The following is a 144179-nucleotide window of genomic DNA, read 5'->3' on the forward strand; positions in this document are numbered from 1 at the left end:
CCTTACCTCTAGCGCCACCTCACTAGCCCCGCTTAAAATATTTTTTTTAACAAAACAGATATACATGAGAACCTTTGAAAGTACACATAGGTGGCAGTACTTAGTATGCACAGAGATAAGATGGGAAAGCTGTTCATTTAGAAATTGAGTGTAAAATGTGATGAACTCAGACATGGTAAGTTGGTGGACTAGGTTTAAGTCAAAGGAAAGGATGTGGGAAGTCTATACTCAAGGACGTTGTTCCAATGTCAAGAGCATATCTCGAAGCAGATTACCTGAATCCTTTGGTCCCAGGAAATTCATTAGTAAGATATACAAAACATTAAGCATCTGGTTGACCATGGCTTGAGTTTTTATTGCGTGATTTTCTGTCACTCCATTTCAGATAAGCAGTGTCTTCATTTCTCCATTTGTAAAATGAGTAATGCCGCACACACTAAGATGATATGTGCAGATATTAAAATAAAACACTGATTAAAAATTGAAAATAGGGCCAGGGTGATAGCACAGTGATAGAGAATTTGCCTTGCAGGCTGCCAATCTGGGACAGATCCGGTTGGATCCGGGTTCGATTCCTGGTACTTTAAGCCTGCCAGGAGTGATTTTTTTTTCTTACTTGTTTGTTTGTTTTTGTGGTAGATCACACCTGGTGGCATCAAAGGTTACTCCTGGCTCTGTGATCAGAAAGAGCTCCTGGCAGGCTCAGGGGACCATATGGGAATTGAATCCGAGTCCATCCTGGGTAGGTCGTGTGCAAGACAAATGCACTACCGCTCCTTTCCCAGGTGCAATTTCTGATTGCAGAGCCAGAAGAACCCCTGAGCGCCACCAGGTATGGACTGAAAGCCAAAAGCTAAAATAAATAATAAATAAATAAATAAATAAATAAATAAATAAATAAATAATGGGGGCCGGAGTGATAACACAGTGGTAGGGCATTTGCCTTGCACAAGGCAGACCCAGGGAGGACCCGGGTTCAATCCTCACCATCCCATATGCTCCCTGAGCCTGCCAGGATCGATTTCTGAATGTAGAGCCATGAGTAACTCCCGAGCACCGCTGAATGTGGCCCAAAAAACAAAACAACAAAACAACAAAACAAACAAACAACCCCCCAAAACAATAAAGCTTTCTGAAAGACTTAAGTTTAAACTTGTCACAAAGATGTTATGTTTCCTTATGCATGACCTTTTACAGGGCTTGCATTTACATATATTACTATATTACTTTATATTTTCTTGACTACAAAACAATTAATTTTGGTCAAAACATGAGAAAAGTGATCAAATGAGCATGAGAGATAACTTCAACTCACTGCTGAGGTCTCAGCAAAAGGAGGAGGGTGGGGAAATGCTCCTGTACTTTCTGTGTTTTCAGTTTTTACCTTAATGAGACTTCAAGTGTAGAATTGAGGAAGTTACCCAAGTCATCGGCTCAGTACATTTGTTTGTAAAGAGAGCGTTGTGGCATATACAACGAGGAAGAGAAACAATCCTACCCCAATTCAAGGTCACTGTTGATATGTGAAATATCACTGTTTTGGCTGTTCAGTCATTTTATAACCTCAAAGCTAGGAGGAAGGTTCTGGAATTCCATTTCTAGACAAGTAATATAAGTACTGCTGTTTGACTTTTTTTTCTTTTGTAGTTTCTCCAAATGTGGTTTGGTGATTTGTTAATAAAATGTAATTCCTAGCCAAAGAGAGTGTGAACTCGGTTAGGAAAGCTAAGCTGGGATTTCACTGTTTTCCTCATTAAAACATCTTGTAAAGGTTCTCTTTTTTTTTTTTTTCCCCCGAAAGGAAGGGTATGGGAGCATAACAAATCATCATCATCCTACTTAGCTTTCTGGCTGAAAGGCATTTTCATTGGAACAGAAACAGACCAACCTGAACTACCGTCCTGTGGTCCTGTGCAGCAGTTATATTTTAATCAGACAGCTTCAGCCTCCACTAGAGAAGTTGTGGTTTCACCCCGAGATAGGGCAGATTATGCTGGTGCTATGGTAACCCATTGCAGCACTTGGGAGCTCTGTGTGCTTAACCACACAAGCTGCACCTCTTCCTTTCCTATAAAGACGCAGAAGACGAAAAACAGAAGTATGCCAGAGAGGAGAAACCACAAGCGCTGTCCCCAGGGCTCTGGGCTCTTAGCTGTGCAAACAGCAGTCTGGTGAGATCAGCCCACTGAAACTCTCTTCTCTTTGAAAGTCTAGCTTTCCCCACTCTGCCCAGCTCACATTAATGGATGCTCAAAGCCAATCAAGTGCTTCTGTTGAGAGTTTTCATTGGGGGGTAGAGGGGGATGTGAAGTGAGTCTTCTGTGTGTCAGCAATGACTTTTATTATTACCCTTGGCTTTGAGAGAGGAGCAGATTTGGGGACCAGCTCTTCCCATCTGAGAAACAAGACACTATTTTGTTCCGCAGACCCCCTTTGACCTTATTTCTAATGAGCTCCCGTTTAAATTTGCAAACACTCACACGTGCACAAAGTATAATTTCTATTTGACTCATTTTAAAATGTCTGGCTAGTGCCCCAAGGAACTGGCAACAGAACTAGCACCTCCATCCTCCGGGAACCCCCACTCGTTCTTTCATTCCTTCCTCACACTTTAGAAGACAAAGTAGATGTATTTGTGTAGTTTTCTTGTGTTTTAAAGCATGCATGGATTCCGAAAAAACCATTTCAAATACATTTTCTTGTTCCTTCCTGAAGTATTGGGGTAAAAATACAGAAGCCCCATGTGGTTTTTGTTTGTACCCTGCCTATTCTTATGTCAGCTCCCCTTTCTCTAAACAATAAAAATCTTCCTCTTGTACCTCATGATTATCACAAATTATTTGTCATAAGCAGTAAATAATGATAACAACAGTGATTATACATATTAATAATCTGCCTCTCTTACAGCCATTGTTTTCTTAAAACATCTTTTAAACTACATGTTACTGCGACTGGAGCAATAGCATGGCTAGTAGGGAGTTTGCCTTGCACGTGGCCAACCTGGGTTGAATCCCTAGAATCCCATTTGGTCCCCTGAGCGTACCAGAGTGATTACTGAGTGCAGAGCCAGGAATAACCCCTCAACACCAATGTGTATGTACACCAAACAACCCCCCAAAAAAAACTTAGAAAACTACATGTTCCTGTGTGTCTTACTTTAAACCCCATTTTTACTTTTTTCTTCTTATTTTTATACCTAGTAACAATATATTTTTTAATATATTTTTATTTAAGTAACATGATCATAGTTGGGTTACAGTCATAAACAGAACACCCCCTCTTCACCAGTGTAACATCCCCTTCTCCCCCTTCCCATTCCCTGCCTGTATTCGAGACAGGCATTCTACTACAGTTATTTGTTTTTAAGTTCAGAAATTTTGTTTTGTTTTGTTTTGTTTTGATTTCTTAAAGGATAAGTGTAAAAAAAATATAGTAAAGGTGTGATAGTGGCAATCGCCGTTGTTTGCATAGGTCCAGAAAAATATGGGGAAAACAAAAATAATCCTTAGCCTAATTATAAGAAGGCCTCACCCCAGAAGTTTATTGGCGTAAGAATGACTCTGGGCTCCAGGCATACCAGTCTATCCAACCCGAATCATTCTCCATGGTCCTGGTGAAACTTTTTCACACTTTAGCTATTGTTGGTATCAGGCTCTTATATTTAAAGATTCTGGATTCTATGCATTTCTTTCATCGATGTCAGGCTGATGTGGAGCATCCTCTAGTTTCAGCATACCATTAAATGTGGAGCGATCTGCCCTGCAAGCAGGCTGTTACTGAGTCGTCTGGGTATTGAGAGCACTCTTTGGAGTAAGTCAATGCCAGAGCAGTGGTAGGTCTTCCTGGTAGAGGCTTGGATCCTGGATTTTTACTTTTTTTTTTTCAATGGGCCAATGACAGTTCTCTAGCTTCATAATTTAGTATTTAAATTTAGTATTTACTGCTAAATTTATTTAGTATTTAAATTTATTAGCATTAAATTTAGGATTTAGTATTAAATATCTCATTTTAACAAAGTATAGTTATCATGTTTGCAACTCAGGTATGCAATTATAATCATTGCATTATATGCATTATAATCATTGGTAGGGGACTATAACTTCTGCAACCTTGCATACATTTGTTTGTTTTTGAACACTCAAAGGCCAAAAAGAAAATAACCTAGCTACTTTGTAGGGTTTTAGTAAATGTGTAAAGCTAGCATGGAGACAACCATGTAGTAGTTGATTGCTAATTACTAATGTTATTCATTGTACAAAAGACACTAAGAAAACAACTTTACTTGTTGTACCTTCTTTGATAATTTCTTTGTATTTGTTGACTATTGCTAATATGGGGGAAGCAAAAAAAGCACAAAAACATACTTCTTAAGGTCTAACCCCAATATAAGAGCTTTTGCTATTTGAATTTTATTTTAGAAACTAGGTATTTACCTATGGAATTAAATAAATAAAAGCTGACATTTTCACAAAATATGGGGAGAAACTTATTTTGGAAGTGCTGTAAGAGAATCTATGCATTCAGTAGAATCTTTGCCATTTAATTTCAACCCTGTCTCTTAAAACTGAGAGAATACAGTGCACAGAGCATTCCACATCTCCATTCTACTGTATAAGGATTACCAGTAGCTGTGTAAAGCAATTTAAATATAACTTAAATATAATTAATATAATATTTTTAATCTGATTAACACATTAACACAAACCTAGTTTTATTTCATGAACATTTTAGTGTTTTTAGTACTCTTCATATGTATCTGGAAGCAGTTTTTTTCTGGCACCTGGGGCTTTCATAATGTTTATACTCAAGAGAATATTTCTCAGGATATACATAGAAAATTCTGTCTTAGGGAAAACCAGGAAAGTCTGGGGTTAAAAATCTGTATATAGGGGCCGGAGAGATAGCATGGAGGTAAGGCGTTTGCCTTGCATGCAGGAGGACAGTAGTTCGAATCCCGGCATCCCATATGGTCCCCCAAGCCTGCCAGGAGCAATTTCTGAGCATAAAGCTAGGAGGAACCACTGAGCTCTGCTGGGTGTGATCCCCCCAAAAAAGCTGTATATATTTCTCTTTACTTTTATAATGTTAACAACTGAATAAAACTTTTCAAGAAACATGTAGCTTGAAACACTTCTCAAAGAAATATGGCTGTAATACATCTTAAAATGTCTGAGGACATGCAACTTGAAAACCTAAGGTTGGACATACAGGAAGTTATAATCTAGTTTCTTTTTCCTCACAATTTACACAGAAACATTGTAAGAGAGAAAATATGGCAAAGTGTGTAAAAAAAAACAACTTGTATAGATGGTGATTTTGCAATTACTGGTGTTCTTTCTGTTGTTTGTTAATCAGCATGACTGAAACTAAAAATCCAGCTCAGCATGACTGAAACTAAAAATCCAGCTCGAAAAGACAAAAAAAAAAAGTCATGACTTCTTTAGAAGAAGATGTGTTTGTATAATTAGGTATTCACATGTAAACAAGAAATTCTATCAGAGTTGCATTTAACTTCACTTTGGAAAACAGAGAAAAGTTCTAGATTTAAAAATAGTTAATTCAGGGGTCAGAGAGATAGCATGGAGGTAGGGCATTTGCCTTGCTTGCAGAAGGATAGTGGTTTGAATCCTGGCATCCCATATAGTACCCGGAGCCTGCCAGGAGCACTTTCTGAGCTTAGAGTCAGGAGTAACCCCTGAGAGCTGTCGTGTGTGGACCCCTCCCACAAAAAAGAAAGTTAATTCCTCAATTCCTTTCTACCTCAAGGCTTTGTATATCACCTTATTTATCATCAACTTAGTTTTACATGTTGATACTCTTCTTTCTTGTATATATATATATATTGGTTTTTCGGGCCACACCCATTTGACGCTCAGGGGTTACTCCTGACTAAGCGCTCAGAAATTGCCCCTGGTTTGGGGGAACCATATGGGACGCTGGGGGATCTAACCGCGGTCCTTCCTTGGCTAGTGCTTGCAAGGCAGACACCTTACCTCCAGCGCCACCTCACCGGCTCTTCTTTCTTGAACTTTTAAAACATTTATTCGTATAAATGTAGACTTGTACCACACTATTTGTCTCTAGTAAAGTAGGTATTTGTCTCTGTCCTTCTTCCTGTTGCCAATTGTTGCTCTTTAAAAGCAAACATCAATCCTTAAGATTTTGTTATTTTTTAATAAATTGTCTGTTATTTCCACTCCTTATTTTTCAAATATTTTAAAGTTATATCTTAAATTTGTTACTTAATTTTAAAATGTTGCTTGATATCAACTCTGTTTGTTCTTCCTGGATGACCTGATATATTCTTTATAAGCAACTAAATTACATTTGATTTGGGGTTATTTTCTACTCCATACGTTGTCTCTGTTTCTTCTAAACTTCACTTTTATCTTGGTCTCTTTATGTATTTCTGATTATAAATTTTGATCTAGTACTCTGTTTTAGAGTGAGACTCTAAAAGGAATGTTGAAATTTTCTGACAATTCTGGGTCTTATCAATAATTGGACTTGCTATACTGCATAACATTAAAAATATAGCCAAAGCTTATCTTCCATAGTCTCTTCCTCTATCAAAAACACTGCATGTTAGATATTAACATACTGTGTTTATACATCTATAGACATCTTCAAAATTACTTTTTATTTGTAAGCAGGATTTTTTTATTCATTAGATTCCAGGAACAGTAATAATAATAATAATGATATGTTTAGATATTAAGTCAATAAAAATAAATAAGGATATTATTTTTATTAGGGCAAACTCTACTTCCCACCTATTACTTCCTAGGTATCTTGTAAATAATTTACTAAAATATTCCAAGTCTCAGCTTTATTCATTATAAAAGAGGAAAAAAGTTTTTAATTCATTGATTTTGGGAAATGATTAAGTACAAAAATATATGCAAAGAGATTTTCATAGTTTCTGAAACAATAACATTTCAGTAAATTATTGCTATTATTATCACATTTACTGATAAGCTAATGGGAAGATAATTATTCCCTAAGATTCTCTGAAATCTAGATAACATCTTTTTACTTGCACAGAAAAACTATTCTATGAAAACTCATTAATTAAATATAAGCTTATCTGTGGACCATTTAGAACATGTATGTAGTAAAGAAAACTGGAACTCTTATTTTTACTTTGGAGCTTTATAATTATCATATGTCCATGTGTTTTATTTGTCCCTCTTTAGCTTGATTTTCCCCTATTTTTGTCTGATCTTTATGTTTATAAAGACCAGGTATCACTCTCAATCTTCAAAACTTGCCACCACCACTTATTTAGAGCAGATTTATACACAACTATTTATTTTATTTCTATTTTACCCTCTGTCTTTAAATTTTTATAGAGATTTGCTGAACTAGATAGGTTTAAATTCCTTTGGAATGACATCCCCCCCCTTTTTTGGTAGGCTAAGATAACTGAATGGGTAATATTTAAAATTCAAAAAAATTTTTATGTCTTTCGAGTTGTCATTATTATGCAGTAGATTCCCAACTTTGCTAAGGCTTCCGAGTGGGCCTCAGTTGTGACTTCAAGGTAACTTTGATTTGCTATCAACTCATCATTTTGAGTTGTAAGGAAACATATTGGGAAAAGTAAAGTCAGTAGTTATACATGTGTTCCAATAGTACATCTTTGAAGATCAAGTGTTCTGTTATCTACATTTTCATCTGTTTAACGTACCAAGTCAATTCCATTGGTGATTCCACAATATGTATCATAAGTGCTGGTTTAAATCATTTACAGATTTTTAGTACTATGGTGCCACCTACTGGAATGTTGTAAATTTTTTTTTGTTTAAAATGAAACTTTTTTTTTAATAATAAAAAAAAAAACTAGAAAATGTCTACAGCTGATAAAGTTAAAAGATAACCTATAAGGTTGGGTGGAAGAGAAATTTAGGACATTGGTGGCAGGAAATTGCAACATGATTAGAGAGGACAAATTATTGCATACTTTTGGTAGGATAGGCATTTTAAATATTTAAGTAGCTTCACTATTCCATATTTTATATTTAAACAGTTTTTAACTATATTTAAACTATACTATATAGTTTTTAAGAATAATTTTACATTTGCCTAAAAGCCATTATAAGTTTTTTTTTTTTTTTTTTTTTTTTTTTTTTTTTTTTTTTTTTTGGTTTTTGGTTTTTGGGTCACACCCGGCAGCCTTCAGAGGTTACTCCTGGCTCTGTTCTCTCCTGGTAGGCACGGGGTACTATATAGGATGCTGGGATTTGAACCACCTTCTGTCCTGTCGTCTGCTTGCAAGGCAAACGCCCTACTACTGTGCTATCTCTCCAGCCCCCATTATAAGATTTTGAATACATCTTTTGCAAGTTAAATTTGGTGGTGGTGGGGGGGTCACACCCGGCAGCGCTCAGGGGGTTACTCTTGGCTCTATGCTCAGAAATCACTCCTGGCAGGCTTGGGGGACCATATGGGATGCCGGGATTGGAAACGACCTTCTGCATGAAAGGCAAACGCCTTACCTCCATTGCTATCTCTCCGGCTCCACAAATTAAGTTTTTTAATGAAGCTATATCCTATTGATTGTCTTTAAATATGTTCCTGATTTGGTATTTATCGTTACAACTTTAATATTTTTAAAAGTTAATAAAATATTTTAAAGGTGTATGCTTTGTTAAAATTAAATTGATTTAATTTGATGACATTTAAATTTGATAAAAAATTAAAATTTTACAATTTATTTATTTATTTGTTGGTTTTTAGGACATTGGTGCTCAGAGATCACACCTGGCTCTGGGCTCAAAAATCACTCCTGGGAGGCTCAGGGGATCATAAGGGAATATCAGGGAACAAACCCTGGTTGGCCACATGCAAAGCAAATGCTTTACCCATTGTTTTATCACTTTGGTCAAAAGATAAATTGATTTTAAATTGGATTTGCTGCAACACTGAAGTATTTGCTTTAAGGAAAATATTTTTCTCTAAGGAATTACATTTTATGGTTGCTTAAAATTTTAAAATATTCTTCTAAAACAAGGATATTGTTTTGTTTGGGGCCACATCCAGTGGTACTCAGATCTAATTTCTGGCTTGGTGCTCAGGGACCATTCCTGGCAGGGTTGGGAAAACCAATTGTGATTCAAAGTACCAAATGTGGGTCAGTCATATGTCAGGCATGTCTCTGGTTCTAAAATTTTATAATTAACCTTACAAACAATTTTCATGCCTAGAGAAACTTCATGTGGCTTACAACATTCATTAAAAGTGTTACAGATAGAATATTCACAGATAATGTTTTGGTCATGATAACAAATAATTTTGGCCTTGTACTAAGTCTAAATTGTGATGAGTAAATTTTTACAAAGTATATTAAAAAAGATAAAAGACTATGTGTGTGATTGAATAATATCTATAGAGTTGAGAGATAGTACAGGAGGTAAAATGATTGTCTTACATAAATGCAATACTAATTTGATCCCCTTTATCAAATATGGTATCCAAGCACAGCCAAGGGTCACACTACAAATTATCAACATAATAATTATTGACTTTCATAATTATATGAATTCTTTATTATTATACTAATATTTTATTATTTCTATATAAAGCAATACAATTTTAAGAACTTAATTTAGAGACAAACAAAAATAAACTCAAGGAAGAGAAAGCAATTAACGGAAAACAAGGGGCCAGGAAGGTGGTGCTAGAGGTAAGGCGTCTGCCTTGCAAGTGCTAGCGTAGGACAGACCGCGGTTCGATCCCCTGGCATCCCATATGGTCCCCCAAAGCCAGAGGCAATTTCTGAGCGCATAGCCAGGAGTAACCCCTGAGCGTCAAATGGGTGTGACCCAAAAACCAAAAAAAAAAAAAAAAAAAAAAAGAGAGAGAGAAAACAAAGTTTTCAAAGTTAAATATTTGGTATGGTTGAAAAGATAAAACCTAACTCAACAAGGGGGACAAAAAGTAAATTAAAGGAACATTTATGTATGTATTATTAAGAAAAATATATAACTAAGGCCAGAGCAATATTACAGCCAGTAGGGTGTTTGCCTTGAGTGTGTAGATCCCAATTCAATCCCATCATCCCTATGGTCCCCAGAAAACTACCAAGAGAAATTTCTGAGTACAGAGTCAGGAGTGACCTCTGAGCATCACCAGATGTGACTCCAAAATAACTAAGACATATATAAATATATAAAAACTACATATATAAATGTAGTATATGTAAATGTATTTAAAACAGTTTTGATTTTAGCAACTATGAAATAAATGTATACAGTAGATAGTATAAAAATAAAGTCTAGGGGTGGGAGAGGTAGCATGGAGGTAGGGCCTTTCATGCAGAAGGACGGTGGTTCGAATCCCAGCATCCCATATGGTCCTTTGAGCCTGCCAGGAGCGATTTCTGAGCATAGATCCAGGAGTAATTCCTGAGCACTGCTGGGTGTGACTCAAAAAACAAACAAACAAAAAAAATAAATAAATAAAGTCTAATTCAAGGAATAAAATCTTGAATGATACTTTATCATCTGTGAAAGGAGAATACTTTTTTCATGATGTTCAGAAGATAAAACCCCTTAGTAGGCAATTCCCTTCCATACCAGATATTTCATTCATTCTTCTGGCTGATGTTGTTTTCTTTTCAGTGTACTTTGGGAATAAATTCTGTGAACCTCACTAAGGTTACCTTACTGCAACCTTACTGCAGACTAAGATGATCAACCCAGTTGACCCCCATTCTATCTGGCCTTCTTAGAATACCCTCTAATCTTCATAACTCTTGTTAACTTTTGGTTGCTTGCCGAGAATATTAGGTAGCTTCAGCTAGTAGCTCTCTCCTTAAAAATTCATTTAACTTCATGATTTTTCTCCCGAATGTTCATTTTCTTTAAATGCAACTTGGGGAACTCTAAAAATCCATGTAGGATAGATGATCAAGAGCAATAGCCTTAACCTACAACATCTAGACCCAAATGTTGCCACTCAACATTTGGCATGTTTTCTACACGGAAATCTCAAGCATATCAAATTTGCCCTTTTAACTTGCTTTTATATCTTTAGTTCAAGGAAAGTATTCAAAGTCTACCTCCTGCAACTCATCAGAATGCTAAACTATTGACTGAATATTTTCCTCATTGTTAATTCTCTGCCTTCTTTACTTCTGAAAGCTAGAAAGGTCTTTACCACTACTTCTTAATTCTTTTAAGAACTATTTATTAATTTGTTTTATGTGTCTTTTTGACCACACCTGGCAGTGCTCAGGGCTTACTCCTGACTGCATTCAAAAGCCACTCCTGGCAGGCTCTTGATACCATATGGGTATCAGTTATCAAACCCAGGTCAGCAGTATGCATGTTAAGTACCCTACCCAACTATCTCTCCAGCCCAATGACCCCTTTTCTTAACCTCACTTTTAAAAATACTATTTAGATGCTGTAGAGCATTTCCCCAGGTTTTTCTTTTAGTCTCCTGATTTTCCTGTCTTCAATTATGCCTTCTGATCATCATTTTCTGTTTACAATGGGGTTGTCTAAAATTGAAATACCGTATTTATTCGAGTATAACGCACACAATTTTCTACAAGAAAGAAAGAAAGAAAGAAAGAAAGACAGAAAGAAAGACAGAAAGAAAGAAAGAAAGAAAGAAAGAAAGAAAGAAAGAAAGAAAGAAAGAAAGAAAGAAAGAAAGAAAGAAAGAAAGAAAGAAAGAAAGAAAGAAAGAAAGAAAGAAAGAAAGAAAGAAAGAAAGAAAGAAAGAAATCGAAGTTTGGGTGCACTTTCTAAACGAGGGCTGGGGTGGGGTGGCAGTGGCGGCCAGTCCAATGGGGGCGCAGGCCAATTGTGAGTTCGCACTGTGCCTTTTCTGGGCTGCAGCCGTGCACTAGACACGAGGGCGAAGAAAAAAATACTTCAAGAAACCTGGCCTATCTCTCGTGACATCCTGGTTTGGTTAAAACATCATGGGAGACAGACCAAAAGAAATGATCATCAAGAGTTTTTGAAGAGAGGCATCAGCAATCAAATGGATGGCACAGAAGACGACCTGCTGTGGAATTCAGACTCAGAAGAAAGCGAAGAAGCTGGAGAAACAGATGTTCCTGCCAACTGGGACACTGATGAAAAACTAACTCGAGAAGAATGGGAACAACTCTTTGGTGTATCTGATGATGAATCTGACTTGGAAGCATTTTAAATAAATATTGTTACCGGTCATTTTATTTCGGTATTGTGTTTATACCAGTTTACGTTGTCAATAGATGATTTTTATCATGGCTGCACGTGTTCAACAACGTTGTTTTGTCATTTACAATGCTTGGTGTGAAACAAAATTTTATACCGATTTTTAATCGAAAATTAGGGGTGCAGGGGTCGGGAAGGTGGCGCTAGCTAGAGGTAAGGTGTCTGCCTTGCAAGCGCTAGCGTAGGACTGACCGTGGTTCAATCCCCCGGCATCCCATATAGTCCCCCCAAGCCAGGAGCGATTTCTGAGCTCATAGCCAGGAATAACCCCTGAACGTCAAACGGGTATGGCCCAAAAACAAAACAAAAAAAGAAAAGAAAAGAAAAGAAAAAAAAAAAAAAAAAAGACTGGGGCCGGGCGGTGGCGCTAAAGGTAAGGTGCCTGCTTTGCCTGCGCTAGCGTTGGATGGACCGCGGTTTGATCCCCCGGTGTCCCATATGGTCCCCCAAGCCAGGAGCAACTTCTGAGCGCATAGCCAGGAGTAACCCCTGAGCGTTACCGGGTGTGGCCCAAAAACCAAAAAAAAAAAAAAAAAAAAAAACAGAAAAATTAGGGGAGTAGGTTATACACGGATGCGCAATTTACTCTGATAAATATGGTAGTTCTTTATCAGGCATCTCTTTAAACACTTTCTAACAGATGTATACAGCCTATAGGACAATTCCTGACTTCTTGTTCCTCTATACTGAACAATCTGTCTAGAATCCTTTAGAAAATAGCTTCAGTGTCTTCAAAACTTTTAATTTATGTTACTAGCCCTGGGGTCTCTCACATAGGTGGTCACCAAGTGCTTCTCTCTGCTTCCATAGCATATGGTGTCATTTGGCATTTTTTTGTCCAACTTTTCTGTTTCCTCCTTTATTTTCACAGTGAGTTGAAATCATTAAAAGAGGAAATTTTTACATGTTTCTCACATTATAGCTTACAAACTGGTATAGCTCTGTATTGTCTGTCAGTAGTCATAGAGCAGAAGATATTAGCACCTGGTAGTTATACTTAGTTTATAATCATTATCTAAATAAATGCACTTGAGAAACACCTTTCAAATATCTTCTTAAGAGTAATTTTCAGAATTTGATAGTTGACACATACTTTATTTTGAATTTTACATGGGAGTTCAGGAAATCAGCAGTTTTAACTCCTATACACCTTGCAAACAGTATTAAGAATAGGGAATGAGGAGCTGGAGAGATAGCACAGTGGTAGGGCATTTGCCTTACATGCAGTCAACCCAGGATCCAGGGTGTGTGGTGGTTCTAATCCTAGCATCCCACATGGTTCCCTTAGCCTGACAATGGCGATTTCTGAGCACAGAGCCAGTAGTAACCCATGAGCAATGCTGGGTGTATCTAAAAACCAAAATAAATAAATAAATAAATAAATAAATAAATACATGTGGAAAGGAGGGAATTTCAGGGTATTGGTGGTTGCAAGGTTGCACTGGTAAAGGGGGATATACTTTTTATGACTGAAATCCAACTATAAACATGTTTGTAATCATTGTGCTTAAATAAAGATAATATTATGGAAAAAAAAAAGAAAAAAAGACAATAGCTTCATGTGGAGGAGGGTGAAAAGTACCGAAAGTTGTAATGCAGATTCATATATATGATAGATAAAATTTGATGCTTTCTAAGAAATTTTTATATCTTTTCTTTATAGGGCAAGCTATTCCGTCACCTACTGGTAAGAGTTAATATTTACATTCTACTAAACATACTCTTTTTAAAAATGTATGTATTTAATATTGATTGGATTATCTACTCTCTAGAAAAAAATTTTAATGATAACTTTATAATCATGAATAGGTCCAAGTCTCTTGTTACTAGTAGTCTAGATTATAATAAACTAGTAAAAGCTATCAAATATATAATACTTTTTTATGTACATGATTGTATGTAAATTAAATCTTTTCTTGATACGACATTAGAGGGAGAGTTTATTCTCCTAACACTTTATTTTTTAAAGTTTTTGTTTTGGGCCCACACCCAGAGTTGCTCAGGAGCTACTCCCACTTTCGTGTTCAGATGTTGTTCATGATGGTGTTGGAGGAGTCAAGGGGTACTGGGTAGCAATCCCTGGCCTCCTTCATACAAAGTATGCAGTCATCTCATTTAGTTATCTCTCTAACCCATTCAGAAAACTTTATTCAAAGTATTGTGGAATCAAATCTGGGTTGTGCAATTAAAATATTTTTAATTAAAATTATAATTTAGATAACATTGTAATATATGCTATTAATATACAAGATTACTGCAACCCACTAGCACCAAAAATGAATCAAGAAATTATCTGATAAATTAGAAAATTACAAACATAAATAAAATAAATGTTTTTAATTCATGAGAGAAAAGGTTTGAAACCTTTAAGATATTTCATAATTACAAATCCCACATTTCCAACTAAACAATCTTAATAAGTTCCCTATCTGAGAAGAACTAACTTGACATAATGAAGGTGTTGAAAATAATTTACATTTTACTAGTAAAATAAGAAATAAAATTAGATTGAATCATGTTAAAATAAATTGCATCATTTAAGTGTTACTGTTATTTAAATGTATTCTTTATTTCCTAATAAATCATCATATGGTTGACAGTTTGCCTTAAGAAGGTAAGTAAAATAATTAAGGAATCTTGTTTTTTGTATTATAATGCATAATTCTAATAAGGCACATTCAATTTTCTGAGAATTGGATTATTAAAGGAGTTGACCTTCTCTTTTAATAAAAATTTATTATAAGCTATAGAAACAAAGAAGTATGCAAGTAGTGATATAATGATCCTAAATCGGCATAAGTAGGATATCCTCTTAAGATTTTCAAAGATCTAATGTTAGAATTTTATCATTTTATGGAGTGGAAAGAAACTTTATAAAAATATGAAGATCTTATATACACTGTAGTTTGTGAATAGTTTTTGCTACCAATTTGCACGTACTTTAACATTTCTGTATTGTTCAGAGGATAAGTCCAGTTCATCCAAATTAATTGGTTGTTTAATTGGAAGGAAATATGTTCGAATGGGAAGTTAATGTTAAAAATGATAGACATCACTATTATCTCTGCTCAGGCTATATACCTGTAATACATTTTCAAATGATGAAACTACCTAGGTTGAATTCTGATTCTAATTCAAATGAGAATAGCCTCTCCCAAGCTTTGCTGAGATAGAATTCATTTGGTGGAAACCAGTCTATACACCTTTTGTATATATTTAGCCTGAATATACTTGATTGGAAGTAATCTTCAGAAATGCCTGATTTTCTAATAGAACAGAACTGATATGCATTTAAAATTACTTTTCTGGGGCCTAGCGATAGCACAGCAGTAGGGCGTTTGCCTTGCAAGCAGCAGATCCAGGACAGATGGTGGTTGGATCCCCGGCGTCCCATATGGTCCCCCTAGTCAGGAGTGACTTCTGAATGCATGGCCAGTAGTAACCCCTGAGCGTCACCGGGTGTGGCCCCCACCCCCCACCCCCCAAAAAAAAGACTTTCTTCTTTGTTTTTAATGTACTTTAAATGTGGTAAAAAAAAAAACAAACAAAAAAAAAAACAACAACTGGAAAACTGGAGAGCATTAAAGGCCGGGGGTAGGGGGATTTTTAACGTTTCTCCCAAAGCACAATTCTTTGGAATCTGTGAAATAACAAGCTAATGACTGATCATGCTTAGAATGATGACAATGAGTTAGTTTTAGTAGATACCATTTGCCATTAAAAAGTCCTTCTTCCCTCTCATTTTTTCCCTCTCTCCTCATTGCTGTCTTTTCCCCTGACACCCAATACTCTTCCTTTCTTTTCATTCAATAGACACAATGTGAGAAAATACTGAAATTTGACTGTTTTTACACTATAGACAAGAAGTAATTAGCAACTAGTTGACAACTTGCCTACTACTTTGAAATGTTTTTTCATGGGTAAAAGTTTTTTTTAATAAATATATGTATCTGTGACATCAGTTTATGAAGTTCTAAAGATCTGATTATTCCTTTCTGTGAAGAATGATACATAAGAAGATTGTCTTATCACTTGGATTTCTGTAAACACAGAATATTTCTGTAATATTTTATGTGCTCAAACTCATACTTAGCACATAGTTTACAGATTCTGAGTATTTCTTATAAAGTCATGGCAGATCTTCAGCAACTATAATGTCTTAAGGACTTTTGTAAGATCTTTTGAGATGTTCGAATGCCTGAGCTTCCTTCTCCTATGAGCCTTCATTTCTTTTGTATTAAATTATGCCCAAGTGAGAGGATGCACTGTCATTAGTAAATGCCCCAAAGTAGGCCTGTCCCTCATCCCTTTTGTATTTTTCTGTATTTTTATAGAAGATGCGCTTTGTTCTGATTTAGTAAACAAAAGTCACTCTCAGCATTTAGAGAACAGAACAAGGACTTCATGTTACCTCAGTTTCAGTTTTTCTAATAGTTTATTAAACAATCTCTTCATTTTAGTTTTTATCCCCTCTATCATTTCTATTTCTTTTGTAACTTCTCTATTCTTTCCCTCTTCCTACATTTGTACCAGTCAGTCTTTCTTACCTAGTATTATTAAACTAAATTAAGTTGAATTCTGATATGATGCAATCAAACATTTTATTCAATATCTAAAAACACAATGTTTTACTACTAAGTAAATCTATGTCAAGTATAAACTATTGGGGGAATGGGAGACTCTCATTTTTATAATCCTAACAAAATCCAGAGAGCATAATGAAAATTCAATTTTATTGTTTCTCATTTTCAATGAAAACAATACTCTTCGTGATCATAAATCCAAGAGATCACTATTTGATTGCTTTGGAACCACATTCAGCAGTGCTTAGTGATCACTCCTGGTGGGCTGATATATAAGATGAAAGAGATATATCCCTAGTTGGAGACAGGCATAGCAAGTGTCCTATCTACCAAACTATCCCTCAGCCCCCAAAAGAACTTTGTTTTTGTTGTTGTTGTTGTTGTTTTTGTTTATGTTGGACCACACCAAGCAGTATTCTAGACTTCCTCCTGACTCTGAGAGTTAAGCCACACATGGTAGTGTTCACAGTTACTCCTGGCTCAGTGCTCAGGGATTACTGGCAGATTTGGAGGGCCATATGTATTACTGGCAATCAAACTTTATCAACTACATGCAAAAGAGTCATCCTTGCTGGTGAACAATCTTTGTGTCTTCTAAGAACCATTTTTAATTGCCTTACATGTAGCTGACCCTTCTTTCAATTCTCAGCACCACATGTGGTGGTCCTCTCAATATCAATAACTCCTGAGCATAGAGCCAGGAATAGCTCCTGAACACTACCACATGCTCTCTAACTTTCCCACCCAGAACACCTAAAGACCTTTAACACATAGTGCTAACTCGTTTTGTAAGACGAACCCCTCACCCCCCCCACTCTTATCAGCTGTGCATGCACTTATTTCACTACCATCCTTCTTGTTATTTTTTACTTTCTGAAATCATTTAAAACTATATAAAATTTTATTTTATTAAATTAAGTTGTGTTCTCTGATATCATAAAATTAAAGGCATCTTTAGTTTTAGATTTAAGTTATTTATACTTTTATGTGTGAATTATTTCCTAGTCTTTTAAATAATCTGTGCATTGTTTTAATCTGAAGTATAGAAAAGTGTACTAGAAATTTTGTCTTTTTTTGATTTTTTTTTCTGGAAACTTAGTCCTAATAATTCCCTTCCAATTTTAATTTTCCCATTCTTTCTTCTGTGATAACTTTCTTTTTTTCTAGATAACCTTTATTCATTTATTTTAATCAACTATGTATATTTATTTTATCCTTCTGAACCTAGTGGCTTCTTAAAGCTGAAAATCCATCAACTCATTGGAAGAAGTTAAGAAAGAGAATGGTTTTCAATGTTATTCCCCACTTTTATTTTGCTGTAGGTTTTTTTTTGTATCTAAGTCCATAAATGTTGCCAATATTTGCACACATACACATGGATATTATCATATGTCTTTTCATATATAGTCATGTGCCACATACACCTATAGAATATCTACGGTGTTATGCAGATGCATGTTTATATTTATTTGTGTGCATATTTATGGACACTATAGTGAACTAGAGAATAAGTAAACTAGGTTGAGCTCTAGTTTCAGGATATGATTCACATGTTTCTTTTCTTCCTTCATATCCTACGGATACTACAGGACCGAACACAACTGAAAAGTTCATGACTCTGACTACAAGTGACCCCTTACCTGCTTCCACCCCTGCACTCTCACCAGCAAGCATCTCTGAAAGAGAAAACTCCTCAGAGCCTGGGTTTCCCTCAAGTCTGGGCTATGCTTCAGCGGAAGTAACTTGGGATAATGCTAGCTCTCTTCACCTCACAGGTTGGCCTGGAGAGCTCTTCTGAAATGGGATTGGGAAAACTCATCAATTTTATTGTTTTGAATTCTAAATTTTCCAAACACTTTTCTCTTTTTGTATGAAACATGCATCTTCCATGGACATAATTTTATTAAAATGTAAAAGGTGCAAGGCATCTACATTTTGTAAAGTACTGATTCATAGCAGAAATATATGCTTGTTGTTAGGGAGTAGAAGAGAGTGGAGGGTTGAGGGAGCCTTTCTGAGTAATATAAGATTAAACTTCCCAGTAGCCCCAGCAGGTCAAGACTCCCACTTCAGGGCCTTATCCCTTCTGTTCTCTCTGACTTGTTACCCCTAATTAGAACCTCTGTTCAAGTCCAGATGCTTAGTTAGGAAGCTGTTGGATATAAATTATTGTTTCAACTCTTCATTGAGGATGAATAAACCAGCTTGCTATTTATATTTCTTTAAGAGATATTTGCATTACTTAAAAAAACTAAGTAAGGTCATGAGTCCTAATGGTGGAATTGAAGAAAATGGGGTCATGTTCATAGAAAATGTAGGTGATGTGAAGGTATTTTCACCAAAAATACCGCTAATACTCTTGGGATTTCTTAAACATCATCAAATTGCTCATCCATTATTTGTCTTGCATTTAATAAGCAAGTACTATATATGTACCAATTGTTATAAAAATGTTAGTGTTTTGTATAAAATAATGAATGTTATCCCATTACTGAAACAAGCAGATTTATAGATAAGACTAGTAAGAAGATATGCTATTTGAAAAAGTCATTATTTTAATTTGGGTAATAAGGATATATGACAGCATCACAAAAAAATTGGGTTAGGATCTAATGTTCTGAATACCATAGTGATGAAGTTTACTGTCTGATTAAATAGATAACTATATGTCCAACGTTTTATAAAATAACAATATTTTATATTGACTTTATTTTCCTTAATACTATCGCAAATAAGTTCTTGAATCTATCTATCCAAGGTACTTGAATTCTTTGTCCGAAGTTTTGACTAAATAACTGTGGGGATTAGAAGATTCTGATGGTTATGTAGAACATTAAATGTTAAACTTGATTTTATTTTTTTGGTGTTTGGGCCACACCCAATGGTTATTCCTGGCTCTGTGCTCAGAAATCAATTCTGGCAGGCTCAGGAGACCGTATGGGATGCCCGGAATTGAACCCAGGTTCATTCCAGGTTGAATTTGTGTGAGGCAAACACTGCTATCGCTCCTGCCCCTAAACTTGATTATTAATGGAGTAATGTTACCTAGAGTTTTACAGTTCAAATTACCTGTAAGCATAAAATAAAATAAAATGTAATTATATTCAATTCTCTTAAATTGATAGTGTATGCATTTTAAACATTATTATAAAATTGTAACTATGCATAGAATTAAATGCAATTATATACAAACACAAAGACAATATTACCTATTATATATCTGTGAACTCACCTGTCCACTTTCTTTCTTTTCTTTTTTATAGAATTATAGACTTGTATAAAATTAAGTACAGTTTATACACAAATACCTATAATGACAATATTCTCTAGTAGATGTCTGTTAAATCGCATACTCAATATTTTTCCAGATTTTTTCTATGTGCTTTGTAAAGCTCATTTGTGAGGCAGTTTTTTCTTAATTTGAATAGAGAATTAGCCTATATTTTCCATTTGTAGAGTTATGGAGAGTTCAGAAGTCTTGAGGGAACATGGAAATAAATATAGCCCCCTAAAAACAGTAGTGAATTTTTATTTTTTTGGTTTTTATTTTATTTTATTGTTTTGGTTTGGGTTCTACAACTGGAGGTGCTCAGGGCTTACTCTTGGCTCTGCACTTAGAGGTGATCATTTCTGGTGGTACTGGGGGAGGAGGAACAATACGTGGTACCTGGTATCAAACACAGATCCACTGTACTATGGCTACAGCCAGAAATAGAACTAGGATAGCATGAGCTTAATCTCAAACAAGGGGAAACATGTAAATAGACTGGGTTTCCCCTCATTTGCTCTATTTACAATTTGGTCTATAGACTCTCCTAGTAGTTCAATTTATCTTCAGTAGCAGAGAATATTGATGCAGTGATTTTACTTTTGTACCTCAGGTGTTACAACAGCACAGTGGTCCACCTTCTCGCACGCATACTCTTCCAAACCTGACACGCAGATACTCAACAGCTCAGCTGTGCTCACTACACCCACGTCTGCTCCCAGCAGAAATGACAAAGCAGGTTTGTGGCTCCTTAGACTTTTGTGACTGAGAAGCTTGCTAGTAACAGGTTGTGTGTCTGGGAAGGGTGTGTGGAAACCTACCCCCTTCCTTGTTCAACATGGAATACTTGCTAGTTGATGAACTTGGAATTCTGTGATTTTTCTAGCCAATGTCCTACTTTCCTCATTACTTGTAGTCTAGGAGGTCATAGGACAGTGGGCATCATGAGAGGGATAAAATCATAAAGAATGAGAATTATGAGGACTCAGAAATTCCTTGTCAGGAGAAAATAGTCATTCAGGTTTCTGTATATTTTGGTAAGTATCACTGTCCAGAGACAACTTCATTTCACTGAGATTGAAGGTCATATATACTTCTTTTTTAATACTCATACTAATAAAACCATGAAGAATGGAAAAGACACATTACTCATGGACACCAAGAAACTGTATCTACTATTAAACGGCTTTTACAGAATAAGGACAGAAGAACTAACAGTTACATGTCCAATTCTAACATCAAAGTCCTTTCAGCAACTTCTGTGGCCTGAAAAACAAGTATGTTTCCCAGATTACAAAGCCATGTAGCTCCATGCATCGCTTCAGTGGCCCAAGGGTCTGGACATTAAAGGAATGAATGGGGAATCCATAAGACTGGCACTAAAGTGACCTTGTTTTAAGAGTGATTAAGGATGGAAGTTCAAACATATCAGATAAAAGGATTATTAAGCTTACAATTTTAAAAGTTTTGAGTGTTTTTTTTTTGTTTGTTTGTTTTGTTTGGGGGAGGCACACCCTGCAGAGCTCAGGGTTTACTCCTGGTTCTCTGTCTTCAGGGATTACTCCTGGTTGGCTTTGTGGACATATCAAATGATGGGAACCAAATTTGGGTCAGCTATAAGGCAAGCACCTTACGTGTTATTCCATTTATTTTGTCCTCAGAGTATTCTGAGAGCCTAAAAATCAGAACACAAAATCAACAAACTTGAAATAACTGAGATTGGGGTTGAAGTGATAGTACAGTAGATCGGGCATTTGCCTTGCACATGCTCAGCCTGAGTTTAATCTTTTCATCATATGATACTCCAGCATTGCCAGGAGGAATTCCTGAGTGCAGAGTAAGGAATAAATTATGAGCACTGCTGCACTGCTGGGTATTTCACAAAAACAAGTAAAAAATAAGAAAGAAAAAAAAAAGAAGAAAAGGAAAAAGGAAAAGAAAAGAAACCCAAAGAAATTAAACAAGTGTGTGTGTGTGTGTGTGTGTGTGTGTGCGTGTGTGTGTGTGTGTGTGTGTGTGTGTGTGTAAGCTGGTCTTCCTCCCTGATGCATCATCCACTCTAGATGTGGTAGGAGCCTCCCTGGAAAGATCTGGAGCTTTTAGCATATCTAAGAACTCTAAAGCTGTGGATGGGAAGGAACTGTAAGGTAGCTAAGAAAGACTAGTCCCTGAGGACAGATTGTCATCCAGACTGCTTCAGTTGGCTTTGATCTGATCTAATAAATCTCCCAGTGGCTAATTCAACTCATTAGAAACCTATTAAGGCCAATTAACTTAGTTAAAATGGAGAATGTTGGTCTGAAACTATGCTTGGAGTTAATCACACAACAAAAGGGAAGTAGTATACTTATAAAAGATGAAGGTCAAGAATTTGAGGAGGAAAGAGAAATCTCAGCCAACACTGCAAAAGAATAAAGGATTCTTGAGAGGGTAAAGGATTATAGGGGGAAAAAACAACAAAAAAGGAATGTGGGAGGTGAAAGACAAATTTGGATGATTTTAAGAGCTACTCTTGTATCAATTTAAGTAAAATAAAATCAATCCTTTGGCCTTTTGCCATCTGCCTGGGAGGATCCAGAATGACTGAAGCAGGATTGAAGAACTGGGTTTCTGTTAATTATGCCATTTGATGATTTAAAATCAGAAGTTTGGTTGTTTTTAAAATCTGATTTGAGAACTCAAACTCGAATTTGGGGAAGATTTATTTTCAATTCTAGTGTAGCGTGAGTGTGTGTGTGTGTGTGTGTGTGTGTGTGTATGTGTTTGAGTGTGTGTAGTTATGAATTGCATTGTGTGCTAAGATAAAAGCATTTTCAGAAAGTGCCTGTGTGCATTACTGTTGAAACAGGGAATCTGTCTGCCAATAAAAGACTAATCTGTCATTGAATTGATGGCCCTGGAGACTTGGGCAAGAAAACAGCCAACCCATTTCAAAAGAAACTAGCTCCTGTTTCCTCTGCTTTTGCAGAATAAGAAGCAGAATGCTTGACATCTGATAAATACCCAATAACATCAACAACAACAACAACAACAACAAAAAAAAAACATTCATTTTCTGGGCTGTGATTCTGGATAGGAAGTCTGGGGAAAGTACAACAGGCATTGAAGTATGAAAAGGCAAAACTATAATCCAAGACAATCAATGAGCTCTTTGACTACAGGACTTGGTTCTATACCTATTAACTCACATGTAATTGGAAAAAAAAGTAATCACATTAGCATAATGTGGTAGTTCTTTGATTCCCAGCTTATTCTATTTTCTCTGGCAAGAGAAGCCTATGCAATTTAAAGTGGAATAGAATCTTCATTTGGAAAGAAGACCTAAGCTCACCAGCTTCCCATTCAGCTCTATTTTAGAAAAATGGGAAGTAGCATCTGCACCCAGTGAGGTCTCCCCACAGGGCTGCACCCCTTAGAGGCCCTCACCTCATGAAGCAATATCACATGTATTTCCTGATCACAGCTCCACATCCACTCACCCAGGGGTCTTAGCAGCATCTGTGAACTTGCAAGCTACTCCATCCTTCTGGAACATTTTTAGTCTTGCTTATAGTTCTCAGGGTTGAAATTTGGCCTCCCTGAGCTGCCTAAGCTCTCCCCTGAGATACAACTTTGTCAATTCTGTACTCAGATTAGAGAGTTGCACAGGTTTTAAGTTTCTGGCTCTTCTGCTCTTAAAATTCACCCTGCCTGAAATTGTGTATAACTTAGATAATGATGTAGAAGATTCTGTTTCTTGTTGGTTGACCAATACTCTACTAACCCTGCTCACATGTCCACTCTTGCATGGCAGGAATAAGCAACTGTGCTAATGGACTTGTAAGAATTTCAGGAGAGCATGGAATGCAAACCTTCCCTGAAGATCTTTCCAACTTTAAATTGAAAAATCCCAAACAGCAAATGAAAACACCTATAACCAAGTTTCATTAAACAAATATTTTTGCTAAAGCGTTTCCCTTATTCTCCAGAATGATCACCTCATTAACCTTCATTCTGTTCATTTCCTTGCAGATAACTTCTCCACATCACCCACTTCAAGCCCTGCAGCAAGCACTGTCACTCCAACAATTGCTTCCACAACAATAGGTGACAACCTTACCCTCAGTCATGCAATCATACCACCACTTCTGCCTGTGCTGCTTTCACAGATAGGTTCTCCTGGACCCAATTCTTTGAGAAATCCTGCTGAGTGTTAGAATCTGGAGGGTCACTGGTTGGGAGCCTGTCCAAAATACTTACTTGTATTAGCAGTAGGACAGTTACAAAGGTTCAACCCTGATCTGGCTGGCATGAGTAACCAATCAGATTGTTGTAGTGGCACCCCACAAAAGTGTTGATGAACTCCCAATGAGAAATGATTTAATATACTAGGACCTCTCCAAGAGTGGGTTTAGTTAGATATGAGTATAAAAGGGAAGTGTTTTGCTTTGGACTCTCCATTTATGTATGAGCAGAAGATTGAGATAACAGAAACTTGGCAAGCACCCTGGGCTTTGGGAGCAAAGAAGAAATGTCCCTGGAAATTTATAGCATTTGTTAGTGCATCAAGTCCTTCACCCTCAACTTCTTCCGAATCAAAGCAAGATTAGTAGACATCTCTTAGAAAGTTCATTTCCACCCAGTTCTCTACTTCTTCTCTGTTCAATATCTGGATTTATGGAGACCTGGCTGGAGTTCTAAGATCCAACCAAAACTGTTACAAGAGCTTCTGAAAGTTAAACAAGAGAGTAAAGTAGCCTATTTTTGAACCTTTTAAGAGAAAAGAATAAGCTGAATTCTCTAGGGATTACAATGATCTGAATTGTTTTGAAATGAATCATGAGATGCAGACAATTCGGTATGTTTTGGCTGTGCGAAGTCGGCTGTATAGAAATGCCATAGTCAGATATGGGCCAGACAGCCATCATGTGTATTGGGTGAATTCATAAATGTGTTTGATTGCATACATTTTGAAGTTTTAAGAACAAAATATTACACTATAAACTGGATTAGCTGCTATATTCAGCTTGAAAACATTTTAGTTTACAAAGTTGAAACATTGTGAATCATATTTTTCCAAAAATTACAATAACAAAGATATTTTAAAATGGATTTGAATACCTTTTTTTTTTTTTTTTTTTTTTTTGTAGCCTCTTCTGAACCACCTACAACTACTCCAAAGCCACTCTGTTCTGGTAAGTTTGTTTACTCAGATACCAGTGTCTGTGACTTTAAAACCATGTTTCCCTCATTTCAAGCTTCCAGGACTCAATAGCACACTAACATCACTGACTAATTTCCCACCAATGAGTAGTTCAGACTCTTTAAAAGTCAGTGTCCTCCAGGGATCAAAATGTATTCAGCACAAAATCTAAATCCTAAGATGAACAAGGAACATTTCAGTATCTTTATCACTAAAGAGTTTATCCACTGGCCTTTAGCTCAAATATCTGTAAACTGGAATGATTTTATTTTGTTGTTCCAGAAAGAAAAGTGAGGGATAAAAGTAATGACAGATAAACAATGTGGATAAGATCATCAAGACTCATCAAGAAGAAAATCCTCTCCATTTCTGTTCTTTATTTTATGGGAATTTTATGATAGTCTACAAATTTTAGTAGCATTTGTTCTAAAAGCTTCAATATTACCATTTAAATTTTAATGGGTATTTTAGTATGCCTATGCCATTGTTTGGATAGTATGATCATTTTGATAATATTTTTACAATTCTTTAATTTTCCATTAAGTTTTAAGAAAAAATATTATACTAGAAACTGGATTAGCTGCTATATCCAGCTGGGAAGATAATTCAGTTTATGAGTTTAAACATTGTGAATCACAATTTCTAATTGTGAAGGGAATTTCTTATTTCTAATAATTTTCCATTTCCTCAGAGAAATGCAGTGATATTTTATATCTTAAACTTTTTGATCTGCTGCTTTGCTTTATTGCTTCTAAATTTTTTAGTAGAGTCTTTAGATCCCTCCATATATATAAACACACACATATATATATGATCATGTCTTCTGCATAATTGAGATTCTTTTTCCAATTTTGATTGCACTGATTTATTTTTTCATTTTGTGTGATCAGGACTAACATAGCAATATTGAATAATAGAGAAAGTGAACATACCCTATACTTGATCTCTAGGGAAGGTTGGCAGTTTTCTTTGTTTTGTTTTATTTTGTTTTTCTATTGATATTAGCAATAAATTTGTTTTACAGTCTTTACTATCTTTAGGTTTGTTCCTTTTATGCTTTAAATGGATGTTAAATATTTTCAAAATCTCTCTGCATTAATTTATATAATATAATTATTTTATTTTCTTCCTTTAGTTGATATAGTGTGCTACATTCATTTATTTGTGCATATTGAATTTTGTTTGTTTGTTTGTTTGTTTTGGTTTTTGAGTCACACCCGGTTATGCTCCGGGGTTATTCATGGCTATGTGCTCAGAAATCACTCCTGGCTTGGGGGACTATATGTGACGCCAGGGATCAAACTGTGGTCCGTTCTAGGTTAGCTCATGCAAGGCAAACACTCTACCTCTTGTGCCACCACCGGCCACAACATATTGAACTGTTATCATACTACTAGAACAAAGTTTATTTGATCATGGTTTATGATATTTTAGATATATTGTTGAATTTATTTTCTAGGAATTTTTATTTTGGAATCTTTGTATAGAATGTTTATCAGGTTTATCAACTTATAATTCTCTCTTTTAGTAATATCTTGGTCTGCTTTTAGCATTAGGTAATATTGGCTTCATAAAGGGAATTCTGCTTCTTCAATATTTTGGAACTGCTTGAGAAGTAGACGTAATGAATCTTATTTGAAGGTTTGGAAGAGCTAACTAGCTCTACTTGGCTCTTTGGGGACCATATATTTTTAGTATTTAATTTTTTCCTTATAATTGATATTTGCTTCTTCCTGATTCAGTTTCAGGAAGTTATCTGATTCTAAAACATCATTCATTTTCTAGATCTTCCAGAATCATGTCATAAAGTTGTACACAGTTACCTCTTAATATCTTTTGTGGTTCTGAGTCTGGTTTAATTTTTTTATCTCTGATCTGATTTATTAGAATTTTCTTTCTTTTTATTTAATTTTATTTAATTTATTTAATTTTAATTTTATTTGATTAATTTATTATTTTTATTTATTTCTTTTTATTACTCATGAGTCTAGCAAAGAATTTGATTATCTTTTGTTCTTTAAGAAAACTGGGTCCCTGTTTTGTTTATCCTTTGTACTTTTCCTTTGCTCTTATATATTAATGTCTTTGAACATTAATTCTGACAATATTGAATCCTTATCGATTACCTTTAGTCAATTTATGGTGATATTCAAATAGATCATTGTGTCACTTACATTAATGTTTGTTAAGAAGATAAGCATAGATCCAATCATCATCTGACATTTCATTTGCAACTTGGCACACATGTATTCCTTGAGCCCTCCTGCACATGATGAATGTATGCACATGGTGCCTGCATCTCCCTCTTGAGATGTGGACTTTTCTACTAAAGATTGCACAGTCTTTTAAATGTGATACAGAGAATCACTTTTCCTATAAATCCCCCACCCAAAAAACATACTTAACTTAGTCCTATGCTAAGTTCCTCCTCAAATGGGGCATTCCTTCTCCTTTCTCCTCTATATTCCAATAAGCTTTTCTACTTCTAAAAAAATAAAATAAAATGAATTTGCAAACTATAGTTATTGATATGGCAATGGCTTAAAAGAAAATAAGAATGAATAGTAGCATGTTACTGTTCATTCTCTTTTTCATGCCTTTGCGAATGCTGTTTTAGAGATATGATTTTTCAAGTTCTATAGTCACATGTTTTTATTTAATATAGTTTATTCTGAAACAAATTTTAAAATATAATTGTGTTTTTTTTCAGATGATGAATATAAAAGTATCACTGTGAAATACTCATATAGGAGTGAAAACCATATTTTTACTGCCCAACTACAGTTTCCTGATACATTGAATCATAAAAACCTAACTTGTGAACCAAATCCTTGTGAAAACTATATGATCTCAAACCTAACAGAATGTAAAAATTACATCATTAATATAACAAATGAACGTTGTTATTATAACTTGACATTAGATGTACCACCAGGTAAATGTTCATTTATTTCTATTTATAAAAAATGGCAGATTTTTATATGCAGTATTACAGGAGTTGGTACAATGAATAAACAGTATTGAAGGAAGAAGTGAGCAACAAGATTGGGTGATCTTTTGCTCTCCTAATTAAAAAAAATTACCTACTCATATAAACTTTGTTCTATCCCATACCCTCTCCCTTCACATCTTCAACTGACTAGTTCATGCAGATACAGTTTATGCCACAAAGTGATTTTCTCATAAGCTTTCTTTTATCCTCCTCTCTGAAATTCATGTCTTTAAGTAGATGTGATGCTTTGATGGGGATATGAAGAACTTTATGCTTGTAGAAAGAATATTAATGCTTTCATTCAAAATAAGAGTATCATAGCTATGCTAAGGGGACCTAAATGCTTAGGTCATCTTAGCTCCTGCAGGAAAATGAAAATAAGGGAGGGAGGAGGGTGAGAGAAGGAAGGAAAAGGAGTGGGAAAGAAGGAAGGAAAGAAGGAAAGAAAGAGAAAAGGAAGGAGGAAGGGAGGGAGGGATAGAAAGAAGGAAGGGAGGAAGGAAAAAAGGAGTGGAATGAGGGAGAAAAGGAAGGGAAGGAAAGGAGGAAAAAGGGAAGGAAAGGACGAGAAGGAAGGGAAGGAAAAAAGGAAAGAAGAAAGAAAGAAAGAAAGAATGAAAGAAAGAAAGAAAGAAAGAAGAAAGAAAGAAAGAAAGAAAGAAAGAAAGAAAGAAAGAAAGAAAGAAAGAAAAAGAAGAAAGAAAGAAAGAAAGAAAGAAAAAGAAAGAAAGAAAGAAAGAAAGAAAGAAAGAAAGAAGAAAGAAAGAAAGAAAGAAGAAAGAAGAAAGAAAGAAAGAACAAGAAAGAAAAAGAAAGAAAGAGAAAGAAAGAAAGAAAGAAAGGAAAGAAAGAAAGAAAAAAGAAAGAAGAAAGAAGAAAGAAAGAACAAGAAAGAAAGAAAGAAGAAAGAAAGAAAGAAAGAAAGAAGAAAGGAAGAAAGAAAGAAGGAAGGAAGGAAGAAGGAAGGAAGGAAGGAAGGAAGGAAGGAAGGAAGGAAGGAAGGAAGGAAGGAAGGAAGGAAGGAAGGAAGGAAGAAAACTAGCCCACTTCATAGAAACATAATTTAGTAGTGTTTTAAAGGCGGTATTCAGGGTTTGTGAATCTCTTGAATTAAAAAGTTCAAGAACAATGATTAATTTACAAATATTTAAACAGTTTAATGTTTAGTAATAATTAAATGCCATTTAGCTTTCACTTTCTAGAAATTTACTGATCAATATGCCAAGCAAAAGCAGAAAAATAAGAACTGAATAAATAATTCCAGAAGTGTTGGCCCTTTATTATGTGAAAAAGTGGTTAATAAAAAGTAAGAGACTAAATAAAAATTAAGGAAATAAATAGGAAAACAAAATGGATTATTTTAAAATTGCAAATATTACAATGTTTATCTGCATTTTTTTGGTGTTTTAATTTTTGAGATTTTCTTTCATAAATACTTAATTATGTAGACTTTTATTTTTCAAAAATAGCATGCTAAGCTACCTAAATGTGTGATGTTAAAAATGAAGGAAATCATCTAGAAACATAAACCACTAAATTATTAGACTATTGTTTAAGGTAATCTGGACTTTTAATGTGAACTTAATGCAGTATAAGCCAGTATCAATTTATAATTAAGAAATAAATTTAGTATAATGATGCGATGCAAAGGTACTTAATTTAAAATGATTTAAAATGCAATGGTAATGATTATAGCAGAACATGTAATGCATATAAAATATTTAAATTTATTTATTTATTTTCTTGGTAGCTCCTGAAAAGTTTCATTTGACTAACTGTACAACGGATGAAAAAGCCAGTACTACTATTTGTTTACTTTTAGAACATGATCATTTTACTTGTGATGAAAATAAATTGTTACACAAATTTCGATGTGGTAAGACGATAGCATTTATTAGAGAACTTTGTTTTAAAAATTTATTCTAGATATCTCTTGTTCGTCTCTTCCTTATTTTTCTATTCCCCCACTTCTTCATTTTTCTTTCCTTCTTTCTTTTTCCTTGCTGCCCCTTTTAGCTGCATGGTATTTAGTCAAGAAATTGTATGTTTTTACTCATATATATATACATATATATCACATATATATTTACTTTATTTTAATGTCATGGTTTAAAAAGTTGTTCATAATAGAGTTATTTCAGGCATTCAATGCCCCAACACCAATCCCACCACCAGTATAACTTCCTCCACCTTTATCCCCAGTTTCCTCCCCATCAAGCTTACTTCTTTAGCAGGCACAAAGCAATTTATATATCTACATCTATATCTACATCTACATCTATATCTATATCTATATCTATATACCTATATCTATCTATCTATCTATCTATCTATCTATCTATCTATCTATCTATCTATCTATCTATAAAATGTGTGTTTGTGTTTTGGTTTTTCGGGCCACACCCGTTTGATGCTCAGGGGTTACTCCTGGCTAAGAGCTCAGAAATTGCCCCTGGCTTGGGGGGACCATATGGGACGCCGGGGGGGGGGGTGCAGGGGAATCGAACCTTGGTCGCAATCTTACTTGCAAGGCAGACACCTTACCTCTAGTGCCACCTCACCAGCCCCTTATTTATATTTCCTGTTACAACTAAATGATTAATGGAATAACTGAAAAATACTTCAGTAAAGGAAGATTTGTGAAAATTGTTATGTCTCACAATGGGACCACTAAATAATTATCTGAGGTTATTAAATCATTATTGTTAGCTAGATTTGTTTTTACTTGAGCCTTCTGTGTTTTTGTTTTTGTTTTTTGAGCTTAGTTGGTTTCTATGCTACTTTCCTATCGAACCTGGTGTGCTCCTACTGGGATGTCAGTATTGAAGAATTTGCAGGGGTTTTGAGTTAGCTCACTCGAGAAACTCCAGGATCTCTAGAGCTGAGTCAATGAATCTGTATGACTGTGGAGGCTCTGGGGTATGTGAAAGGAGGAGGATAACTGCCACTTCAAGAAGACCAAAGCCTTTTTAATCCCAACACTTTTGTACCTGGAATTTTCATTTATTTGAGATTTCTACAAGGATGAGCCATGAAGCAGTGAAGTTGGGCTGTTGGCGTGGCATTGAGGAGTGTGGATGTGGCTGCTGTAGCTTCCACTTAGCCTGTCCTACTCCCCAGTTCACCAAAAAAGTTTATCTAAAAGACCAGAGCACTCATGAGTTTTAGCAGCTTGGTTTGCATCTCTTCCAAGATTAGCCATGAAGCTATAAAGCTGAGTCATTGTTTACATGAACAATGTAATGTGGGATGTGGCTCTCATAATAATTGTTTTTAAATCATTCAAATAGTAAGACAGATGAATAATTCCCCTAAAAATCTTCAGAAATAGTAGAAATCAATTGATACCTAAGAAATTTCTTGCTAACCATTAAAATCACAGAATTACTGAAGATTGTAAAGCTATTATAAAAAATACATGATACCCCTAGTTATAATAAAAGGAAAAGCAAGCATAACATCATGTGATTCGAGTTAATTTTTTGCCCTTCCATCAACAAAATTCATAAACAGCTCTAGAAAAATAGTGTAGGTATTTTGCTTGCTTGTGGACAACCCCAGTTAAATCCATGCACTACATGGTCACCTGCAGTAACACCTGAGAACACAACTGTGAGTAGTCTCTAAGCACAGTTGGGGTAGCCCCAAATTTCCAATTAAATAAATAAAACCATAAATTATTTAAAAGAACATTTAGATTAAAGAAAAGTGGAAAAAAATTTTTGGGGGGGGCACCAAATGGAAATATCATACCCAGCAGTTCTTAGGACTTACTTCTGACTCCCTGCCTAGAGAACACTCCCAATGATGCTCGGGAACAATATGGGGTATTAGGGTTGAACTCAGGTCAGCCAATTATGTGCAAGATAAGAATTTTATCTGCTGTACTCACTCTTTGGCCAGTAAAAGTATGTTTGGTTTGGTTTGGGGGCCACAATACTCCTAGCTTTACACCCAGGGATAACTCCTAACAGGTCAGGGCACCCATTTGTGTCCCTGGAATCAAACATTAGGTCAGTCCCAAGCAAGGCAAGTGCTCAACCTATTTTTCTAACGTACAGGCCCAGGAAAAGAATTTGAAGTATTTTTAGAAATGCAAATTTGGGATCATTTGTGGGGGATGAGGATAATGGTGGTAACACAATGTTTAATGATTTTTCTAAATATTGTTTTTAAATTTTAATTACATAAATTGAATTTTCTGCCCTAACAGAAGGTAATTCTTTAGACTATATTTGTCAAGGCAGATAGACATACAACCACACACTTGCACATAGGATGGAGTAAGAGCTCATCATATATGTCAGTAATCAGTATGTTATGAGGCAGATGTTTGGCTGTGATGCAAGCAGTAAGTTGAAACTGTCAGATTCAACAAAACAATGACAAAAATCAGTAACACCTGTTAAGCAGAGGTTAACTCAGGTACAATTTCAGTTTTTGAAAAGAGAACAATAAACTCATGACTCATTCAACTGTACTTGAGACACTCTCAATTTCAGTTGTATGTCTTAATATTTTCTGTAAAGTTTAGTGCTAAAATAATTTATCACTATAATATTTTCATAATCCTTTATTACTTTTATGGTTTCATAGATTCTCAATTAAATAGCTACTTAGTAGAGATATGAAATAAAAGATATTTGAGCATTATATATGGTACTCATATGTTCATGTGAAATACTTGTTTTCCTTAGATAACTCTTCAAAACCTCTACAAGAGTTAAAAGAGAATATGACTGAATTCACTGTTGATCCAAACACAAACTATACTTGTAGTTCAGAAATACACTATAATAACCGCAAATTTGCCACAAAAACTTTAAATGTTAAAACAGATGTTGGAGGTGAGTATCTTTAATTTTATATTACAAATTCTGCTTTTGTATTTTTATGATTCTTAAAAATTATAGAAATATATGTTATAGATTTGGAGTAAAAATTTTATAAAATGATTTCTGTTTTTTTTTTACTGTAGAATTTCAAAATAAATAACAGAATATCCAAATCTCTAACAAGTTTACTTTTATGCAAATGCTTGACTTTGCTGAGATATTGGTGGGGAAGCTTGTATCTCACTGTCTTCTCAGTCCCTCTTGCCTTTATGCTTGCACAGATTCCCTTGGTACACCCGCATTTTCTGCCCCTCCTTACATCCTGTCTGTATAGAAAGTGAAAAATTACTATTAAAATACAGTAAGAACAGGGGCCGGAGAGATAGCACAGCGGCGTTTGCTTTGCAAGCAGCCAATCCAGGACCTAAAGGTGGTTGGTTCGAATCCTGGCGTTCCATATGGTACCCCGTGCATGCCAGGAGCTATTTCTGAGCAGTTAGCCAGGAGTAACCCCTGAGCACTGCCGGGTGTGGTCCAAAAAAAAAAAAACAACAACAAACAACAAAATATATATACAGTAAGAACACCAATTCCCCTATCCAACATAGCATTTTTTTGTGTTTGTTTTTTGGGTCACACCTGGCAGTGCTCAGGGGCTACTCCTGGCTCTAGGCTCAGAAATCGCCCCTGGCAGGCTCAGGGAACCATATGGGATGCCAGGATTTGAACCACCGTTCTTCTCCATGCAAGACAAAAGCCCTACAACTATGCTATCTCTCTGGCCCAAAATAGCATTCTTAATCCACTGAAAGTTATTGCCATCGAAATAAAAAATAAATCATAGTAACTGCTCAATACAATTGATTTTTGTAAGTTTTGAAATAAAAATTATGTGAATTTAATTTTACTCATTTACTTCAAATTTATTTTGATACTCAAGATTTGATCATATTCATATATAAATCCCTTGAATTTCTAACATTTTATCAACAATTAAATAAGTAGAAAATACATCATGCCAGAGAGATGTACAGTGGGTAGAACACTTGCCTTATACACATGGCCAGTCCATATTGGATCACCAGCACAATATGTTTTCCCCGAAATCCACCAGAAGTGCTTCCAGTACAGAGTAATTTCTGAGAAATGCTGGGTGTGGCTAACCCCACAAAACAGTAGAAAGTATACAGTAAATCTTTGCATTTATGAGAAAATTGCTCACAATAAACTATGTGCAACAATATGAATCAATTTACTGTGTTGAGTGCAATATTCTTGACATTACTATTGTTTATTTCCTTTTATGTGAAATACATGAAAAGACAATATTGAATCAACAGTAACATAAGAGAGTATTTGGGGTTGGGCAAGTTAATTTTACAGTAGCATAGAATTTTATTGGGGAAGATAGAAATGTTCTGTATCTTATTTGTTATAGTCATATAGATTTGTCATGGATTTGTTAATCTCATCAATTATACTTCCAATTGATGTGTTTTGATGTAAGGCATATTTATAAATATTGTCTGATGACTAGTTTCTTAAAGCAATTACAAGTGCCAGCCCAAATAATGACTGTGAGTTTGATTAAGTCTCATTAAAGTAGATTTTCAGCCTAGGTAATCCTAAAATAAATCTCAAAATAGATGGACAATAATATATTTGAGGGAAATCAGAGATTTATAGGTATCTTCAAGTCAGTAAAATTCTGAGATTTAATATAGCACTCAAATAAATTTACTCTGCCATATGGCCTTTAGAGACCATTTAATAAGAACGAATAGCTTTGCTTATTTTTTCACACTGGGAGGCACTCAGGGGCTACTCCTGGATCTGCGCTCAGAAATTGCTTCTGGCAGGGAGGGTCCTGGTATTGCTCCTGGGATACCGGGAACTGAACTCCAGTCCATCCTGGGCCGAATGTGTGCAAGGCAAATGCCCTATCACGGTTCGATCGCTGGGTCCCAGATAGCTTTATTTTAATTTTCTAATTAATAGCAACCAAAGGGGCTGGAGAGATAGCACAGTCGTAGGGCATTTATTTGCCTTGCACGCAGCTGACCTGGGACGGACCTGGGTTCTAGACGCTAATATTAATTAAAAGAATCCTGGTCTGGGGCTGAAGTGATAGCACAGTAATTTGCCTTGAATTCTGCCCACCGGGAACAGATAGACCCCAGTATCCCATATGGTCCTCAGAGCCTGACAGGAGTGATTTTTAAGTACAGATGCCAGGAATAACCCCTGAGTGTGAGACCCCCCCAAACTAAACAAAACAGCAGCCAAAATATGACCACTAGAAATGTAAGTTTATAATGTAAAGATTTTTTCTGTATACTTATTTTTGTTTTGTAATACTATTTTTTCAACAGCTCCAGAAATCCCTCCGAATCTTACTTGTATTAGCAGCAACTTGAGTGCAACAAGTAATGTGATTCAGTGGACAATCCCGAAAAGTCCTCATGGTTTTGTAATTTCTATAAATCCTACAGGTAATTTTCATAAAACTTAATACTGTTTAAGTAAAGATAAATCAAGAGTTGGAAAATACAAGGAATGTTGATTTGATTTGGTATCTCACTAAGGTTTCTACGTAGAGACTGTTAGAAATTCCGTTTTGATTTTACAAAAAAAAAAAACTACTTAAAATAAATATCTTTCAAATATTATGTGGGTTGCAGTTATGTTGGTTTGTACCTAAGCATATAAACAAACCTTTTCCTAAGTTTGCTTCAGTTCGTTGAACACAAAGTATTAGGTGAATAAAAAGAAATGTGATTCAATTAAGGTGCTTGCCTTGCAGGCTTCCAAGCCCTGTTACATTCTCTGGCACCTCATATATTTTCCAAGCACCGCTGGAGTGATCTGTGATACAGACCTAGGAATAAATCTTGAGTACTGCGGGTGTGGTCCAGCTCCCCTCTACCCCTTAAAATATTGCTACAAAAGAAAACGTACGGTAGTTCACAATTTGTGCTATGACACTGTCCAAATATGTGTCCTTCATATGAGGGACCATTTAAGAAATCAAAGTTCTTCTGGACATTTAAAGTATATAAAATACTTCTGGAAAAAACAGATATCAATGGACTTTTCCTGCATAGCTGCAATACCAATGTTTCACCCATAATTTAAGGAAACCTTGGGTGAACATTTTATAGCAATGCAAGTTTATAGGGACGATGGATGATGAAGGAGATAACCAAAGGGTATTGGCTGCAAGAAACCAGGTTAATTCCAAGCATCATACAGTCCCCCAGGAATTTCTGAAAGGGATCCCTACCAGATAAGCCTCCCAAACTGAACCTTAATTTTACAATAAAATAAGGCATAAATTCATCTCTGTTGGTGCAAGAAACCAAGATACAAATTTCACAGTCTAGGAGCTGGACTGTACAGAAGGTAGGACTTTTGCCTTGCAAGTATTCTGACCCAGTTTGATCCCTGGTATCCTATATAGTCTCCTGTACCCTGCCAGGAGTGATTCCTGAGCTCAGAGTCAAGAGTAACCTCTAAACACTACCGGGTGTGGCCAAATAACAAAAACAAACTTCACAGTCTTCGAAAAAAAATTAAGTCAATAAATTTTGCTAGCTTTAATTTTTGCTGATTGTGTGAAAAATAATTAAACTACAAAAGCAAAATTAAATGTACATGTGGTTTTTAAATTACTATAAGATAAATCAATTGAAATACAAAATAAATAAATGCCAGAAATTTGATATTATGGAAATTTCAAATATTAAATCTATTAGAAAGAAAAATACAAGAACTGCAGGAAGTGTAAACCTCAAGACAATTAGGACTGCATTACAAGCCACCTGTTCTAAACTCCTGTTGCTGTTTTTTTTGTATTTCTATTATTTGTATTTGTATTTCATTGCTTTTTTTTTATTTTCTCATTAGATATTCCTCTCACTAACCCTTGTATTTCTCATTTTCTAGACTCTACTACTGAGTATTTGGATAGTAGAATACATGGTAGAAATTTATGGAGCCCTTTTTATTCTGCTTTGCATTCTAATCAACTATTAAAAGTGCAATTTTCACAGTCTAAAATAAAGGATTGAAATAATTCAATTATTAATTGTCTTACAAGTTTTGTTTTTATTTTCCTTATTTTTTTAAATCTGGCATGGTTAGTACCATGTAAAATTCAACTAGCCTTGCTCAGAATGGATGAGGAAAAGGAGTTTAAGTTCCAGTTGAAATCTTAGGTTGCTTGTTTCCTTTGCTCCCAAACCTTTGATTAGTAATATCAAGTCTTTACCCTGGACCAAGCACTAACTGCTTGATCCTGTGTCCTTATTGGTGGCAGGAAAAGTGCACTTTTTTTTAGTGACATCTTTTATTTCCTTGTTTACTTCAAAATTGTCTTTAAATTGTCTTTTCTAAGCATATAGAATCAAAGCCTAGAAACAGACTTCATCTGTGTCCACAGAAACAAAACACCACAAAGTATGTTCTAGTAGAACTTCTTTGAAAACAATTACAAAGAATTGAAATCATAAAATAAAGTTGTTATCTTAAGAAGTTCTAGAAAAATATATTTTATATATAAATACAAGTTAAATATTTCCCCTCTAGCAGTTGTTCTGACTAAAACTAAATTATAACAATATTTTGGGGGCCACACCCAGATTACTCCTGGCTAGGCCCTCAGAAATCACTCCTGGCTTGGGGCACCATATGTAATGCTGGGGGATTGAACCGCAGTTCGTCCTAGGCTAGCGTGGGCAAGGCAGATGCCTTACCACTTGCACCACCGCTCTGACGATCAAGTATAAACAATTTTGTAACCAGAGTGCTTAAAATTTTAAAATTTTAAAAATGGATAATCATTAATACAATTATAAAACATGTTGTCTTCAAACAATAAAAATTAATTTTTTAATTACAAAACCCACATGGGAACTGGAGAACTGGAGAATATAAAGGTAAAGGTATTTGCTTTGGATGTAGTAGACTCAACTTCAACCCAGTAACACATATGTTCCTCTGAGTGACACCTGTAAACTCTAAGCTCACAAATGTGGTTACAAACCATCTCCTTAAATAAATATTTCTAATGGCTTGAGCATTATGGAATATCTCCAAAATTTAAAAAGAAGAGAGCATATAATTTCATCTAATTCAGAAAATTAATTGGGCATAGCATTAAAACAACTCTTTCAATGACTCTTATTGTTTCAAATAAACTCGAGTAAAAATCTACAGAAATAAAGACTGATTAATTGCAGTACATATTAATTTTTAATCAAATATAAATTTTGTTTTGTGATTTTGTAATTCATCTTCAGAATTTCAGTATTTTGAACAAGCAATCCTTATCATTCTGAGACAAGTAAGAGGAGAAAACTAATTGGCATTTATTTTGTCTTTTCCTATGCATTGGATATTTTTCTATTTTAAGTTTTTCTTTAAAGAACTTGAAGATTTTCCTAAAGATTTTAATAATAATTATGAGAAGAGAGCTGCATAATTTTTTTAATTCATAGGTACAATGGAGGATGATAAAAATTAAGATAAAGTTCAATCTAGTAGCTTAAACTATACACTTCTTTGCTGCTTTGTGGTTCATGTTTTATCAGAAAACCACCTTGGAAGACTATGGCATTGCATAATATCATACCAATGCTAGCTGACAATGATTGCTCTGCAGTCATGCAGATGAGAGCCCCATACTTTGCTGCATTTAAATAACTATGGTTCAAAAGCTTTTTAATCCAATGGGCATCCTTCAAAATCTCATGGTTGTTGGAACACATTTTTTGTAATATTCTCTTAGGGATAAGAAAGCTTAGCATGGGGATGAAATTTAGTGTACATATTTGCCTTGTAGATATGAGGTTCTGGTTTCAACTCCAGCATATGAGGGAGAGAGTATAAATAAAATATATCTGTTTTGTTGGGAGAGGTATTGCAACATTTTCTGAAGATTAACAGATTTTTAATATTTAGCATAATTTGTAAATGGTACATTAAAATAGTCCAAATTAGAAAGTTGCTTATGGATTTCCTGAAGTATCTTTTTTTTTGCCCTAAAGAAAAGCATTCTTCAAGTAATAAATCAACCAACTCCTTAATTTATCCTACATAGCCTATATTTCAGATCTATAGTCGTGAGCAAAAGTGCTCAAATGTACAGAGGAGGCAGAGATGGCCAAAGTATTCTGGCTTTTCAACCAAAGCTTACAACTCATAGTCATTTAATTACATACTTCAAATCACCTTTGTAAGCCCTGAAAGCTTTGCTCCAATCAGTTATTTGAAGAATGAAAAGTAGAAAATTAAACTCAAAATTTGAGTTTTGTCCAACAGGCTAAGATAAAAACTTTCTACATTTACATCCCCAAAATAAATTTTGATGCATACAGGGTTTGAAATTGTATACGCAAAAATACAGGAACATCCCATGATCAGCTTAATTTTTAACGTAGCATTTGACACTTGAATTGAGGCTGAGTAAGATGTTGGACTTGTTTTAGGAGACATGAGTAAGCCAGGAGTAAGAGACTACTCTTGCATACTCTGGAGCATACACCTTTCTGTCTCTTAGAGAGAATTCTTCCCAGGGCTAGGACAGAAATGAGTTGGCAGGTTTAGATCACTCCAGTTTGGGGATTTATAATAAGTTCCTAACCAAAAGAGAATAGGCAGTGTGTCTCACTTAGGATTTAGTACCTAACATAAAATACAGATGCTGCTATAATTTCTGCTTGAAGGAGAATTAACTTAGACAATCATTAAGCAGGTGTTTAATGCCTGTGTCTATTGTTACTGTCCAAAGGCAATGTGTCCAAAGGCACATTAAGCAGGACCAGAGAAGTCAAGGTCTCCCAGTGAGACTGAGTATTATCATTTATCTGTTGTCTTTTCTCTCCAGCATCACTTCAGTCTCACTGTCAATGAACAGGTCACATGCCACTGCCAGGTTGTTTTCCCTGGCCTTGCTACCATGAATTATTATAGACTAAATGGTCTAGTCAAATAGTCACTGGGATAAAATATGTTCTGTATCTAAAGTTTATGAGTTAATATTCAGTATGTAAGGTTAAGTATCAGAAAAAAAAGCCTGGAAAAATCATCCTTTTGCAGTATTAAACATTGAAAATAGCCATGATGGACTTTGTTTTCTAGGAAATCAGGTCCTGTCTTCCCAAATATGCCTGAACTTATGAAGTATTTTACATTCTAAGTTAACTATAGTAAATATAATGTAAATATCTTTGAATATTTGAGTTATTATTATTAATATAAGATATATTAATAATAATAAGAGGTATTATTGATTGTCTACTCCACTCAGGGTGGACTTGGAGAGATTTCTTATAAAGACCAAATTAAATATGTGCTAGTTCTAACTTTCAATCTCTTAATCAGTTGTATCTTATTTGTTTGTTTATCTATCTATCTTTGTTTAAGCATCAAAACCTGGCTACAATAAGACGACTAATACAAGTTACAAGCTGAATAATCTGAAACCTTATACACAATATTCTGTCTCAGTATTTGCCTACAATGTCGGAAGAGTGCAACGCAATGGAACTGCTAGCATGTGCTATTTTCAAACAAATGCCTCAAGTAAGTAATGATCCAGATGCTTCAGAGATGACTAGGGATTAAGGACCATTAATTATTCCCTAACTATGCTTCTTCTCCCTTAGATGTATGTCACATTATAGAGGGATTATTATGTATCTATCAACTTCATTCAGCATAATGTTTTACAGCTCCTATTATATAGCTCCAAATATTATGATTTCATCTTTTCTCATGCCAAGGAATATTACATAGTGTGCAAAATACCACTGTTTCTTTAGCCAGTTATTTATTCTTGGTCACTTGTGTAGATTTTATATTTTGGTTATTATGAATAGGGCTGCAATAGCAAAGAAGCACAAATCTCTCTTTTTTTTCAATATTAGGCACCATGGTTTAAAAAGTGTTACTGACATTCCAGCACCACATCATCATCCTATTGCTTTTCTTTCTTCCCTCCCACCATGGTCAGCTTCCTACTGCCGATCAGTTCTCAGTTTCAGTATTCTTTGGGCTTTTGTTATTCCCCTTCTATGCTTCTTTATGTCTGTACACATGAGAGAGCTCAAACTGTATCTACCCCTGTCCTTCTGCTTACTTCACTAAGCCTGATGCTCTCAAGATATCTGAGTAGAAGTTTATGGTCTTGGGCCTGGAAGTGGAGTTGATGAGTCAAATGGAAGCATCACAAAGCAGGTTTCAAGAAAGATCATTGAACATTGGCAGGTCTAAATGCTTAAAGTACACTAAATTGAAAATTCTAAGTCCAATCTTTCTTAATTTATTTTTATAGAGCCAGAAAGAGTAAAAAAATTAAGAGTTGATTTGATCCCAGATAATAATATGGAGGTGCGTTGTGAACATCCTGATAAACTTAATGGCCCTGAAGGAGAATACCTATTGGTTGTCAAAGAAGGAGGAGAACAAGTGAAAATTGAGTCAGAGAAAAAATGCCAGTTCTCAGTAAAAAACCTTCGGTATTCTACAAGTTATAGTTTTGAGGTAAGAAAATAATTTCTATTATTATTAGAAAGTATTTAATACTTGAATAATGCTAGTAAATAAATAAAATTACAAAGTCTAATAGAATAATACTTTAAAATCTAATTTAACACTAAACTTTTCACCATTCTTACTAGAGATCGACTTCTAGCAAATAGTTTATTGGAATAGTTTGGATTTTCAATTTGATTTACTTACAAGTAATTTATTGCTCCTGGGTCCACACAGTGTTTATAAGTAATAGAGTCTAGCACATATTTTGGGGAGGTGGAGGCTCCAAAATGTTGGTCAAAAAGTCTGAGGGCACCATCATTATTTCTAATGCACGAGCTCTAATCACTGTACTTGGCTATTCACCTTGGCTTTTTATCTTTGGCAGTCTGACCTTCAAATGGCATTTTTTTACAAGCATATTGAGTTAGAAAATAACAAAAATAAATATTTGGGAATAGGAGTATACATAGAGAATTTTACTCAGGATGACTATTGATTTTCTTCTGCGTTTATACTTTGAAAGTGGGGAAAGTCTCTAGACTATTCTCTTTGATTATAGAAACCCTCAGTTTAGCCCATCTTCTGTGATTTCTTTCATTAATTATGCATGGATTTTATTCAGTTTTAATTCTTCATACTCTCATATGATTATTTTTTAATAATTTCTTGACTTAAGATCCGTGGTTACAGAAATGTCAAGGTTGGGTTTCTGTCTCTGAGACAGACATTCTGATTCTGATTCTCTCACTATCATTGTCAACTACCATGGTCGTTGACAGTGTAGTTAGGGCTCTAATTGCACTCAATGCTCTTTGTTTTATACTTCATATCAAGGTCTGGTCCTCCTGGCCCTCATCTCTATTGTCTCTGGATATTATTATCATATTATCTTTTATTTTTTTATATCCCACATTCTCATCATGATTATTACCTCCTCTACCATATGGTAGTTTCTTTTTTTAAGAGGGAAAACCTGTATTCCTGGCTCTATGCTTAGGGATTGTTCCTGGCAGTGTTCAGAGGATCTTAGTCATAACAGTCTTTGACTTGCATTAGCTGCCTACAAGGTAAATACCTTACCCTGTGTACTACTTCTCTGGCTCCTAAGATTTCTTTCTATTGTTATTACTATTAAATATTTTCCTGACAATGATAAAATAGGTTTATAATTTCAATTTGAAAAGCTAACCAGTATAATGAAAATAGTTTGAGTAATAGTTTGAGTAACTTGTGTTATACAAATTGTGTTATATTTTCATATACAAATTTGTATTTAAAATATTTTTCTTTTATTATTAAAATCTAGGTCTCTTATAACAATACAGTATTTGTTGGACCTGCCGAGATTAAAACTGCAAGAACAAATTGTAAGTCTAGGATATTTATTGTCTTAGATTAAAGTATACATTAACTTTTTATATCTTTGCTTTGTGAATTAAAGAAAGTATTTTGAAGTATTTTGTGCCATGCTGCTGACAGGTGATTCCTGATGCTATTATTGCCTATTTATTTTTTATGTCTTCCATACAAACACATAAGCAACATCACTAATGCTTTTCTCCTCAAAGTCATTCCAGGAAGAAAATATGGAAATTATTATTCTCCAAATGCATTAGTAATTCTCAAGTGCAGTACTAATTGTTTCTGCTCAAGTTTATAAAATTTAGAGTTCTAAATATTAAAGTCTGAATAAACTCAGGCAGATAGCTATGATTTTATTTCCAAATATATTCTTTTTTAAAATCCCTTATAATAATGGCACCTTCATTGATTCTATTTCTGGGTATCTAAAGTATTTAGAATTGAGTGTCTACTCCTCAGGATCAAAGACTCAGTTGGATATCTGACTCTCACACTTGATTAGGCAAGATCTGATACCCATAACAGAGACATGCCCAGAACAACATCCACGGCATTTCACCAAGGATATCTTAGGAGAAGTGCACACAGGTACTCTAGATGCAGCTGGAGATAGAGAGAATGAGACACAATGTTAGGTGTGGGAGCTATCCTGACTTTAAAGAACAGAAAGGAGACAGGATTTCCCATAACAGTTCCAGGGCTATAGATCCAGTCCATGCCAAGAGAAATGTATCCTGAGTTCTACTCTCAAGAATGCTAAAGCTAAGCTACCAAAAATATTTAGCACATTCATAACCTTAAAAAGCGGTCAGCTATCATTTTTTTTTCTTAACAGAATCACCTGACCATTTTTCCTCTTTCCTTGAGAGAGGAGGAAAACATGTGGACTAAGATACAAGATCTATCTCTATACTTGTTTGTTTTATTAGGAGTAAGTTTGTTAGGTCAAATCTGAAGCTAACATTGCAAGAGAACCTTACTAAGGTGATGTAAACTAGACTGTTTGCACACAGGCACTTGTTATAATGCCCTGCTGGTTCTCACTTGTTGGAATACCATTTTGCTCTTAATAATTAATACAAAAATTATAATCTACTACTAAGTTACTACTTAGTCACTGCTAGTATAGATACGAAGTCGCGACTACTAATTTAACATTGTAGTGAAAATTATTTAAGATAGGACAAAGTATACTTTGCTTACTTTTTGAAATCTGTGGCAATAATCAATTCTCTAAAAACATTAAATATAATTCATTCATACATTTCCATTCTTATATATTTGCACATATATATTGAACAAACTGCCTTTTTTGTATATGCTGATAGTCTTGTTCGTACTATAATAGATATAGAATAGGCAGACAATATGTGTACATATATTAGGTATATTCTAACTAGATATTACTATCCTATCTAGATATATATGGATGCATACATTACATAGAATCACATTAATCTTGAAAATAACAACTTTATGCCTATCTGTAACTTTATATATTTATATTTTTATCCATTTTGATTTTAGATATTTTGTTATGAAACAGTGTACCTAGTAGTCGTTAGCTTGATTGACTCAAGAAAGAATGGACATATGGTCAAGAAGACTATGACTAGTCAGAAAATTGGCCCATGACTTTCTTAATACCTTATTATAATTCATAAATCTAAAAGAAATGCACAATCCTTTTATTTGTTTACTTAGCTCTCTAGTGATTATCTCTAAAAATAAAAATGTCTGCCCTATTTTTAGTTGCATGCTCAGACACTGTTGCATGTAGGACTCATAGGACTTGTCCAGTAAGTATGCATGAAGATGTTATTAATTAACTAGAAAATACTATCATAGATAAATAGCAGGTCCCCTTCTTACAATTATGTTCACCATGTTTGTCTCCAGGAAACCCAATTTTCTCATGCATATCCCTGCTTCAAATATATTAGTTGTGGCCTATCTTAGAAGCATTACATTTCTTCATCTAAATTAAACTACAGTTTCTCCTTCATAATCCTTCTGGATTTATGAGCCAGAACAAAGATGATAATCATAGTTAGCACTTATGTATGAGTCTTCAACTCTTTATTGTCCTTCTCTCCCTACATGCACATGCAACATAAATGTCATGATTATTCACTGTGGTCACTTTTGCAAGTTGTTTTGAATCCCTTGATCACACCAACCTGTCAATGACACTGACCCAACAGCTTTTATCTCTCATGCTTCATCATTTTCCTCTCTGCTAAATTGGTCTCATCAATATACATTTATTAAAAACAATTAACAGCTGCCTCCACAATATTACTTTTGTTTTTTACTCCATTTCTTCTTCCACTGCCACCCCATTTCTTTATAGCATACCTCTGAAGAGTAAAGCTTCTTAAAAAGTACATATTTTGGCTGTCTGTTTGTCTTTAATTTTCTCTTGAGATTAACTACTACTTTAAAATTGCTTTAATCCCATTCAAGATACTCCTGAGCGCCAAACAAAATCCTACCCAATGATTCTCAGCAGCATATCTCTTTGTTTATTATCTTCTCCTTAAAATTTTTACTTTCAATTTGGTCTTTTCCTTCTTTACACATGAATATCCTTTGTTCTTCCATCTTTCATTGTAAGATGTGGACTCCCTCTTGGGGCTCCCGTCCTTTCTAATTTTGATCTTCTGAAGAATGATTCAGTATTACAGTCTTAAAAGTGAGTTCTTTTTTGAAGACTCTCAAATTGATATCAAGCCACAGACACTTTATTAAAAGACTTCATAGTATAAGAGTTTCAGATTTGCGTGTCCATCTTTCTCCTTCAAATCTCCACTTGCATATCTAGTGTTTCAACTCTCCAATAGAGTGATTCTTCCCCTAACTTCATTCAAAATCATCTGAATTTCCAGTAGTTGCAGTAGCTCTGCAGAACTGTATTTCTTACTTAAAAGCTGCCAAACAAGTCTAAAAAAAGAAAAAAAAAAGAAAAAAAAGTTATATTTGCCTAAATCATGACATTGGCATTATCCACAATCATCAAAAAAAAAAAAATACACAGTTTGAAAAAAAAAAATACCACAGTATGCCTAAATCAGAAGACATCACTCCTCAAGATTCTGATAGTGACATTTTTTTCTTAAACTAAAACCCCAATGTATCCTTGAAATTACTTTTTTTATGGGGGGGCACACCTGTTGACGCTCAGGGGTTACTCCTGGCTATGCGCATAGAAATTGCTCCTGGTTTGGGGGACCATATGGATCGCTGGGGGATAGAACCATGGTCCATCCTAGGCTAGCCCTTATAAGGCAGACACCTTGCCTCTAGTGCCACCATGCCGGCCCCCTTTGAATTATTTGTCACTGAAAATCTGATAGTGGCTCTCACCTTGAGCCTGTATTTTCTCAGGAGGTATATCTCAGGGCTTTCAACTATCTCTCCATTTTTTCCTCATCCCAGCTTTCTTATCATCAGGGAAAACAATTTACATCTTCTCTGTCTTCAGAATTGGGGTTAACTCTACCTATCCCTTGAACTGCACCCAGAGTTCTATGCTTGGCTAGCTTCCGTATCTTCTCGCAAACAGAGAAGTAAAACAGTTACCTGTTTTACGATTTGCCTTTTTCTTTCTTTCTTTCTTTCTTTCTTTCTTTCTTTCTTTCTTTCTTTCTTTCTTTCTTTCTTTCTTTCTTTCTTTCTTTCTTTCTTTCTTTCTTTCTTTCTTTCTTTCTCTTTCTTTCTTTCTTTCTCTTTCTTTCTTTCTTCTTTCTTTTCTTTCTTTCTTTCTTCTATCTTTCTTTCTTCCTTTTTTTCTCTCTCTTCTTTCTTTCTTTTTCTTTCTTTATTATCTTTCTTTCTTTCTTACTCTTTCTCCTTTCTTTTTCTTTCTTTCTTTCTTTCTCTTTCTTTCTTTCTTTCTTCTTTCTTTCTTTCTTTCTTCTTTCTTTCTTCGTTAATTTTCTTTCTTTCTTTCTTTCTTTCTTTCTTTCTTTCTTTCTTTCTTTCTTTCTTTCTTTCTTTTCTTTCTCTTTCTTTCTTTCTTTCTTTCTTTTTTTTTTTTTGGTTTTTGGACCACACCCGTTTGACGCTCAGGGGTTACTCCTGGCTATGTGCTCAGAAATCGCCCCTGGCTTAGGGGGACCATATGGGACGCCGGGGTATCGAACCGCGGTCCGTTCCTTGGTAGCGCTTACAAGGCAGACACCTTATCTCTAGCGCCACCTTCCCGGCCCCTATTTCTTTCTTTCTTTTCTTTCCTTTTTATATTGACCAAAGTGGATTACAAATCTTTCACAGTAATATTTTAGGTACATATCGACATTGAATCAGGGGCATTCCCACCAACAATGTTGTCCTCCCTCCACCCCTGTACCCAGTATGCACCCCATATCCCCCTTCTTTGCCCCCCAGACTGCTAGTATAAGTAGTTCCCTCTGTGTCTAGCATGTTGTAGAAGGGATATCGATTCTGTTGTCATTGGCTATGGATTTGGTGTTAAAGTCTGATCATTTTTTATATCTACTTAATGTTCATACGACTGTTTAGTCTTGGTACCCTCCATTATTTCCCCCTCAATTTGTGAGGCAGAACAAGATGGTTCAAGTTATGTGGTTCTGTTTGAAGGAAAGAAAAAATAAAATGGGTCAAAAATTAAACAAGCAAAAAATGGGAAGAGTCCTTGTAGAGGCTATAAATATCAACTTAAGAGAAGGGAAAAAGGAAGAAAAACATAACAACAATACAAAAAGAATAATCAAACATAAAAATTCAAAAGGCACCACAACAATAAAGACAACTATACCATCACCATGGTCCTGAAATGAAAACAAAACAAGCACAAAAAACCCCCAAACAACAACAATAACAAAACCAAAAAAAATTGTGCTTCTCTCTCTCTCTCTCTCTCTCTCTCTCTCTCTCTCTCTCTCTCTCTCTCTCTCTCTCTCTCTCTCTCTCTTTGATTAAGCTTACTGCTAATTGTGTCTTTCCTCTCTAGAAGTAAGTTTAATGAGGACAGGGAACTTTGTATTGCTCACCAAAATACCTAATCAGAATCTGTGCAATACTTAGCACAGTACCTGATGCCTACTATGACTCAAAAAACAAAAGTGTGTGTGTGTGTGTGTGTGTGTAAATGGGTAATTTGTACACTGCCACTAGCACTATCTTGAGTTTATTGTGACCATCTGATTAACCTTATTTTAGAAAGTAGTGAACTGAAATCTTAATCACAAAAAGAATTCAGTTCTGGACAGGTTCCAATAAGGATGTGGTAGAGCTCGAGTGGAGGGCCTTAAGCAATATTTTGCTGTTCTTTGTATAGAAAATGTATCAGGGCAAGAGAAAATTTTAACACACACCTTTTGTTCTCAGCATTTCCCCAAAAAAAGACACATGTCATGGTAGATTTTAGTAAAACTGACACCAGGGAAGTTTTATCCTAACTATAGAGTGAAATAATTTTTGCTCTTTAATTAATTAATTGATTTTATATATCAATATACAGGAAAAATAGTTTATCTCTGTGGAGCTTTCTGGTCCTCTTCGAAAGTTAGAGGACCAACTTCTGCCTTCGGCTTGTGGTGATAAATTTCTGCTTATGAGTTTTACTCTGAAAATTATGATTTTGCTTATCTGGTTCCTTCAAGAAAAAAAAAGAATTAGATGCTCATAAATAGATCAAAAGAATAGTGCCTTATAAAATGGAATGATTTGATAAAAGAGAGGAGTTCTTCTATAATCTAATCTAAGTGCTTTCTTGAAGAATAAAATATTTTTTTAATTTAGAATAATATATTTACAGATTTAGAAATTCATTGTATTTTTTCTCATCTAAAATATTCTTAAAACTTTAGAATAATTAAATTTATTAAATATAAGTAATTTAAAATGATTGTTCTTTAAGATTATTAAACATCTGTCATAACAATATTTGTTCTCTTTCATTTTTAGACAATTCTAAAGCACTGATTACATTCCTGGTATTTCTGATTGTTGTAACATCAATAGCCCTCCTTATTGTCCTCTATAAAATCTATGATCTAAAGAAGAAAAGGTCCAGGTAATAATTAAGCTTTAGGTTAAATAATATAATAGTAAAATTAAAAATGATGCAAATATCCAGAAATGAAAGATCTGTAAAGTAAAAGATGTAAATTCAAATAAGACAGAATAAAACCCAGGTCATTCATGAGCTTCTGATCAAAGGCCTTCAGCATGGTCTCTTTGGTCTGTTAATGTAGTTTATTGGGCTATATTAAATATTAATATTCATTGTTATTTTTTCATGGGTTACCTTTAATAATATCAAAGGATAGACTGTTTCTTTTTTTCTCTAATTATAAAGGTAAGTGAGGGGAAGAAAAAATGTAATTTTTAACTAGGGAAGAACACATAAATTTTTCAGTAGGAACAATTTTGTTTTCTAAAAAAATAACAGACTTGAGATAATTAAACCCTTAATCTTTTATTCTTTATCCTTTATCAACAATTCTTTGATTGTTTTCTTTATTTTTTTAACTTTTCTTCTCCCATCTCTTTCCTTCTTTTCTCCTTTCTTTATTCTTTCCTAATCTCTCCATCCTATCCTGTTCTCCTTTCTTTTTCTTTCCACATTTTCTCCATGCTCTTCTTCCTTTAATACAGTCATTATATATAAATTGTATTCCAGTTAAATCCTCTCTTTAAAATTTGCAAACTTTCTTGTTTTCACAGTGATTTAGATGAAACATTTGTTCTTGTTGAAAGGGGTAAGTATGCATATTTACATTTGATTCAATCCACTAAATTTATATTCAAAATTTAAAAATTTATGCAAAATTCCTCTATTAACAAATGCAATTTTAATATCATGCTTTGTTCACTTATTCAGTCAGAAAGCTACTATGAGTTTTCCAGTTATGCCATATAGTATAAAAATTAAAAAGTAATAATCCCAAAGGCTCTGTTCATTAGACTTTAGAAGCTAATGAAGGAAGATGAAAATATTAACAAATATTACTATGATTGGATAATTGCCTTTTTAATTATACATGAATAGGTATATATATATATAAATAGAAAATTACAGAGGATCTTCCAAGATTGTGGATGAATAATAGGCAGCAATGAAGGAGTAATTGCAGAAAAGGTAGATGGAAAGTTTCAGAGATGAAGAGTCAGTAAGAATGCTCATATCCCTCCATGAAGAAGATACTGGTTTGTTTATTTTGATATGACCAAAAATAGACATGTGACTTAGAAGAGTAAAACAAATGTCCCCACAAAACTTTTACATTAGTTTATTATATTTTTTTAAATGTGAACTTTGAACCAATAGGAAAAGATGCAGTTCAAGAATTATATGTGCATTTATAATAAAGAAAATGATTTGTTGAAATAATTAAGGCAGAAAACATTTCAGAACTGTTTGTTCTAAATTGTCCTGTTGGGATGCCCTATAACAGAGCAGACACCATGCCTGTGAGCAAACTCTTGTTTGTTGGTTCGTTGGAACTTCTCTTTCAGCTTCTCTTTGCAGAATCTAACAATATCAAATATATAATAAATCCATGATGTTTTTTATTTGTTAGGTAACTCTTCTCACTAGGCTAAAATACAGATTAATTAATACATTTATCTTTTCTTTTCTCTGCTTTATCCCCAGTTTCTAGAAGAGTATATAGATTTCAATAAGAGCAGTAAAACACAAAACAAATGCCATATAGTGGCCTATGGTTGTTTTATATTGAATGAAAAAAAAAAGGGCAGAAGAGAAAAATGCAGAGTAGTTAAGATGAATAAATGAACATTACAGAAACATTTTATCTCACAATTGATGCCCATTGCCCCTTTGTATGTATTCAATCTTACCCAAGCTCTTTAGAGTCCCAAAGATAGATGAGTTCAGAATATGTGAATACCAGGAACCACTAACCACTCAGAAAACAATTGTCCCTGACCAGCCTGCTTATTATGATTGGGAAGACATTTACCATAGGGAATAAGATAAATGTGTAATATTCATGAAAGTTTTTTTCATTTAATTATTAGGCTATTTACACAAAATAGGGAAAACTTACCTGAATACTGACAGAATTACTATCAATTATAGAGAGAATGATTGAAGAAAAACAGTTTAAGTTATTTTTGTCTTTCTTTTCTTATTTTTATGAAAATATTGTTTATTAGGATCTATATACAATGATAATTCTTTATGGTGAATGTATATTTATGCTCTTTGGAAATATATAAGCATAGAGCAGGTATAATGTGTTAAATGTTTTGGAGGTATAATAAATATATTTTGTTCGTATTCTGGTTGAACAGATTAAAATTATTATTGTGAATCATGGGTTTAAGAGCATTAACCATAGTCACAAAAATGTTTAGTGTCTCACAATAAACTAAAATTGTAATAAATTTTAAATGGAAAATGACAATATATATTCATAAGAATGCCATTTGCCATAAATGTCTGTGTCAAAGCAATTTGAATGCCCTTGCCAGATGATGCTTGTTCTGGGAAATATTTCTCAGGATAGAAATGAGAAGGATATCACAGGTAGTGAGAACAAGTTGTACTGATTTATGGGAACATGACATTGTGTAATAAACCTGATAATATTCATGCATAGGGTGTGAAGCAGAAAAGTGGTAAGTAGAGTGGTTTAAGTAGACTAGGTGAGATGATATAAGGCTACCATGGTACCTTTAGATTTTTGTGTGTGTGCATTTTTTTCTTTTGTTTTGTTTTGGCCACACTCGGTGACGCTCAGGGGTTCCCCCTGGTTATGCGTTCAGAAATGGTTCCTGGCTTGGGGGAACCATATGGGACGCCAGGGGAAAGAACCGCGGTCTGTCCTAGGCTAGTGCGGGCAACGCAAACACCTTACCACTCGCACCACCACTCTGGCCCCAGTACCCTAAGTTGTATTTAATATTTTTCTTTTTGGATCATGAAGTATCAAATGTTGACTTTGGGGGAGAGTTGGGCCACACCCTGTGGTACTAAGGGGTTATTCCTGTCTCTGTGCTCATAAATTACTTCTGGCAGGATTGGGTAACCATATGGGATCTCGGGAATTGATTTGAGTCTGCCATGTGCAAGTCAAACTCCCTACCCCCTCTGCTATTGTTCCAGCCCAAACTGTTGACATTTTAAAGGAAAAAATGAATTATGATATTTGTATTTCAGGTGAATTTAGAACTGCTCAAAAAATCAATATAGATATAGATGGGTCAGTGAGAGTTATGAAAATGAATGACATGGATAAAAAGGAATGCCTGAAATTAAACAGTGGCAGAATGTATGGGAATTTCCATAACCCATTGAATATAGGGCAGGAAGGAGCAATTCTGGTGATAAACAAGAACAACAGTAATAATGATATAATATATAATAATTATATGCAACAATATAATATATGATATATAATATAATACATAATGTATTGCATATAATAGCAACTAAATAGTAAACTTATAATAAATAATTTTGATGTTTCACACTTTATTTGCTATGCAAATGTTGATCTCATTTGCTGATAATAAATGACTTTCACTTCAAACATCTTCACTTACCTATAACTAGGAGAGGATTCTGAACAACTCAGAGATTGCTATTAATCCCAGAAAAGGGCTGATGCACAGGATTTCAAAATCTTCATAAACATTTACCTATAGGTGAATATGCATATATGAATGAGGTTATCTAAGTGCATTGCATGTCAAAAAGAAGCCAATTGTTGACCCAACATGCTAATTTAATTAACTATGTATGAACATTTGATAAATACACATAAATCTAATACCAAATCTCTGATGTTTAAAGATGATGAAAAACAACTGATGATTGTGGAGCCAATTCATTCAGATGTCTTGTTGGAAACGTACAAGAGGAAGATTGCAGATGAAGGAAGACTTTTCCTGGCTGAATTTCAGGTGTTGTCTCTTCTTGCTGTCTGATAAGAATTTTACTCAGTTTTATGATGATTTTATTTTTTTTTTTGGAGGAGAAGGGGCTCACAAAGGACAAAGGAGCTCAGAAATTACTCAGATAATACTCCTGGCAATGCATTCAGGAATTACTTCTGGTGCTCGGGGGACCATATGGGATGCTAGGGATCAAACCAGGGCCAGATACTTGCAAGATTGGCACTTTCTCCATTGTACTATCTCTCAAACCCCATATAATTTCATTTTACATTTATCATATGGCGATCAGAGAGATAGTATAAAGGACAGGGTGCTTTCCTTGCATGTGGCAGAATTACATTTGATCCTCAGCATCCTGTATGATTCCCCAAAGTCAGCCAAGAATACTCCTTGAAAGTCAAGCCTGGAGTAAATCTTGAGCACCAATTGGATGGTTCAAAAATAAAAAAATAAATAATTTTATAACATGAGCTTATAATCTCTCCCATCTAATACTATAACATAGAGCCAAAGTAAGCATTTGTATACTTAAAAGACTCATTGTCATGAGCTAGCAAATATTTATTTTGTTTTTGTTTTTGTTTTTTGGGACACACATGGCAGCACTCAGGGGTTACTTCTGGCTCTATACTCAGAAATTGCTCTTGGCAGGCTCAGGGGACCATATGGGATACTGGGATTTGAACCACCGACCTTTTGCATGCAGGGTGAATGACTTATCTCCATGCTATCTCTCTGCCCCCCTTTTTTGCTAGCAAATATTTTAAAATAATATTTAAATATATGATTACCATTTAGGAAGCTGTGCCACAAGATATTTTGGGCTGATCTTGTACTTTTCCCAGAGGCAATTATCAAAGTATGATCAAGTATTATTCAAGACAATGAAGTCTAAAGTGAGAAAGAAATTCATTTCAACTGTCATGAAATTTACTGTCAAAGTAATCCATCCATCATTTTTGAAAATAAAACTATTTTTCATAATTTCTAAGTTTGTTAATTTTAGATGCTATATGAAACATATTAATTGATTCAAAGGAAATATATCGCAAGATGTCGTTTTTAACTAAAATGTTAAGTAGTTAGTAAGAAATTGTCTTGATTCTGCTCATGACCCAAAACATTATTCTTTTTTAGAGCATCCCACGGGTGTTCAGCAAGTCTCCAAGCAAGGATGCTCGAAAGCCCTTTAACCAGAATAAAAACCGTTATGTTGATATCCTTCCATGTAAGTTCTCACTTTCAAAGATTGCATTTTTGTGTTTTTAAGCTACTTAATTCTTCATTATTTACTTACTTATGCTTCTTGTCTTGGAACAGATGATTATAACCGGGTTGAACTCTCTGATATTAATGGAGATGCAGGGTCAACCTATATAAATGCCAGCTATATTGATGTGAGTAAAAGTGCATATATACCAGATTATTGTATGGCTTTATCATTTTTTCATGGATTGTTTTAATTGTTCTTGTATTCCTTTTTTTTTGGGGGGGGGGTCATACCGTACAGTGCTCAGGGGTTATTCCTGGCTCTGTGCTCAGAAAGTACTCTTGGAAGGGTAAGTGGACCATATGGAATGCTAGGATTAAACCTAGATTCATGTGCAAGGCAAATCCCCTACACACCGTGCTTTCCCTCCTGTTCCTTCAGTTCTTCCTTTACTGTTGCAAAACTTAGGAACTTTTTAAAAGAATAATTGGAAGTAATCCGATAATGCTGTTGTTCAAACAATCAAATCACTAATATCTGTATGAATATGTGTTGCATTTACTGATTTCTACTTTTATAAGATATAATGCAAAATGTTTCTTTACAAACAGAATGAAACGAAAAATTAACATTTTCTGATGCCTCTTATGTGATGTTATCTATGATTGTGTTTCTCACAAGAGCATTATACCTATTATATTCACTGTAGAGGGATGAGCAGGGAGATTCTGACTAATTAATTCCCTTGGTCTTGTTCAACTAATAGTAAAGTTCTGAGTAAGGATTCAAATCCAGACCTGTCTTATTACACAGTGTTGAGCTTCAGTTAATAACATAACACTTCAGTAGGGGAGTGATCACTATTGACACAGATCATCTGAATGTTAAAATCATCCTAAAGCAAATATTCTGACCTGGTTAATTCACTCTGAATATGTAAAGACTTCACTGATTAGTAAATGTTGAATGATGATTTACAGAAATTAAAATATGTTAAGTATAAAAATAGAGAAGGGACAAAGAGATAGTATAGCAGGTGAGGTACTTGCCTTACATTCAGCCCACTTGGGATCAATCCCAGTATTCCCTCTAGAAGTGATTTGTAAGTATAGAACAAAGAGGCCAGGAGTAAGGGCTGAGCTTTACTAGGTGTAAGCCAAAAAATCAACAGAGTATAGAGAAACTGAATAATATACTCTTTCCTAACCAAAATATTAAATTTCTCAAAATTTTTGAAAGACTACCCCTCTATTGTTCTTACATTTGCTCTTAGAGTCTTTATATAAAACCAGTAAAGCAACATTTGCTATCACCCTTTGATCTAAAGTGATTGACTTGGTCATCTGCCTGGGGAAATTTTATGGTGTGCTTCCTTTAGCTAAGACACCTCTTGGGTGATTATAGTGAACCACTCTGAAGAGCAAGAGTTGGCAAATATTTTCCTAAGAGTCCAGATGACAAATATTTTATTTATATGTTTAGTAACACTTTGGATAACTTCATTGTTATTTCTTTAAAGCTCTTGTGTTAATTTTTTAGAAGTTCCTGTGTTAAAGCACATTAAATGCAGTTTATAACTTTACAAATAGTGGTTTATTTTTTAAATGATACCTTTATTTAAGCACTATGATTGTAGTTGTACACCCCCTACCTATATTCAAGACAGGCATTCTACTTAATGAATAATAATCACTAATTATTTTACAATGGGTCTTAGTATACCTATCAGGTATATTTCTAAGCATTTTTATATTTGGGAGTATGCATTTGTAATATTAAAAGATACACATATTTAATTTTAACAATGTAATGCATTTCCTATTTTCAAAAGAATTTTTCTAGTGGACTTGTTCCAATTTAGCATTCTACTAGCAATGCAGAGTGTTCTTTTTTCTCCAATACAGATATGACAAAAGAGTAGCAATAAAAAAAAATGTCAATACTTGAGAACGTTTCATCATGTTTCCCTGAACATTGACTTATAAGATACTTACACATTTTTTTTTCATTAAGGAAAACATCTGTTTTGAGCCATACAATTACAAACTTTTAATGGAGAAATAGAGATATTCAAATTATAATGATAGATCTATTAATTTACACAGACTGTTAGTTTCTAAGGTGGACATAATAAAATACCACAAACCAATAATTCTAAAACCACAGAAATATTTTATTTCTCAGTTCTCAGAATGACATGTTCAACCAGCTAGATCTTAGCAGGGCCAGGCTTCCTGTGAAGGCTTTTGGGAGGCCCCTCCCATTACACACACACACACACACACACACACACACACACACACACACACACACACATACACACACACAGTGCGCCCTTCCCTGTCCCTAAACCCTTAAGGCACCTGCCCAACCTTGGTTTGTACCTTTGTTTTCTATAGTTTGTGCCCCACCATCACACTGTCCTCTTTCCTATAGTATGCCTCTGTGTCTCTGTGTTCCTTTTTTTCTGAAAAGATATGGACCTTTGATTTTAGGGCCTATCTTCACTTGATATGAATTCATGCCAACAAATTATAGCACAAAAATAGCACAAAGATACTATTTTCATCTAAGCTCGCATTCTCAAATTCCTAGTGGTCATGATAATCTACTATATGTGATTTATGTAAAATAGCAAAATAATTTAGAAATATGATTTACTTGGATTATTATGAACCATATATACTCCATATCTGTATTTTAATTATACACAAAATTTCTTTGAGAAAGATCTAATGAGTTTCCAGAGAAAAATTCCTAACACTATTGATAAATGATAACCATAATAATAATTTTTGGTTTTGTATTTGTTTTACTGGCCATACTAGCAGTATTCAGGTATTACTCCTGGCTCTGTGCTCAAGTATCACTTCTTAGAGTGCTCAGTGGATGATTGAATCCAAATTTAGATGAACTTAAAACCAAGTCAGTCATATGCATGGCAAGCATCCTGCCAGCTATATATCTCTGCAAATAAATTACAATTATCATACATTTTATATTTATATTTTATAGTTATTGTTTTAAGTGATTTAAATATATTATTTTGAGTTTTGTTGAGGGATGTGTTATGGTTTGGCCATGCCATTTAGTGTTTGGTATTACTACTGGCTTTGCACTCAGGAATCAGTCTGGCAGAGCTTGGGGTATGATATGGGATGCTGAGAATTAAACCTAGGTCAGAAGTGTGCAAAGCAATTAGCCTACCAGCTGTATTATCCAGCTTCCTTAAATACTTTAATTTAATTAATTTTAATATCTCAATGAGTTATTAACAGTTTGTAAGTAGAAAATGACAGAGTTTTGTTTGTTGTTTTCTGGAGCACTTTTATCTCTAGAGTTGACACTAACTTATGTAACATAAGTCTCCTCCTATCAACATTTTTGTAACTTGATATGTTCTTGATTAATACTGTGCCTGGAAATTCTATAATAAATGACAAATGTCTTCCGATATGTACCATTATGCATCTTTCTTTCCTAATTCCTTTTCATATGCTTTTTTAAATGGCTTAGTTGAAATGTCAGGCATGAGAAATCATAGTTGAAAAATAGTAATGCATACCTTGTCCTAATTTTGACCTTTATTTTAACTGATTCTGCAGATGACTTTTGTAGATTCACAGTTAATATTGATCAAGTTCACTTGATTTTAATATATATTATTTTCTAAATAATATTTTTTCTTCAAAATAAAGTAAATGAGGAAAAATATTTTCCTTTTAATTTTTTTAATTTAAAGCATTGTGTTTTACAAAGTTGACCATAGTTACATTTTAGACCTAACATATTTCAGCACCAATACCACCATTAATCCTCCAACAATGTTCCCAGAGTCCATCCTATGCCACCATCCCCTAACCCAGCTGCCCGTCATAACCAAAACCCTTGATGTGGAAATTTGAGATTCATAATTTCATTGTTGTTGACTCTGTGACTTGAATATTTACCGTATTTGCCGGCATATAAGACGACCCTTCAACCAATGAAAAACTTCCTAAAAGTCGGGAGTCATATTATATGCTGGTATACGGCATGCTGAAACTTGTTCCAGCTTCAGGGACGAGTGATCCGCACCCCTCTTACTTTTAAGAAGTAACTTACTTTTAAGACTTTTAGGAAGTTTTTCATGGGTTGAAGGGTCGTCTTATACGCCGGCAAATACGGTATAGAATTTTAAAGCATCTATAGAGGTCCTGGAAAACATATAACCTATATTTCTATTCAAATGCACATAGTAATTATAACCAAAACGTACATCTAGATTTATCCCACAGAGTTGAGAGTCTTAGCTAATATGTTTTGTCAGTTTAGTACTTGACAAGGTTTAGCCTCTCAGGAAGTCTCTGTGATAAGTCAGGAATTTTGGGGGCCCATGAATTAAATTTAGTCTAATAGCAAAGATTTTCTTTCTCTCAAGATAGTTTACTTGGGCAAATTAAAAGTATGTGAGGTAGTATTGGAAGAATAAGTACAGTATCTTTTTTTATTCTTTTTCTTTTTTTTTTAGTACAATATCTTATCAGTCTTTGTACTTTTATTTAATTTTAGTTTTTGCCATTGTATCAGGAGTGTAGAAAGCAAACACTGAAAGCACAGAAATGGTGTATTTCTTAACTAAAAATAGAAAAAAAAAGTGTGGAGGAATAGAGGGAGAAAGGGAACTTCTCATATGAGCAGTGATAGCCCTGGGACTGGTGACATGGCTTAGTGGTAAAGTACATGTCTTGTATGTATTCAATCCCCAGACTGTTGAAAGAAGTAGTCTTAATTTAAGTTAAGCAGAAGAAGTCATCTCAGAAAAATTCATTGAAAGAAATTGAGTAAAAAAAGAAACTCTCAAAGAAAAGAAATGACAGGAATTTTAAGGGCTGGCATTGATGATTGCCTGACTTACTCTTGTAAATAGTTGCTCCACTTCAGATGAGAAAGAATTTTGAATTTTTATTAAAAATATTTTGGGTTGGGGCTGGAGCAGTGGTGTGAAATGGTAAGGTGCCTGCCTTGCTGGCATTAGCCTAGGACAGACCATGGTTCCATCCCCCGGCATCCCATTTGGTCCCCTAAGCCAGGAGCAATTTCTGAATGCATAGCCAAGAGTAACCCCTGAACATCAGTGGGTGTGGCCAAAAACCCAAAATATAAATAAATAAATAAATAAATAAATAAAATATTTTGTGCATTATTTGCAAATACATGCTTGTCAGAATTTATTGCCTGCTCATAATTTATTAAAATGTTCCTTATCATTTGAAAACACTCATGAAAATCTACAATAGAGAACTGGGGTAGGGGCAGGGGTAAAAAAGGCATGCATCTGACTCTAGTTTGATTTCCTAACACTCAATTTGGTTCCCTGGGTACTGCCACAAACACTGATCACAGAGCCAAGGGTAACCCCTCAGCTCCACCAGAGTGACCTAAAAAGAGAGAGAGAGAGAGAGAGAGAGAGAGAGAGAGAGAGAGAGAGAGAGAAAGAGAGAGAGAGAGAGAATGAAATAGAGGACCTAAAGTGAATTCCTCTGACTTACAATGTCATTTGTATGTACATTAATGATTTGAGTATCTAACAAATATTTCTGCATGTGTTTTGAATAGGGTTTCAAGGAACCAAGAAAGTACATTGCTGCACAAGGTAACTTAATTTTCTTTCCAAAAGATTGTTCTATGCTACTTCAAGAAAGTATTTTTTAACAGCTTGTATTTCTTTACTTTCTAGGTCCCAGGGATGAAACTGTTGATGATTTTTGGAGGATGATCTGGGAACAGAAAGCTACAATTATTGTCATGGTCACTAGATGTGAAGAAGGAAACAGGGTAAGCACTCATGGGGTAAAGACAGAGGAGTGTAGGCCTGGAGAAGAAAAAGAGGTTTGAGTTGTATTTGGAAAAGTCACATAGAGGTGCTTGATAATTAAACAGGTAAATATCCATTTTAATCCCGGTTCCTTTTTTTTTTTTTTTTACAAACTTTTACACATCGAAAATGAAAATGTTTACATATATAAATAAATATATTTATAAAACAAATGTTTTTATTTAATTGCTGACATTTAATGAGTCTCATTTTTTGAGTCTCATTTTATTTTCATCGAGTCTCATTTTATTTTCATGGATATATTTTTAAGTACTGACTTCACAAGTAATTATGAATTTATCAAACAAATCGATCTTAGATAGACAGGCTGCATCTGTGGGGTGTGACTTCAAGAAGCTTGAAAGTCCCCCCACACCCCCAAAGGAACTCATCCCATGCAAACATATCACTTCTGCTGACTACTGAGCACAACCTCTCTTAATGTGTGTGAAGCCCAGCACCACCACACCTCTACTAAATAGCTCTAAGGAAATCCTTCAGTTAACCTTCATAAGGAAATGCATCTCAGCCTATGACGAGTTGGTTCTTAGAGGAAGATAGAGAAATGTTTTAGAATCAGATGAATAGAAATTTATGCTTTGGTTTTTCTTTTGTTTACTTTTGTTTGGGGACCACACCCCAGATTATAAAGGCTTGTTCCTGGCTCTATGCTCAGAAAACATTCTTTTTGTTTGTTTGTTTGTTTTTGGGCCACACCCGGCGGTGCTCAGGGGTTACTCCTGGCTATCTGCTCAGAAATAGCTCCTGGCAGGCACGGGGGACCATATGGGACACCGGGATTGGAACCAACCACCTTTGTTCCTGGATCGACTGCTTGCAAGGCAAATGCCACTGTGCTATCTCTCCGGGCCCCCCCAGAAAACATTCTTGATAAGGCTTACAGGACTATATGGGGTTCTGGGATGTGAATCTGGGTTGGTTGCATGCAAGTCATATACTGACTGTACTAGCTCTGGTCACCAGTGTTTATTTTTTTTTTAAACTTTATTTATTTATTGATTGACTGGTTGTTGTTTTTTTTTTTTTTTGGACCACACCCAGAAGCACTCAGGGGTCACTCCTGGCTCTGCACTCAGAAATCACTTCTACCCGGCTGGGGGACCATATGGGATGCCAGGAATCAACCCGGGTCCCTCCCAGGTCAGCCACATGCAAGGAAAAGGCCCTACTTCTGTACTATTGCTCCAGCCCCTGGTGTTTATTTTTTAAGGAAATATTTGATAAAAATTTTTTATTTGATGGGGCTGGCAAGGTGGCGCTAGAGGTAAGGTGTGTGCCTTGCAAGCACTAGCCAAGGAAGGACCACGGTTCGATCCCCCAGCGTCCCATATGATCCCCCCATGCCATGGGCAATTTCTGAACACTTAGCCAGGAGTAATCCCTGAGCATCAAATGGGTGTGGCCCAAAAAACCAAAAAAAATTATTTTTTATTTGAGTAAAATCTAAAATCTTGCATGATTTTTTTTTTAAAATATACAGAATAAGTGTGCAGAATACTGGCCATCTATGGAAGAGGAAACCCGGACTTTTGGAGATATCATCGTCAAGATCCATGAGCACAAACGATGCCCAGATTATATCATTCAGAAATTGAACATTACAAATGTAAGTTTCTTTCATTATATATTTTTTATTTTCAGACTTAAAAATAGTTATGGAATAGTAAGTATGAGGAACTAATATTAAAAGTAAGACTATATTACTTATAATCTAAAGAAGAAAAATTGGATGTGAACAATATTATAAGCCAAGGTAAGTTATTATATCACTAGTGAAAATAATTTTAGTAGACAAGCAACATAAAAGTATTTATAGTGTTCTGACCCTTAAAGTATAACTAAATAAACTTATTAAATGTGTGCAGAACCCCTACGATCATACAAAGAATGTGCAAGCATACAGAGGACCCTAGTTCTGAGCATGTTGTGATGCCCAGAAACTTCTGGGCATAGTTTTGATGGCCAAGGGCCCTTCAATATATAAAAGTTCTTTGGCCCTTTACATTGAAATGCTGACCCTGGTGGCCAAGAATATTAGAAGGGAAGTCAGATGCCTTGAGATTTATTTGAAAGATTCAAAGGGAAAGTATCTTCAATACTATTTAAGCTATTGAAAAATATTTAAAAGAGTGCCCATCCTCTATGGATATATTACCACCTTACCATTATATTGTCAATATGCACAAATGACATAGTGACAATGAAAAGAAGTATAAAGCTCTAAAGATATTAGAGAGATAAAAATTTAGTTCAGCAAAGAAGAATATATATGGAAGACTTTACACAGAGTTTTATGCAAATAGTATGTTCAGAACAGGCAAGTTTATAGAAACAGAAAGTTGAGATGTTCAGGACTCAGTAGAGTAAAGTGGTACTAGGGTTGACTGCTGACCCACATGAGTTTTTTAAAGGACTTATTGGAAATGCCCTTTAATTAGATGATAATGATGATGATGATGATTTTATTACTTACTGAATACAAGAAAATAATTTTACCATTAAATGGGCAAAATGAGGTTTGTAAAATAAATGAAGCAGTTTAAAAATAAAGAAATCTATTGGTAGATAAGGTTATAATTGTCTTTTAATTTTATTTATTGGAATATTTTTAATCTAAAGTTTATTTTTATTTACATGTTCCAGATATATATGTTTCCTTCAAGGAAAAAAATAATACAAGGATGATAGTGCACAATTTTTCCTGAGTCATCTGAGGATCTAAAAATAATGCTGAGTCTTTGGATCCTAAGTAGTTATGTAAAATAAGTTCACCGGTGGTTCTTTTTTTTTTTTTTTTTTTTTTTGGTTTTTGGGCCACACCCGGTGGTGCTCAGGGGTTAGTCCTGGCTGACTGCTCAGAAATAGCTCCTGGCAGGCACGGGGGGGACCATATGGGACACCAGGATTCGAACCAACCACCTTAGGTCCTGGATCAGCTGCTTGCAAGGCAAACGCTGCTGTGCTATCTCTCCGGGCCCACACCGGTGGTTCTTAACAAAATATGTGATGGACCAACTAGGATCTCATTTCAGAGATAAGGGGATCTATAGTTGTCACTTCAAATCTGGTCACATTGACCCATCTGACATTTCTAATAAACATAGTTACTTATCAGAAAATTACAACCAACAAAGTTTTACTTCTCTTCTGTTATCTAAATTTAGGTGATTTACCTTTAAACAGGGCAAAGAATAGTGAATTATGCATCATCTGGTAGTTACCTTCAAATTACAACAAAATGAGCTATAATCAAACATGGAATTTTCTGAGTTCTCTCTTGAGAGTTAGAATTGAGATTTCTCCTGTGTGAGGACCTTAGAAGTATTGTGTCAGTCAAATAAGTCAGAATTTCTTCCCATCACAAATAATTCTGTTTGCTCTGATGTCATGGAACATCTCAAAAATGCTGCGAAAATGTCGACTTCTCATCTGACCTCCATCCACCACTTCTGTTTGTGTGATTGCTCGTTTGCTTTCAGTTTTGCAGCATGAAAATTTATATTACATCTTCCATAGGCTTATCTTGCTTAAATCACAATATATGCTTGTGCACTGGTTAATGTATATCAACCCAGCATAACATCTTCATTTCTCAATGCTAATTGGAAAGGGAAAATGTCATTGTGGATGAGACAACTTGGAGGATTTTTTGGTACTGGAATTCTCTTTCATTACTTATGTTAAGTACTTTGCTTTGAAAAAAAAATAAGTCAAATTAAATATGATCACTTGTCTAGAAAAAAGAAAAAACAAATGGAAGAGAGGTAACACACATTCAGTTCACCAGCTGGCCAGACCACGGAGTGCCGGATGATCCTCATCTGCTCCTTAAACTGCGCAGGCGAGTCAATGCTTTCAGCAACTTCTTCAGTGGCCCCATTGTGGTGCATTGCAGGTGAGTGATTTCCAATAGTAAGCACTTGATTCGTTCATACCCTTGATTCTTGAGCTGTAGGAGAAGCTCTCTTCTGGAGGTCGTTATTTGGAGAAGCAAACTGAGGAGAAGATATTGTGTGTGTGTGTGTGTGTGTGTGTGTGTGTGTGTGTGTGTGTGTGTGTGTGTGTGTGTGTTTCCCCTTCTTCCTTTTAGCCTGCTTTTAAATTCATCCCCATACCACTCATGCCTTCTATCATTTCATTTGTTTCTTTAGTGCTGGTGTTGGACGCACAGGGACCTACATTGGAATCGATGCCATGCTAGAAGGACTAGAGGCAGAGAACAAAGTGGATGTTTATGGCTATGTGGTCAAACTAAGGCGGCAGAGATGTCTCATGGTTCAAGTCGAGGTATTTCCAAATGTGTAGGCAGACTGCAGTCCGAAAAGATTTTCTTGTGATGGAATAGTGCTTTTTAAAAGAAATTCAAATTCTTGGATACTCCAGTCAATGCACAAAAATTAATTTTCTTTGAATTTTCTGAAAATCAAATCATGTGAAGATCAGTTGGCACTTTAGATATTTCCACATACTGGCTATCAGAGATGTGAAAATCAAAATGACAATGAGATATCACCTCAAACCAGAGAGTGGTCTATTTCCAAAACCACAAGATCAGTAATACTTGTAGGATACAGTGATAAAGAAATTCTCACTTATTACTGGTGAGTGGTTCTTAGTTAAACCTCCAGCATAAATGGTTTGAAAATTACTCAATAAGTTAAGAATAGATTCCATATGACCCTGTGAACTTCATTGCTGGACTTCAAAAAAAAAACACAAAATATTAAACTCAGAAGACATATACACACTTGATCATGAAAGCAATATATAGAAATACAGTACTTGGAGTCAAACCAATTGCCCGACAACAGATGAGTGAATCAAGAAATTATATATATATATATATATATATATATATACTAATTTCATGTGGTATATATATCATATGGAATTTTAACCAACATGAGAATAGATAAAATTTTGAATTTTACCACAACTTAAATGGAATTGGAAGAAGAAATGATGCTAAGTGAAGTGATTTCAAAAAAAGATATATAAAAATCTTAGTGTTTACTTTTTTGGATCAGTATGGAATTGAACAAACAAAATGTGGTCATGTATTTTCTTTCTACAATGGATTCTGTTTAAAAGAAATAATATAGGTCTGTATATGTGTCTGTGCAACTATATCCTAAGATGACAAAAAGTAAATAATTTACCAAATAAAACCAACAGAATAATATAAATATAATTTTTAAGAAAACACAAAATGCACAAGTTACTTTTTTAATTTTTTAGGCCACACCCAGTAGTTCTCAGGGGTTACTTCTGCTTTGTGCTCAGAAATCACTTCTGGTAAGGTTGTGGGACCATATAGGATGCTGGGGATTAAACCTGGGTTGGCTGCATGCAAGGCAAATGTCCTACCTGCTGTGCTATAGCACCAATCCCAAAATGGACAATGTTCGTAAATACTTAGGTATAGTGTCAATGTGTACAAACAAACTGTTATACTAAATAAAGGCATAACCTTCTGTGGAAAATAAATGAGTGTAAAATGATATAAACAAACTTACAAGACCAAAATGATAGAGATATTTTATCTTTATTAGAAATATGAAATTTATTAGAAGCAGTAGCAATCAAATACAGTAACAAATGTAGGAGTTCTTAAATCTGGGTATTGCATTTTAAAAATATAACATTTGAAAAGTCCTAGAAAACTTTTTAGAATTGTGTTATTTGAAATATGATCTTGCATTTTTATTTCAGAGATTGTATGGCATATATTCTAGTTTAATACAGTGGTTCTCAACCTTTATCTGATATTGGTCCCTTTTGATCTTTTTTCTATCATGTAAACTCCTTGTTCTCCAATTTGCTTCCTATTTTCATGCCAGAAGCCCCATTTATGTGGTACTAATTTGTGGTCTCATTTGAATAGCCTAGGGTCCCCAGGAGTACATCTGATTCCCAATTGAGACATTCTGTTTTAATATATTAAAACATATATATTTAACTTACTGATAAAAGGTTGTTGAAAGTAGTAGATCTACATTTTTAAATTTTTAGTAATAAGAAGCTACATGATACATAGTAGATGCCTAGATTACATAGTTTGTCCTTTTTTGTCTCTTCTAGCAAGATAGATAGACTGAGATGGAATTTGCTCATATTCCAGAGGACTGAGACAGCCAACTTTATATAGATAGTTTTGTTTTCCACATATTATTCCCAATCTAAGCAAATTAAAAAAATATGCCATTAGTTAAATATTTCATACTTATACATTATTTATTAAATATACTTAACTTGTATTTTTCCTTAACCGTATAGGCACAGTACATCTTGATCCATCAGGCATTGGTGGAATACAATCAGTTTGGGGAAACAGAAGTGAATTTGTCTGAATTGCATCCATATCTACATAACATGAAGAAAAGAGACCCTCCCAGTGAGCCATCTCCTCTGGAGGCTGAATTTCAGGTAATAGTATTGATAACAAATAATAATTCATGAGAACTTGAACTGAGCTCTGAGTTTTTTAGAGGGGTTTGGGGCCACACCCGGTGACTTTCAGGGGTTACTCCTGGCTATGCACTCTGAAATTGTTCCTGGCTTGGGGGACCATATGGGACGCTGGGGAATCAAACTGAGTTCTGTCCTGGGCGAGCCGTGTGCAAGGCAAATGCCCTACCACTACGCTATTGCTCCGGGCCCTGATTTTTTTTTTTTTTTTAATGAACCATGGCATCGTTCACTGTGGCCAATGAAGCACAGATCAACCAACACTTATGTAGAAAACTTGTTAAATCCAGAGATCTGGTCTTACACCCAACAGTTTCAATCAGGCCTCATTAAGCTGATATAAAATAAAGTGTCAAATCATAGTATAGAGTCACAAAATTGGCTTGCCGAAGGCGATGTAACATCTCACCTTTAAAAACTGCACCTGGTTTTGGTTTGTAAAGGAAATAATTAGAGGAGTTTATGACTATTTAGGAAGTTAACTGGCTAGATAGGGTCTACAGAAATGAAAGGATATATACACATGTCTTAACACATTTAATATGCAATTACTCTGAAAGTTAACCTAAGATATAGTACACTATGATTTTCAGAGAGCTGACGCAGCTATCTTAAAATTACTCAGTTGTCAAAAACAAAAAGCCAGCAACAAGTTTCTGCAACTTATACTTAGGATTTCTGATTTACTAAGCCATTTTTGCAAACATTCTGGTCTATTCAAAGAGTTTCACATAGCTACGAATGTGTTTTTAATCAAATAGGGAATTTTAATGTTTGGATCAAAGTGGAACTGGCCTGAGGGATAATGTTGGAACATTAAACGTAACCAAGTAGCTCAATCTACCAGACTGTATGGAAGACGTCAACCAGGGTGGATGATGCAGCAGGATCCAGAGTTGTCTTAAACTTAAGAGTTAATCTTTGTTTTTTTTTTTATTGTTTTTAGCTGATATTTGAATCAAATACACTATACTAATCCTACTATACCCTAGGTAAACACTCACTACATTTAACCATTGATATGTATAAACACTAAAACAAAGCTTCAAATCTTAGACTCAAGAAGTAGGATTGAGTTTCTACATTGTGCCTAATATATCTACAAGAGTAATAAGAGGTGTAGATTAGTTGGCCTATTTTGTGATAATTTGTGATGTTCGTCCCAAATTCCTTTGTTTTTTTTCCTAAAGAAAATATGATGCATAATTAGTTGAACCTAGGAAAACAAGAGTAGAGCAAAGAACTTAGCTTCAGGAAAGAAAGAGGTAGGAAACAGTTAAAAATAAAAATACATCTTTAGTAGGTAAAGCTGGTAGAATTATTATAAATTATTACCTGGATGATTTAAAATAGATGGTGGTGAATTTAAAGAGAGTTCAGTCAGTTTTCTTTGTTTTCTCCAGCAAGACTGATCATCTCAGAGATAGAGGCTTTGTATACAGATATCTGGGTTACACCCATCTGGAATTTGTCACAGTTCTATTTGTATGTTAGGAAGCAATGATTTGAAGATATTTTCAAATGGGCAGTAAAAATTAATTGAAATCACAGGAAGACATGATTCACACAGAGAAAGTAGAAAGAACAAAAGTTTGGTATATGGGTAGAATTGTAGATTATTAGACATTAAATTGTAGATTATTGGACATTAAAATTATAAAAAATGTCTGAGAAGAATAGAAGTAGGTATTTTTAAAAAAAACTTTTTACTGAGGCCATTGTGAAATATAAGTCTTTCACAGTTGTATTTCAGGCATATAGTGACAGTGAATCAGGGCCATTCCCACCATTAGTGTTGACCTCCCACCACTATAATTTCTAGCATACCTCCACTCCTAGCTCCCTGGATTACCAGTGTAGCAGGTTCATTTTGTGTTTAGCTTGTTATAGTTTGGGTCTCTTGACTCTACTATTGTTGACTTTGAAATTTAGATATGACCATCCCCTTTTTAACGCAATGCTCCTGAGATCACTTGGTCCCTTTTTTTTTAATTTTTCTTTTTTCAATTTGTAGAAGGATATAGAAATAAGTAGATGGACAAAATAATTCAAGTTCTAAGGTTCTATGAAAAAAGGCACTAAACCTTATTTAGAAGGTATAAAAAAGGGGGGGCAGGTGTGGCAAGATTTTTTTTTTTACATAGACACAGTAAACGCTTGGAAATTACAACAAACAAAGTTTTAATGTTTGGGGTAGGAGGTGCCTCTGCATTATAAAAATTCTGGGTTGTTATTCCTATTTGGTAAGAACTTCTTTCCATACATAAGATTTACCATTTTAGTGTGCCTATGCTAAAGGGAACAACACAGTATTATATTACTGGTGCATTTGGGATGGAAAATAACAAGCTATAAGTCTCTATGCCATGATTTTGGCCTGAGCTCATATCCCAAGGAAGACTTTTCTACTAGAATTTCCTACTAAGCAGATAAAAAAAAATAAGGAATGGGAGAGGTACCTCTACATATGGAGATAAACACTAAGAGTTATAAGTATTTAAAAATACATCTACAGAAACACACAAAGAATAATATATAGATATCCCCTTTAAGTCTTTTGAGATAGTCTGAGGGTGTATAAAATCCAGGGCACATATTAATCCCGCTCTGTGATCTTGTGAAGACTGAGAAATGATTTGAAGCAGTCAGGGATCAGTTAGTGCCCTCAGGCTGGGGACCCCTGGAGCCAAACCCGTAGCAAGTAACAGTCCATAGTGAGGATATAAAGCAGGGGTGGCGAACACACAGCTCTCGGCCAAAATGAATGCGGTTTTTGCCTCTTATTATTATTTTGTATACTGTGGCTCTTTGTCAAGTTTGGATTTTGTTCTGCTGCTTCCTTCTGAGGAGGGACCTCTGAGGAGAGATCTCCGAGCACGTAGTCCCACCCCCAGGAGCGTCCTCCTCCCGTCTCCCATCCCTCAGAAACAACTGCACTGGCCAGAGCGGGGGTCATATGTTGGGTCACATCTTGCGGTGAGTTCTTAGTGTGTAGGACGCAGCATACCTTCACCAGCACTGCAAGATTTTGACCCTCACTCAAAATGGCAAAATGCAATATGTGCTTAATATATTATTGTTAAAATTAGATGCTTTTGTGTGAGTGTTTGTTTTGGCAGGTCACTGTGTGGTGTGGCTCTCTGTCTCTTACAGTTTAAAATTTTGGCTCTTTGTGTCGAACTTGTTCACCACCCCTGATATAAAGACTGGATTGTATTTGAGGATGCTGGTATCATTAGCAATGAAACACCTAGGGCAGTTGTGGGCAACCTTTTTTTTTTTCAAATGAGCCAAATCTTGCCAAACCCATGATTGAAATTTATTTTGAGAGCCACATTTTTTTAAAATTTTTATTGTTACCAAAGTGCATTACAAATCTTTCACTGCATCATTTATGGTACATAGTGACAATGAATGAGGGCATTCCCACCACCAGTGCTGTCCTCCCTTCGCCCCTGTTCCCAGTATGCTCCCCTATCTCCCTCCTCTACCCCCAGTATGCTAGTGCAACTGGTTTCCACTTTACAGCTTGTTGTAGATTGAGCACCCATTCCACTGTCATTGGAGATAAAAAGGATAAGAAAAAGGGGAGAAAAAAATTTGGTGACAACTACCAAAAAAAGAAAGAAGAGAGAAAAAAAAAAAGAAAGGAAAATGGAAGAAAATGGACCTGGCAAATAAACATAAAAATAAATCTCTAAATAATAACAAGTGTGAAAAAGAAAGAGAAAAAATGGAAGAAAAAAGAGAAGGAAAATAAAGTCAAAAACTAACAAATCAAAACAAAACAAGAAAAAGTATGGGTGCTGGAGTGGTAGGGTTTGGCGTTCCCCCCACTTTTTTTTTTTTTTTTGCATAGGCACAGTAAGCATTGGGGAAGAAAGGGAATTCCTGTGGCCTAAGAGATTCAGGGTTTCTCCATCCTTGAAGCATACCATCATGGGATCAATCCCTGGCTCCATATATACTCATTATCCCATCCCAAAGGCTTTTTTGTGATGCCACGAAAGTTTCCTCTTGGTTGTATGTGAGAAAATCAAGCCACTGTAGCTAGCGATCTTGGTATTTGCGCAGGTTATAGATCAGGGTCTAGGATAGAGTCTCTAGGTTCTAGAGGTTCCTATCCATCTTGTTGTGTTCAGTCTTCTGTAACACTTGCTCCCTATTTTCCTTCAGTCCCTAAGCCGAAGCCTAAGATATTATGGATCCAAAAGTTCTGCTCAGTCTCTGTTGTCCAAGTTGGACCTCTGCAGTAAGACATCTTGTTGTTGTTGTTGTTGTTGTTTCTTATGTGTCCTGGACTACAGCCTAGAGTAGGGTTTTCCTTATTAGTCCCAGGGTAGGCTCTGTTCAGTCACAGTTGTCAAAGTCAGTTTTCTGTTGTTGGTGCTCTTATTTTTCACAGTTCAAAGGATGATAGCTCTTCTGATTTCCATTTAGTATTAGGTGATGTGATAGGACAGCCTGGTCTTAGGTCAAGTTTTCCTTTCCTCATTGTCATATCAAAACTGGCACAAGTTGGTGCCAGAGTAGTGTTATAAATCTCCCAATGGAGCTTAGTTCCTGGTGGTGTTGCCCGGAGCTGTATCATTTCTACCTCGGGGATTGGGGTTTCGGACTGGACTAACATTGCCCAATCTCCTGGGGACTGGTTGTATCCACATGACACATGTTCAGGATGGGAGGCACCCTTCTGCTATAAAAAGTGAGTTCTTATCCCTAGAAGATAAGATCTTGTTTCTGTGTCTATGGCTTCCCCCTTTTTTACTGTACCCATACAAAAACGTATGGTGTGATACTGTGTTGTTGGTGCTATTCTGGGTAAGGATGACAGGCTGCACACACAGTCTCTGTCATCTGGTTTTGTTCTGAGCTTTTATCCCAGTCAAGGCTTTTTGTACCAAGCAGCACCAAAAATAGTAAGGATAGAGAAAAAATGTATATATTAAAATAAAACAAATAAATAAAACTGAGTTAAAAAGAAAAGGTATTTGAATACATCAGGTGGTGGAGGAGGCTACTTGTATATTTATGAATACACATCTTAAGATGTATTGTTATACAGGTATTGAGCTTCAATAGGCAATATAAGATGCCCAATTAAGTCTTTTGATATATTCTTGTGGGGAGTAAAAGCCAACGTACTTTTTGATTCACAGGCCTTGGAATTGAGTTTGAGAGATGCTTTGCTGCATTACGAGACCATATAGTGTCTTTGAGCTGGGAGTTTTGCTGAGGCTGATTCCTGTATCATGAAACAGTCCACGATTTGGTGGGGGTGAGAGGGGCCATCAAGCATGAGTCAGCAGGCGTGATGGCTGTAGTTCTTTGCTGATGCATGAGAACGTGGACCCAGAGGGTGTCTTTCACTGAGAAGCTGGAAGGTGGGCCTGTTGGGGCAGGAGGTCAATCTTGGTGCCTACCAAGTTAGGAACTGAGGGTAAAGAGGGTTAAGTTAGTGGAAGATAACGGATCAGGATTGAAAAATGAGGGGATAGAGGAGACACAGGGGTATGGGAGAGGCAATACATGACAGGGGCTATATACAATACATATATACGAATTGTTTGTGATTATGGCTTAGTGTCAGTACAGAAAGTCACGTCTATAAAGACTGACTTTAAAGATCTGTTTGAGTGTTATCATCCAAATCTTTGGTATTCCGTTTCCTTTCCTAGGAACCATCTAGAATGAAGAACATTTTTAGATAATGCTTAAAAAGTATATTAGTCTCGCGGGCGCAAATGGTTATAAAAATGACTATTAGTAAGAAAAGACACCACTGCAGGGGTCCAGTATGAATACGGGAGGAGTTTCCTCCTCCCCCCATCCCCCTCCCCCCAGAGCCCAGTTGCCAAACCTGGCCCTGAAGATCAGTTTGGCATGGGGGGATCTCGGTCTCCTGGACTAGGTGGTCAGCCCAGGAGGCCATTGGCCAGCTGTCTGCCCAGATTCCCAGCCATACCCGTAGGAGAGGAGCAGGAATCCTGGCATGTGGGATTGTCTGAGTCCAGCTGCAGCCTCCCTCTCCAGTATGAAAAAGCATGGGGGAGGAGTTTGCCTCCTCCCCATCCCCCCAGAGCTCAGATGCCAGATTTGGCCTTAAAAGCCAGCTTGGCGTGGGAGAGAGCCACATTTTTAAAACCGAAAATACATAGGGTGGTACACTGTTTTTAGTTTCAATAAGTTTTTATTGAGAATATTCTGCATGCAAGTATCCACATAGGTTGGGAGGATACAAATAAAGCAACTAATAAAACAAAAACTTTAGAAGGATATTATTTATCGATAACGTTAAATTCTGTTAAATTTGCCTTACAATGTAGAGAAAATTACATCTTGACAATGACTGACAAAGTCACAAACACTAATGTGAACATTGGCCTTGGTTCTTATCAGAGCTGTGTGAAGCCGGCAGCTGGGCTGCACACAGGGGGCGCACTAAACAGAGGCTAGGAGCAGAGTCCTGACCCCTGGAGCAGCTGCCCGGCACACAGAAGAGCCGCATTAAAAAGTGTAAAGAGCAAATTTGTGAAGCGTTCCATATTTTAAAAAAAAAAAGTGTAAAGAGCCACATGTGGCTCGCGAGCCATGGCTTGCCGACCACTGACCTAGGGAATGTGGGTGCACTTGGAGGCTGAGTTTTGTGTTTGCAACAGAAACAAACAGGCCCCAAGTATAAAAACACCCTTTCTTCATGTTTTAAGGAGATACTGTGAGAGGGAAAGATGCCTAGGAATAGCAACTATTTCAATAAGCACGTCAAATCTTCTATTCCTGCTGCATCTGGAGAATTGATCATTTAAAATTTATTTGTTATTTTTTAACTTGAATAATGATCAATAGCTGTATAGTGACAGTAGTTTTATCTTATAAGGATGAACAACATTATTTGTCTAATACCTCTTCAGTCAGCAGCATTTGCTGTATGTAGCACAGAAGCTTATTTTCGGTTTAAACTTATCAGAGCAAAGTATTGCATAAAATTTTAGGGGTAAAATAAGATCGTGATATCTATGAAAAAATACATGAATTGGGGGCCAGAGAGATAGCATGGAAGTAGGGTGTTTGCCTTCCATACAGAAGAATGGTGGTTCGAATCCTGGCATCCCATATCGTCCCCGGAGCCTGCCAGGAGCAATTTCTGAGCGTAGAACCAGGAGTAACCCCTGAGCGTTGCCGGGCGTGACACCCCTCCAAAAAAAAAAAACCAAAAACCAAAAAACAACAACAAAAACATGAATTGCTTACAACTTGATAAGATACTTTTGTTTATGGATCATCTTATGTCACAATAAAAAATAGCCAAAAATTATTTTATGAATAGGGTTTTCTATTATGTTTTTTCCCCTCAGAGACTTCCCTCATATAGGAACTGGAGGACACAGAACATTGGGAATCAAGAAGAAAACAAAAGTAAAAACAGGAATTCTTATACCATTCCATGTACGTCATTTATTTTATTTTATTTTACATATTAAATAAGCTGTCTTTACGAGCACACAAACTATCTGTAAACTTAATTTCAACATTTGGTTGACTATGAAGAACAGTTTTATCTATTTGAATTTTATTATAGCTAATAATTTTAATCCCAGTGTTCATAATAGACTTTGGAATTTAAACAAAATTCAGTATTTTCTTTCTACTGATTATTTCAGGAATATGAAGAAATATGAAGCTTTGAAACAAGGGTAGAAAAATTACTCTTTTTTTTAACAATTCAGTTTATTTACTCATTATTTTATTTTATTTATTTATAGCAGGAATATTGCCAAGTAGCAAAAATCATATCATTTGTTCTCTTTCTGTTATTATAAAACAAATCAAACAAATCAAAATATGCTCAGTTGTAAGACTTGAATTCTCTTACTTAGGAATATTTATAGGTCGGCAGTGTACTTTGATATTCTATCATGTTATAAAATATGTATGGAGAAAAATAAAATCTAAGGTAATAAACTAGACAGTAATACAACTGGTTTGATCTAGTTAATTTCTGAAAAAGTATATGAATAAAGATCAACATAGGGAATAGATAATTATGTAGCTGATCATTATGTTATAATAAACTGAAGAAGTTGAGATATTCTGAAAATTTATGAATTAGATAATTCATTGACTAAATATTAACCTAAACGTGTTAGATTAATTTAGCATTAATTTTATAAAAATTTATATTTTTAATTGAGCAATATGTTAATTTAAACTTATATATGACTTTTAACCTTTACCATATATACTTGAGTATAAGCTGGCCCCCTTAATCTTACCCCCAAAACTGAGGAAACTTAGTGACTCGAGTATAAGTCAAGGTAGAAAATGCAGCAGACACTGGTAAATTTCAAAAATAAAAATATATACCCAAAACAATTACAATAATTGAGGAATCAGTAGGTTCAATATTTTTCAATATTTATTACTGAAGAATAACTGTAAACTAGCAATAATAATTTTAAAACTTTAAATAAAGTGCAGAAAACAATAGCTTAACAGATAATTAAGCTAAATTACAAAGGTTAAAATCCTTTAAAATAGGGATTCCTCCTCCTCATCTTCTGTATGTCCAAACAGAGCTTCAGTTGTATCTGATGTGTGGGTATCAGTATAGACATTGTCATCATCACTGTGTTCACAGATATCATCATCACTGCTGTCGTTCTCCTTTAAAGTGCAGAATATTGTGGGTTAAATAGATCAGTGGCATACCGTTCAGTTCAGCCGCCTACCTCTTCAGCTCAGCTGCGACTTGATTCAGTTCGCACAACGAATCAAATAACATGCATGACTCAAGTATAAGCTGATTTCACAGTTTTTGGCACAAGTTTCATGCTGGAAAAACTCAGCTTACACTCACATATATAGGTATATGTTTATCAGAGTAATTATATTCCATGACAGTCTAAAAAGAACAAGAATCTGATAATAATATGGATTGTTATTGTGTACATTTATTGTACATTATGGCCCAAGTTTTTTCTTATAACCCTTTTGGGCCTTCTTTGTCATAGATTTTTTTAAAACAATTTTACTATTTAATTTTAATGAAATTTCACATAGATTCATATTGCACATATAAATGTAAATAATATAATCAATCATTTCTAAATTATTTCTAAATTTCTATGTGATACCCAAGCAGAGCTTTTATTTATTCATTTACTTATTTTATTTGCTTTTTATCAGCATCTTTCTTGCTTTGCTTTTCTCCTTTTTTTTTTTTTTTTCAGCCCCTTTGGAAAATGCCTGGCAGTGCTCAGAGACTACTTGAAACTCAGTAATCAGGGGTTACTTCCTGGTATGCTCAGGAGATCATGTGGTATCAGGATTTAAACGTAGGCTTTATGCATGTAAACCATGCCTTCTAGCCTTTGAGTTATCTTCCCAAGCCTAAAGTTTTATTTCTTAAAGAAAGAAATATATTTTAGGGTACGATATCAACAGTGTCAACTTGGCAGATAAGTCAAATCTGTCTTATATACTAAATTTTGCTTGCATATCCCAGTTACATAAAAAATAAAATCACTGTAATTTATTTTAAAGATGATTTTAACAGAGTGCCACTTAAGCATGAACTGGAACTGAGCAAAGAGAGTGAAAATGATTCAGATGAATCTTCTGATGATGAAAGTGACTCTGAGGAAGCCAGCAAGTACATTAATGCATCTTTTATAATGGTAGGTGTTTAAGTACCCAAAGTATAAGGTCTAATTTTAACATATGTAATTTCCTTCATGTGAAGAAAAATAAGTATCAGTTCCAGAAGATCTCAAAATCATAATTCTGTTCAATTTTGCTACTGTTTTTATCTAATAGCCCTGGGCATTGGCAGTTTCTCCTAAAGACGAGTAGGTTATTAATTGTCTCTAATTCTATGTATGGTGCTACTATGATGAAAATTAATGGACAAGCCTTATAATTATTCTAAATTATATTCTCTATTCATTACTGTGTCCAACTGCATGTATTTTGGAGTATGATATCAACAGTGTCAACTTACTGGCTGATAATATATAAAATCTGTATCAGATATTCTAAATGCATGCATATTTCAGCAAAATAAATAATTATATTTCAAACTAGATTTCGAAAGAGCAAGAGAAGTTATTATGACTATTTATTGATCTGAGAAAAGAATGAGACCTTACTTATAGTTATATATTGAGCAACACAAGTTTCAAATTCAAATGATGTATTTGACTTGTATAAATATTTAAAAATATTAAAATTAGCCAATACCATGATTATAAACTGACTATAAGTACATTGATATGTAAAATCATAAAATTTGAGCAAATATATAAATCAAGGTGTTTTTTGGATGAGATTATAGTTTTGCAAAGTTAATCTATGGTTTTACATCTGGTAAATATTCTTATTAAATATTTTACATGTGGATATAAACTATAAATTATTTTTAGCTATGAATTTAAATATTTTGTGTAAAAACTCTTATTTCGAAGTAAATGTATCTCCAAATATTTAATAATCCAGTCCTCAGTTATTTATATTAACAAAGTCTCAATTTTTTTTAAAGAGTTACTGGAAGCCAGAAATGATGATTGCTACTCAGGGACCTCTAAAAGACACCATTGGTGACTTTTGGGAGATGATATTCCAAAGAAAGGTCAAAGTTATTGCTATGCTGACAGAACTGAAGAATGGAGACCAGGTTTGTATTTTTCTCCTCGTGTTTATTTTATTAATGAATTTTGATTGATATTATTGTTAACAATAGTTTCATGCATACAACCTTCTAATACCACACTCAACTCCAGAGTGCCTGCTTCCATCCACCAATGTCCTAAAGAATCTTCCTATCCACTTCCCACTCCTTCCCCAAGGAATATTAATTATTTCATAGTCTAGACACTTATTCACTTAATGTAGTATCATTTGTTTAATTTTTGCTTTATGTTTGCATGACCAGTGACACTGAGACATTGAAGAAGATTTCTCGATTCAGTTACATTAAAGGGTGTTTTTATGTTTTTCTCAATATAATCAATATTTTAATGTTTAATATTGAGTGAAGTATTTAATAAATTTTGAGTTAATTTTTATGTATGGTGTGAGGTAAGGGCTTGAGTTCATTTTTCACACCATACATAAAAATCAACCAATTTTGCTATCATTTGTTAAAGAAATTGTCCACTATTATCCACTAGTTCCACTTCACCATCAGCCTTTTTTTTTTTTACTGAAGATTAACTAATTATAATATATTTGAGGTTGTTTCTGGCTCCTCAATTTTATTCCATTAGTCTGAGAGGTTTTCTTTTTCAGTGCCACACTGTAATGATTACTATAACTTGATATAGTATTAGTTAAATTTGGAGAAACTTTTAAAAATCTTCAGAACCAGGAACAGATGTGAATTAAAGGCTGAGCACATAGTTAAAGCTCCAGCACTGCATGAGCCCCAAAATATCAGTGGCTTGAGCACCAAACAGTCCCACATGGTTGGCACAGTATTACTAATTAACAGTAGAACTGAGGATTCTAAATACTATTGTAAACCTCTCAAAAAAATCAAGTTTTTCTATCTTCTAATTCTCTATAATTGAATTACTTGTTTGATCACTATATCCAATACTTTTTCATCTCCTATAATATAGTTCTATTTGTTCAAAATTACTACAACAAATCCAAGTATTGCTCTTGTATTTCTGGTTTTGACACTGTCCCATGCTTGTCCCTCTTCATTTCTGCCCACTTTTTACAGATAACCTGATATATAATTATCCCTACATCCTTGCTAAAAATAAAAAATATTTTCTCCTTTTTTTAAGAAGAAAATTAGGATCGTATTTAAGACTTGGAATCAAGCACTCAGTAATTAAAACTCAGACATATGAATAAAAACCTAATGTATATTTTATTATAATATTTTATGTTTTCCAAGTTTCCCACTTTGGACAAGAAAGTTTACTGTCTAACCCATATGTCATACCATTTGCTTTTTAACCAATAAGCCTTAATTTACTTTCCTTGATTTGAATGAATGCTCTAACCCCATTTTGTTCATATCATTTTAATAAAACAAAACTAAATATTTCATTCTTTGCATTTATGTCATATTTGTTGCATGGAAATTCTATAGATGGAGGTAAGCATTAGAACTAATTTGACCTGCTTGATGTCTGTGATATACATTTGGCCTTTTATTTTTTTGGAGAGATCCAACCGCGGTCCATCCTAGGTTAGCATATGCAAGGCAAACACCTTACCACTTGTGCCACTGCTTCGGCCCCATATTTGGCCTTTTCTTATCTTGAGGTGTGAAAATTTCCCCGGCAGCTGATCTTACTTTATGCACAATCTGATTAATGTTAAATCTTGAACTATCATGGGCATACCTTCTCTCTTTCTTTTTTCTATTTCTTACCCTAATGAACAGAATGATGGCTTTATTTTGATATGTTGTTGATGATAATGTTGTTATATTAAGAACTATATGTTGTAATTCCAACATGGCAGTTATGAAAATTATGGAAAGCAGAACTAGATCAGAAGTGTTGACAGGAATGTCTATTGTTCTCTATCATTATGGAATAGTAGTTGATGTCAAACTACTAGAGAAAGGAAATGCTGTGTGATTCACCTACTCTAGAATCACCATTTACATTTAACTTAAAATTGCTCTAAGATAGAGCTACTCTATCTTAGATACAAAGACCAAGCTCCAAAGATGCAATCTCTTTTCCTCAAATACCACTTATGGTACAATGAACCGAGGTAATTAACAGGTGTCAACTCAAGCACTGTGCAGAAGTTTCTTATACATATAAAAATGTCTCTCTTCTATAGGAATACTGTGCTCAGTACTGGGAAGAAGGAAAACAAAAATATGGAGATATAGAAATTAATATAAAAGACACAAGCAAATATTCAACATATATCATCCGTACATTTGAACTGACACATTCTAAGGTATAGAAACTATTTTTTTATGTATAAATCTTTGACAATTTTTTCTGATTTTAAACTCCCAAATATCATTTACTCTGAATGCAAAGTAACTTTTTACATAGTGTTTTCAAATGAAAATATTTTGGGTTAAGTGAAAGTAATTGTAGACAAAATGTTACTAGAAAATTGTAATCTGGACTGAGCCTCCCTGAGCTAATGAATACATTCTTCACTCATGGTTTTAGAGGAAAGATTGCCGGACTGTCTACCAGTACCAGTATAATAACTGGAGTGTAGAAGAACTTCCTAAAGAACCCAAAGAATTAATATCTATGATTCAGAATATCAAGGAGAAACTTCCCAAGAAGAATTCCACTGAAGGGATGAAGAGTCATAAAAATGTGCCTCTCCTTATTCATTGCAGGTAGGTAGGACATAATGTGTTATACCTTTCAAACACAAAAATTTAGGTCTTGGTGAAATTTATAGGTTCTGTTTATCATAGTATATAAAATTCATAATCTTATGTATTTTATGTAAACATTTTGTGATGTCACTCTCAGTTATGTACTCATAATATTATTCTCACAAAATAGAAACGGTAATACTATTACATAATAATTTTAGTTTTTAAATTTTTAATATTTGCTGTATGTCCTTCTTGACTCCACAGCACCTAACTCTGAACCACAATGTCTTATGTATAAACAAATAATGATGGATACATAAATCAATGGATGACAATTATATTTCACTTGTGCTTATGTGCATCATCAATTCTCTCAAGGATAATCAGAATCAAGAGAGTCAAAAACTTGTCTACATATCTTAAATTATAGATTAATTGAAATCTTAGCAAGCTTGATTTGAGATATAAGACTTTGTAAATAAAAATATTTGAAGAATACATGCAATAATAAACATTTTTATATCTTCCTCTTTGTAGACTCTTAAATTTTATTTAAGGCAGATGCTTACATATCTTCCTTAATCAAGATTTGATAAAATTAGGGTGAATAATACAAAATTTTTGCATAAAATATTAAAGTAAATTTAAAGTAAAAATAGTAAATATAAACAACTATAAGCATATTATTTTCAAAGATTATTTTTTCTAGAATTGTATAGGCTCATAAAAAACTTAGAGATATTTTGTTTGAATATTCAACAGTGAAATTTGTGTGAAAAAGCACCTTAAGAAAATTAAAGATTTTAAAACTTTATTACTTCTATTATTTGGCTCATATCAGCTCTATGCGCTTTATTGATATGTCATAACTTTCTTAACAAATATAATCATAACTCTTAACAAATATATTTATAGCATTCTGAATCTAAAAAGTTGGTGAAACATTGGTTGTTCTTTTTATTAAATCATACCAAGTATGATTTTTTATTTATACCAAAGTGTAAATATATGTAAAAGGCAGAAGAGATGCTAAGGAGAGAGGGAAAAAAACATGTTATTGAGCAATTTACTAAATGTCAGGTCCATTATTTCTGGTTTTATCCATTTCTAGTCTTTCTTTTATGTTTCTCTGATCTTGGATTTCTTATCTACCAAACATGGTTGATGAGATCTATTCTAACACATTCAGTTAGAAATATGAGTGTGTTCAAAACTGTAGTGAATAGATAGAATAAAGTATTAAAGTATATGTTAAAGTAAAAAAACAAGTCCTTTTTCAGATCATAAACTTATTAGATACTCAAGTTGAGCAAATTTTTCTGAAAAATATGTCTGGTAGTAATAGTTGTCTCTTAAAAGAATAAGATAAATAACAATATTATACATAAAATGAAGAGTATACCTTATTTCTTTTTCCATATAATGTAGCCTTCTTTTTGTCTTTTTTTAAAATCACTTTTTATTTTCTAGAGATGGATCTCAGCAAACAGGAGTATTTTGTGCTTTGTTTAATCTCTTGGATAGTGCAGAAACAGAAGAAGTAATAGATGTTTTTCAAGTAGTAAAATCTCTTCGCAAAGCAAGGCCAGGAATGATTTCCTCATTTGTAAGTATCCCTCATCATTGTTTTCAACATATTTTGTCTTATGATGATTTCATCTCCTAAACCCTCTACCTTACTTTTCTGTTATTTTGTCTTCTTTTCTTTTCATTCACTGCTAATGACATATAATCATTGTGCTATCTTACATTTTTACATGATAAATCACTTAGAAATATATATTTTTAATTTGGGCCACACCTGGTGACTCTAAGGGGTTATTCCTGGCTTTGAGCTCAGAAATCGCTCCTGGATTGGAGGACCATATGGGACCTGGGGGATCAAACCACAGTCCATCTAGGTCAGCTACATGCAAGGCAAACACCCTACTGCTGCACCATAGCTCCAGGCCCATAGAAATATTATTAATAAAAATGCAAGTTCTTATTAAAAATTTTTAGTGACTTCCTCTGGCTGTTTATGAATGCTTATGAATAATATTATGAATATTTCTCCCTCTTTGAATCTGTACCAATTTGTATTCTTGTGTGACAAATCATTACAATATTTTTATCTAAAAATTATTATAGTTAAGGATTCGATTTGATTATCTGAATAAGTCTGGGTATTTAGGCCAACAAGTAATCGATCAACTTCCCTTAGACTGCTTGTGTTAATAATGTGTCCACTAGGGCTTGGTGGTTCTAAAATGACTCCAGCTGCCAACAAGTAGTTGGCTGGTAGTCTTTGGAAACTGAAAGAAAGTTGAATGGATTTATATGTCTTCTCATTCAAAGACTTGTGTAGGCATCACACATAGCAATAGAATCCAGAGTAGAGGGGCTGGAGAGATAGCATGGAGGTAAGGCGTTTGCCTTTCATGCAAGAGTTCATCGATTCGAATCCCAGCGTCCCATATGGTCCCCCGTGCCTGCCAGGAGCAATTTCTGAGCATGGAGCCAGGAGTAACCCCTGAGCACTGCCGGGAGTGACACACACACACAAAAAAAAAAAAAGAATCCAGAGTAGAGAACAGTTTGCAAGATTTCCCCTGTCTTTTATCATTTAAATAAGCCTTTCGAGAAGAGAAGGATGAGAACAAAGATGCCAATTCTTGTGAAAAAGAGATTGATACAGAGAGGATATGTAAGAATATTTTCACACTCAAATATGTACAATCTATATGTGACCATATGAACTATATTTTTCTAATATTGAGCTCATACAAACTGATTTAAAAATATTGAAGTCAGAGAGCTAATACAAGAGATAAGGTGCTTGTTTTGTTGACAGCAATTTAATCTCAGGTTCTCATAACATCATTAGGAATCAGGAATCACACCCCAGCATTGTGGGGATTTGACCCATCTGACAATATAAAAATAAAAAGATCAATAAATATCTATTGGTTGTCCACATATGTTTGTTCTACTGGGAGATTCTCTGTTTAGTGTTAGGAAAAGGCAGAGACTCATTAAAATATTTAGGATTGGAAATAGTAAAAAAATTATAAGAACATAGCAAGAGTATTTAAGTATTTGAATCCATAATTTAAGCGTTCTGATCTTTTATTTGAAATCCCAAAAAGAAATGATGAGTTCTTGTTAATGTTTATCAATATAAAAAATAAATTAAAAAACTAAAACATTTAAGTCATTTTTCCTTTATTTAACTAGGAGCAATACCAATTCCTCTATGATGTGATGGCTAGTCTCTATCCTGCCCAGAACGGACAAGTAAAGAAAAACAACAATGAAGAAGATAAAATTGAATTTGATAATGAAGTGAACAAATCACAACAGGATGCTAATTGCGTCAGTCCACTTACTTTGCCTGAGAAGGCACCTGAAAATAAAGAGGATGAAGCTTCCAAATCCACAGATGGTACCAAGGGACAAGAACATTCTGCTAATGGTCCAGCAAGTCCAGCTTTAACTCAGAATGCATAGAAAGAGACATAAATAGGAAAGTCAAAAAAAAAACTTATGGTAACTGTTACTCTTAATTTTTTTCTAGCAGCAGAAGACAAAATTGACAAACTTGAATGAAGACACTGGACTAATAACTGCAGAAAATTTTTACATTACTATTGAAAGAAATATTTAAGTTTAGTTATGTACAGTTATGCTTAGTTTTTAAATTTTACCTTTCAGTAAAAGTAACTTCTTTGTGTGTGTGTGTGCATGTGTGTGAGTGAGAAAGGAATGCTATTCAGTAAGTTGTTCCTTAAGAACTTGCTTTTTGAAGAAAAAATTAAACTGGAATTATTAACTTGGGTTACACAATCTATTTTTCTGAAAAAGAAATTGAAGGTAAGAATAACATGTACATTTCTAGAATGACCTCAAGATGTCATCCTTGTTCTATTCATACATATTTTTTAGTTTATTACTTTACATCTAGGAATAAAAAGCCATATGATGTGTCTAGTAAAGTTACTATAGGTAAGTTGACTAAATTAACACTGGAAAATCTGATTTGATATGTAAACGTTTTGTTCAGTACCTTTCAAGTTTACTTAATTTAAGAGGCTTAAGTAAGATTATCTTATTATATCTACATGTTGTTTACAATTTTAAAATATGAATTCTTCTCTGTGAATGATATTTCTGCCTCCTTTGACAAAAAAACTGTGTGTTTCAAATGAATTTAAATAAATACCTTCAATTAGATGCATGATCTAGTATTTCCCTAGAATAAAAATAGAACCATTTAAATTTATTTGTTATAAGCATTTACATGTGAATCTAATAAACTTATTTCTAAAAGTTAGATTTTATGAACAGCAACACATGTCTGAGAAATATGTGCCAATTGTGTATGTTTTATGTTAAAGTTTATTTTTTACTTTCATTGAAATTTGTACCTTTAATTTCTTAAATACTTAACTTCTTCAGTACTTACCTGCTTTGCCAACCACTGGTCTGTGATAAAAATAAAATTGAACTTTATAAATTCTTGTGAAAAATATATTTAATATGGTATACTTTCCATATGAATTATATAAACACATGCTAAAATAAAAATTAAGTACACTTAACATTTGTATATTTTTTAGGTATTAGGGCCACACTGGATTATATTCAGAATTTAATTCTAGCTCTGCTCTCAGGGATTACTTGTAAATTTGGGTGACCATATGGGCTTGTAGAGATTAAACTCACGTTGGCAGCATGCAAGTCAAGCACCCTACCCACTGTACTTTATATCCAGTCATATAAAACAATTATAAAGGTCTTATTTATAAAATAAAAAAAGTGTATGAAAATCCTTATTTTAAGAAAAAATAATAGTCAGAGCTCCTTTGGTAAATTCTATTTCAGTTGATCATTTTAGCTTCACATTAACTTTAAATTCATAATGGTTTTCTGTTTCATTACTAATTTAAATACCCAAAGTCTACATCAATAGTCTTTATATTCAATTCACATTTATTTGTGTATAACCTTCTAAGACTTTTTTAGGGGGGGTTGGGCCACACCTAGTAACAGGGGTTATACCTGGCTATGCCTCAGAAATCACTCCTGGCTTGGGGGACCATATAGGACACCGGGGATCTAACTGAGGTCTGTCCTGGGTGAGCCACATGCAAGGCAAATGCCCTACTGCTGCGCTATTGCTCCATATTCACCTTATTTTATTATTTATTATACACACAAAGTAAGCAATTAATCATCATAGTTTTGTATGATACCTTGTTAATGTTTAGAAAGAAGTGCATTTTAAATTGAAGAGAAATTTCCCATTCATATCAATTTACTAGTGGCTCTTTATCAATTAGAATTTACTAATTAGAAAAGGGGGAATGAGAAACATCATTCATGGACACTGAAAAGAAATGTGTTCTTTCACTTTGCTCATTAGTCATTCAAAAATCCCAGGCCTCCATTTTATCAACTAAAACTTGATCAGTTTCCATTTATTAGTGTCATTAAAATATAACAGTTCATAGGTTTTATAGGCAAGTGTTTTATGTGTTTATTTAATCTTAAACTGCTTCAAAATACACACAAGATTCTAGATTTAAAAAAATCTACAAAGAAAGGTTTTGTTTTTAGAGATTTCAGCAATAAGTAACACCTCTTTATAATAGGGTGGCGACATGTTTTAAATGTTTATTTTTCCAGTGGAATCTGTTTTTGAGAAAATCCAAAATTGATGCTTAAAAATAGAGGCATGCAAATCTTCGTTTGTTTAAAGGAAAAAAACTAGATTTTCTCCTTCCCTCTGTAAATGGAAGTGCAAAAGGAGAGAAAGAGGGGATGGTCAGCCATCCATGATTCTGTTCTGTGCCCATTGGAGAGTGATACTCTCTGTACTAAAACAGAGAATTTCCCTCTTAAGATTTTTGTTCTCAAAAAATAAACACTAGGGATACTATACACACATATACTATTCTGTATAAATAGTATATATGTATGTATACATATTTCTATATATGGAATATGTATACATATACTATAGATATTATGCAATATAATATACAATATTATTTATAGTATATACTGAATATACAATAATGATATAGATACAGTTTGTAACTATGTATTACATTCCCAGGAAGTCTGTCATAAGATATGAAAGACACATTTCCAAAAGTTTGGCCCTTAGCAGTACCTGCTCATAAAAATCAAGCAAAAGAAAGTAGTCAATTCAATAAAGCCTGGTCCATTTTTAGGGTAATATTTGAAATTATATTACATATTGCAGTTGGCCGAAGTATATGAAATTGTGTCTTTTAGAATTTATTTTAGTTCTTCTATCAAAATTCACAGTGAACAAAATATAATTTAACATTTAAAGATATAATTCTCAGAGCTGACATGATAATATAGTAATTAAGATTATTTGTTTTGCAAGCAACTGATTTGGGTTCAGTCTCTAACACTATAGCATCTTCATATTCCCGAAAGAGTGATTCCTAAATGCAGAGCCAGGAGTAAGCCCTGAGCAACACAAGTGGTGGTTCAAAAGTCAATAAATAAATAATTATAATTTGAAAATTAAAAAAATAACATGTAACTTCAAAATTATTGTTTTCATGGAAAAAATACAGAAATGCAGAAAAGAGATATATATTTAATCATTTTATTTTAGACACCATTATTACAATACTGTTGCTAGTAGGGTTTCATACATAAATCATTGTAAGCACTGCACCCTCAACCCACCAGAATGTATCTACTTCTGGCCACTATTGCCTCAGTGTCAGCCCTTTAGCCCTTCCTATCCACCACTAACCTCCTGCTATGGTAGTTTCCGACTGAAGAACATTTCTTAGTTTCTGTTGCCTTTGGAGACTTTTTTATTTTATTAATATGTTTCTTTACATCTCACAGATAAGCATATTCATTCTGTGCCTTGCTGCTCCTGACTAAGTTTAGTTACCATAATATTTTCCAGATCTACCCAAGCAGTAGCAATGGCAGGATTTTTTTTTCCTTAAAACAAGTAGTATTCCATTGTGATTATGCATGATAGTTTCTTATTTATCTTTCCTTAGATACTTTTGTTTTTTCCAAATTTTGGTTATTCTGAATAGTTCTGCAAGGAACATTGGAGTGCAAAGATATTTTCTGAATAGGCTTTTGGGACTTTGGAGTAGATGCCAAGAAGTAGAATTGTTGGCTTATCTTAAAGTTCAATTTCTAGCTTTAAGCATGTTCATATATTGTTTTCCAAATTTGTTAGATCAGTTATCATTGTACCAGTAATATGTGAGGGTCTGTTTCTCCCCGCATCTGGACCAACACTGATTGTTTTGGGGGGCGCGAGGCTCTGTAAAGGGGAGCGCGTTTGTTCTCGGCAAACACTGTCACAAGCTAAGCCCCGTGTTTATGTCTCTGAATGTCTCTGGAGCTGAGAGTTGCTGTGTCCTGCTTCAAACCCCGCTTCGAAAAGCGATGCATTGCAAAACGTGCTCATTGTAGCCATTAATCCAGACATCCCCTCTGATTAAAAAATCAGCTCAAATTATTTTTATATATTTTTGTTTTGCAGATTAAAGTTTTTTTTTAATAAAGATACTATTTACAGTCGTGCGGGGGGGGGTGAGAAATGTTTTCATTCTTATTCCTAGGGGGGCATGACAGAAAATAATTGAGAAGCACTGCGCTAGTGTGAGATGAGAACTCATTGCTGCTTTGGTTCCTCTGATTATACATTATGTGATTGGAGCTGTTTTTATATTCATTTTGGCCACCTGCCGAAATCTTATTTATTTCACCTCTCCCCCTCATTATTTGATGACTGTTTTTTTTTAAACTATTTTCTTATAAAGTTTTACCAGAGCTTTATATAGCTTGAATATTAACCTTTTGTCAGTTTTGATGGGACTGGTTTGTTTTTTGTTTGTTTGTTTTTACATATTTTCTTATAAAGTTCTACCAGAACTTTCTATAGCTTGGATATTAACCTTTTGTCAGATGTATGGTGGTCAAATCTTTTCTCCCAGTCTGTGGGGTGTCTTTTAATTCTGATTATTTTTTTTACCTTATAAAAGCTTCTTAGTATTATGTAGGCCCATTCATTTATCTTTGTTTCAGTTTGCTTGACCAATGGCCTTGGATCATTGACAATAAGACACATACATTTCAATATTTTCCTGCAATAGTAAAACTGAAGAAATTAACAGTTGTTTTTATAAGGTTAACTTTAAAATGGTAAGCTTTTATTCAGAACTCAAAAATTGAACAGTGAAATATTCAGATCTATTTTTGCTCTTTCCATCCTAAAACATTAAGTATCATCTTCATTATATCCATTAAATACAACTGATCTTAATTTTTAGTTACCATAAGATATTTGTTATCAAGTGTTCTCAAAACACAATTAAGTCTAAATAAATTATCATTGTCTTTGGATAATTTCAGTGTGGGTTTCAGTATGAAAACCTCCAAATGTACAACTTCAAAGGAAAAATGATGTTAAAACTAGCAGAAATGGCTATGCCCTCATTATCTTACATAAATTTTTCACAAACAACCTCAAGTTTCTTAGACATTCAAAATTGGCATTTAATTTCTTATTTTAGGTGAAAAGATTATTTGACTGAGTCCTTTTCTGTAATTATTCTTTTGTAAACCTCTTTATGTTTCTCTTTATATTTTCTTGGTTAAAAAGTTCTTGGTTCAATATAAACAAATCATGGTATATGCACAGTGTATCATTATTTGAAGTTAAATATAAGTATTATTATGACAACTAGCATACATTGGGTCACAGACATGCCAAATATTTTAGTGTTTGTTTTACTTGCATTTTTCCTGCATTAAAAATAACTATGCAGACATCCTCGTAAAACCTTTATTTTATGAATGAGAAACTAAAGTGTAGAAAAAATTAGCAATGTGTCTGTTATGACACAGCTAGAAAGTGGCAGACAGCATTTATGCCAGCTCCTACCTACCAAAGACTGTATTCATAATATTCTTCTCTTGTGCCTTGCTGAATATCAACTTTGCTTGGGTGATTTTTAAAAATTAGTGAAGTATATTGCATCACTTTATTTTCTCTCTTATTTATTCCAGGAATAAAACAAAAAGCAGAGACAAAACTACCACATAGTCACATGCTCTCTCAACCAAGCTGAATTCCAGTAAACTTAGCAGGACTCAACATTGAAGTTATTATATAAAAATAAACACACACTTAAACATTCATGGGAAAGAATAGCTCTCATAGTGCATATAAACAGAAGTCACCTCATCACTAAAGTAAGTGCCAGGAAATAAAACACAACAATAAATCACAAATGTCATTGTTCCATTGTCTCTCAATGGGCTAATCAGGATAAGTTCTTACTGTTTGGATCACATTACAGTGCATTTGTCAGAGGACCCATCAATCAGTGTTTGAAACAAGCTAACAGGGCACCATGAAATGGGAACCATATTTATGGAGACTGATTCATTTATTCTGCCTAATGAGTGAGACCAAGGCTTCTTCAAGCCTAGCTGCCTTCAGACTTGAGTCCAGAGGATTGAAAATGGACTTTTAATATAAAATATTACACCATATAACAAAAGTAACATGTATTTTCTTATAGAAAAATTATTTTGAGCCATATATATCCTTTTACCAGAGTAAAAGTACAGTCTATGAAGAATATATTTAATTTTTCAGAAAAGGAGAATATGATGGAATTATACTTTCTCTCATATATGGAAGACAAGTCACAGTTATAGAGACTAAAGAATAATACTGCCTTCAATTTGCATGGATTGTGTTACTTTCTTATTTTTTAATACACATTCTGCACGTGTGGACAGAAGATGAGTTACCAGGAAGGGAAATAATTTGCTCACTATTGATCTGTGAGAGGCAAAATGGGATCAAACAGGTCACCATAGAATCTACCCCACTGGCTGATGGGATTAATCTACTGGCTTTCTTAAAATGTATGTAGGAAGATACATACTGAGAAATTTTACTTATCATCAATGATTTAGATATTTCATTAATTTAGAATATATTATCCTTCAGAAATAATATTCATGGATTTTGTTCCATGTTTCAGTGAAAAACAGAAGCATTATATTTTGGAGGAATTTTATTATTATTATTATTATTATTATTATTATATAATTACTATATTTGAAAGTAAGTCTCATAAAGAACCTTTTATTTATGTTTTATTATTTGCTTGCATTTCATTGGGAACAACCTGAGAGAGGGATGGAAAAAGAAAAAACCCAGAAGATTAAGGAAGCTTCATGTTTTTGTTTGATTTCATTTTGGTTTGGGTTTTGGGCTACACAGTTTCACTGAAGCTTACTCCTGGCCTCTTGGCTCTGCTTGGGGATCTCTCCTGGGTAAGCTATGTACATCAAAAGCAACTTCACCACTTCACCATTGTTCTAACTTGCCTATTTCAAAACTTGGATGATTTTTCTCTTGGTGAACAAAAAAAATTTACTGACTGATTATCCAATAACAGCTTTTAATAACTATGAATTAATATGACTTAATTAATATGAATTAATATCTCTCATCATTTTTCATAGACTCTTACAGAGCTTAATGAAGAAAAATATCAATTCACTATGAGAAATTTTAGCAATGACTATTTGGCATAATCATCTAAAACAAGATCATTCCACTTCTATACCTGGATTCACCAGGTCCTTAAAAACCCACTAATCTTTGTCCCACAAGCCAAATTATAAGTAACACTGGAAACCATACTATCATGAAATATATGAAAATCTTAAATAACTCTCTAAAGTACAGCAATAAATTATAAAAAATCATATTTAGTTCAATATTCAAGAGAAGTTATTTTCAATAGATATAGTTATACCAGAATATAAATGCCAATAATATAAATAGATTTTTCTTAAATGTACAAGTGTGTGGGTTTCTCATCCAATAATCTAATGTTTCTCATCTGGCCTCAAGAGTCATTTTTAATTTTACAAAATAACTTCTTAAATAAAACAAGTTATTTTTGTAAATACAACATGCTCTGGGAGTTTTCTCTTTGTTTAAAGTAGCATTAAATCATGGAAGTCAAATTTCTCTTTGATGAGATTTTGTGGGAAATAAACTCTATTTGTTCTTTCAGAAGTAGCAAAATATTTGTTCACAATTTAAATGTAGGAAGTTAAAAAAAGGTCAAAATCAGTCAAACCCATGACAAGTTTAGTCAAATGACTAAAATTTACTGCATCTCTCGACAGATTTTTATGGTGTCTTTTAATTCAATTCCCTGTAGTCATTCAGAGAACATATGAATCCCAGATTTAAAGAAAACACTCTATTTATACAATGTTAAAGGAAGAGATTAATTTTATTTAGTACTGCAAGATGACATGCTTTGTAGGTTATTTATTATTTAACATAAGCCAATGGCAATTTACATAGCAGATCTTGCTAGATCTGATCTGAGATTTATGTTTTGTGATTTTATGTGACAGCTAAAATTATTTTAAGTGAAAAACATGCTTTGATTTAATTTTCAGAAAAGAAAATAAATAGAAATAACTAGGTATGATATGTGATTCTGGGTTGCTGTCTGGAGACTTTATTTTTCCAGTCTTGATTCTTACATTTTTTTCTGTTTTGTTTGGAAATACCTTAACAATAATTTCTTCAGTCTTCTCTGCTAACAGTTGAGCCTCTATTAGTACATTTTGTCCACTTAACGTTTCTATTTCCACTACTGCATCAGCTCTGTTTGAATATACTATTCCTTTACATAAAACAACAACAACAACAACAACAACAACAACAACAAAATCACAAGGGGACAGGAAGCAGCTCAAAGGGCTGAGCTTATGGCCTTCATGCAGGAAGCCCAAGTTTAATCTCCAGCACTGCCAGTCTTACAATATTGCTTGAGTATTGCCTGAGGGACTCCACAGTGTATCATCAGGTCAGCACAAAAACAGTAGGTATCATTGCCAGGACAACTAACATTGGCAGTGCCTGCTACATTGCTCCTAGATAGTGCATATTCCATAGCACTCTGGGGAGGATTCTACAAAAATGATCTAATGGCAGTATTAGATACAGATTCTTTGATACTGAATTTAATTAAGATCATTATGTGGTGAATAAATTCTACTCTTGTAAACTCATCTCTCCTGCCATCCTTCTTTGTGCTTTTTCAAATTGGAGTTATTTGCGTGGCATTAGTTTCATCACATGACCTTGAGTCCTTAATCTAACCTTAGAAATAAAACTAGCCACTAAACTACCACTAGCCTGGATTTCTTTGTCTCCATATTAAAATATATGCTTAAGGCATGAAGCTAACCCTGATTTATTCCATAGCACTGCATGGTTCCTTATTGCCAGATACATTTCTGGAGACTTCTGGCCCCAGCAACTCTGAGTACTGCTGAGGTGGCCAGGGAATCCCTGGCACTACAGGACCTGAAAACCGTCATATCCTTGGGCCTTGAATGAGGCAGAAAATACTGTCCAGGTTAACTGAAAATCCCCAGAGCTTCTCTCCATCTGCCTAAAAAGATCAGCCTTGTTGTTCTCACTGTACTTACATCTGAGGTTTTCACACCACACTTTATGCAGCAACATCTTTATTGCTGTAGTTTAGGGTATTTTTTGTTCATTTTATTTTTAGAATAGGATATTTTTTAAAATAATACATCCTTATTCAATAAAACCGACAACATAGCAGTGTCAATAAGAAAAAGACAAAATCATTCCAATAGAAGAAGAGCATTATAGGCCCTAAATATTTAAATTTCACTCATGAAAGAGTGAAGCAAATGAAAGGCACATTAAAATAGTGCCTATGGGACCGTAGAGATAGCATGGAGGTAAGGCGTTTGCCTTGTATGCAGAAGGACGGTGATTCAAATCCCATCATCACATATGGTCCCCCGAGCCTGCCAGGGGCTATTTCTAAGTGTAGAGCCAGGAGTAACCCCTGAGAGCTGCTGGTGTGACCCAAAAACTAAACAAAACAAAACAAAAAAAGAAATAGTGCCTAATGGTAAAGAGACAAAAAATAGTCCTCACCTATTTACTTTTAAGGAAAATAGCAAATGTATGCTCTTTAATAGAAGCATAAGGGAATAAAATTATGATTTTTTTCTGCCCAAAATAAATTCCTTACCATACATGGTATAATAGATGCATTTCACCTTTATCTAAAATACCTCATGCTTCTTCGCTTCCCCTTACCAATATCTCTCCACAGGTTGAGAATGTCACAAGCATGATTGAATTACAACATCTTTTTTTGAAGTGGTAAATGGTTAGAAACAATTCAGGTGTCTGCACTGACATCTGGATAAGTAAAATGACAGCATTCAAAGGAACAGGACATACTTCCCTACTGAGACTTGTGGGGAACAATAGTAACATAGGTGGGGGCTTGTATGTTTTATCATACTGTTTGGAATTTCAGCTTTAAATTTAATACTTCCTATTCCAAAATCTGGTTTGGAGAGATATTATACAGATAAAGCACTTGCCTTGCACAGGAAAGGCCTCCTGAGTTCAATCTCTCATGTTACAGATGGTCATTGAACCTGGTCAGATGTGATCCCATAGTACAGAGCCAGGATTAAGCTCTGAGTATAGCTAGAGGTGTCCAAATCCCATGCCCCAACTATAAAGTAAATAAATCAGGTTTAAAAAATTATCAGATATCACTTGGGGGGACTATTTTTTTAGTGATTTCTCTGTATATGAAATTAGGAAGCGAGGAAAGAAAGGAGGAGGAAAGAAAATATTAGCTTTTTTAAGATTAGAAAAACATAGGAATGTATAAAAATTGAAAACATGTGTTAAGGTAATTTTGATTTCGTTTGGGGCCATCGGGGTTACACTCCATGAAGATAACTTTAATTTTGTTAGGGACTCCTTAACTTGCTAGTGTTGCAAGTCAGCCCCTGAAGAGGTTGACTGATGGAGGGATGGAGGATGAGGTCTTTCCCCTTCAGCTCGAAGCACGCATCTGACACCCTGTCTAGCCGACGGTTCTGAGGTGAAACGGCGAGTAAACAGCTCTCAGACAGTCAGGCTTGTGGAAATATTAGCTTTATTTGGTGGACAAGACTGAAGTCCAAAGCCTCAGCATCAGTTCCTGCCAAAAGCCTCTCGCCTTCCAAAGACCCTTGTTTTTATTCCCCAGAATCAGGTACCACCAAATGGTGGGATCAGATACCAACCAATGGTGGAAGCAGAATCAGGTACTATCCTAGGGTGGGGGCAGAAGGTCAGGTCACACCCTAGGGTAGGGCACAATCACCAATCAGGTTAGGGTCAGTAACATAATAATCCCCTAAAATATTTACATACACAACAGCTAGGGGCCATTGGAGCTACAATTCAAGCCCAGGGACCTCTGAGAACAATGTCAGAACCCATGTCTGTGCTACAACATTTTGAACTACCTAGCCCACTCCTAAAGATTGATCATTCTGATAGAGTTGGGATTATTAAAGAAAATCATTTTAATGTGCTTGAATAAATGTTTTAACCTGCATTATTTCAACAAAGCATCTACCAAGAGACCCAAGAAACCCCCGACACCTATGTAAGTGCATTTTCATAGATAAAATTCAATTCTGTTGATTTTGACCATTTATTTTTCCGTTACTATCTTATTTTAATGTTATCTCATATTTGGGGGAGTTTTCTCACCATATAGGGTATATATACTCTCCCTCTCTCTTTTATTTTGTGTTTCTCAAGTGGAGGCACTGACACCTACACACCTATACAAATAGGTGAATACAACTAAACTTTGAAATTCTACAAAACTGTAAATCAAAGATAAATTGATAAATTTTTTTTTTTGGTTTTTGGGCCACACTCAGCGGTGCTCAGGGGTTACTCCTGGCTGTCTGCTCAGAAATAGCTCCTGGCAGGCTTGGGGAACCATATGGGACACCGGGATTCGAACCAACCACCTTTGGTCCTGGATTGGCTGCTTGCAAGGCAATAAATTATCGGGCCCGATAAATTATTTTTTCAAAGACCATTTTACAGGTATATACATAAAAGTTATATTAGAAACATTCTGTACTATTGTATTTTAATATCTATATGAAATAAATAAATCCTAAAAGTAAAATATTTGGTAAGAGTTAAGAAATAGAGAACATTTAAAGGACAACTTTGAAGAAGCCTATAGAAGTATTAGAATGTGTTTTATCTTAAGAAAGGGAATATTGACTTCATATTATAAAAATACTACATATTTAAAAACATTATTTTTACTGAATCACCATGAGACACACAATTACAAAGTTTTGATGGTTTAATTTTAGTCACACACTGTTCCAATATTCATCCCTTCCTTCACAGATCTACACTTCTGATCACCAATGTCCCCCATGTTCCTCCACCACCACTCTCACCACAGCCTGCCATTATACATACTATGCTATACTATAGAAAATCAATTCAAATAAGAAAAATACACTGTAATCAAAAATCAAAGATAGAGACAGAATATTGAAAGACAAAAAAAAGGAACTTAGATGTAAAGGAACACCTTTAAGATTCACAGCATATGTGAATATGCATATGTGGCCCCAGTGGTAGCACAAAGGTAGGGTGATTGTCTTGCATATGGCTGACCCAGCATGGATGTGGGTTTGATCCCCAGCATCCCATATGGACCCCATGAGCCAGGGGAAATTTCTGAGTGCAGAGCCAGGAGTAATTCCTGAGTGCAACCAGATGTGGCCCCCCCAAAACAAAAAATAAATTAATAAAGGATTCACAGCATATCTATGAAATGAAACTTCTGTTAACAACAACAAAAAAGAAATGGAGGTATATAGTACAGAAACTCAATGTGTTCATCTAACCAGAGTATCATTCCATTTTGAAGGAATGGTACAGAACTTCTGGGTCAGGCAACAGTTTAGGGAATTTATAATCTTAAAAATCAGTTTTCCAAAAAGCACTAAAAGCTTCTTTAAAGGGCAAGACATGGCACTGTGCATGGCATTAGTTCATAGTAGTTTTCATTTCCTGCTACTAGATTAATAAAGGTTTGTTAACTGCTATCCTGTTAAAGAAGTTTATACATTCTCAATAAAAAATTAACATTTCATTTATAGCAAAGGTTATGATCACGTGATGTTTTTAATTCATAGAGATTTTTATCACTATCCTTACTAATGTACTGAAAAATTTAACCTAGACTCGTTTTTCCCCACATTTACAAAATACATTAAATTTAAATATCTTTAAGGCAGACAAAGCTCATAAAAAGTCCAAATGTTGGGGCTGGAGTGATATTTTATATCAATCTACATGCTTAGGTATTAAATATTAGTACATATAATTGTATTAGTACATGTAATGTATATTATACAATATATTCATATATGTATATATGTACATATATGTATACAGATACATATATATGTTTGAAAAATCCTTTGCGTTCAGGGATTACTCCCTACTCTGTTCTTAAAGACTCCTTAGATTAGTTACTTCTGGCAGCTTGGACGAACCTGTGGATCAAATCTGGCTCAGCCACATACAAAGAAAATGCTTACCTACACCCTTCCCCAAGTATTTTTCAGGTTTTCTTTTTTTTTTTTTTTCCTTTGGCTTTTGGGTTTGCAAGGCAAATGCCGCTGTGCTATCTCTCCGGGCCCATTTTTCAGGTTTTCAATACATCTGCACATTGGTATGCTATGGACCATTGAAGCTACATATACTTTCTTCTTTTAACTATTAACATTTGTTTTATTTTTATCCTGTATCATATAGATTTCTTTTGATCATTTGAAATTTATATATTTATCCTGCTCAATCTAGGTATTAATATTACTGTACAAAATCTTCCTGGAACCCTGTGATTCTCATGTTTCTTATTTGAACCTTATGACACTCATGTTTTTTTTTTCATACTTCCTGTTACTTATGAATGTCTCTTAATTTGGAAATTTTTAGGGACTGTGGCTATGACTTCTAAGATGTTTGCTGATGATACTGGATTCCTGATACTTGGTTTCTGAATCATTTTATTTCTTCCTTAGTGCTTTTAAGATCTATTGGGGCAGGAGAGATAGCATGAGGTAAGGCATTTGCCTTTCATGCAGAAGGTCACTGATTCAAATCCTGGCATCCCATATGGTCCCTTGAGCCTGCCAGGAGCTATTTCTGAGTGTGGAGCCAGGAGTAACCCCTGAGCGCTGCCAGGTGTGACCCAAAAATCAAAAAAAAAAAAATCTATTATTTGTCATCAGCATCAAAAAAATTTCACAGTAAAAATCTACCATATATGAAAATTTATTTGTTTTCTTGCTTTTAAATTTCAATACTTTAATCATTTGACCAGACCATTCATATTAAAACTAATAATATCCAATTATGAGAAATTCTTCAAAGTTTTTACTTCTGCCTTTCAATTTTCTCTATTTCTCTTTCTCTCTCTCTCTCTCTCTCTCTCTCTCTCTCTCTCTCTCTCTCTCTCTCTCTCTCTCTCTCTCTCTCTCTCTCTCTCTTACTCTCTCCCTCTCTCAAGCACCTATCCACATGCTATTCTTTTTTGTTGATATATGTGTATGGTAGAATGTGTATATGGAGAGTGTTACCTTTGTTTCACTACTAAACTTTCAAATTATCTCATTATCTTATATTTATTTGCCTTTTTATAAAGTTGTATTGTGAGGCCAGAGCAATAGCACAGTGGTAAGGCATTTGCCTTGCATGCAGATGACCTGGGACAGACCCAGGTTCAAGCCCCAGCATCCCATATCGTCCACTGAGCCTATCAGGAGCAATTTCTGAGCACAGATCCAGGAGTAACCCGTGAGTGCTGCCAGATGTGGCCCCCAAACCAAGAAATAAAATTACATTGTCTATTTGGTCTTTGCTTTGAGAATCTTCAGCTAAATTTTATGTCACACATTGATTTACTGCAACTAAAATACAAGTTTATTTATAACAGGTTTTATTCATTTATTTTTAGTATTTTCATTTTTAATCTCTCTTATGATCTTTATAATGGGATTATCATTTGAACATATTTTAGCATGTGAATTAAAAGAATTTTCTATGTTAGTTATTGCCTGTTTTTATTTTTAATTTTTCCAACTTCAGACTTTATAATGTGATCATTGGAATTCTTTTTTTGATCAATAAAAATATATAAGTAACATCTCAAATATAAATAGCTTCTTTCTACCTGAGGCTAAGTGAGATTATTGCATCTTTTGTTTTGTTTTCTTAGAACTGACTTTATAATTCTACCAATATATACACCTGTATGTGTATGTGTATGTGTATGTGTGTGTGTGTGTATATATATATATTATATCTATCAATTTCATAATTTTCTTTTCAAGTGTCTCACAGAAAAACTAACTCCTCAAAAATCAGGAAATATCTGAATTTATTTATGTATTCTTTCTGTAGCAAATTGCAATTATGAGAATATTGGCACAACCAATAAGCAAATGCTACAAGAAAAAGTCATCTTTAACTTTAGCCTTGAGAATAATGCTTTATTTACTTTGGGAATTACATTTCGCAGTGCTAAGGTCTATTTCTTTCTCAGTGCTCTAGATTTGTACCTGGTTGTACTTGGGGGACTATGTGGTGCCTACGATTAGGACCAGGCTTCTCATATGCAAAGCAGGTAACCAAGTCATTCAGAGAGAAATGAAGAGGAAGGATTCAGTAAAGTTAAGTACCTTAGCATTGTTTTCTCAAACTCATCTCTGTGCTATAGGTTTTATTTTTAAGGGATCTAACTTACATTTCTTTTATTTAGGGTTTTTTTTATCTTATCTAAAAGTAACCTTACACTCTAAACTTCAAGTTTTAAGATAAGACGTTGTAAAAATCTTATTTTAAAAATAAGATTCCAAACAAATATTTCTTTATTTTTGTTAGTTTTTAATGCCATACCCAGCAGTACTCCAAGCTTACTTTGTGCTCAAAGATCTCTCCTGGCAATTGATGTTCAGGGAACCACATGTGGTGCTGAGGTTTGAACTGGGGAACTATAGTCACTTTCTGTAGTGCAAACATCTTACCCCTTGTACTATCTCTTCAATTCACCAAAGTAAATTTTATCAAAGGAAAAATATATTTCCTTTGTAGTATTTATTTAAAAGAAGATTTAATTTTTCCACTAGTCTTCTAAGTGTTCAGTGAGAGATAAAAAGGAATATTATATTCCAATTTTTGGTGAATAATCAGCTTTATAAGATCAAATTCACCATATTTAAAATAATTCTTAATATTTATCAACATAAAAGTAGCATGAAGAAATTAACTTAGAAAGAAAAATGTGGGCCAGAGAGATGGCACAGTGGTAGGGCATTTGTCTTGAATGTGGCTGACCTAGGAGGGACTTGGTTTGATTCTGGACATCCCATATGGTCCCCCAAGGGGCCTGCCAGGGTTGATTTCTGAGTGCAGAGACAGGAATAACCCCTGAGCACACCTGAGTGTGGCCCAAGAACTATCCAATCAATCAATCAATCAATCAATAAAGTTTTAAAAAAAGAAATAAAAATGTATTTAATTCCTTAAAATCTATACTATCTTTAAGACAAAGTAAAGTTCACCAGAGAGGTGTGGTGGTAAGTTCATAAATAAGTCAAAAAGGAAAGCTTGGGTTTTGCTTCTATTTTGCTTGATAAAACTTTCCTCAGAGACTATAAAATATTCTTGGTAAAAAATTCACCATTCTGTCTTAATCAGTTCTGACCTCAATAATTTATAATTCAGGAGGCAGAGAAAATAACTTCCTGTTTCCTGAAAAGTTAATCTTCCCCGAGTTGGCAGTTGATCCTTCACTCACCTGGATCAACTATTCTATTCCTCACCTTATGAGAAAAACAAAACAAAACATGTTGTTCAATTCTACATGTAATGTAATCAAATTTAGTCAGAGAAAATACAATTGAGTTTAGCAAATACTTCATAATTTTGCTCTGCATAGACAATGCAGTCATTATTGAAACAAAACATAAACATTCAGATTTTATATGTATTGTTGACTTTCTTATTTAAACTAGATTTTTTTCCCTTTGATTCTGATCAAATTGACAGTTTAAAATATTTAAAAAATGTATTTTATGGAAATAAACTATTTGAGCAAAATTTCAGTCCTGGACCAGTTTTTACTCAAAATATACTCCTTTCTAAATATATGATGAAACAAAAATTTTTCAGAAAAAATATATTGTATTGTCTTTATATTTTATAATTAGGTAACACAAGGCAATTTGTGCACATACTCTGGGATAATTCTGCAATACTGAAGCATTTTTGCCCAGATCTGCTGCGTAAATGTTTTTAATCACCGTGTTGTAGAATGTAGAATGACCACCAGGTTGTGCTAAAGCCTTTGCAATGGTTTAATTCAGGTGAGGGTGAGGGGACTTTGAAACACTGTCTGTTAAGGCAAAAAGTTGGCCTATTCACATATGCCTGAGTTACAGGCTAATATTATGTATCAATATTAATTTATACTGAACTTACTTACACTGGCTGGAGAATGTAGTATTATTAGGATATATAATTGTATATAATATATATTATAATATATTATATATATATATATAGGTCTTACTCCTGTTTTGTGGAAGATGATTTTTCTCTAGATCATATTCTCGCAGGATCTTCTTCCCAAGGTGTTTCAGGCTGCTCTTTCTACTTGCTCATTACAAATTCCCACTTTAGTCACTGCCTCGCTGTGAGGACCTCTGAGAAATGTCTCTTTAGAGCTAGAACTTCCATATATAGATCTCTTATCCCTGATCCCTATAACACATCCTTATATCCATCTCGCACAACCTAACTCCTTTGTGGGCAAAAAAGTTAGAGCTCTGAGTTGAATCATTGTTTTCTTTACCCCAAATCAGAGCAGTATTGTCATACTGACTCTAACAAATATAGAACATCATCTTGTGAAGGCCATTTGTGTAACCCATTTGATTACTTGGAAGACTTTAGTTCTCTTTTCTGCAAAAGTACTTAGATATGGATTAAAAACTCTAGACAGGCCGCAGAAAAATAGCCCAGAGGGTAAGGCACTTGTCTTGCACGTGACCAACCTGTTAGAGCCCTGACATTTCCCTAAGCACTACCAGGAGTAGTTAGTTCCTGAGTGCAGAGCCAGGAGTAACCCTTTAACATTGCTGGATGTGACCTCCTAAAATAGAATAAACATCACAAAATTAAAAAAAGAAAACTCGAGAAATTTCTTGCTAGAAATAACTTCTGCCTTTCATCTTAAAGTCATGTTTGTGCCTTTTTTTGGGGGGGGGGGAGTCCCAAGCTTATCTCCATTAAACTGATCATTTTTAGAGATTATGTCTCTAAAAGTTCTGGCTACAAGGTCTTCCAAGAAATATTCAAGAGCTAGAAGCTATAAAGTCTGATATCTTCAGAAGTTAGAAAAAGAATTAATGTAGATAAAGGAGGTAGATGTGGTATTAAATAATGACAGTTTCACAAATACAGAAAAAGCAAGTCACAGCTATTAAAGATGCAAATATAATTATTTCAGAAACTTGGCTGTGCCCTGACAAAATAAACCAGCATTCTGAACATTTCTCTAACTCTTTATAACCCGACCTGTTTTCACTCTGAAGTTCTTGCTGTTGGTCTTCTGGGTTTTTCTTCTCATTGTTCATTGAAATAATTTCTGCTTTGGAGAAAATAAAATGGAGTAGAAGAAAGAAATTTTTAAGAGTTTGCTCAGAGCCACGCAGGAGTACCTAGGCCTGGAAGACAGCATGAAATTTCTTTGAAAGACTAGCTCCCAACTGAGTCCTGGTTTTTATAGGTAAGTACCATGCACGAAAATAACACTCGATTGTTCTTTGGAAAAAAAAAAAAAAAGACATCAAGGTAATTTCTGACATTTTCCATTAACAGAAAGAGCATGGTTTCTCCCAGACCTCGTTGCTGAAGAAGAAACATTGTTCAGAACTTCAAAGCAATTTCTTGATCCTGCAGAGTCAATTTAGCCCAAGCTTTCTGAGTTTGGGAAGACATAAAGGGACAAAGGTTATTTAAGTCTCTTATCCAAAGAAGTGTGGGTGCTGTCAGTCCCTTATCTTACACTGCTGCGGCTTCTGGAAACTTGTAAACATTACGACAAACTGAGACCCTGGACTCCCAAACTTCAAGGACATTTACAACAAGAAAAAGGCCACTGTCTTGACGTCAGCTTCCTTTGAGGTGGCTGGCTAGGCAGAGCTTCCTCGGATGATACTTTTTCCACGTTCACAACAATGTGCACGCTATGTCTTCATCAATGTTATTTCTGGGCATTTAGAAATGTTGTCTGTGCTGAGAAAGAAGAAGGTGAGGAGAAGGGATGAGTGGAGAAAGAGAAAAAGGTGGAGGAGAAGGTGAGAAAAAAGGAAGAGAAGGAGGAAGAGGAAAGGGTTCTCCTTTCCATAAAGGAAACAATAAGTTCTTTATACTATGCTTTACACTTGAACCATTGCTTGTATTCATAAAAAGGACCGTTTATATATCACGTTCTAAGGTGGTTTTTTTTTTCCTTTTTTTTAACTTCGATGTCTATAACCACATCTTGTATTGTGCAACCATTTTTCCTTTTCTCATGGAAATCTCAAACCGTCCCTTGCGGGATAATTGCCACCTAGGTGAGTTGACTACAGGGTTTCTGAAGCCTGAAGAGGCTTCTAAGCTTCGCCTTCTGCAGGAACTAGAAGCCTCATGGAAGAACTGCCATAGTTTCCAGCTCACAGTTTACTTCTCTGTGACACCCACCACTTCTGTTTTCTCTGTGTTTATGGGCAAGCTACTAGGGCAACCATACAGTCAGAGAGGATGTAGCAGTCCATTATCACTTTGCTCAAGTAGCTGTGGTCTGCAGAGCATCTAAGCAGGATCAATCCAGCTGCCTTATGACCTGTATTGACTTCAGCCTCACTACATTTCTATGTCTTCTGTGATTTTTAAGTTCCAAGAATGTAGATTCTGTGATTTAGAGCCTATGGCTTCTCTTTTAGGTAGGTGCTGAGAATTCTATTGAAATTTGCCTCTGCCCAGGGGGAAAGAAAATACCACCATGGGAATGTTGCACTGGCGGTGGTGGGGAGGGGTGTCCTCTTAAATGACTGAAACCCAACCACAATCATGTTTGAAACCAAGGTGTTTAAAGGAAAAATATTAAAAAAGAAAAGAAAGTGCCACCAACAGCAATGTGCCTCCAAGAGGGAGACCATTTTATTTAAAGTCCTTTTCTTTTCTTTTTTTTTCAGGAACATTCTCCCTTATTCTTTAGCTTTTTACCAAAAGGCAAAATGTCCTTGCTTTTAATACAAACCTATTTTCTCTTTTTCAAACCACAACTGTCCATAATGGGAAAATTTATTCTATTAATTGTAAGAACTTGACATTTTCCTGAATACACTATCCTTGACGGGCACTTTAATTAAGTGATTTCACAGGTTGGATTTTAGACCTTTCACTGCTCTGTGTTTGTAACTTTTCAGGTTCTTAATTTAGGGTTCCATTTTACCCTTCTGATCCTTTGCTTGCCTCTCCCCCTTTATTTAGTAAATTCCCCTTTGCCCTTGACTTTTAACTTTTACTTTTTACTTTACTTTTTTTTTTTTTAACTTTGCCCTTGAGTATTTACACTAATATCTACCCGTTTAGATATTCAACTTTTGTGCTTTCTTCTTCTAAGTGTCAATTTTTGGCTTCTTTAGGTGTTTCCTTTTGATCCTTCTATACTGAATGAACTCATAATTTTGATTTCCTAGAAAACTTTGTCATCTGCCTTCAACTCACTGCAACCTGCAAATATTCCCACAGCATTTGAATAAGGGACTATAGGAGATATCTGCTCTTCCTTCCTTGTACTTTTTCTTCTCAAAACAATAATGTTGCTTAAAGGTAAGAAGTCAAGCCTATCATCTACTTGCTAGGATACTCACCCCATCTAAGGGGTTGGAACTGGATTCTATTTAGTATACTTTCTCTCTCTCTCTCTCTCTCTTTATTTTTAATATTTTTTTTTGTTTTTGTTTTTTGGTCCACACCCGATGATGCTCAGGGGTTAGTCCTGGCTATGAGCTCAGGAGTCGCTCCTGGCTTGGGGGACCATATGGGACACCGGAGGATTAAATCATAGTCTGTCTTAGGCTAGCACTGGCAAGGCAGACAGACACCTTACCTCTAGTGCCACCGCGCCGGCCCCCATTTTTAATAATTTTTAATGTGACCGAAGTGAATAATAAATCTTTCACAGTCATATTTAAGGTACATAGTGACAATGAATCAGGACCATTCCCACCACCAGGATTGTCCTACCGCCACCCCTTTTCTCAGCATATCTTCCTTCTTTGCCCCAGGAGTGCTAGTGTAACTGTTCCCCTCTGTGTATAGCTTGTTGTAGATAGGGTATCGATTCTGTTGTTGTTGACTTTGAGTTTGGTGTTTAAGTCTGATCATTTTTTATTTCCACTCAATGTTCATATGATATTTGGTCCTGATAACATTCATTTTTATTTCCCCCTCAATTCAAGAGACAGAACAAGATGATTCCAGTTGTGTGGTTCTGTTGGAAGAAGAAAAAAAGACATAAAAAAAGAAGAAAAACATTACAAAAAAACTAACAAACAACAATAAAAAAAAGACTAACTACCCCTCCCCAAAGATTATTCAGTAACAAAGGGATAGGTGCAGCAAAGCTTCTGCCTCCTATTTCTGTGGCTTACTGAGAGTGATTTAGAAGAAAGCACCTTCTAGTTGGAAAACTCAGTCAAGTGGCAGAAGTTTCATTAAGTCATGTAAAACATAAGGGGGTCTTATTTTTTTTAAATAAAAAAAAAGGTGGTACAGATATTTAGCTTTCTTCAACAGGCATTATTCAAATTTAATAGGCTGTGGCTTTTTAAATGTTGACAAAGCATATTGAGCATATACTTTTTGATTTTTTTTCCTTCTCCACTTTGTTCAAATCTTCTTCTTTATATCACTCTGACTAATTTTTAAGGAAATTGCTTAACTTTACTTCTCACCTTTGGCTATAAATGAAGTTTCTTAACTCTTGACAGACTTTTATTTAATTCCCAAAAGGATGTTGCTTGCTTACCTTAAGGGGAATTAAGAGAGGGTGATAGGATTTAAAAAAAAAAAAGAAAGAAAGAAACAACCAAAAATGAAACAACTACTGTTTTTGTTAAAGAAAATTAAAACCCAAATTAATTAGATGAAATCAAGTTCTATATTTTAAGTATACAGCCACAGAATTTCTTTAGACATCTTCCCTTAAAGTTCTTCCCTTAAAGTTTATTTAAGGTTCTTTGGCAGGAACTTCTGTTGGACTAGGCAGCTTCTTGGATCCTCTCTACTTGCAATTTGACACCTAATGGTTTTCCTCTTGGCTGAGAACCTCCATAAACAGAAGTGCAGAGGGAGCATGTGACTGTAGCACTGTAGGCAGCTTGATCTGGGAGAAGGTGGGGCTGGTGGGGGAACTGAGATGGAGACTGCTTTTGGCTGCTGAGTTTAAGATGCATCAAACAATTTTGCAGACACTTCCTTTCTGTGAAGCATAAAGACCGATTATGAAGCATTTGGGCATTTCTCTTCTGAGTTGGTTAAAATAGCTACTTAGTCTTGGTTGTGGTGACCCCTTGCCTACTGTTTTCCCCCCACATCCACTTCTTTTGGTGCAAGGGAGAATACAGGGACAGATACAGCCCATGCTGCTGAAAATATGAACTTATTCTACCAACCCAATAGTGCAGTCCAAGAAGGGACTTAGCTATTCTCAGATTCAGTTCTTTCATCTCTGAAAATGGGACAAGATCAAAAATGACCATTTACTCAAATTCAATTATCCAAGCACTACTTTAGATGGTCTTATTTAACCCTAAATCATCAAACAACTTTAACAGTAAGGTTTGATGTTTGAACTATTTTCTTACCTCTCCACACCCCAGTTTACTCATCTACTATCAGGATACCACACAAATTATATTACCCAGGATTATGAGGAAAATTATATGATCTAACGTGCCAAAATATTTACTGGTATGATTGACACATAATAAGAACTTAATGGGTGAAGATTATTGTTAAGTCAACTATTGTTAACACTTTCAACCTCAAGAGGTTGATATTCTAAATTTAAGATGTGGATGTTGATAATGATAGTAGTTCCTATAGAGTAAATTTATTTTTTTAATTCAGGAACATTGACTAATAAAATTTACCCCATATATACTGGTTAATGAAAATTCCTATTGTGAACTCTGTATACTCTTTCTTAATCCACTCACCAGCCCTGTCACTGCACACCCCACACTTTGTCTCGAATGAGTCCACTGATATTTATGAATCATCTTTACATTCATCTAGTCTTTTGGTTCTCAGATCAGTCCGAACTTGAGGGAGGAAGTTCCAAAACAGACACAGCTTCTCTGTTCTTTGAGGTTGACTTTGAGTCATACTTCCTGTTACTGTGTATTCAGGACAAAGAGATCCAACGCTTACCACAGAGTCCCATCTGTGGGACTCTTAAGGCAAATCTCCACAGAAGTCACACAAAGAGGAAAAAATGAGGAGAGCTGAACTCATTGTCTTAGGCTCACACTTCTGTACCTGGTCTACCTTTTTTCTCAAAATTTTGCCTCTGCAGTTCACAAAATGAGGACAAACTTGCTGCTCACAACAGTTGAAACTGATATTGCCTCTTCATATGCATCCCTTCTCATGCTTGTAACATCCCTCAAAGTTACTATCAGTATCCCAAATTAACACCAAGGAAACAAGCTTAGAATGACCAAATTAAGTGCCCAAAGTCACATAATCAGCATTTATAGTAATTATAATCTTGTGTATAGGTGATTCACTGATATATCAAAATCACCTAGAAGGTTTCTCAACCTTAATAGATTTCTAACTAATTCCTGGTGAGAATTAGAAGAGGAAGAAAGTGTGGCATTGCCTTTATATGGCATAACATAGAAGTAGAATAACTTCAAATTAAATATTCTCTTTTTCCTTTTGATTTGGATGAGCTGTATGATCACTCTTAGCTATAGGCAATGCTAGAAGATGTGCCTTTTATTGTGTGCCCTTATAAAATAAGGTATTATTATGGGTAATTTTATGTTTGTTTAATTAGATTAAGAGATTCCCAGATAATCAGTAAGCATGATTGCATGAAAGAGTGTTTCTAAAAGAGATTTGTATTTTATTAAGTAGACAAGTAAAAGAAATCCACCATCAGCAATGTGGATGGTTATTGTCCACTTAGTCCTTTGGGGATTAAAACAGAACAAAAGGACAAGATAAAAACAAACTCTCTCTTGCGGCTTCCTTTTCTGGCACTCTCATTCCTGGCCCCAGACAGGAGAAATCATGACTTTCAAGTCTTTGGACTCAGACTGAATTTCACCACTGGATTTCCTGATTTTCTAGAGTGCAGATGGTAGGATGCAGAACTTCTTCTAATATTGTGAATAAATTCTTACAATATACATGTGTATTATTATATAATAACTAAAAACTATATAATGTTCTATATCTATTTCTTATTTTGTTAATCTCATAGAAGAGCCCTTCCTGATTTAGGAATGATGTGGCCATTGAAGAAAGAGTATAGAGACTCAGAACAGCTGGTAATGTCCAGCAGTTCACAGTGTCATCCTAATCATCAAGTACATGTAATATCAGAAAGCCTGGCAAAAGCAAGACACTCACGCTATTTGTGAATTCCATCTCAAGAAATCTTTGCACTAGCAATGTTGAGATTTTACAAACTCATAAACATGAATAAGATGTAGCAACAAGCACATCAAGTTTCCCCAAGAGCATTAAGCTCTGTGTCAGCTGGGAATTACAGCTGAAGTCTGAGTTTATGTTGCTGAGCAAAGTGAAAAATGATCACAGAAATTCTGAATTTAGATCATATTTATCATTAATGTAATGTGATGCAAGTTACTTGATTTTCATGTATGTCATCTTTTCTAGATTGGGACTAAAATGACTTTCATTTTCTGTTTCCCTGTTCACATGGTCAAACAAAGAAGGCTGCTGATACTACAATTTATATAACAGAGCCTTCAACTGGGGAATTGAGTATGTCAGGTATTGTGCTAAAATGCTTTACAAACACAAATGCATGTGTTGGATCTTCACTTTTCTTATCTGTGAACCTAATGAAAAGGACTTATTGATCTCGTTGAAAAAATATTTATTTTATTTTGGTTTACTATACTGTATAAATGTCAGAGCTATGCTTCACACTGCCATAAATATATACTTCACACTATCTCCGTTGCCAGAGTTCACTGCTATTAAATCGACCTCTCCACCAACCCTTCCCAAGATTCAACGATCTTTAAATCTGTGGAAGCAATAGTGCTCTATATATCTTGACTTCCATGGACACCGCATAAAAGTCAAGACTATAGGAGAATAGAGAGTGCATTGGTGCTTCATTTTGGTGGTTTGAATAACCCAGTGTGGATCCCACACCAGTCATTGCTTGATTGGTACTCTCAGTTCAGCTGAGGTCCAGGCAGAACAGGCCAGTCCTACTGCCTCTGACCAAGGTGCATTGAAGGAGAGGAGACCGGTGTTTACACAGAGCCTGTGAGCCTGGGTTGGGCTCAAACTGCCCTGAACCCTCACATCTCTGAGAACTGGAATTCCCCAAATTTCCCCCCAAATTAAAAGAACTAACAAACTGTATTACAAAAACAAACAGAATTTGTTTTTCTTTTTACAAATAAAAACTAATTTATGCCAAAGCTTTGTTGCCTTGAATCAAGCCAACCACACAATTCACTGCCAACACTTTTCTGTATTAACTTTTCAAGTTCGTAAGGTTTAGTCCTTGCTGGAAAAAGTATAGGGTTCGCAAGCCACTAATTGGCCTAAAATGCTCTTCTATTTTATATAAACACACAGCATAGTGTCAAAAATAGAGTTGCATTCATTAGCCTAAAAATCCTGCTTCCCATGTAAAACCTTTATTTATACCTCTCAATATTTAGATTTGCTTCTAGAGTTAAAGGAAAATTTGTTTTTCAAACGTGGACTCTGTAATTTCACATTAAAAAAAAAAGAAATGACTTTGACTTCTATTTTTGCCCATTAACATATTTTCTAAGCAGTGAGGCAGAAAACTATAAAGTTTTCTTCTCAACTCTTCAGAGAAAATAGTATTAAGAAAGTAAATTTGAAAGGATGCAAATATATATAACTATAATAGCAAATAACTGAATAGTATAGGAAATAAACTAGAGGATAATAAAATAAAAATGATATGCTTTAGATTGAAGATTAAATTTCTGTCTTGTGCAAATTTATCATCTGTAAGTTTCTATGACCCTTTGGGCTCCCACATAGTCTATCCTCTCTCATTGAATGGAGAGATATTCTTCTGCCTCAAATCCAGATGATTCTGTATCTCCTTGCAAGCCTTTTCCTAAATCAAAGTTCCTCTGTGTTCTCATTCCTTGTGGCCTTATTCTTAAGCCTCTGAGTATGAGGTGTTGTTTCTCTCTCAGTGTCTATAAGAGATCCTATTCCTTGTTTCTTAGCCTCACATTCTTCCAAAACTTATTCTAACTTTTCTTCTTCCAGTTGCTATGTTTGCATAGCAAATGAAGATGCAACCCTGTAGTTCACTATTACAGGTATTGACCCAAAGGGTGTCAGGTTAAGCAAAGTGAATCAAAGGGCAAAGGTCAATTACTGAAAGATTTGTCTTAAATGTGGAGCATAAAGACATATAGGAAGAGAATAAATAATGACTAATAAATAACAGATTTTTATAATCAGATAATCACTGAAGTGGGGATGTGGAAGGAAACAAGGAATATAGAGACAGAGATGGAGGGATGGTGCTGCTTTAATCTTATTTTTGTTCCTAATGAGCATTGATAGTAACAGGTTAGTAAATCATTCTGCTCAATTAAAAAATTGCTTTCTTGATATCTGCTGATATTTCCCCAATTATAAAAGGATGTTTTGTTTTGCCATCCTCCTTATTTCATCTGACCATAGCTGCTTTTAATCTTCTCCAAATTCTCAAAATATTCATGTCAATTAACAGTGGAATTTTCTCATTCCTTGCTCACTTTTTAAAACTTGAAGACAGAAGTTTATCTTCAACTTCAGTTTGTTAGTTTAACTTCATTTCTGAAGGTAAGTCTTTCTAGACTTAATTCTCACTGATGAATCCATCCTAGTTTTCCCCAGTTCTGTGCCTTCAAACCTCTGCAGCCTACTGGCCCTTCCTTAGTGCCAGGGAGGCTGACATTGCATGGAACTCAAAAAAAGAACACCAGATTTTTCAAGAATGATAGGCTCTATTGGCTTATTGCTGATTGTAAGATTATAACTTCAGTTTTGACCATAGTCAATAATAAGAATTTTTTTTATTGTTGTCTATATTATTGTTATACTCTTAGCATAGTATATTTCAATTAACAGAAATCCTTACCTTAATAAAGTCTATGACATTTATTTCTATATAGTTGTGCATTTTTGCTTGTATATAATGAATTTTATATAAATTTAATAAACCCAAAAGGTTCAGCATCAGAGATTCTGCTAAAGGATAAAATTTGTGTTTCAATTCATTGTTATGTATTTCTATATAGCTCCTAAAAGAAATTGATTGTATCCCTGTATCTCAGAATCAAGGCTTTAGTGTTGTCTTTGATCCTTCTCTCTCCCTGCCAGGATATTCAAGACTGGTTGGTTTTCTTTTTGAAATGTATCTGGTAGCTATTCATTGTTTTGATATTTTCTTCCAAGGCATTAGTATAATTTTGTACAATCTTTTGACTATACTATTTTAATTTCACCTATTTTCTAGCCCCTCCTCTTTGATTTATCCAACACATTGCCAAATAATTTTTATAACTCATCTCTTATCATAGCATTATATTTTTGTAGTTCACCAATGACTTACAAAGATATGTACTGAAAAGTTCTTTCATTATTATACACTTGTTGAATTGGTCAAACTCACTGCATGCTAACTATTACCTACTTTCTTCTGTTCCTAGAACTTATTTGTATCCTCCTATAGCAAAGGTTTTTTACCTTAGAAATGTGTACTCTAAAATGTAGTGGCATTTTAAAGACTTTAGTTCACACTCTAATAATATTATCTTCTATATTAAATAATTTCTGGATTTCAGTTTACCTCACCTTTGGACTTTATCCCTCTTGAAAATAACTTCTTTAATTCAAGTTGTACCCATCCTTTTGCTTCCCATATTTAATTATGTATTATTTGAAAGACAAGTGTGTTTTTATTCATTTTAAGAATAAGCTGAAGTAGAACAGAGCAATAGTATGGAGGGTAGAGCATTTGCCTTGTATACAGCAGACCTGAGTTCAATCCCTACTATATCATATGGACCCCTAAGCTTGCCAGGAATAATTTCAATTTCTGAGCACAGAGCCAGAAGTAACCCTGAGTACCACCCCTGAAAAATTTGGAGTGCTCTCCCCAAAATGAATGAGTTAATGATTTGGAAAAATTGGGGGGGGGGATAAAGAATGAGAAAAATAAAAATAGAAATGCAGATAAAAAAAAAAGTACAGAGAGCAAAAGAGACCATCACATCAAAGAAAAAGATGAGAGAATAGTTGAGGAGAAAGATTTGGAAGAAGATAAAAAAATGGAGGAGTCAGATTAACAATATAAATTTGGAAATAGATCCTTAATTGATTCAAAGATTTATATTTTATAGCTCCTGCCTTGTAAGCATAAAGACAAGTTCTTTCTTTCCCAGATGCTGCCACATGCATGGAGCATTTTCTTCAGAGTGATGCTCTTTGAGACCCCAAATGTGGGCACATTTGGGAATCCAAATGTGTCCCCAAAGAATTTTGGGGGGGATTTTGGCTCACACCCAGCGGTGCTCAGGGGTTACTCCTGGCTGTCTGCTCAGAAATAGTTCCTGGCAGGCACGGGGGACCATATGGGACACCAGGATTCGAACCAACCACCTTTGGTCTTTGCTTGCAAGGGAAACGCCTCTGTGCTATCTCTCCAGGCCCCCCAAATAATTTTTTTCTCTGACTCAGCAGCCAGGTGTGAGAGTACTGCAAATGAAATGATACAACCAAAAACAGTAACATAACTATAAGATGTGCCACACCATGGCCAAGTGTACAACCACAGGAAAGCATATGAGTGGGTAGCATAGTGACCAACATCCATCACCATAACCAGATTGGGCATAAGCACAGAAATAAGTGCATATGACCCCTGCAGGAATTGGTGCAAGCACTACAACCAAAACTAGCTCCATTCCCAATTATGGGAGCACTGAAGCCAGGTATGCAATCCCACAAGTGTGAACCACAACCAAACTGCTGACAACATAGCTGGACATGTGTGTGATTTCCAGAGAACACAACAACACACAATGACAAAGGAGAGGGAATAAGAAAAAAAACACTACAGAAAGAAAGATCAATATTTTAAGCAGATATAGAAATAATTCTTAAATATTTAAGAAAAATTGGTAATATACCTTGATAGATAAATGTTTATAGTATGTACATGGGATACGGATATATTCTATAAATAAAATGAATTTATGATGCAGTCTTAAAGGGCACAATTACAGTTGATCTCTTGAAACATGCAACTGATGAACACACACAAGGATGTCATAAAATGCATTGCTAATAGTATGTACATGGGATAAGGATATATTCTATAAATAAAATGAATTTATGATGCAGTCTTAAAGGGCACAATTACAGTTGATCTCTTGAAACATGCAACTGATGAACACACACAAGGATGTCATAAAATGCATTGTTAATATTTCTACTGGGGATCATTTTGGGGCCACACTCAGTAATAATACTTGATTATAATAGATGTTTCAATGCTCAACTTGGTGATGCAATACCATTTAGGCCCAAAAGAACTTGGAGCCCTCAGCACAACTCCTGGAGGTGCTCAGAGGGCTCCTGTGGTGCCAAGAATTGAACTCTGACCTTGTGCATATAAAGCTTGAGTTCTACCATTTTTTTAAAATTTTTTTTTAATTTTTATTTTGATCATAGTGGTTTACATAGTGTTGACAATAATATTTTAGGTACATATTTACATAAAATCAGGGGGGATTCCCATCACCAAATTGTCCTCCCTACACCTCCGTTTCTGTCCTACCTCCCATTTCCTCTTCCCTCACCCCAGGGCGGCTAGAATATGTGGTCCCCTCTGTATCTAACCCACAACTTAGTAGTCTTGCACCTGTTTGGTCTTGATGCTTCCCTTAGCTCCCCCTCTAACTGGAGGCAGGACTAGCTAGTTCAAGTTGCGTGGTTTTGTTTGAAAAAGAGAAAAGTAATAAACTGGGGTAAGGGTCTAATACACCGAAACTGGGCGGAATCCTTCTACCATTTTAACTATCTCCTGTGACCCAACATCTAGATCTTAAGCTGAGTATTAGACACTGAGTGTATATTTTACTTTTCTTTGAGCTTTTAAATGGTAGTGATGTATTTTCATTCTCTTTGTTTCATAGAATCTATATTTACATAAATGTATGTAGAACTGTAAAATACCCACATTACATAAGTAGTCATTTATATAATTTATATGTATCATATGTATAAATATATGTGAAAATGTGTATAGTAAAATATTTTGGAGCCATTCTGCATATTGTTTAAATAATTAATTGGGGGGACAGAGATAGCACAGAGGTAGGGTGTTTGCCTTGCATGTGGCTAACCTGGGACAGACTTGGGTTCAATCTCATATGGTTCCCCAACCCTTCCAGGAACGATTTTTGAGTGTAAAGCCAGAAGTAACCCCTGAGTGCCACCGGTATGACCCAAAAGACAAACAACAATTTAAAAATAAAGAAGTAATTGAGACTTTTAAAAAGTATCAATAACACAGAATTATAAAATACATTTGAAACTCTTCTCTCTCTCTCATTTTTATACACACACACACACACACACACACACACACACTCACTCACATTACACTATAAGGACTGACTCAGGAAAGAAAGAGTGGAAAACCATAGATTTCTTCAAGTCTGTTAGAAGTGATAAAATGACTAACTTGCTCTCAGGAGGAGTAACAGTTGAGCATGCTGCTGCCTATGGGAAAAGCCTGAGGATGAAGAAGAAGCTGAGGGAGGAGGCGAGGTGAAAAGTAAGAAAGGGAGAAGAGTGGTGGGGAAGGGTCTGCCTGAACTGAAAGCATCCAGGAGACTCATCTTGAGGTCTTGAGGTCATCTGTGGAATGAGAGGAAGGAGGGAATGGGGTTTACAAGCTCCACACAGTTGCTGATGTCTATTAACTGAATACACCAGAGAAGTTTAAACAAATTTTTAGTTACATAGACTTTATAAAACCTTCTTTTCTAAAACATTCTACTTGCAACAAAGCAAGACATAAATGTCTAACGCATTCAAATACTCAAAAGAAATAACATAGAGTGCATACATATTACCGCTCCCCCCACACCCCCCAAAAAGGAAGGAATGATGAAGAAGTGATCAGTAAAGAGCACAGATGGGAAAATTACACCACAAAGAAACAGATGGACACTATATCCCAAAACCTTCCCAATAATGGAATAAACTTTTTGAGAATGCCTAGTAGAGTTACTGTGTAAAGTAGGGCTCAAAAAAAGAAAGTGACATTTAAAACCTAGAATTGGCAGATGCCAAAAAGTAAATAATGAAAGGAAAAAAATGTCACCAAGCACCGAAATTGGCAAAGAAATTTAAAATCTAAGAACATGGAAGGAAAGTTTAACAAATTAAAATAAAGTTAAAAATATATTTTAAAATAATATGATAGGGAAAAAATGAGTTACGGAAAACAATCAGATTCAATATGGCCAAAATGTGCCAATAAGGAGAATTATTTAGGACCAACTTTTTAAGCACATTTTACTCTGAAATAAAAGGTGATGAATTTATTTATCTTTCTAATGTTTTACAAGTGCATTTGTGAGATCAGCAAAGTCCATCCTCAGCACCCTGCCCCTTCCAGCCCTTCTCAAGCTCATTTCTAGAGACACTGTCTGTTTCCTCTTCACATGACATGCCTGTTGATCTGTGTGTTCTGGTCCTAAAATGACTGTCAGCTTTTACCTTAGATTAAATAATATCACTCCTAAGAATGTTTCCTTTTGTGACTGGCCAAGAAAGATGCCAACTAGATCTTCTAACAGGTGGCACCTGTGATTGGTCATATTTTTGTCTTAAGAGTCACCTGTTTCTAATTGCTTGCCAATATATCTAAATAATTATGTTAATACTTGTATGGAATGAGTTATATAAATTTATTGATAAACTATTAGTGGTCACTTTTGGAAAAAGTAACATAATATAAGAAAATGAAAGTAATAACAATCAGATGCATTTGGAGAATACAAAATAACATTAGATATTATTATTATTATAATTATAATATTATTATATTTATATAGAATTGTATAATATTATATATTTATTATTATATAATTATAATATTATTAGATGTTATCTAATTAGAATTAGATGCACTGGAAGTCCATCGTGCTACAATTAATTACATATTAGTTAGGAGACGTGTCTTTTTTTTAAGGAGTGTCCTTTTAATTTAATTTGAAAATTTTCATGAATAAAGTTTTCAAAAATATATGAAAATAACATTAGAACATGTGCAAGTTTCAGGTTTGAAGCATCTGTGTGGAACATACTATTTCCATGTGCCTTGTTTATTTTTCTTCGCTTTGTTTAGAATTCAAGGTTCAAGACAAGATTTTCCTTGTCCTCTTCCTTAGACCATCTTGCTCTCTCAATGATTCTAGTGCTTTGTAATACCTTTGGCCTACCTTCTCTTATATTCTCTATTTTACTCTTTTTTTCTATTTTACTTCTTGATGTCAATGTCAAACTACTTTAGATAATTGTATCAAAGGCCTCGCAATTGAATCAAGTATAAAGCAGAGGAAGCACCGATGAATCCAGACTGCCTTGATGGAAACTTAACTCTTTGAAATCACCTGCAGCATTCAGTCTAGGTCTTATGTTTTATTCAAGGAGGATTCAGTGAATTTATAAATAAGTGTTTCTATACAGTATCTGTATAGAAATCAGGAACCCTCAATGTGTGTTACCTATTAACCTTCTTTTTATTACTCATCATCAATAATGAATTAAACAATAAGAACACAAGCAAACAAAAATGTGCCTTTCTAGCTGAAGATACTGCTTTTTTTCTGAAATAATCAAGATTTCTCTTTGTCATGCAAGGTTGAGTCTCTTCTGTGTCCTCACTGATCTGAATAGGAATGACTGTTCCTGAGTTTAGCACTCTGTATCTGCAGAAAATCACCCATTCAGGTAACTTACTTTTTGTGTATAACTGACTTCCTTTCTTCCTATAAAGATTCAGCCATTGTCCATCTCTTTCCCATCTGTGTGGTTCCACCTTTCTGTTTTATACCTCCAGGCTCCTCAGCCTCTGAAAACCCATATATTGGCTCAAATAGGTTCAACCTTCTCTGAGTTTCTCCCAGGAAGCAGAGATGCCTGCAGGATGTAGAGACACAAAAATGTGAGGATACTCAATTTGCAATTCTATTAAGTTACTCTTTCCCTTGTAGTAGCTTCAGGGAATCTAGTTTCCCTGTTCACAATTTGGAATAAACCACAGCAGGAATACTTGAGTGCAAAGAACTTTTTCTGGGCAAAGGAAGATATAGCACAGACTTCAGGAGAAAAGCAATACTGGAAAGCTGATATGAATTTTCTCAGAAGATGGAGGAAGCACATTTACACAAAAGGTCACTAAGATGCCTCTGTCCTGCTCAGTAGTCCCAGACTGGCCCTCTGGTTGCCAGGGTAATGCTTTGAAGGCACACACCAGCCTGGTCCATGCTCTCTTAGAAAACTTGATTGATCTCATGATATATACTGGCCCCACCAAAGTGAGCAGAGAAACAGCTCCAGCTCGGCACAAAGAAAACTACTTTTACAAAAGTTTAGAGGGGTTAAGGGCCCCTCCACGTTGCAACAGCCGTCACAATTGTCTCCCAGATGGGCAGCCCCCTTACAATAACCATGGCAACGTGATTTAGCAGCCAGCAAGTGTGGCCTGTCTCCTGAGAGAAGAACCGGGAATATCTTCCATCAACCTTAACTCCCTTTTCTAGGGGATTTCATCTGGTGATGTCATGGAAAATTCATAACTAATTAGAAGGAGCTTTTGCTTTTCATCAAATTTTTCTTGCATCTCAGTTGTTTTCTCTGTTCTACCTGGCCTTGCCTTGAAAGATATCTTTGTTTTCACACCTTCTCACCTCTGACTATGCCATTTCCCCCATGTCTGAGGGAGACATGAGTGACATTTAAATATAGTATAATTTATTCAAATATAAATATTCAATATGTAAGTGACTACTTTGGACATCTCAGCTGATGAGGAGATAAATAAAACATCTTAAGTATATTTTCCCAGTCTGGGCATGTGTCTCCTCTTGTTTTGCTCTCATGCTGTTATTTTTCAAGTGGGTTTTACAAAGATTAATTGTGGTAAGGGAAGAGGGTTGGAAACTCATTACCAGTGCTCAGGGCATACTCCTAGCTATGTGGTCAGAAGTCATTCTTGGTGATGCTCAGTTGACCCTCACTGTGCCAGGGATCAAACTGGGGTAAGCTTCCTGGAAGACAAGAAGATAAGCGCCTACATTCAATTCCCTCTCTCTCTCTCTCTCTCTCTCTCTCTCTCTCTCTCTCTCTCTCTCTCTCTCTCTCTCTCTCTCTCTCTCTCCCTCCATCCCTCCCTGCCTCCCTCTCTCCCTTTCTTCAAAGCCTTTTGGGAGTAACTAAAAAAGGTAGGACATTCTAGTGAGAAACCAGTGAGCCAACAGTTTTGAGAATTAAAAGTCTACAAAGACTAATGGAAATGGCACGAGGAAAATACCCTGTATATCATATATAGAAATTATTTTAGGATTTTCTCCTTGATCACCATCATGCTAAATTTTTTTCCAAAGTAAGTATAATGCTTTATTGATCATGGTTTCAGTTATCAGATCAATTCCAAAACTCTCAGTGCCCTTCCTCCATGTGAATTGGAATAATTTGTACTTCTCATATCCCTTTGGTAGAAGCTTAGTTTTCAGCTAAACTCTTATTCTAAAACATGTTAAATTATCTACCCATAATGCTAGGGCAAGTGATTTAAAAAATAAATAAAATAATGTAAAAGAAAAACTCCGAGTACTTTTAGGAAAATAAAATGATAAATAATAATAATATGGAAAAATCTCAAATTTTATTTTTTCTAGAATAAATATGTATTTTTATTTGTTTGAGGGAGAAGTGAGTTAGTTTATACCTTGCTGTACTCAGGACTCTATGCTCAGAAATCACTCCTGATGATGCCTAGGGGTTCCAGAGAGAAAACTCAGTGCCTACGTGCAAGTAAGCATTCCTAGCTGTACTAAATACAGCTCCACAAAATATGTATTTATTTTAAAGCAATCATTTTCTCATATATGCAGCAAAGTTATGTTAAAGACAGGATGTTACTTCCTTCAATCTCAATAAACTGGAACAAATCTCTAGTTAAACTTGCTATTATGAAGGACATATAAACAGTGATATGAAACTGATTAGTATGGGACTATTTTTCTTTTATTTTAAAAGCAAAACAAAACTTTATTCTGTCAGCCACAGCCCCCATACTGATCTGTCAAGGCTGTTTCCCAGAGGAGATGACTGCTGACAAGGTCATGAGCTAGTTTATATAGGGAGGTTTTAGCTTCCGATGATCTTTAAAATGATTGGCTGTTGTCTAGGGTATCTGCCTACTGCTTTGTCATGTCCTTTCCAGATAGGCTACCTGGTATGGCCAGGAAGCTGGGGGTGGTGTTGAGAAAGAGAAGTTTAACATGTGGTTTACAACATGTGGTCCTTTCAAAATGGCACCCCTCCTTGCTCAGAATCCAGGGCCCCACATCTCTACTCTTCTTATGGACCTGATTCAAATCCTAACTCTCCTTGAGATTTCTCTCATCTCCATCCCTGCTTATGGGCACATACTGGGACCTTAGCACAAGCATCTTAACTACACCTATGTATGCCTGAATAAAATGGGTGAGGAAATTAATTATGCAAGTATCTATTAAGATCATCACACACGGGCCAGAAAGGTAGCATGGAGGTAAAGCATTTGCCTTACATGCAGAAGGACGGTGGTTCAAATCCTGGCATCCCATATGGTCCCCGCACCTGCCAGAAGCGATTTCTAAGCACAGAGCCAGGAGTAACCCCTGAGTGCTGTCGGGTGTGACCCAAAAACAAAACAAAACAAAAAAGATCACACACACACACACACACACACACACAAGTAGCAGTCTAGCCAAGTCAGTTATCCAGGGTGATTTAGTAAAATACTGTTCATACTGGGAGGCAGAAATTTTTTCTTTGCAAACTGGCCTTCACCTGCTGCAGCATCCTCCAGATGACCCCAGATCTATTCCCCATAGGCCATACACAGTCCACTTTGTTTTAATATTAAGTTCGAACTCCTCCTATTCTGCATGGCCACTTCTTTTAAGGAGTCCAGAAAGTGCTCTAGATGTATGCACAATCAACAGTCTTTGGCAACTTCTGGGGAAATCTGATCCTAGGATTTCTTCCAATCCATATTTTTGGTGGGGCTTACACTGGCACCTTAGGCAGTATTGAACTGCTGGCTCCCTCCTCCTTCTTATTTACCTAAACTGATGCTTTCCTATTAGGAAGTCTGGGTACATTCTCTTAAAGGCTCTAATAATATTTGGGTAGAGTAAGCTCTGGTTAACAGCACTCCCCAAACTCTACCTGAAACCTCTAATCTTAACCTCAGTGTATGGCTCCCTCTGTGCTGCCAGTTGGCTTCCCTGACACATTGGTAATGTTCTGGCTTCCACTAGACTAGTGATCACATGTACAGATTTTAGTTCTTTTTTTTTACCATCTATTACAACCAGAAAGTACACTTTCATATAGATTACCCAAGAGGAGTGGGCTTTAAGTTAAGCCTGCTAGAATACATTTAACTCACTGAGCTACAGAAAAATAATCTTTCTCTCTACATTCACCTTAATCCTTACCAAATGGCTGAATAAAAATTGCTTGTTCCTTTGCATAAACCAAGCAAGACTGGAGAACTCTCCATTTGGGGCACTACATTATTTACAGAGAATTTCTGGGAATTTATCTAGGACAGAGCAGGTAGTTTACCAATAAAGACCTTAATACAGTACCTGTCACTGCAGGGTTACCCAGGTTTGGCTGATGTAAAGATGTGATGGTCAGATCAACATGATGTATCATAGGTGACTTTGAGCTTCTCAACATCTTTAGAAGTGTCCTGGAGGAAGTTTGTCCTATACATCTCCAGAACTTTTCTCAATGCTGAGAGCAGGCCCAGGCTGTAGCTATCTAGACACATCCTAGTCTATTTCTGATTTCTCTAGACCAATCTATCTCCATAGTCTCCTGAAGGTTAGCAGAGTACTTGTAACAATACTGGACCTACTTGTCACTTAAGCTCAACCCCTTTCAACTCTGTTTCCCTAGAAGAGGGCTCTGAGGTCCCTGACTTTTAAGATTTTTCTATCTACATAAGAAATAATCCTCACTACATAGAGGAAAACTTCCTGTCTGTGTATATGCAAACCAACATAATGCCATAAATCATCAAAAATACTGAATATAGGGCTGGAGAAATAGCACAGTGGTAGGGCATTTGACTTGCATGTGGCCTACCCAGGACACAGATTTGATTCCCAGCATCCTATATGGCCTCCTGAGACTGCCAGGCATGATTTCTGACTGCAGAGCCAAGAGTAACCCCTGAGCTCTTCTGTGTGTGACTTTCCCCCCTAAATTACTGAAGATGTCAAGAAAAGAGATAAAGTTATATGTTTATCAATTTACAGAACATACAGAATAACCATTATGCATATAATTTTAAATATAATTTAAATAACCTTAATTTCCTATAATTTATAAAGGTCTAATTTTTGAGAGCACTGTAAAATGAATCTAGAACATCTAGGCTCCTTTTTCATACAATTCTTTATATAAAAACATTAGATCATTTCTAATTTAGTGACATACTAATAACAATCCAGGTTGACCATATATTTTTTCTAACACAATCCTCAAACCTTCTGCACATTACTTTGTTCTGTTTTAATTTTCCTCCATTCCAATTTGCAATGAAATAATTACATTCTCACAGAATTTCCTCTGTTTTTTCCCAACATTCATAACTCTACCCATTATATTTCTTGCATAAAACACACAAATACACTCCTTTTTCTTACCTTTTCTTCTCTCTTCATTCTCCAACAGTGATTTTGCTGCCCTGGCTGCCACAAACAACCATTTGCACCCAGCTTATAGCATTGGAGATGTCCATTCTTCACTCTGTGTTTCAATCTCTTTCCCTGACTTTTTCTGTATCCTCCTTCTTCCAAAGCTGGAATGCCAGTTTCCCAAGTTAGGCCTAGAACTCAGCACCAAGGCTTTAAGGGGAAAACCTGAAACTGCTTCTGTCAATTTGGAACCAAATTGCTACATTTTTCTATCTAGCATGACTAAATTGTCCTTTATGGTACTTTTTAAAGATGTTTAAACCAGTTCTATTTATTTCCCATCTTTTATATATTACATTTAGAAAGAAGCTTTCACTAAACTTACCATTGAGATTTTCACACATAAAGCTATCTTAAGCCCAACAATAAGTTTGATGAGTCAAATTTGACATGGAATTGAGTTACCTTAACAATAATATGCACTCACAAAATTAATAATATTTTCTAATAAAAGTTAACCACAATAACTTGCAACATTTTCTGCCCAATTGTTCACTCTTTGAAACCTCTAAAGTTAGAGAAATTTCCTCTAGTTGAAAGTTAAAATGGCTGATTTTTTTTAGTTAGTTATCAGCAGTTTACTCATTAGCATACAGACAATAAGGTCTCTATGTTGCCTAGAAGGAAGAGGTTAGGACACAATGTTTTCAAAACTCACATAGCCCATTTAAATTGGATTTTAAAATGGCCATTTTCTATCTCTGTCTCTGTCTCTGTCTGTCTCTGTCTCTCTGTCTCTGTCTGTCTGTCTCTGTCTCTGTCTCTCTGTCTCTGTCTCTCTGTCTGTCTCTGTCTGTCTCTGTCTCTGTCTCTCTGTCTCTGTCTCTCTGTCTCTGTCTCTGTCTCTCTCTCTGTCTCTGTCTCTCTCTGTCTCTCTCTGTCTCTCTCTCTCTCTCTCTGTCTCTCTCTCTCTGTCTCTCTCTCTCTCTCTCTCTCTCTCTCTCTCTCTCTCTCTCTCTCTCTCTCTCTCAATTCCCACCATTGGAAAGGCTCCAGGCTGGTGTCCAGCACCCAGCTCTGGAACTTACTTCCTTAATTCTGTCCTCCCCATCTCTCTATACACATGCAGATAAGCTCATGTTTATCTTCCTCTGCCTTCCCACCTCCCGCAAAATGACAGGAAAGAAGCTGAGATTGATCAAAAAGACTAAACTGTTCATCTAAACCAATTGGGATTTTTCTGGTTTGTACGATCTTCCTTCACTGTCCCTTGCCTATACAAGGACAGACGCAAGACTTAATGTTAGGCAAATAACACAACATACAATTTTTACTGAACTCAAACCAAATTTCAAAAACCCCACAGGAGGTGGCATTCTCCCTAGAATTTTTCTTCATGTTCTGACCAGACAGCAGTGGTATAAAGAAAACACAGCATGACAGACACAAAGATGGATACAAAGGCAAAGAGGCACAAAGTGACTGTTACCCCCAATGGAACTAAAATTCATGTAGTCTTAGAGTAGAACTAGAACTCATATCACTCCCAGTTGCAATGCTAGAACACTTCTGAGTGGCACTTGAACCCACAAAACACTTAGTGGGACTCAAAACCACACCGGTGTCATAGAAGGAGGTGATGCAGCCAAACCTGCCTTCCCTGATAGGAGTGGGGCATCCCCACACAGACTCTGGCCCTATACTTAGTCCAATTTGTCCCCTATAGGCAATCTCTGAAGCTCCATTTCCTTTGGGCTTTCGCCTACCTCTAGGTAGTCCCAGTGTATATTTGCAGGACCTATTCAGCTTTATTGGTGACAGAGTCATCATTCGATCCCGGATGAACCCCCAAATGTTAGGGTCCAGAGTCAAAGTACGAGAGCACACAATTGGAGTAAAACAAAACAAAACTTTATTTTGTCAGCCACAAGTCCCATACTGATTGATCAGGGTTGTCACCCAGAGATAACTGAACCTCTATTTTTCTGACTTTAAAATATTTTTAAAGGTTTTGAGTTTATCTGTAATAATTATTTATTTTATTATATTTAATTTTATATTTTAATATTGAATACAATGTATTTTATTTTATATTTATCAATGTCATTGAATATATTTTATTATATTTAATAACTAATAACAGTACTTTCAGGAAATAATATATCAGTGTACCTTACTTCATGGTTTGTTTCACTTACTGCCAAAATTATGTTGCATGGGTAAACCTGTTCTCTTTTGAGGATTCAGAAAGCACTTTATGTACTTCAGATTTCCAATTGCTGTTTTTCAGTGGTCTAGATTGGTCAACGTCTAGTCAAACCTGGTCCCTGGAGTGACAACCAGAACATATAATTCCCGAGCTTTCCTTTGTCAAAATGTGTCTAAGTAATGGGATTCTTGCCCTGAGTTTCTGACATGCTCATCTATCAAACTGATCACGAGGCAGCCTCTTTGCAAGAAAAATGGCTGATACGCCCTGATTGGTTTGGGTGAGCCCAGTATATGAGAGGCTCAAAGCCTGCTTGGGCTATAACATTATGAAACTAAATACCTCCTGGTTTAGCTACTGAAATATAGGACTTTATCTTTTACAAAAACATGGAATATATGAAAAGATAATCATTTCAATTTTGTCCTGTTCTAGAAACCTAGATATCTAGCTGATTAATTCTTCCTTACTTCAAAGTGAAAAAATGAGCATGGTCCTAAACATCTTTCTCATTCTCTCACTATCCACTACATATTAACCTGAGTAGTCTTACTCTCACTCTATCCTAGTGCCTCTACAACTTTGGAATGCATACAAATCATATAGTAAAATTATTATATGGCCCATTTTTAAAAAATCCTCTTAACTCTTCCCTCAATGGTGACTTTATTTCTGAATGTTTGGGGAGGCCATTGAACCTAAAAATGTTGATGCTACTGGTCTAGTTCCCACACTGTAGTAGCCCTATACCTCCCTTGGAGAAGGTACCTCCCTTCTCCAAACCATGTGATACCAATTTGTTATGGAGTCCTAATTGGCTAGTTCTAATTTCTCTCTAAAATCTGTTGACTTTTCTCTTTGCAGCCTATTTTTTGCATTTGTTATATCTCACATGTATAGTATTGATGTCTCAAGAAATCTGGCTTACTGAGCCCATTCTTCATATTAAAGTAAAAACAACCATCCACCCACTAACCCTTACATCCAAATGTCATTTATCTGTGGCTCTCTCACTTCAAAATATTAAATACAGCCCCCTAAAATTCTTTTATTATTTATTTTTTTTACACAGCCGAAGACTTTCTTAAATGCCAATTGATAGGGGGATAAGCTGGCTACTGAAGATAAATGTAAATGAGATTTGGCATCCAAAATTCATTCTTCCTGTCCTCTCATTCTCAAGGCAGTCTTTGATGACTCAGCAGGTACTTCTAAGGACTATTCAGAAGAGTTTTAAAATTATTTATTCAAATGGAATTGCAATGCCAATCTTAAACACATTACAGAATGAGAGCATAGCAATGATGAGTATTCATAACTGAGCTTCAATTTTGGTGTTCAGTTTCAAGCTGGTCAGTTCTGGCCTTCTCTAGATCAGTGTCTCAGGTGAACCACGGTATACACTAAGTCATCTACTTGATAGAGGCTACACTTTCTTTTATTTAGCATGTCCTATCCACACACTATCAATCACAACTATCATCTTTAGAAAGGCTTTTGTATATTCTCATCCCAGTATTTCTCCAAAACTCTGCAAGAGTTGGGATTATTTATCCTGATTTCTATTTGTAACCAAATTAATTGCTCTAAGACTGGGATCTAGAAAAGTCTAAGATCTTGTAAATTTTTATTTACCACTGTTGGAAAATAGAATACAAGCACTTTTGTCTCCAAATAAATGTTTATCATATTCTATAGATAATGGAAAAAATCATGACTATCTTCTTGAATCTTTTAGGATATAATTTAGAACCACTATAAGAAAACATTTATTGTTATAACAAAGAAATTGAATGCTAAGCAATAATCATTTGTCTAATAATTCTATATAAGAAAAAAATGTTTTGTATTCTTCATTTGTTTCAGGGAAAGAGCTTTTATAGATAGAAATCTATGTTTTCAAAGAAATTTCATTGCTATTTAGCATGACTCTTATCACCACCCTAGTCTCAATGAATATGGCTCTGAAAAAATGTATATATTCTTCATAACTACATTTGTCTAAAAAGTTACAAGTAAATTTGATTTTTTTTTGCTTGGTTGTACACCAGTCATTTTGCTATAACTAGTTCTCACAAAATATAGTTAATAATTTTAAGATATAGTGTCTGTTGATCTGGAAGATAGATCAAAGGACTATAGTACATACCTTGCATGTACAGACTTCCAGTTTGATTCACAGCACCAGAAATCTCCATGAGTATAAACGTATATGTCCGTGGTGCTTTTAGACACTGCCAGTCCATGGTATCGAGCCAACTGGCTTTTCCCAGAGTGATCTTAGGACCCTCTGAACATTACTAAGAAGGCCCAGTGAAGAGAGGATTAAAATATATTGTTGAAGTAAGTATATAACCGTTTTAATTTGGAACAACATGCTTTATGTTAATATAAGAATTTTTAGTATGTGCCATTTTGCTTTAGCTTTAAAAGGTAAATAGCACAGACCTGACAAGTAAGTTTTTTTACAAGAAAATTTGAAGTTAATTCAAAACAGGAGTAACCTCTTCCATTATACATATATATGTATATTTGGCAGTCTCAGATGTCCTTAGTCCCACAATGATTATTGATGCCCAATAACTTTAGTGGCAAATATACTTACCCAGGAAGGACTAATGTCCCTGAATTTAGAGAAATAATTCTACCCTTTATTAATTGTGATTGTAATGTAATGCTTGGTGATTTTGTGTTGTTTTTCCGTATCACCATGAATGTAGAAGCTCTGTGTTAATATGTTTTATATCATAATAAATGTATCAGTTTGAATACATGTTAATTGTTTTCTTTAGGCTTCCAAACATTTGGGGTAATTTATACTGTTCCTAGTACAGTTCTTCACACATGAATAATATTTATGGTACTTGGTAAAGTTTTGTCTCTTTAAATTTTGAGTCTGCTGCCAGTACCAAGCTGGTGCATTCTAAACAATAACTTTCCATCAACTGATCCAACGACATTCTTTCTCCCTTTTGAAAATCATGGCTGATTAAAAATCTAATGCGACAGCTGTTAGTGATCATGTGATTGATATGTTTTTAAAGACAGATGTTGAACATTAAAAGCAGAGCCCTCAGATTTCTCTGTAGTGCATAAATATTTCTGAAAGATCACTACTTTCTTTATGCTTCTATTCCACCACTTTTTATTCTCTCTTTTCTTGCCTTTCTTTTTCTTTTCAATAATTGGGCAGTAAGTGTTTTAATGTAATAAAAATATTTAAACACATATATTACATACCTTTTATTTTCCAATGAATGTAATGTTATAAAGTCCATTTCAATGCTAATGAGCTTTGTAAATTCATATTTCAGAAGTCAGGAAAAAGAGTGTAATTCAGGAGGTTCATAATCCTTTGCTTAGGGTGCTTGTAGGTGATCTAAACTGACCTAGAACAAAATGCATGTAAATTAGAAACAATATTTTTAAATAACTCCAGTTGTAATGGTTATCGTTTCCTCAAAGTGGTCTTTAACCTATTATCTCTCACATCAGATAAATTTTAAAGACACCCCAAGCACATGACATGAAAATCTTTCTGATCATTTAAAACTGTTACACTATCCTGACTCACACGTTTTTCTTTGTTAAGTTAGATTCTATAATTATGTACTGAAGTTCTTGAATTTATGATTAAGAAAGATTTCCATTAAGGATGCTTTTGGTGTGATACCTAGTGATCCGTCTGCAGTATCTTCTAGGACAAACTGTGATGAAAAGAAGAAAAATAGCATTACTGACTAACTTAGAACTGCAAACATCTTTTGAAATAATGTCAGGAGAATATTTTAAAGACAGTTTATGCGAAATATAAAGGCTTGGGCATAGAAGGTGTTTATTCCACATAAGTCAGAGAGCCCACAAAAGCTTACTTAGACAAGATATATAATATGAGGCTGAAATATTTTGTATTATTCAAATTTTGGTGACTCTTCTACAGGTAACTCAGAAGAAAGAAAAATAAAAAGCATTACCTAAATCAAAATAAGATTGCGTTGAGGATTACAGGATAGAGTCTTATGTTAAATACTCAACATTTCTAGAGTTACTATTACTCCTGAGTATTCTGAAAAAGCCACACAATTATTACAAGTGATATATAAAAAACAAACTAATTATTTATTAAATTGAGTAATTTAAGATATCTGAATCAAATTATGTTATTGAAAGGTAGTCATCAATTTAGCTTCTTCCTTAGGAACAAAAGAGCATTGAGGAAAATATAAAGAAATACACATTCAGACCAGAAGAAGTAAATCAGTCCTCTTGCTCTTTCTTGATCTGCATTCATAACATGTGTAATTTACATGAAATTCACGTCTCTGCTGATGCCATTACTGTTAAGCTCAGCATCAAAATGACTTTTTATTCAGTTTTCATAAATTTAGAACTACTTTAAAAATCTGCATCCCTTTTGTGTCCATTGGCTTTGTTTCCACATGTACACTGTTTGATTTGTATTGGGCCTAACAATTTATTGTTGCTCTCAAAATACAAGCAATTTTCAATAAAATAGCATTCTCTAATAAAATGTGGATTGAGGAGGGTGATGCACTAGTCCTGTTATTAGAGAACATATTCACAGTGACATCTTAGCAGACTCCAAATTTTGCAAGATCCTAGTTCTGCATCTGGTCACTGAGTCTATGCCACTTCTAACTCAGTTATCTACATTGATGATTGATTTTTTTTCTTTGCTACTTTCTAATGAGATTATGGTCCCTTCAGCAAAGTTTTTGGAAAATCCAATCTTTAAACATATTGCAAAGAGCATGAATATATGATTTTTATGAAAATTTAAATAAAATTAATTCTAATACAAACCAAATTAAGTGTAAGGCTTATTAATTCTTCTGTTTGAGCCAAGTCACGGGGAATGTTGGACTTGTTCTTGCAGTCCCCATATGCGCTGATAAAGCCACGTGGCATTATTCCTTGTTTGCATAGGTACATTAAAATGGAAAATACTATACAAACAAATAAGTTCTTATCTAATAGAGATAGAAACACACAAATCTTGTAATGCAATGGGACCTTACCCCCTGAACATTGACATAATGACCTGGCACAGGCCTCAGAAGAATGGGCATTCTTCATTCACCCCGGAACCAGGGAAGCCATCTATGACACATCCAAAGTTGTTTATAACATCACCTGGAAGCAATCCTCTACTAGGGAAGACCCTACTGCTGCTCTGACATCGATATACTAAAAAGAGTCTTCCCTTAACACTGAGAGGACTTAACAACAACAATGACCTGCTTACTGAACAGGGCTTTCTGCATTGCCCTTTAATTGTGAGTGGAAATGAGAGGACGCTTTGCACCATCCTGACTTCAATTAGGATATACAGATTCCAGGATCTTCAATACAGAAATATGATACTAACAACAGAGACTGTATGAAAAATAAAACTAGTGGCACTACAGACAATGACCTGGATTGGACAAACTAGTTTGCCTGGAGCCTAGAGTTGGTCTTATGCCAGGAAACTTCAGGGGTAGGGTCTTCTTGTATTTAGGTCAAGGCTTTTCCTTCCCATGTCCGCCATATTTTGGTGGGCCTATGCAAACGATAATTGCCACTCTTACATCTTTGACCCTAAACCTTAAAAAAAAACACTTAAACTTTTGAGGTTAACTTAAACCAATATGCATGTGCATGGAAATGTAAAAAAAATACTATGCCTTCAAGTTTAAGGAGTTACATAAATTTTATGGCGTTAGACTGCTTGGTGTACCGCTAAAAAATGTTATAATGTACTACAATCTGGGGACTTGAGGGACAAAGTCATTGTACATGGCTTCAGTTTTATATTCTTAATGTTCCTTGACTGTAAGATCAAAATTAAGGTGTCAGCAGGGGGATTTCTTCTGAGAACTCTATTTTTGGGTGATTGCCTTTTCACTGTAACTTTACCTTGTCCTCTTTCTTTGCATCATTGTTCACATAATTAAAAATAAATTAAAAAATTTAAAAAAAGTGTAAGGCTTAAAATCCTCTTATTGTTCCCATTCAAAAACTCCTTTAGGGCAGGAAATATAGAGAGTGTAAGATTGTTATCTTACCTGAGGAGGCTGACCTGGATTCAATTTCCAACACCCACTATGGTAAGCCCTACCAAAAGTGATCCCATAACTCAGAGCCAGGAGTTAGCCTTTAAGCACTGCATGGTATGACCCAAAAGCCAAAAACAAAACCAAACAAAAAAATTTCTTTTATTTCAAAAGTACCTAATCTCTATACTATAGGAATTCTGGTAGCATTTTGAATTACAAACAATAAAGCTTTAGTAATTCCCTTTTAACAAAAAACTTTATTTACATGCTAATAAGTTTGCTATTCTTAAAGCAAGCTTAAATCAAAATCCTTTGATTTATTACTGACATTTTAGATTTTTGAGGTGTGTGTGTGTGTGTGTGTGTGTGTGTGTGTGTGTGTGTGTATGTGTGTGTTTAGAGGAAAGCACAAATGCTCCCAGGCTATCCAGGCTGGATATTTCTGGTTATGCGTTCATAAAATCTTCTGGCAGTGCTATGGAGACCACAAACTGTTCTGGGATCTAACCTGATCAGTAACAAGCAAAGCAAAGGCTTCCTGTACTATTTCTTTGGCCCCCATTATTGACATTTTGAGTGTATAATTCTTTATTATAGGGGATTTTGCTGTGCATAGAAAGGTGTTTATCAATAGTCCTAATATCTATCTGTAAAAAGGCAAAGACATTCTCAAGTAGTAATCTCACAAAATGTTTCCAGGAATTATCAAATGTCCCCAGTAGGCAAATTCTCCTCCCACCTAAGAGCAACTGTTGTAATAAACACATTTCTGTTTTCAGTGCTTAATTCTGGTATCTTCTTTGAAATAAGACTTGCATTGTTAATATGTTACAAGACTACTCCTATGCATGGATTTTGAAACAAAATGGGATATTAGTTTCCATTTTTGTGTCACAAATTCTAGAAAACTGTTGTCTACTGTATGATAGTTGTTTACTGAATAATTTGCTGCCAGAAACAGCCACTGATTTTGCTGTAGGTTAAGAGGCTTGGGCCAAAAGGATATTCAGAAGTTAAAGATCCTAATGATTAAATATAGTACTTACTAGAAACTTTATACTCTATGAAGCTGGATAAATTCAGGGAGTATAGACACACCATTATTTTTTCTAATAATGTATGTTACATGGTTTCTGCGCACCTTTTTTTTCCACTTAAGTAAATAACTATATTTTAGTTTTTAGAGGTGTCCTACTCCAACTTTTACTACTAAACTAATAATTAATAAACATCTATAATTTTAAGTATTTATTTCACAATATGGTAAAATCTATTTAACATGTCTGCCAGAATGAAGCTTGTACGGAAAGAAGTTTTTATATGGTAAAATCTATTTAACATGTCTGCCAGAATGAAGCTTGTACACAAAGAAGTTTTTGCCATTTTGAAATTCTTCAACAACAGATGCATTTAAGATTAGAATGAAAATTGTCTCTTTGAAAATCTAAATTTCAGCAAATAATTTGCTGGAAACCAGTGTACTCTAGGCAGGATCTGAGAAGTCTGGATTTTATTATTTGCTGTGAAATTAATCTCAATGTTTTTTTCTGTAGATGGGTAAAAACTGTCTGCTTTGAAAATGTTTAAGAAAAATAATATCATCATAGTGATGTGTGGAGCAATGCTTTTTCTCTTCTAAAGAAAAACACTAGTCATTTGTCCTTTGGATATATGTACATTTACAGAAACTACTAAATGTCTATAAATTACTGAATTTGCTAGTTTAATAAACTCCTTGTGACTCATATAGTGGCTGTATGTACTAGGTTCTGTGTTTAATCTCTGACACTACAGAAACCCTGGGCACTGACCACATGGCCTCAGGCTCCGGGACACTCGCATAAACAAAACAACAAAGAATTCAATACCGTATGGTGACCTGAAGTATTTGAATCAATTAAAAAATATCAATACCCATATTCTTATTTGACATAGTCATAAATTTGACATAGTGTTGAAATATATTTTTATGTTTCTCTTTATGACTTCAACGGGGTGGAAAATATTCACTATTTTATGATTTTTGTTCTAACAGTAATAGTGGAATCAAGTATGTTTGCAGTAATATAACAAGCAATGCTTGAGTTACTCTCTTATGATTATTGCCTATTTCCGTGTTGGTCAAGGTACAGTTTCACAACCCATAGAAAAGAGGTTCAGAGAATTGCCTTGGGGTTTTGTGGGAAGATTGTAAATAAATGGATGAGAAGTAGGCAAACACCTGGAAAATGTTTATAATGTATATACATATATATGTATCATATGTATATTTTAATAGAAAATTTATATTTGATTCATTATAAATGAAACATTATAGTTGCTTGATTTATATCCATATATTATATAACATAATTGTTACATATATTTGTTATATATTTTGCAAGATATAATATATAACAATATATAATATGTTATATATAGTTTTATATATTTTTATGTATGCTATATAATATATGTTATATATTTTGCTATATATATAACATTTTGCATACTTATATATATTTTGTATTTTGTTAAAACATAGTCATTCTTACCATGATGAACTGTTGCTTCCAACTGGAATTTAGTAAATACATATTGAAATATTGATTAAAATTAAAAGTGAAGAATGTATTTGAAAAATGACAAGAACAGAAGTATAACTATGCTAAGATTTATGCTAAGGTTTTCTTCTAGGATTCAGAATCATGTAATTGACTTTGGTTTTCCTGAACTATGTACCTTATTCTAAAGAATGCTCCTAAATATAAAGGTGAATTTATTTTCTAGACTCTATGAGATCAACAAAGCTGTTCTCTGTAGCTAGGTCAGAAAAACCCACATTTCCCATTAGCTTATAGAAATTGACATCTTATTTAGTATTATGACTCACACACTATGCTCTGCATAAGCCTTGAGGGAGACCTGCCTTTATCTCTGTGTGCATATCAGGTGCCAGTCAGGATCAAGAGAGGCAATCCTGAGAAACTTTGTGGGCCTCCCGCTTTGGTTAATATCCTCCATTCTACTATATTGCCTCATGGTTCCAGAGTCTAGTAATAGTTTCTTTCAAGCAAATAGACTACTATTCACTGGATTCTCCATTCTTGTGCTCTCTTGGGCAGCACATATACTAAACTCGGAATGATACAGAGAAGATTAGTATGGCCCCTGTGTAAGGATGACACACTGGATTCTCCATTCTCACATTGCAGTGTTTAAAATCCATCCAGGCAGAAATCTGAGTTGAACAGGAGATTTGTTTCATATTATTCCTTTTGTGTTTTAAATAATTTAAAGTGCTATATTGTGTTAGATGAACAAATTATTGTATTTATCATCATAGCTTATATCTTCCAGTTAAAATTAAAGCATATGTTGTTAGATGTTATGTTTACATATTTGGCTATTATAATTCTCATTTACTTAAAAATTGCAATTAGATTTTATCTGAAGCATCTTTTTATCCCTTCCTGATATAAACTTAACTTTCATCTTCCTTAAAAATGAGTAAAGTTGGGGCCAGAATGGTGGAACTGGAGGTAAGGCAGCTGCCTTGCAAATGCTAACCTAGGACAGACAGCGGTTCCATCCCTCAGCGTCCCATATGGACCCCCAAGCCAGGAGCGATTTCTGAGCACATAGCCAGAAATAACCCTTGAGTGTCAAAAGGTGTGGCCCCCCCCAAAAAAAAACAAAATAAAACAAAACAAAACAAATGAGTAAATTTTAGGATATAATATCTGAAGTGGCTAGATTCTACCTTCCTTTTGTTTCATTTAAGTAAGTTGATCTTTCTTGTTTACTTAAAATTATATGACCATTGTGCATAAAAATAGATTCAAATTAATGAAATTTAAATTCTTGTAAGATGACTAAACCTTTCAAGTTAAATTACATAAATTCTATATAACTGATGAAAGCAGACTATTCAGTTATTATTGAACAGTTCAAAGAAATTATAGTTTCTTCCTGAGTTTACCTTCAGTCTGGCATCTTCTTAATGCCTGAAAAAGTTAGCAGATGGTATTAAAATGATAAGTTGCATTAAAAGTGTGTATTGTAGTAGATTAGTTTGTTCATAGATTTGTTTAAAAATAACTTTCTTAGTTTGACAGATGTAACTTAGCTGTATATTCAGAAATTGTGGATATATTTTAGACTTTATAGAAGCAGAGATACTATTAAGACTGATAAAACTAAAATGGCCTTTCATAATGTGACTCTTTCATTTCTCCCTTGATCCAAGACCGAATATAATGTGATTGTTGTAGTATGCTTAATACTGAAGGGTAAGGTCAGGGCCTCACCTTGCCTTGGGCACTTTTTTTGTTTGTTTGTTTTGGGTTACCCCCAGCTGTGGTTACTCCTGGCTCTGCACTCAGAAATTGCTCCTGGCTTGGGGGACCATATGGGATACCAGGAATCAAACCCAGGTTTGTCCTGGGTGGGCCACATACAAGGCAAATGTGTACAAGGCAGTGCTATCTCTCTGACCTTCCTTGGGCACTGTCAAAGGGCCCTTGAGTTATCTTCCAAGCCCTTTCTCATGGGAATGCTTATAGCAGAGCTGGTAGGATGGTTTCAGCAATTTTTTTAAAATTTTTTTTGGGGGTTCACATTCGACAGCTCTCAGGGTTTACTCCTGGCTCTACACTCAGAAATTGCTCCTGGCAGGCTCGGAGGACCATATGGGATGCCGGGATTCGAACCACCATCCTTCTGCATGAAAGGCAAACACCCTACCTCCATGCTATCTCAGTACTTAAGAGTCTGAACTCATGGCCTGATTCTTACCAGTCAAGTGTTTTAAGCCACTGAACTAAAAGGATAACTGTAATATATTTGGGGCAAGTTGTTTCTGTGCAGCATTAATAATATTTTTTGGATGAGAATATAAGACAAGTCTACCAAGTTGAATTTATTTGTATATATATTTCTATGTGTTTTTTAATATTTACAGTGGATTAGAGCTCATATATTCATGCCTGTATTTTAAGGAATCTTGATAAATTTAAGGATTTAACCGAAGGTCACAAAACAAAAAACTTTTTAATTATTCATGTAATGAATATATTCTTTGAGAATCAATAATTCATTGCAATTGGAAATGTGAAATAACCAGCTAAACTAAATGACTATCCTTAGAGAGAAACTAAATAACTAGCTTCCGTGAGACACGGCAACTGGTTTTTGCTTATATAAAAGCACTTTGCTGGCAAACTTGAAACGTTCCAAAAAAATTAGAACTAGCTTTAGAAGAGGCCTATATATTCTATTTTCTCCAAATGCTACCCCCTAAATCTCTAGTACATATATGAATACCTTATTAACAATGAAATTAACTTAATAATCTATTAACATTATTAGAACTTTATAAAAAGTATTTTATGGTAGAGTCAAAGTTTGAAAGGGAAAGTATGGCTTTGGATCTCAGGCATGATTGAGTGTAATTTAAAGTTCTTTACTTTGCATTTATTTCACCTGTCAAATGGAGTTAGAAATGTGTGCCTCTTCATACTCTGAACTTTCTTTGAGATAATGAAATGAAAATAGGAGGATTCTTTGAAAAGAGATAAATAAGACTGTGGTCCTTAGTATAGGTCTTGAGTAAGTTGAAGATCAGAGAATTAAAAATATTATTCAGTGTATGTTAGGTAGTGAGAGGTAGAGTTTGTAGTTAAATCTATGGTCTCTTCATTCCTTACTCATCATTGTTTCAAAGATATGTAGAAAGTTACCAGATGGAATAAGATCTATAGTTATTTATCCTCTAAAACTATTTGATACTCTGTTTACTCTGTGTAAGGTGGGATGACCAGGGCATTGAAAATGTTCATTTCAGTGTTACCTCGTAGGCCCAGGTCATAATTCACCAAAACTTTATGTCCAACACTGCTGTATACTATTAAAATTAATCCTGAGATTTCATTGTTAATCTCTTAAATTCAAGGTCAAGCTCTACTACTCACTAAATGTGGACCTTTGTAAAATTATTCAACCTCTTCTAGATTTAAATGGGCTTGACACTCTTTCACATTGTTGAATGTATTAAACTTTTTAGTGAATATAAACTGGAAGTTGAGGAGCTGAGCTTTGAAAAAATGCTACAGTAGTTCTTTTTTGGTATCATCCAGCATTAAACATAAAATCAGACTTCTGTGACTTATTAGAGTAAGACTACAAGTAACTTGCTGGTAATGTTTGATGATTATTTGAAATATATGTCTTTATGGGGTTCCATTTTCCTGAAAAATTGAGACAACCAACCAACACATTTACTGAGACCAAGAAAGTACCAGCCACAAAGATGCTCCACATGAGAAGATACCATGTTGCACATCAATAACTTTGGGATCAAGTCCCATTAGCTAGTATATACTTATTTACTCGTGTTTATTATGCTAGCAGACTTAAACTCATGAAGCTAAAATAAATACTGAATAAATGTATAGAAACATACATACACTCACTTCTACTCCTAGGCCATCTGACAGATTCATGACTCTCCTGACTAATTATTTTCTCTGGAAAATGTGTTTTCTGACTGATCCTATAGTACAGAGGACTGTGGTAATTTCAGCACATAGTAATTCATTAGCCACATTCGTTTTTAATATACTATATTCACATTTTCATGTTCATCCAGAAAGACTAACAATTTCTGAACACAGTCTGGGACACATGTCTTTAATAACTGCTTTTGCTGTGCCAATCTTTTTTTTTTTTACTTTGAACATAAAGATACATGGATTGTTGAGCAACTTAGATATTCTAAGATTAAACTGATGAGACCAGGCAAGCCTGCTGCTTTGTTTTCTAGAAGTCAAACAGACTGCAAATTTACAGGATATAAGTAGTTGAGTTAGACAGTGAGGCACCACTGGAGAGACAAATGCTTATTAAGTTCATGGATTAATGCAGAAGCAGCATGTATAATCACTTTTAGGGAGGAGGCTTTCAACTACAGACTTGGACAGAGCAATGGTGGCTGTTGTGACAGTCTACTGGTCGTCTCACAGTGTCACTAATCAAAACTCTATTCATTTATTTGGTTTTTGTTTGCTTGTTGATAGTTTTTAGTATAAAAGGACTTTTTAAAAAGTCAACTTTTTTTTTTTTTGCTTTTAGACTATTGGAGATCTGTATAAATAAAAAGAATGATTTTAATGGGCTTCTAAAGTAACACATAAGGTTTTGAATTCATCATATAAAAGATTGTGAAAATGGCTTGGCCAAAGTTACCTTTTTTCATAATTCTTAGATTACTGACCTGTGTTAACCTTTTTTTTTTGGATTAGTCTTGGACTTAGTTTTAAAAGAAAATACACAGAAGAAATTATTTGTCTAGTTGGCTCCTTTTTCCCCTTCTCTGATTCTTGCCTTTGCTTTTTCAGTTTTTATTTTCCCTTCTCTCTCTCTCTCTCTATATATATATATATATATATTTATATATATATATTTATATATATATATTTGTGTGTGTGTATGTGTGTGTGTGTGTGTGTGATTTTTGGGTCACACCCGGCAGTGCTCAGGGGTTATTCCTGGCTCCAGGCTCAGAAATTGCTCCTGGCAGGCACAGGAGACCATATGGGATGCCAGGATTTGAATCGATGACCTCCTGCATGAAAGGTAAACGCCTTACCTCCATGTTATCTTTCCAGCCCCTTTTCCTTCTATATTTATTGCTTTTGAGAGTAAAGTATTTATTTTTATTGCCTGTGTTAATATTATTTTTAATAAAAAATATACAGGTTTGGGATGGAGTGATAGCACAGTAGCAGGGCGTTTTTGCCTTGCATGCAGTCAACCCTGGTCGAACTTTGGTTCGATTCCTGATATCCCATATGGTTCCCTAGCCTGCCAGGAGCAATTTCTGAGTGCAGAGCCAGGAGTAACCCCTTAGTGCCTTTAGGTGTGGCCCCAACCCCTCTCCCAAAGATATATACAGGTTTATGTTAGGACTAATAATATATGTTTGCCTTTCCGTGTCCCCTTCTATGAAAAATAAGGCACTTTTAAAAAATTTTTATTGTGGCAGAAGTGAATTACTAACATTTCACGGTAATATTTAAGGTATATAGTGACAATAAATCAAGGGCATTCCCACCACCAATGATGTCCTCCCTCCACCCTTGTTCCCAGTATGCATCCCATATCTCCCTCCTTTACTCCCCAGAATACTGGTGTAACTGGTGCCCATTTGTACAGCTTGCTGTGGATTAGGTATAGATTTTGTTGTCATTGACTTTGGGTTTGATGTTCAGGTCTGAATAATTTTTTTTCCACTAAAAGTTCATGTAAGTGTTTGGATTTGTTACCATTTGGTACCATTCATTCCCCCCCTCAATTTATGAGGCTGAACAAAATGATTCAATCAATTTGGTTCTATTGGAGATATAGAAAAAGTAAAAGGAAAAGAAAGAAGAAAAATAATAAATAAACAAAAAACTAAAAGGAGTCCTTCTTAGGTGTTATAGATAATATCAATTTAGAAAAGAAAAGGGAAAAAAAGAAGAAAAAGGTAACAAAACAAAACAAAAAACAAAAACAAAAACAACTAAGAAATAACAAGAAAAATACAAAAAATACAAACAAAACCAAAACCAACAAACAAAAAGAACAAACAAAAAAGCAAAGCCAGCAACTACGTAAAAGACCAAAAACAAACAAAAACCAAAAAACCCCAACCAGCAACTACATAAAAAAGTTTGTGCTTCTTCTCTTCCTCCTCCTCCTCTTCCTCTTCCTCTTCCTCCTCCTCTTCTTTTTTATTCTTTCTTCTTCCTCCTCCTCTTCTTCTTCTTCTTTCTTCTTCTTCTTCTTCTTCTTCTTCTTCTTCTTCTTCTTCTTCTTCTTCTTCTTCTTCTTCTTCTTCTTCTTCTTCTTCTTCTTCTTCTTCTTCTTCTTCTTCTTCTTCTTCTTCTTCTTCTTCTTCTTCTTCTTCTTCTTCTTCTTCTGCTTCTGCTTCTTCAAGGCATAGTAAAGTATTGGGGAAGTTAGAAAGGGAATTCCCTTGGCCTAAGTCTAGATCTCCACCCTTGAAGTATACTGTCATGAGAACCACTGCAGGTTCTGTACATGCTTTTTTTTTTTTTATCTTACTAAGGTCTTTTTATGGTGAATAAAGTACATTTTTATAAAAAAAATAAGTATTAAAGCAGTTGATTACAAAGATTCTGATTTATGAGTTTAAGAGTAATAGCACTGTGGACAGGGCACTTGTTTTTCATGTGGCTGACTCAGGTTCAGTCCCTGGTATCCCATATGATTTGCTGACCATCACCTAACTCTGAGTGACTTCTGAGCACAGAGCTAGGAGTATCCACTGAGAGTGCCAAGTGTGACCCCAAAACAAAACAAACAGTAAAACAAGATTCTGGATTCTGTACAGCTGTAACATGAGAGATTATCATATGGTCTGAAGAGCATCCTCTTCAGATTTCTGTGTTAAAATCCTATCCCCTCCCCACTTTCTAGAACATTTTATGTTTTAACTAAGGTCTATAGGAGAATTCTAATACACCTTGACTGATATCGTACAAAGAAGACAAGATGAAGACACAGATACATACCAACAAAAGCTCTGTGAAGACAGAGAAAAAAGGTCTATTAGCCAAGAAATAAGGTCGCAAAAAAAACTAATTCTACCTAATATCTGTTTCTTCAACTTTTTCTAATTGGGAATAGACAAATGACTGCTTTTGCTTGTTTTGCTTTTCTGTTTGTTTATTTTACCACACTCAGCAACACTCAAGCACTACTCCTGGCTCTGTGCTCAGGAATCAATCCTGGCACTCTTACAGGACCATATTGGATGCCAGGGATTAATCTATGTTGACCAAGTTCAAAGCAAACACAGTACACACTGTGCTATACCTCAGGCTTCAAATGACTATATTATTTGTGAGAGAGCTCTACTAAATTAATAAAAATTGGTTCAATATATCATAATTTTTCCAAGACTTGGAATCACAAGAATAAAAGGCTACCAGTTTATTTGAGTTAACAAATAGATTTGTACAAAAATTCATCACAGTAGCAAAGCCAGGTAGTCAGAGATCCCAATCTTCATGAGGTTACTAAAACAAGTCATAAAAAAGTGGTCTTTACTTTTTTTAAATGATCTTTATTTAAACACTGTGATTACAAATATGATTGTAATTGTATGATTTCAGTCATGTAAAGAACACCCCCTTCAACAGTGCAACATTCCCACCACCAATGCCCCAAATCCCCCCCTCCCCTCCACACCCACACCTGTATTCTAGACAGGCTTCTTAACTTTTTTTTTATAATATAATTTTATTTTGATCATAGTGGCTTACATATTGTTCACAATAATATTTTAGGTACATATTTACATAGAATCAGGAGGGATTCCCATCCATCACCGAATTGTTCTCCCTACCCGTCCGTTTTTGTCTTCCCTCCCATTTCTTCTTCCCTCACCCCCAGGGCGGCTAGAATATGTGGTCCCCTCTGTATCTAACCTAGTACTTAGTAGTCTTGCACCTGTTTGGTCTTGAGGCCTCCCTTATTTCCCCCTCTAACTGGAGGCAAGACCAGCTATTTCAAGTTACGTGGTTTTGTCTGAAAAAGAAAAAAGTAATAAATCGGGGTAAGAGTCTAATACCCCGAAAATGGGCGGAATCCTTCTAGTGGCTTTCATCCTAGGCATATACCCCCAAGTTGGAAGGATATTCATCCCAAAATACATATACAAGAACTCTTCTTTACTTTTTTAATTAGGTTTATCTCATGGAAGCTTTTGCTTTAAAAAGTCAAAATGGAAAGGTCTGCATTAACGAAAGCATAGATTCAACCACTTGTCATCACTCAAGTACACATCCCCACTGTAACAGCTAATGATTATTGAGGATTAACTTCATGTTAGGAACTATTTAAAGTGCTTTCTTGGCAATAGTTAATTTTCATAACACAAATAGGCTGTTAATAACACTTTTCTCCTTTGTAGATGTGAAATTTGGGGCATAGTGAATTTCAATTACTAGACCAAAATCACACAGCTAAAATTAGTTGCAAATAACAAATCAACAAATAGAAATTGAAATTGAAAATAGCACAATAAAACTGGTTTGTAGTAAAAAATTATTGGAAATCAAAGTTGCAAAACTGTGGCAGGAAAATGTATTTGAGTATTCCAATGATCCAATCTCTGAAGTTGGCCTCATGGGTAGTATATTAAAAATCCTAAAATCATGGCAAACCAAAAGAACATGTGTCTAGTAGGAAATGGCAAATTTGTTTTGCTGATCATTTTTAAGTATCTGAAGAGAGAACTGATGCATATAAAGGGTGAGAAAGAAATCAGTAAACACAAGAATTCAAAATAATCATATAATAGGCAGAAATTTACTTTAGATCAATGTGGTTTATGCAAATTCTGGGGAATCTTTTTTTAAAATGTCCCAAAACTTTGTTTATACACCATGATTTACAAAATTGTTCATAATATGGTTATTTCAGTTATTCAATGTTCCATACTCAAGTCAACAACTAGTGTGACCTTCCCTCCAACAATGTCCACAATTTTCCAGTCCCTCTCCAATCCCCCCCTTTGTAGGCACAAAATATTTTTATAGTAGAAAATCTTCCTGAACTACAAAAACAAATTTGGTAATACATTGCAGACAGCCATTATGGTGTCATACAGAGCAGAGTTCAGATATGACAACCTGGGCTTTAGTCTTGTCTGCAGATAGCATATAGAGACATAAATATTCTTTCCTTCTCTTCCTTTGCCTCACTTTCTCCTTCCTTCCTTCTTTCCTTCCTTCCTTCCTTCCTTCCTTCTTCCCATCCTCCCTTCCTTCCTTCTTCCCTTTCTCCCTTCTTCCCTCCCTCCCTCCCTCCCTCCCTTCCTCCCTTCCTTTCTCCTTCCTTCCTTCCTTCCTTCCTTCCTTCCTTCCTTCCTTCCTTCCTTCCTTCCTTCCTTCCTTCCTTCCTTCCTTCCTTCCTTCCTTCCTTCCTTCCTTCCTTCCTTCCTTCCTTCCTTCCTTCTTTCCTTCCAAGTACTGAGGGGTGAGAAATTTTGGTTATAAATTCTGGTAAACTTAATTTGTAGCAAAACAAATAAGTCCATTTTTCTTTTCTTTCTTTTTTGTGTGTCCTTTTTTTAATTTCTTTTTTAAAATATATTTTTTATTTAAGTAACATGATTATAGTTGGGTTACAGTCACAAACTTAGAACACCCCCTTCACCAGTGTAACAGTCCCCCCTCCCAATGTCCCGCTTCCCCCTTTCCCATCCCCTGCCTGTATTCAAGACAGAATTTCTACTATAGTTATTTGTTTTTAAGTTCAATAAATTGTTTTTTTTTTCTTAAAGGATAAGGGTAAAAAAAAATAGTAAAGGTGTGAGTGTGGCAATCACCATTGTTTGCATAGGCCCAGTAAAATATTGGGGAAAAAAATCCTTGGCCTGATTACAAGAAGGCCTCACCCCAGAAGTTTATTGGCATAAGATTGATTTTGGGCTCCAGGCATACTAGTCTATCCAACCCGAGTCATTCTCCATGGTCCCAGTGAAACTATTTCACACTTTATCTGTTGTTGGTATCAGGTTCCTATATTTAAAGATTCTGGATTCTATGCATTTCTTTCATTGAAGTCAGGCTGATGTGGAGCATCCTCTATTTTCAGCACACCAGTAAATGCGGAGCGATCTGCCCTGCAAGCAGGCTGTTGCTGAGTCGTCTGGGTGTTGAGAGCAGTTTTTGAAGTAAGTCAATGCCAGAGCAGTGGTAGGTCTTCCCTTGTAGATGTTTGGATCCTGGTAATGTTATAGACAATTTTAGTTGTTTCCATAGATGGTATCCATTGTTCAGGGATGTATGGGCAATGCCCATTCTTCTGAGGCCTAAGCCAAATCATTATGCCAATGTTCAGGGTATAAGGCCTAATTGCATTACCAAATTTGTATTCTCATCTCTATTAGATAAGAACTTGTTTGCATATGTATTATTATCTCATTTTAATGTGCCTATACAAAAGAGAAACAATGCACAAGATATTGTTGGTGCATCTGGGGGCCGACGAATAAAGTCCAACATTCACTTTAACTTGGTTCAAACATGATTGCTATACAGAGATACTCTTCTACCAGTATTGTTTATAAAACAGAGCTCAAAGGGGGAAAAGCAAACAATCAAATAAAAAAAAAAAAACCCCAGTGGGCCAAATTGTCACTATATAAGAGGATATTTGAAAAGAGTTATAGATGTTAAGGGAATACATCTGGGATATACAAAGGAGATACACGTGTTTCTTTTATGTTTTAAAAATAGTCAAGAGGGAGGGTGTTGTTTCTGAGACACCACTTTGGTCTGTGATTAAGCCAAGCGAAGAGCGCTTGGAGCCATGTCATCCCCATGTTGCCTGCTGAAGCTTCCGAATCCCCAAGAGGCGTTTGCTTTGTAATTGCTGGAAGCCGAAAGTCCACCAGTCCCCTCAAAGCCCCCTGAAGAAGTGGGGAAGGAGAGAGAAGACTGTGGGGGGCAGCCGAGACTACACCTTTTCCTAAGCTTGGCCAAAAAGTCTACCGCATGAGCCATGTCATCCCCATGTTCTCTGCTGAAGCTTCCGACTCCCAGAGAGGTATTTGCTTCCTAATTGCTGAAAGCCGGAAGTTCACCAGTCCCCTCCCCTCTCCGTGAAGGAACAGGGAAGCCTGGGGTCTCCTTTAAACTGTTCCTCACTGGAACCCACTTGCTGGGACCCTGAGCAGGCAGCCAGGGGTAACCCTGCAGACCGGGAGGAAGGAGAGAGAAGGCTGTGGGGGGCAGCCAAGACTTCATCTTTCCCTTAGCTTGCCCAAAAAGCCTAGCGCATGGAGCCCCTACCCAAACCCTCCATTCAGAGCCGGGTGGGAAATGGGGAAAGCCTAGGGTAACCTATAAGCTCCTCGTCAGGACCCACCTCACTGGCTAGCCCAAGCATGTGGCCCAGGGAAAGCCCTGGAGTTCCGGAGGAAGCAGGTAGATGGGTGCTGGGGTGACCCAAGTCCTGCGAAAGTCCATTTTCCATTACTACAAAAGTTCCTTCATTTTAATTTTTTATTAATATCTTTAAATACCTTGATTACAAATATGATTGTAGTTAGGTTTCAGTTGTGTAAAGAACACCCCCCTTCATCAGTGCAACATTTCCATCACCAATGTCCCAAATCTCCATTCTCCCCACCCCACCCTCACCTGTACTCTAGACAGGCTTTTCACTTCCCTCATTCTTTCACATTGTTACGATAATTCTCAACGTAGTTATTTCTCTAACTGCACTCATCACTCTTTGTGGTGAGCTTAATGTCACGAGCTGGTCCTTCCAGAATTCCTCTCTTTTCTCTCTGGGAATTATTGTAAAAATGTATTTTATTTTTCTTAAAACCCATAAATGAGTGAGACTATTTATTATGTGTCTATCTCTCTCCCTCTGACTTATTTCACTCAGCATAATAGATTCCATGTACATCCATGTATAGGAAAATTTTATGACTTCATCTCTCCTGATGGCTGCATAATATTTCATTGTGTATATGTACCACAGTTTCTTTAGTTATTCATCTGTTGAAGGGCATCTTGGTTGTTTCCAAAGTCTGGCTATTTTAAATAGTGCCACAATGAATATAGGTGTGAGGAAGGGATTTTTGTATTGTATTTTTGTGTTGCTAGGGTATATCCCTAAGAGTGTTATAGCTGGATCTATGGGAGCTCAATTTCCAGTTTTTTGAGGAATCTCCATATCGCTTTCCATAAAGGTTGGACTAGATGGCATTCCCATCTAGTGAATAAAAGTTCCTTTCTCTACACAACCCTGCCACCACTGCTTGTTCTCATTCTTTGTGATAT

At 35.0% G+C, this 144179-nt stretch overlaps 1 protein-coding gene and 1 pseudogene across 1 annotated transcript; both read left to right on the forward strand.

Moving 5' to 3' along the window:
- Positions 1 to 19061: 19061 nt before the first annotated feature.
- PTPRC (protein tyrosine phosphatase receptor type C) lies at positions 19062 to 83370 on the forward strand. The gene is made up of 28 exons (XM_049770784.1): positions 19062 to 19127; positions 20680 to 20805; positions 24035 to 24152; positions 25196 to 25240; positions 27959 to 28183; positions 32938 to 33087; positions 35448 to 35567; positions 40585 to 40659; positions 41453 to 41619; positions 42920 to 42980; positions 48907 to 49015; positions 49669 to 49703; positions 52766 to 52875; positions 54007 to 54097; positions 54190 to 54266; positions 59678 to 59714; positions 59799 to 59896; positions 61438 to 61563; positions 63695 to 63852; positions 64109 to 64244; positions 66234 to 66383; positions 73781 to 73871; positions 75969 to 76102; positions 76963 to 77097; positions 79236 to 79358; positions 79583 to 79761; positions 81217 to 81352; positions 82963 to 83370. The coding sequence occupies exons 1-28, from the start codon at positions 19062 to 19064 to the stop codon at positions 83233 to 83235; spliced, it is 3351 nt and encodes a 1116-aa protein (XP_049626741.1). The 3' UTR covers positions 83236 to 83370.
- A 49048-nt stretch (positions 83371 to 132418) lies between these two features.
- LOC126004839 (uncharacterized) lies at positions 132419 to 132515 on the forward strand (annotated as a pseudogene).
- Positions 132516 to 144179: the final 11664 nt, after the last annotated feature.

Source organism: Suncus etruscus, chromosome 3 (genome assembly GCF_024139225.1).
Source record: "Suncus etruscus isolate mSunEtr1 chromosome 3, mSunEtr1.pri.cur, whole genome shotgun sequence".
In the NCBI taxonomy this organism is placed as follows: Eukaryota; Metazoa; Chordata; class Mammalia; order Eulipotyphla; family Soricidae; genus Suncus; species Suncus etruscus.

What these genes read in the sequence shown, in the direction of transcription:
- PTPRC (XM_049770784.1), top strand. Translation starts at nt 19,062, where the DNA reads ATGAGTCCTAATGGTGGAATTGAAGAAAATGGGGTCATGTTCATAGAA. An exon ending in CTACAAGTTATAGTTTTGAG is followed by an intron (nt 41,620 to 42,919) that starts GTAAGAAAATAA and finishes ATTAAAATCTAG; the next exon opens with GTCTCTTATAACAATACAGT. An exon ending in GAATTCTTATACCATTCCAT is followed by an intron (nt 73,872 to 75,968) that starts GTACGTCATTTA and finishes TTTATTTTAAAG; the next exon opens with ATGATTTTAACAGAGTGCCA.